Genomic DNA, 117265 nt, shown 5'->3' on the forward strand with positions numbered 1-117265 from the left:
CACTTGTGCTCAATGCGCACTCAATGCGAAAATGACAGCCACTGTTGGCAGCTTGCATGCAAACACACATTCATGTGGTGGCATTGTTTATTTTGGTTACCTGGCCCAGGCAAGTAATGCGAAGAGGAGAACAATTATCAAACATCATTAGCTTAGTAAGGCCCAAAATACTCAGTCGGGTAACTATTAATAGCAGTAGTCGAGGGCATGCTTGAAAAGCACCATTAGCAGTCTGCACGTCAAAGCGCAGTCAAGTCGTCGCCACTGTTGGTGAAACGGAAGCACTCAATGCGAAAATGACAGCCACTGTTGGCAGCTTGCATGCAAACACACAATCATGTGGTGGCATTGTTTATTTTGGTTACCTGGCCAAGGCAAGTAATGCGAATAGGAGAACAATTATCAAACATCATTCGCTTAGTTAGGCCCAAAATACTCAGTCGGGTAACTATTAACAGCAGTAGTCGAGGGCACGCTTGAAAGGCACCATTAGCAGTCTGCACGTCAAATCACAGTCATGTCGCAGCCATTGTTGTATTTGTTTATCTGACGGCAAGTAACACCAATGTAAGCACAATTATTCACCCTGAATAGCTTTGCTAGCATTGTTTGTACTAAAAAATTCTGAGTGAAGTTGAATGTGTTTTATTGAGGCAATTATTTAATTCACAAGCCGTCGGCATAGCGATCGACGGCCAGGTTCAAACAATGACATTTGTGAAGTAATAAATGGTGAAAGTTGCAGAAGCTATCAGTGCACTGCTTTGCTGGGCTCCATTTACATAAAATGTCTTTGCAACGACAAAAGTATCAGACAGGAAATGACACCCCACTGCACAATGTTATTCGTGTTGAAATTTTTTGCCGTCATATGTGATGGGCAGCGAAACCGTCTGTTTACTAAGACTGAATGCATCAAAAATGCAACAGCGTAGCAAGCTGTTGTTTTGCAATATGCACCCTTTCATGTGCACTTCTGGCGAGCTGCCACATGCACTGATGCATAAACATGAACAGAGGTAAGAGGCTAAGTTGCTGTGCAACCCCCATGACGCTTTTAAGAAAATCTCTCTAAACCTTTTTGTTTTCATAGGCGATGAAAATCTGTTTTGAGCAAGTTGGTTAATCACACTGCAGCAACAACACAAGAAGCAAGGACAGAAAACACAGCGAGTAGGCAGATTGAGAAGACGAGGTGGACCAGTGAGAAAGGTTTTAATGAGATGGAAGAGGCCTGCCCTGCCGTTTACATGAGTTAGTGCCTTGAATGAGATTGGTTTATGAAAATGTGTAATGACTTTCCTGGAAGAAAACTAGCAAAATCAAATGCTAATATAATATAAAAGGACAGAAATAATGGTAAGCGCAAGCACGCATGGAAACAGGCACGTATTCACCCACAAATGCGAGAACTAAGAAAAACTCCAACGTAAAGAAATCTGGGAAATAGAAAAAAAATTGACAAACGCAAGAAAACATACATTTACAAACAGACGCGGATCGAGGTATTATGGGAGCGGGTTCACAAGCTGCTGTGCTTACCTTCTCATATGTTTTCTTTTTTAACCGTTCTCTTAATACTGTCTCGGGAAATTTTAATTGCATTCATGACATTAGTGCTCTCAGGCGCGTCCACATTTCACGACAGCGCTGAACGTCTTGACGTATACAATTATAATGTTGTTCTCTAATTTCCCCCCACCGATAGAAGCATCTTTAACCGTGCAGTAACAACTTTTGAAACAAACGATAGATGTACGAAGCAGAAAAGGCCGGTGTGATAGGGCTTCTCTATCGGGCTACTACATAAGAAAACGCAATCGGCAACACTTATGCTCAGCTCACTTCTGAGCACACGAACATCGCGTAGTACGACCACTTCTACACCCAGTAACGCTGCAACACATCGCACATATATATCACGATTTGTAGCTCGCAAACGCACTTCATAACGGCAATTAAGAGCACAGCTCGAACGTCGCGGTCACCGCGGCGCATCGCAGCCGGCAAAACGGCTCATACGCAGTATAGCACACGCAGAATGGCAGCGATAACTAGGCGATAAAAACTTATCGCTAGTGATCGTATCGTTACTTTTGGTAAGTTGCGAAGGGCTGGCGTTCACCACACCGCGGCAGCGATCCGCATACACAGAGCAGAAACCAAACGTGTACGCTGGGTGCGCCAATCGGCCGCTACTTATTTCGCCACGCCTTGAACGTGTGTGCTGCTCAGAATGCACGTGTATGTGATGGAGTTCTCGTCTGCGACGCACACGCGAAGCATGGCACAAGAAATCACGAAGTCGACGGCTTGAAATATTTCTTCCGACGCTCTCGTAAACACAACACACACTTCCTGCGCTCCGTCTGTTTCTGTTGGCGATCGCACGCACTGATGAGGTCTGGAAGCGTACACCGGCTTGCTTCTTCCGATGACTATCTCCGTGGGTGCCACATATCTCTGGTAAAAATCACAAAAAGGAGAAAAAAATAGACTGTTTCTGACGCGGCTGTAGCCTAGGCCTTGCGTCCCCGCTTCACTTCGCTTCGAGCACGCGCCATGTTTGCTGTGACGACAGCCGAACTATCCGCCTCGGACCAGCCAATGAGAGACGAGCAGGCGGCCGGACGGGAAACTTGCGTCCGCTCTCCGCTCGCCAGTAGAGAGCTATCCGCACGCGACCGGACGAGGGCGGAACGGACGTGCGGAGCGACCATGTACGGGCCCTAAATGACTCTGAGCCCGTAAATATTTTCTCGGCCGGACACGCGCTGTTATCCCACCGTATGCCTGCTCCCACCCCTTCACCTTACTATGGCGGAGGATGTTATTCTTAGAAGGCTTTGACCTCAACGTAGAACTGGTCGCAATTACTACTGGGTGCTACGTGTACATACTACTTTGATGGAGGCAGACGCCTACCACGTATTATGGACGTGTTCTAGGCGGACAAGCGGAACGCTCGCGTTTCCTACTGCAAGCCGGCCTCCACTGCCGCGTCGCAACCACCTATCGCCGCTGGATACGCGATAACAGATTCCACAATACCCTGCTCCTATTCATGCACAACACAGGCCTCACAGCACACATATAATACACATAGGCACGTCAAGAAGTATGCGTTAAGGGCAAGTCTTTATCGCAATAAAAAAGAAGTCCCTTCACATCGTTTTCATGAGTACAATTTGAACTGTCCGTCTGATGTCGACGATGAGCTGCGGCTTGTCCTGCTCTATGCACAGCAGTCTGCTGAGCCTGATGTAGTCTGATTGCTGCCGCGCGCATGGCTCTAGAATTCATTTCTGCAGAAGCAGTTCGTGCCTTTCGAGGAGGCACCATAACGTGTACCGAAGAGTAAGCACGGGTATCCAGACGACTTGGCGCACATGTTACATTCCTGGACCCGTGGCATGGTACTTTGCTGTTACTGATGCTAATAAAGGTTGATTGGCATCCCCTTCGTAACGGGGTGGTGACAAATTGTCGCCTAGCCGTTAACCAGGTCCAGCTACATACAGCACGCCACTGCTACATGCAACTGCTACATGTCGGAACACCTGGTGGAATATACCGAAGCTGCAACGCAAAGCTTGCACGTATCGTCGCTTCGCGGCGCGCATGCCACATCGCGTTTCATATGGTACGATGGTGTGCTAAAGATGACGATGATGACCTAATGGCTTTGCCTTTGAAACGTGGCGTGCCACCTGGTGTAATAATATGCAACTGCGAGACAGAGTGCGCATGTATACACGCCAGGCGGCATGCATCTCTCATCGCAAGGCACGTGGCATGATACGATGCTAATGATGTTGATGATTTATTGGCATCTCCTTTGAAACACGGCGTTGGCGCAGTCACCTAGCCAGCTTGATTTGACAAGTGGCATAATACGGCTGCAATGATGGTGATGATCACGGTCTATCGGCAACCTCTTTGAAACGTGGCGGTCACATATTCACCTTGCCAGCTTGATATAATAACGTACACAATCCAGGTTTTTCTAGCATTCTTGCATACATCGCCTTAAACTACTTCTACTTCTCAAAGCCTTCTTTACCTGCCTTGCACCGCTACCTGCACGTGCGCTACATGGCGTTCTAGCCAGTGTAATAATATGCAACTGCAATTCAAAACTTGCACGTATCGACGCTACGCGGCGCACAATTCACATCGCGCGTCTCCTCGCGCGCTGGGACGCGTTTATAGGGCATTTCTTCCGCTGCAAGCTTGTAAGCGATGGAGCGGCTCAGCGTTAACATATTTAACAGCGGTACAGTAGGTGACTTTCAAGCAGCGGGCCCCGTTTCAATCCCGTCGGGAACGCTTTATTTATTTTTTATGCGAAGCAAATTTGCCGCACAACCACGCTCTTCCTTGCTGCGCAGCGCGCGGCCGCGTAGCTACCATATGACGTCATAACAGCTGCAAAAGCAGAGGCTCAACTCGTGCGCTCGCTTGCGGCCGCGTAGCTACATAGCCGGGTCTCAGCTCATGCGCTCGCCTGCATGAGTTGTTTCTTCGTCTAGCCGAACCAAATATAGCCAAGCAACAGCAGTTCTCCAGGCTAAACAGTGGTTCAACAACTAAAATAAAGGCTAGTATGCTTCGCATCGTGGGCTTAACCTTAGCTAAGCCACAGCCATTTTTTTTATTTCCCGGCGATAGCTGCTATGGACACCGGGCACCAGCAGGGGAGGCGGTGGCGGCGGACACCATCGCCAACCGAAACCGTTATTATAATGAGCCGATAACAGCTGACGCGGCAAAATCCATCTCAACTACTAGTGCTGTTAACATCAAGCAGGAAATGTCAAATACCGTTATCCTGAGCGCTGCACAAGGTCTGCATAGGTACACTGGAACGTTTGCAAATGCCCTTTAATATACTTTAGTTACATTACACAATTTGGGTAAAAAGATTTCATACGATGATTGAACTTACTTTTGGCACAATACGTCACTTGCGAAACGGAGGACAAGGAAGCAAGCAAGCAGAAGAGCTGATGAAATAAGCTTTTTGTCATCATCTTTAGCACAATATGTAACGGACCAGTCCGATGTTTCTTAGAATTTTGAGCATGAAATTAACCAGACAGCATTCGACTGAGCTACGCCCGCTGACTTTAGGTAATGTCCTACGGTTGGCGGATGGCAATATGCTTTACGGACTGGCAGACTGCGACGTCAGCATCTCTGTTTAAGGCCTCCGCTAATCGCACACAAGTGAGCTCTGGCCGTTCTTGTAGCATTTGCTGCCGTATACCGCGAAAAGCGGAGCTAGCATTTTGCTCATTCTCGGACCTAGGAACTAAGGGTCATTGCGCCCTACAGATATTGCCACATAGTCAAGGTATGTCATAAGATAGCAACAGAAAAGCCGTCTATTACCGATGTGCGGCGTTTGCTTCTATGCACCCTAAGCGCACAACTTAACAGGGTTTTGGCTCATAACGCCCCAGAATTCCACGTCTTTTGAAGCACGCTTTGACCTTCCTACTCCACGCACACGAAGAAAAAGATGGACTGCTTTGCACCCCACATGTCGCAAGAAACGTGTGCTTCTATAGATGAACATCAACCTTAGTTTTTTGCAGTGTCTATTAGGGAGGCAAATCAGATATAACCGTGGTAATGGTTCTAAAATCCCCGTGTTGTCACGTGAGCTCTAAATTGGTACACCTTACGTTAAACAAAGCTCGCCTTCGAATGAATGATTTGAAATGGCAACGACACACTTTACAACCTAGACATAACAGATTATTGTTGCCCAAACAGCTTTAGGTAAGCGTTCTTTTTTTCCTCAAGTCACTATTGTGTTGACGGTTGAACATTCGCAAGTACTCTGCAAATAAGTTTCCGGCTCCTTGACCATCTGGAACCAAACACTCTAGTTGCGCAGGCTTTTATCATGTGTACATCCATAAGGAAAGTTGGTTGCCGAAATAATTGCAAATTATGAAGTAGGCAATTTTAGTATAATAATTCGAAATACAGATTGTTGCTATGAAAAAGAAACCAGCCATCCAGTGATAGAAAATATGTCAACTTATTATCAACTCTCGCGTTAGTTGACGTTTGAGAATATCTCTTTCCAAGAAGATGTGAAAATGCCGCGGGCAATGTCGAAAGATGGCCTTGAAAAAGCCACATGTAATATTCCGATTGCTTCGGCCACCAACCATAGCTTGCGCTTTAAAGCTGAAACGTTCAACAAACAGACGTCACCACTGGCCTCACCACGTGCACAGCAAGATAATTTTCTAGTGTAACATTTGTACAATATTCATGCCACAAGCACTTGGGTCTTTCCTCTCAGCGAACCAGACTGTTGAGAAATAAATGTTGGCGTGGCGTTGTGCGGTAAAACTTACCAATGAAAACACGAGTTTGCTATAATGCATTCTCCACTGACACTAGTAAGAATTTTCTTTATCAGCAACACCTCTCGCCTATAAATACACATTAGAAGACCTCATGCAGAAAGCAGATAACTTTCATCCATCCTAGAATAGCGTTAAGTACAATGGGAACATATTCTGAAACGACGTGGCATTGGAACAGTTGGTGATTTTTGTAAGTAAACTTATTGTGTGCAATACTGGCCCCACAAACAGAAGACGTTGAAAACAAGAGAGCTCTAATAGTAACTAAATTTTACTGCTGCTTAGCGAGCATGAACATATTTAAAAATTATATAAAGACAGAAACACGGAAAATACAACTAAGCACAAATACTATGGGGGCACCTAAGCAATTTTTGTGATGTGTAAGTGCGAGAGCATTATTTGTCGCTGAGTGTGTCGCTGAGTTATGTCGCCGAGTTTAATGTTACAGCGAAATGTAGCTGAGTTTAGTACTGCTGCGTTATGTTTCTGAAGGCAATGTTACTGCTTGTGACGTTGACGTCGCAGCAACCCAAGATGGCAAGCCAGTCATATTACGAGATCTCAGCGAAGTTTTATTGGCAGAGTTCTCATTAGAGTAGCGCTTCACACACATTGCCTTGAGCGTTCTTTCTCGATGACAGCACTTTTCAGCACAACGACACCACTTTGTCGAGCGACGGCAACAGTTTTCTAAGGGGCACCATGGTGTGAACACTACAGTTCTTCAGCGGGGTCGTAGACAACCTCCACCTCATACTCTCAGGGGATGTCGTAATGGTCGTCCGACAGGTACGTCACGAGGGTTGCATCTTATTTGTCGGCCATGCACTCCGGCTCTGGTGGTCTGCGGACCCTCGAGAACGCGAAACGCAGAGCAAGCGGTTGGAGACTGCTGTGCTTGTTACGCAGCAACTAGCTCTGCCATCTAGTGACTCGCCCGCAAGGCAACGTCCAACCACGTGAACAGGTTCGAAGATATTCATCAATGCCACCTGTTCCAATGGTGGTTCCAACGTTTTAATGCATCCGTTGCTTTTTTTTTCGGAAATCTGCTGCCTATGTTCGTAGTGTGTACGCTGCCGAAGAAACAGCGCCGGACTGGATGCCTTTATTGGACACTTGCAGGTGTTTGCCTGACTTTTGAATGTGTTCTTCAGTGACCTTAAATTTTTGTAGCACGTTGTTTTTTTTTTGTTTTCCTGAATATTCTGCTCCATGTATTAAATAAAATAAATTTGAAAAAAAGAAATAAGCTTCGTCTTTAAGAGTGCAATGCGATAACATTTCAAGATCCCTGACTGTTTCTTACGTTTCCCTGCAGCTCTACTTTATGCAACCATAATGTTTACCGTGAAACGCTGGCGGCGAACATTAAGGAGAGCTTTGCGTTTTTTTTTTTTCGACGGTGTTGCAGGGAACCGCGCGGAGCGTGTCGCTCTTACTTTTAGACAGACCTCCAACGGCAGTTGGAATACAGCGTTAAAAGGGCTTTGCGTTTGACTTTCCTCGCAACAAAATAATGTCGCCTCCTATATTCAAATTACAATCAATGTATTCAATTACAGTCAAGTATATGCAATTACGAGATTGTGCGTAAGTTGTACTTGACGAGTTTTCTGATACATTTTACTTTCAAAAATTCAATTACTTCGGCAATGTCTATGCGCCACGCGGAGGGCCTGTGTGGTTGGACATGCGTGACTGGACATGCGTGGTTCAAGATTATTTTTCTTGACCGCTGACGCCGGACGCCAACGCCGACACAAGATTTTCTGCGAAGCGGGGACCTTAACGCTTTCGCGTTAAAATTCACAAGTGGCGCAGTGATTAGCGCGCTCCGCTGCGGAGTGGCAGCAGTGGCAATGGGGAAGAGGATAGAATCCTCACCGTCGCTACTTTTCTTCTTAGTTCACTATACCGTGACACTGCGCCGTGACAAATATGCTCTCGCCAATTTAGCCGATGTTCTGTGGAATCGATGCCATGACGCGGGCTTTGCGGCCGCGTCACTGGTTAGCGCAGCGTGCGCAATAAAAATCGCGAGAGAGGAGCCCGGCTGATCACGCGTTGCGGCGTGGGCTATATTTGTGTCGCGACATTGCTCCAATCCTAATCGGAGTAATACCCACATTAAGGGTGAGATTGCTCCTGGCCGATTTTTCGCATTTCTGCCGCGTCCAAATGTGGCCCCCACGGCGGGGACTGAGCCCAACACCTCGAGCTCAGTAACTCAATGCCATAGCTACTACTACACCTCCGAAGGTGATAACTATTTCATTTCTGGCTGTGTACAAGTAAAGGTGGGCTTTCGTACTTCTCCCACGCTCGTTGCATACAAAACACATTAAATAGTTGCCTATCTATCCGCATATATAACTGTCTTAAATCCAGACCGGGTTGAAAGAAGCACTTGATGTATGCGATATTTTATTCAGTGACGTTATGAAGCAACACGTCAAGTAGATTTCAGCTTGTCTCTCGCTTTAAAAATTTTTGCGTTTTGAGTAAGCGTACTTTGTGTTCCTTGACAACTATTGTATATTTATTCAGTTAGAAATGTAAAGCAATGCCCCTTTGTTCGGTGAAGCATAACCATGACAATCTAATTCCTTCACATACTGTAGTCGTTTGTTGCAGTATATGTTCTCGTTTCGTTTTCTCAGTTTTTGATGCCACTTACCATTGTCGCATATACGTGTAATAACTCCTCTCATCACATAGGGTCTGAAAAGCAGTTACAGAAAGGTTTTCTTTTCAAATTCACGCGATATACGAGGAACAAGGACTGAATAACTTATATAATGCTGAGTTAATGCTGGTATGATTGTCGCTATTTCAAGTTGGCGAGCGCCATAACACCTCGTGAAGTTTTCTTAACATTGACAGATTAAAGGACAAAATTTCGTATTGCGCGTGGCCGTCAGTTAGTGACATACATTATAAAGAAAGCTACCACACGCAGAATATTTAATTCCCGACCAAAGACTCATAAGATGGCGCCACCCTTGGCTGTCTGAATAACGAAGACAAGGCAATTCGACAACATTGGTATAGACTTCGCTAGACCACTGAATGCTGACGAAGAGAAGGACGGCAAAGAACCAAAATGTTACGTTGTTATATTTACTTGTGCAGTAACAAAAGCTGTACAGCTGGAGTTAGCCAAGAGCGCGTTACTTGAAGCCTTCATGCAAGCCTTCCCAATATTCGTAGCCATAGCAGGACTATGTACGAGAACTTACAGTGGCAACGGAAGCCCATTCTACACGTCTAAAAAAGAGACAAATAAAATCCTAAGGATGGTAAATGAACGGGTGCAAGAATGCACCAGCAAAATGCAACTCAAACAGAAGTTTATCGCAGAGTTAGCTCAATGGTAGGGAGGATCTTATGAAAAGCTCACCAGAAGCTTGAACACGTCAATGAGCAAAGCTACAGGAGCTAGCTTTATAAATGAAGATCTGAATAATGTGGTTCTTAAGGGAGAAGGGGTCTTTATAAATCGGCCTCTTAGGCCGATTTATAAAGCATAACAAACAAGGCATATAACAAACCCAACAAGGCATAGCCTATAAGAATTGCGGATGCTATAGAAGGTAAGCAAGCGCTTAACAAACACGAGGACAGCGAACCTAGTGAACAGTTTGTTGAATTGCTGGAGAAAATGACAAGAGGTAATGGTAACATGTTGGGTAAGATGTAAGCAAGAGTATTTAAAGCAACTGAAATGTACCAGTGCAAAAAAAGGCTAGTAGCGGCAATATACCAAAATGACATAAGCTTCTGCTTGGAGAAGCACGTAAAATGACGTAGTAGAAACTCTGCAAGGTGGAAAGAATTCTCCCAGGCAAGGCTGGCCTACTAAGGGCATGCTTGATTCGTACATCTGAAGGAAAGCTGGTCAATAGACCCATTCAGCAGTTATAGTCGCTCGAAGTTTGCTTTGGTTGAATCTGGTCGGGGGAAGATGTAGAAAACAGATTGAAGATAGAGGTGGGAGTCTACAAAAGAAAGACATTGTCTGGAGCCCGCTCTCAATTTTTTTCTTCTGCTTGTTTCAAACGAACGGAAGATGTATCGGTTTTGCGCTCTCTCTGGTCCTTCAGAAACGCTAATATCGATACTGAAAAGGTCGTATTATGGGCTAACCTTTTCAGGGAATGTGCAGGTTGCGTATGTACTCTAAACAATAGCAGTAAGAGGAACGCACCTTATACAACTGCTTCAATAACCATGGCTTCTCGTTACGGCTGTCCTCTGTAACCACTGATTCAGGCTGCTTAGCAGTGCTGATGCAATCTTCAAGAAAAAGGTTTTTGATGAAGCTCAGCAACACTTTATTAAACACGGTGCTGCTGCTGACCGAGACAATCATGATTCGGGAACAGCATAAGTTTTCTCAGTGATTTCCGGCAAAAATGATTTCTCAGTCACTTTTTCAGTCATTTCAGATGCAGGGTTATTAACGTTCGTTCTACTGCAAAGAAAATACTATTGTGGAATGAAACGAATAGCTTTGCGCAGATGTATACGAATACAGGTGTTGTACAATAGACGATCAAATATGCAGTCATTTATTTTTTCGGAAATAGTATCTTCAACTGCGCTGCTTACTATTACGCCACATACTGCCGCAACGCTCCCTTTTGTCAAGATCTAATAAATATTGTCACGTGGTGGTGACGTTAAGAACACAGTAGCAATACTGTGAACAAGAAAACTAACTTTTATTGGGCGAACCTGTGCCCACAAAACAGGCTACACTTATAGCACAACGATAGCGGCGAACACGGTCGGCGATCGTCGAAAATCTGATCAGCGGGTCAAGCGCGTCGGCTTTTATAGAGCATTCGTCAAATGTTCCAGACTAATCGTTCGGACCCGCGTGCCTTCCACGAAGTTCTACACCATTCGCGTTACGCGATAAAATCAGATAACACAAGGTTCAGCGACAGCAGACAGCCGGGTAGAAGCATCGATAACTTTCCAGAAACGTCGGATGCATGCAGGCGCGTCCCGCGCTGTGCGATAACAGTTAAGCGGCGAAACGTGGTCGCCCGATAAAGATAAGTACACGTGTCAATATGAAGGTTTTCTGCTGGTAATGGTACTTCACGCAATGATTTGTATTATGTAAAATACTATGGGATCTTTATTGATATACCATATAGGTGCTGTTACTCTTATAGGTGCTTTTACTTTACGCTTTGTCATGAAGTACCCTGTCCCTCCCCTTAGTTACGAACCCGTAGAACTTGCCTTTTTGGCAATTGGCTATGTACACAGATGATATTACGCGGAGTATTTCCTATCCACTTAAGCGACAAATATATATTTATGAAAGCAAATAGATTTATTTGTCTCTTTAGCATGCTTTAGAGGTTGGCGGTGGTCGGCGTTTGGACTTACGATACAGAGGCATCGAGGGAAGGTCACGTGGTCTCCCGAAACCGAGTGAGGGGTAAGGTCACGGGACGGGCAAGCTGCATGTCGTAGGGACGACTGTCACACGAGAGCTCTCCAGCAACCGAGTTCCAAGCAGGAGAAAAGGCAGGGAAGAGAAAAATTGTTTCTTGTCGCACGTCAGCTTTGCGGAGCGCTCGGTAAGGAAAACGTTTATTCTTTATTCTTTCGCTCACTGTCTGATTTTTTTATTTGTTTTTTTTTCGTTCGCTCGCACTGCTGCTTCGTTCTTTCGGCATTCTTCCTTACATTAATAACTATCGTCAGTAATTTCTGCACGTTTATTTATTATTATTATTATTATTATTCTAATTATTAATATGCTAAGTGGCTCAGTAAAGTTAGATTTTGGGTTCCTCTAGCCAGTTCCTAGACTACAGTAGTTAACCACAGGGTGCTAGAATATGCACAGCAAATACGCCTAGGTTGCATGCGTCGCTTGCTTCTGCAAAAGCGATGACACTTCTGGAAACTTTCGTTAATAGTGAACAGCTTGGCTCAAATGAAAAAGGACCTTCCATGATGTCAGCACTTCCGTCATCAAAGAAGGTCATTGAAAAAGGTGGATGGCGGCCACGAAAAACTTAAGCTGCATTTGAATGTTTCGTTATATTTCAATATTCCAGCGCTTCCACTACTTACTGTTATTTACGGCGAAGGGCGCAGCTTACCTGCACAAACGCGAAACAGTGACATTTCTAAATGTTTGCCGTGTTCCTACGACACACGTTGACCGGAGGGACAAAATACCGGGCTAAAATCTTGTCATTTCACGACTGCTACTGTCGCACATAGGAGGGCATACAACACAAGATAATGGCAAGTTTGGGCAAAACTAACAAACATGGCGTGCGAGTGTTGCAGACTGCGCACGCTGAAAAAACATTCACGCTTGCCGAGCGCACAGGAACTTAATTCGCTCGTTTTTGAATCATCAGATCCGATATTGAGGTCTTATTGACCCTAACCCCTCGAAAGCACAATCTACACAAGCAATCTGATCGAGTTGTTGTGGATTATTAACGTTCAAGAATACGAACAGATTCGCAGGTACAAATTTTATCAGAGTTGTGGCCTAAACAAGTGGGATAGCGATTCTTGCAATGAAATTCCGTTGGAAGTTCCGCTCATGCTCCCTAATATTCTTTGTCCCTTTCTTTGCTTGCCCTAGCAAAATTATGAGCACACGCTGCACACTATACTTGACTAGACGGAAACACACCTTTCCGTATGTCCCTACTAACCACAAATTTATTCTCCAACTTTTGCTATGAAAACAGAGACGCACGGGTCGCTCTCTATACGCTCTTCTCGGAGGCAGGCCTGATGGTAATTGCAGGCATTTGGACCACCATGTTCTGTCATACTTACTCGCCTGTAACTCAAACATTGCACCGAAGATACACGAGGTTCAAAGCTTCAACTTAGCGCGAAACGTCAATGTCTTGGTGTCCACGAACGGATGGCAAGTCACCGCCAGAAAGTCAGCATAGAACGTTAGCCAGACATATGCAGTTCAATGACTTCACTAACGCCTAGAAGCTACACTAGGCAATCTAGAGCAGGTAAGCCTCGCCGTTAGTACTATACTACCAATATGCATTCTGGCATTTGCTGGTGAATGCTACGGACAGAACGTTGCTAAGAGACATCGCCACGATTCAATGACTATTTTTTGCTGTAAGAAAAACGAAATATTAAAAAGTTTATAACATTACGTCAGTAAGGTGACACCTAAATAAGGCAGCCTTGGTTCGTTTTTACTTTGCTTGCGCACTACAACATTCGGCATTGAACTTGAGCGAGAACACACCTCATTAAGAACATCGCTGAATCGGACGTATTTCTTCAATTATACCAACATAGAACTACCGTATACCAAAATGTGCGTTGTTTGTAACACAATCGTAACATATCGGCGCGCCTATGAAAGTCTACTGGTTTTATAGGCAAATCAACGTTAGATCTGAGGCTTCCCGTCATTCTGGATAAAGTGAACGTCCACTTGCATATCGATTCCAAAAAGATCTGATTATGTAAATACTCCTCCTTTCGATGAAATTTGGAAGCAAAGCGGAGTAAATTGAGTCGGGCCTTAATTTCTGTGAGTTTTATAGCATCCATTACCATTACCATTTACAGCATCCATTACCATCATGTCGTCAATTACCATCGATCATAGCACTGATTCAAAGGGGCATAATAAAGGACAGCTTCAGTCAACACAGGTTTCCGCCAAGCATCCGTCTTGGCACCATCATTATTAGATATGTTTACATATGACATCGCGGCCCACATGGACTGCAAAATTAATCTTTTGCAGATGATTCCATCATCTAAACGGAAATTAGCAATCGGGATGATCACTCAGCACTAAATCTTTCACTAGATAATTAGCTCACTTGCGCGACCGTGCCAAATGTCCATCAACAAATCAAAAACATTCTGTGTGGCAATAACAAGGAAGAAAGAAGCACTATAACTTGAATAACTAACAACACACCATTGTAAAGAGTTACGCTACAGAAATTTATCGATATCACCTTGACTACCGATCTGAGATGGGATATGCATATTGAGAACGTCACAGCAGTGGTTCTGAGTAAACGATTTCTCCTACGAGGGCGCCTACCATTCACCCCGACGCATAATATGCTGTTAACCTACACAACATCTGTGCGCCCAATCTGAGCGTATGCTAACACTATATGGTTTCCGCATACTGTCACTAATTTAGCCAAAATTGAACAGACACAAAGGAACTCCATTAGGTTTATCCATACCAAGTACAAGCGAACCGACTCACCCATTAACCTTCTAGCGTCTTCCGGACTACGTACGCTCGAGACAAGGACAATACTGGCACGTCTGAGGTTTGCTCCACGAACTCTCGCATAAGCATTGCCGCATCACTGCGTCCAAATACATCATTCTTGTTGAATCACGGACACTAGTACACTCTGAGAGAACACGCTTATAACAGCGATGGTCTCAGACATTTTTTTTCCCTGGCAATCAGCGAACCCCTGAAAATTGAATCGTTTAGACCTGTCCCTTACTAACGCAGAATGCTTGGCGGATTTCACATCAAAGATTTAAAATGTTTAGTTTCCTATCTCTTGTGCTTTCTTTAGTATTCCCTTTCGTAGCAAGAGCCAGTTGGCTGCTTTCTGGGTGTGCGTATATATTGCTGTGCATAAATTGCTGCACTCTCTTATTTGCATGTAACTACCATTGTTATTTTCAGTTTCAAATTAGGTACTGTTTCTGTATGACACGTGTCAAAATATAGTTATGTAGTGTTCATTGCATTGTAGTACTAATGCCTTCCGGCTTTGGGGTCTCGTAAGAGGCCGGCAGTATTGTGAATGCATAAATAAATAATTTAATTTTCCTTACCAACACCCCTTTGCATTCGGAGTCCTAGGCAATTTCTCAATGGACATGGGAGATATTCACTCCATTGGACCTATCAAGCACGGTGGATGGCTTTATTCTTAACTTGGACCCGAGAACAGCTGCCTAGTGAACTAGAGGGGAAAACACGGGGAGGACGGGTGATGGAAAATGGCCTTGACAAGACAATCCACCCGCCGAAACGCTGGCTCGCGCTCTTAAATTGTTCTCCTTTTGACCATCTTCCTAATGAAATACATGGACAATCCTAAGTTCCTGTCTTAGATGTACAAAATTTTATCTCCCAAACGTACTAGCACAATTTGAAACATAAATATGTAAAAGATACCTTTCGACAGGCTAAGCAAGAATTTGCTTATAGAATAATCGCCAATTTTTTTGTCTAAAAATTGTTTTATTTATTCCGTTTGCACATATATATCTCGCTTGACAAATATATGTAGCCATTTATGACGAGAATACACTGTGCGGATAAAGAACGAGAGCTCTGTAAGAAAGATTCTGAATGTGATCGCACATCCAGCTTCCTAAATGAATAGGAACATGCGCAACTGGCAGGCGCGGTCTTGCAAATACTTTATTGGAGAAATTTGATGTCATTTCCAGACTAACTGAACAGTCGTTGAAGTAACCAGCAAAACCATTTCCAATGACGGTAATTGAAAATAGAGCTGAATGTTGTATTCTTGTAGTTTATGCTTTATATGTAGTTCAAGTTTATGTTTTGACCACAGAACATTTATTTCAGAGTTTTATTTTCGAAAATGTCATCCGAATGTCCACGCGAACACGGAGCCCACATTGAAAGTAACTACTAGGCAGCTGCAAGACAACCAGTCATTTTGTTGATCATAACATTCAAACTTAACCGGAAGCGTTTAGTTCTAATTTTTAACTATTGGAGGGAAAGTGCTGAGTGTCGTGACACAAATATTCCTCCAGACGCTTGCCGTCCAATTGAAAACAAACACACTTTTTTCAGCAATATGTCAGTGCACTAGTAAGCTGCATACAGCATCGGGACTGTGCTTCTTTGTGAACTTGCATAAAGGCTTGTCAATTCAGTGCATCGGCACTAGGTTCCGCAGTGGTTTCATGCAATACCGTCGGTTCAGCTGTTATAGAAAGTGTATGAAGTCCTAACCCAGAAAATTTCTGCTACGGGTGAAGTGTATAGAAAGAGAGGAGTCCTTTTGAATATAAGAAAATGATCTGTGGAATGTAAAAGCAGCATATCTGCTATAGGGTTGAATGGTGCAAGGCTTTTGTCTGCCTAATCTTTATTCACCTGATGGCAACTGCCTTTTTAAGTTATTTATGTCGTCAGGTAAACATTCTGTTTCGAAAATAAATGTTCATGCAACGTGTAAAAACGCATAATATGGCATTTCGGAACATTTTCATCGCGAGCGGCCCCTATTATCGTTTCATATGAACCTAGAAAGGAACAAATACGTCAGCATATCCGATAAAAAAGATTTATTGAAAATGGCCTCCCTCCTCGGTGGCACCTACGTTCGTGTTTACGTTTAGTGTTAAGACGTTCTATTTGAAGCCTCCGAAAGTAAAAGCACAAACGATGTTCAAGGCAAGTGGCAAAGAAACGCAAACTTACAGAACAGTGATGCTTTTCCCGGATACCGACCTTAGTGTAGTTCTGTTTGATGATCCTGAAGCAGAGTTACTCTCAATTTTAAATGAATGACGTGATATTACGAAATAGGATAGCAACGAGTGCGATGGCAGCAAACGTAAGCTCACTTCCTGAAAGCCAAATATGCAGCGTTTTTACCTGAGGTATGGCTGGCATAGTAAGAAGTTAGTTCTGTCTCTGGCTAGTCTCTTGTTATGAACTCCCGTTTTAAGCAAAACTTTAGCTTTGCGACTTGGGGCGCCTGCGGAAGGCTAGAAAGCCTCTGGGGCTTTTCCAAGCCACCTGTGGTTATCGTGAAAGATGGTGGCAAAAAACGATATGATCGAGGTCGATAAAATTGTACTACCACTTTATGCCAGCCAGCATTCAAGTAGAGCCAGGTTTGCATGATCATGAATTTGGCGAGTCCATGTGGCATTATCTCGGCGGTCTTCTTTTCATTCCTCTCATCAATAATAAATCACAAGCTAAACATATATTATCGAAATATACAAAATACTGTACAGCCTCCCGAGTCCGTAAATCGCCAGAAAAAAAAAGAAAGACCTTATTGCTTGCGGCATTCTTGAATTCGTTATTCGCAGCTTAAGAGCCTTATGCCGTCCATGTCGTACTGAAAAAAAAATGTGACTGCCACAGTCTCTTGAATGTCTACAAAACATCACCAAGAAGCATTTTGTTTTCGCCTCAGAATGTTATAGAAATTATCCAGGTGCTTGACAGAGAGACTGAATGAATTCTTCAGCAATGATGCAATAATCTGCATTTGGTGCGTGTCGGAGTTTAGCAGACCAAAAGAACGTTTTCTGCCCAAGGTGACTTTTTACCGTTATTGTTAATGCCTGGTAAAGCCGCGATTATAGAGGAAAGTAGACTCTCGTCTTGGTACTGCGGAAATTGGCGGCAACAATTTAACGCATGACATGGAGCACCATGTCATGCGGTCCCTGAATTCTTTCACTTGAACTTTTAGGGGAATGCTACGGGGATGATGGAATAGTAAGCACATCTGTCGGGCGCCAGATGTAGACAGTTCGATCTTTGGGCCTCACCACCAGACACTGCTGGACTTCCTCAGAGAATCCGGCGGGCATCTAGAGGTGTAAATAATTATTTATGCCAGAAGGCACGCTATCACAATAAAAAAAAGCACATGTGTCAAGTTCAGTGGGAAATTTTTTTCCGCATTCAAAAATAATTGGGGCTTACACGTTTTTGGTCACGCGTTGTAGCTCGCTATAGGTGTGGGATGACGACATGGCCGTGCTCTTTCACCGCGGTTGGGTCAAGTCGATGGATCTCTGGTGAAGCATCGGTTATCGGTTGCATCTTTGTCGGTACACGTTGTCCGTGAGGTGTAAATGCTAAATCAGAGAATCTTTGGTATTGCAGAGATAACATTTTTCGATTCTCGGGCCAAACGCTATTCTACCTGTTGTAGGCTGCGAATACATTCATGAGGTTAAAGTCCGCCACTACAGTGACTCCCCGCGTTCATCCGCTCGGCTTGTGTCAGTGAAGAGGGCACAAATAGCGTTGCCGCCCATGGGATATTCAAGCCGCAACTAGCACACCCGATGGTCCCGGCGGGTAGCATAGCGAATAGGGTGCATTAGGCGGGGAATAGGACGTGCTATTAGTTTGGCACTCGCTGAAGGGGAAAGGGCCATAGATGTGGGGACAGCAGGACTGGATGGGTAGCCGAGTGAACTAAGAATATCCCGTCCCTGATGCAAGCGCATCAGCTGCGCGCCCTGGGGGCTTCTATAAGCTCCTCTAGATTGTTAACCGCCCCGGTGGCTCCAGGTTAAGCGTAGCCGTGCCCATAGGCAGCCCAATTGCAAATTTCTACGCGTTCGTTGGTTCAGTAGACATACGTGCGTGTTCAATGAGAGTTAAGTTGTGCAAAAGGTAAGTGGTATAGAAGGCGTGAGTGCATCAAGGCCTGCACGCAGTGTAAGGCATAAGCCTCTTTGAAGCCATGTCAACTGTTATACTGATTTGGTTACATTGGGTGGCGAGCTCCCGAAGTCTTTGAATTGTTTTGTCGTTGACTTGTAAAGTGAAACCAAGCCCCCTTATCAATTATTTAAGTAGAACTGATTGTGCATCTGATATGATGTTACGAGACAAACCTGCTTGTCCGCGAGCGGGTTTCCGAACAACTCCGATTTGGCAGGGGAATGGGAATGTTCCACGCCGGACGTATTGCTCGAAGCTGGTAGCTTCCTCCTGTAACTGGGTTTAAGTGTGTCCGAGGGAGCCTGTCATTTCCACGACAGTGAGATGTTATCGAACGCCACCTAGACTTCTATGGTTAACACAACGCAGTATTGTGCAGAACTTCTATGACATCGTGTCTCAGGCGGAAAATCATGGCTTATGTACACATACCACCACGATAACCACAAAGGGCGTCGGGAAGCGTGATGGTGTCAGGAAAAAATGTGTAGGCGGAGCTGGAAGATTTTCTGGAATGTCAAGGCGCGAGGTGTGAGAAAGTGGGCGCATGTTCTTTATAAGGAGAAGGACTTTCCGGGCTTGGGAATTAAAGCGAATGTGGACGCTTCCCATTCTTTCTGTTTAGTACCGGATTACCACACCTTATGCAAGTCCTAAGTTGATTGACGCAAGAATCCGAGAGGTTATAGAGAAGCGTAGGCGAGATCCGATTGGGACTAGTGGACATGTTAAGGTGAATCTCGCTGTGCACTGCGCGAATCTCAGTAACAGTTATGGGCACGTTAAGATAAGCCAGTGCGTTGGGAGGACTGGTGTAGTCCGCGCAACGTGGCGTGTCTGGCGGTGGGAGATAACGCCGTCGTAATTGTAGAAAGCATTCGGAGTCGGGAATGCGAGTTGTCTGCGGAAGTTAATGCTTCTTCATTTATCTTATTTTTCTTGACCGCGCTCTATTAAGTGGCGTAGTAGAGAAAAGGTACGCGTCGTACTGAGATCGCTTTTTAGTGTAGCAGGAACAGAGGACCAATTTTGACTGCTGAGGCTCTCAGCGTAGCGGACTGCTTCAGCAAAGAGCTGTGTGATACGCAACCTCAGCTTCCTGTTATGACGCCTGGCGGCACCACCGTTTGGTTAAGCTATGGCGCTCTTGCAATGACTAGACAAGGTAAGCAGCTATGTCTGGTGTATCCAGCTTTGTGGTGAGGGCACACATGTGAAGATCTAGCAGGGCTTTCACCGTCTGCACCCGATGAGTGAGTGTGTCACGTGTGGAAATAGTGCAAGAGGACGCGCTGAAGGCAGGGCAGTCCATTTGTGGGATTTCGCGTGCCTCCTCCCCAAGGTCTTTGTTTTTATTCGGCTAGCAAAGACTGAGTGGTCACTACCTAAGTACTCGTCAAAGTCCAACCAGGTGCAGGAGTGACAGCCACGATAAAGGATAAGATCTGGGTAGGTGTCCCAAAGAACAGCTGTGCCAAGACGAGTTGGCACCTATGGATCCGTAAGTAGAGTGAGATAGTGCTGCAGGATGAAAGTGTGGAGCTTGCAGCCTTTGAGTGTTTCATGAGGGACATTGAAATGAACCTTAATAAGAGTTCTTCTGCCCTAACACAGCGCTGATTCAAACAATACATAAAGGCGTGCTTGGCGTTCCTGGGACGGCTATGGACATTAAGATGGCGGAGAGGTTGTGTTTCGAGCTTGCGGTCGCTGCTGGAAAGAAGTTCAAGCTTGACATGTGTAATGTCTTGGTTATCCAATTTAAAGTTGACCACCATATGTACACGCCTGACCAGTCTAGCCACGACCTGGTCCTCATAGGGATCAGTGTGCACAGCGTATACTGCATATCCAGAAAGACTAGGAAGGGTGCCAGGTTCCGAAAGAATTACGACGTCTGGTGTAGAAATTTGTGGTTGGAAATATTGTGTCAGGCTGCCACGCTTCTTTCTAAAGTTACCGCATTCCCACTGCACCACGGTGAATAATCACATTTTGCCATCACTGCGACTTGCGCTAACCTGACGGGATGAAGTTGAGCTGCATTCGTTGGGAGTAAATTGGCGCTCCCGTTTCGTTCGGTGTGCTGCGAGTTTGGCTACAGTGTCTGTCAGTTTGGCAGTGCCGTTTCAAGGCGTGTAAGGCAATCCTCCGTATAGGCAGGATGCACAGTCTATTGCTCGAGTAATGTGGTGAGAGTGTCAAGGTGCTGCTCGAGCCGGGTGACTTGCGTCGCTAAATTAGGCAAAGGAACGGTCTCAGTGGGCTCTGGTATCTCCGTGGAGGCTGGCTATGAAATTGGCGTTACAGGGTTGATGTTAGGCGAAAATAATGGCATAGGTGTATTAGTAGGAGTAGGCAGGTCATGTGTATACATAGGGGATGAAAGAAGGGTGGTTAGGTCACCGACCAACACACGCGAGATGATGGTACTGTGGCCTGCGACAGGTGCCTCAAACCTACAATTGCCGGAGGGTTGGCACTGGAGGGTCGAAGTTACGACTTGCTCCATGGCTTGCGGCTTCTCTTGGCTCTGGATTTGTATTATGGGCGAGGTGAGTTTGGAGTCCTGCTCGCAGAGCAGCTGGGAAAACGGCGCTGAGGCATGTTTTTCTCTGGCAGTGTCCACGGCCGGGAAAAGGATGGTGGCGGTGGGCGTGGTGCACGGAGGAGTCGGGTAGCTAGATAAGCCACCTTGTTTGCTGTCTGTATGCTTGGACGAGGTGGATCCGCAGCAGAGTGTGCGCCGTTGCATTTGGCGTAGTTCTGGGAACATGGGTGAGGGGCATAGCGCGCTGCCACATCAACAGCGAAAATGGAGCAGCGACGACGCTATGGCGTGAGGCAAACATCAGCCTTGAGGCCGAGCTAAAGGCATATTGCGCATTGTTGCGCAATTGCGCATTGCAATATTGCGTATACGCCGGTATATTGCCCTGCAATAGAGCACGGCATATGCTATCATACTACCATTCAAAGTTATCAGAGCCGTTTCCGTCTTTCCCATCACCCGTGCCGGCAGTATCGTGCCGTCCAGGCTGCGCATTATTGCGCATTGTTGGCATATTGCGCATTGTTGCGCAATTGCGCATTGCGCATATTGCGCATACGCCGGTATATTGCCCTGCAATAGAGCACGGCGTATGCTATTATACTACCATTCAAAGTTATCAGAGCCGTTTCCGTCTTTCCCATCACCCGTGCCGGCAGTATCGTGCCGTCCAGGCTGCGCATTATTGCGCATTGTTGGCATATTGCGCATTGTTGCGCAATTGCGCATTGCGCATATTGCGCATACGCCGGTATATTTCCCTGCAATAGAGCACGCCGTATGCTATTATACTACCATTCAAAGTTATCAGAGCCGTTTCCGTCTTTCCCATCACCCGTGCCGGCAGTATCGTGCCGTCCAGGCTGCGCATTATTGCGCATTGTTGGCATATTGCGCATTGTTGCGCAATTGCGCATTGCGCATATTGCGCATACGCCGGTATATTGCCCTGCAATAGAGCACGGTGTATGCTATTATACTGCCATTCAAAGTTATCAGAGCCGTTTCCGTCTTTCCCATCATCCGTGCCGGCAGTATCGTGCCGTCCAGGCTGCGCATTGTTGCGCATTGTTGGCATATTGCGCATTGTTGCGCAATTGCGCATATTGCGCATACGCCGGTATATTGCCCTGCAATAGAGCACGGCGTATGCTATTATACTGCCATTCAAAGTTATCAGAGCCGTTTCCGTCTTTCCCATCACCCGTGCCGGCAGTATCGTGCCGTCCAGGCTGCGCATTATTGCGCATTGTTGGCATATTGCGCATTGTTGCCCAATTGCGCATTGCGCATATTGCGCATACGCCGGTATATTGCCCTGCAATAGAGCACGGCGTATGCTATTATACTACCATTCAAAGTTATCAGAGCCGTTTCCGTCTTTCCCATCACCCGTGCCGGCAGTATCGTGCCGTCCAGGCTGCGCATTATTGCGCATTGTTGGCATATTGCGCATTGTTGCGCAATTGCGCATTGCGCATATTGCGCATACGCCGGTATATTTCCCTGCAATAGAGCACGGCGTATGCTATTATACTACCATTCAAAGCTATCAGAGCCGTTTCCGTCTTTCCCATCACCCGTGCCGGCAGTGTCGTGCCGTCCAGGCTGCGCATTATTGCGCATTGTTGGCATATTGCGCATTGTTGCGCAATTGCGCATTGCGCATATTGCGCATACGCCGGTATATTGCCCTGCAATAGAGCACGGTGTATGCTATTATACTGCCATTCAAAGTTATCAGAGCCGTTTCCGTCTTTCCCATCATCCGTGCCGGCAGTATCGTGCCGTCCAGGCTGCGCATTGTTGCGCATTGTTGGCATATTGCGCATTGTTGCGCAATTGCGCATATTGCGCATACGCCGGTATATTGCCCTGCAATAGAGCACGGCGTATGCTATTATACTACCATTCAAAGTTATCAGAGCCGTTTCCGTCTTTCCCATCATCCGTGCCGGCAGTATCGTGCCGTCCAGGCTGCGCATTGTTGCGCATTGTTGGCATATTGCGCATTGTTGCGCAATTGCGCATTGCGCATATTGCGCATACGCCGGTATATTGCCTTGCAATAGAGCACGGTGTATGCTATTATACTGCCATTCAAAGTTATCAGAGGCGTTTCCATCTTTCCCATCATCCATGCCGACAATATCGTGCCGCCCAGGGCGTCCAGGCTGGCTGATGGTTCTCCTGAGGTCGTTCGCGATTCGATTCCGTGTACGGTTCCGCGTCAGGAACAGTCGGGGCGTGCCAGATAGTTGGAGACCTGGTGAAGGGCGGTTTCAATGATGGGAGTAGTGAGCAGGGGCAGTTTTTGGGTACAAATGTCCCTGTGCACACAGCCAGATTTTCGTGTTCCTGTATTTCTGCTTGCATTTCGCTCTATTCGATGTCGGTGAGGGTAGTGGCGTTGGGCAGGTCGTTGGGTGGCCAGCCCGAAGCCTCCTTGTGGTCGCTAGAAGACCTTGTTGCCATGAAACCGGCAGGTGAATCTGGTGATAGCTGTAGGCTTGTTGAACAGCGTGTTCTTCCGCCGGTTCACAAGCACCCAACCTTCAGAATAAGGTGAGACTCGTTGAAGGCAGGCGTTAAACTAAATCACACGGCGTTGAAAGTGGCAGCGGTGAACGCTGAAGGGACGTGAGGCCACCGGGGCTGCAACGGGCAGCCGTCCGAGACGAACGCGGCCTCCGAAGCCTTGCCGCAGCCGCGGCAAGTCACCTCCAATGGTGCAATGAGGGACCCAAGAAGGAGAGATGCAAACTTGGCGAAAATTGCCACGAACCAGTCCGAGTGCTAAGGTATAGACCTCTCGGTAGTCTTGGTGATGAAAGCTAGCGAGCGGTGGCGGAAAGTGAAAACGGTGGCGGAGTCTAAAGAAGATGAAGATGCGTCCGCCACTCACGCACGTCCGGATCCTCTCGAAGGTGGAAGTGCCGAAGGCGCGAGCGTGTGTCAACTGCACACTGAAACAGCGGAAGACCAGGCGAAGAAAGATGCACAACAAAGCACGACAGCACTGCGTGTTCTTCATGTGGTCTCCCGTGATGTTGCCCTTTCTTTAACACGATAGAGTGAAGAGCCATGTGTCGAGAAAAAAAATATCAGCGGCGGCATCAGGCGTCCGGCGTCGACTGTAATTCTGACAAAATACATTCCATACCACTCAAACCCAACCAAGGAAACCCAACCACGCAGACCCTCCGTGTATGGCGAAGAAGTTACTGAACTAATCGAATTTGTTCAAACCAAAATACGCCAGAAGCAGGTGGAGGATGAAAAGGTAGGAAGAAAGGTAGGGAAGTCAACCAGACGCATGAAAATACGTCAGAAAACGTGTAAAGTACAACTCCCACACAACCTACAGATAGCTAGCGTCGAATTGTAATCTTAATATACGAGAAAACATAATTATATGAACCCGCCGTGGTTGCTCAGTGCTTATGGCGTTGGGATGCTGAGCACGAGGTCGCGGGACCAAATCCTGGCCATGGCTGCCGCATTTCGATGGGGTCGAAATGCGAAAACACCCGTGTGCTTAGATTTAGGTGCACGTTAAATAACTCCAGGTGGTTGAAATTTCCGGAGTCCTCCACTACGGTGGGCCTCATAATCAGAAAGTGGTTTTGGCACGTAATGCCCCATAGTTTAATTTAATAATTATATTACGTGGAAACTCAAAGAAACCGTTTTTCCAGCGCTTATATCGTTCAGAGACCGGCCACGGCATCCACAAATCTCCGAGACCACGGCGCGGTATGCCCGGTTCCTTGCAACACATCCAGATAGCCCTCGCCTCCACCTCATCGCGGTCAACGCACGAGGCGGTGTTTTTACCAGAAAGCTCCATCCGTGCATAGTGTTTGCCGCCAGTGCTTTCGGTAAACAATACGGTTGCATAATCTCAATTGCCGGGAAGCGTGGGCAGCAGTCAGGGATCTTTGAATGCTGTGGCGTTCCACTATTAAAAGCGAAGCTTAAGCGTCATTCAATTTCACAGCGCAGCTCTTTGGTGCCCGTTCCCGCGTTACCGTCGCCGTTGTGCCTCGGCGTCGGCCTCGCCGTAACCAAGGTCATCGACCACGCGGTGCTCTTGCTGCGCGCGCTCCTGCTGCCATTTATCTCGCGCGGCACGAATCTTGTTCTCCCCTTGTTCTCCAAAGCCGGATCACGTGTTCTCGCCTATCCTCACACCTTCCTCCGCGCAGCGCCGCTGTGGTGACTCTCGCCACTACCCTCTACTGCGCTCTCGCCGTGCCGTCTCCCGCTGTCGCGGCACAACTGCGGTGCAGGTGGCGGGCGCTCTTTGCCGCCTCGCGCATGATCCACAGCTCTCCGCCCCTCCGTCTCCGCGTCGCGTGGCTGCACGGCTCTCAGGTGTGTCTCTCGCTTCCCTGTTCGCAGTGCGTGTTCCTCAGTGGCATTTGCCGACTCTGGCAGTGCTTGCGCCTCACTGACCTTTGTCCTCCTCCACTCTTTTATTAATTTATTTAACATACTTTCAACACCCGAACGCATTACAGAAAGGAGTGGGTGAACATAACAAAAAATTTGTGCAAGATATAGTCATTTTCAACGTGGCGTTTCATGAATAGTGGTTTTGAAGGTGTCGGTATCCAGGATGGCTGCGACGGCGGAGGGATGGCGCTTCCATTCTAAGGATGAATTCATTGCTACAAAGTTTAGTACGTCAACACGGCACACCAACTTTGAAACTGTGGTCAGAGCGAGATGATATGTATGACGGTTGGGTGTTAAGCTCTTCTTTCAACAAAGGGTTGTGGTGGAAGATTTTATGAAAAAGCGAAAGGCGGAAGCATCTACGACTGAAAGAAAGTTCTGGCGAGTTAAATGTTTTCATTGAAGCAACGTTAGCCTATCGGGATTAGTATGGTGAGATGAAAGGCACTGCCCCATTTTGAATGGCTTCTATGCTGTTTATGACTGTAATGTTAGCCGCGTCCCAAATAGCGCATGCGAATTCTAGTGTTTCTAGAATTCTACTAATGTTTCGTAGAGATATAGTTTTAGTGACGATGGTGCAGACGAGAAGTGTCGATGCAAACAGTCCAACACGCCCTATACCTCCCCTTACCTGGCACAGTGTCATTGCGGTGACTCAAAAGACAGTTATAGCGTTTGGACCCCTTATTTCTACTTCCTACCCCAACCTTGTGGTGCCCCATTAAGGCCTGCTTCTGAGTGAATGAGTGTGTGACCTCTACTCAATACTCCTGTTCTCCACGCATTTCCTCATCCCACCTTAGACGAAACATTAAATATTATTTGCTAATCTGCCCTCCCCTCTCAGCGGCGGTCACCCACACGGAGCTCCGGCTTGATATTGGCGGATCGCGGTGTGTGCTGCCCAATCCGAAACACGGAACTGCCTCCGTTTGGCACTGCGAGTTCTGCATGCAGTTGCCTGTCGTTGATATAATGCAGCGGCTGCGCTCAAAGATCGCATTACCAAGAAGCGCAATCAGCCACTTTTTTTTATCCATATTTGTACCAACTTGCTCTAGCTTCTACTTTAGTGCCTCGAGAAACCGCAGCATTGATGTCAACATAAGTTATAAAATGCCGGGGATTATATATATATATATATATATATATATATATATATATATATATATATATATATATATATATATATATATATATATATATATATATATATATATGTGTGTGTGTGTGTGCGTGTGCGTGTGTGTAGAGAGAGAGAGAGAGGCTTACGCCTCTCCTGTGATGCCTTGTGTTTTCGACACTGCAATTACAATATTTATATATTTTGTTCTTACTTCAAAAATTTGCCTTGCACGTGGGGTACACGTGCAAGGCAAATACACGTACACAAGGTACACAAGGATGCACGTTTTTAGTATAGATGTATAATTTGCTTTGTTCCATGAAGCTCAGCAGGGTTCTGTGGCGCGATCCACAGATCCAAAAATGATAGTTAGAAGGAGCGACTTCGTTTTGCCCCAATTCTGGCACGAAATGCCTTGCCAAAAGTTTACTCAAATACCTATAGTAGTAGTTTAACTTAGTAAACTACTACTATAGCTACTACTATAAATACCTTAGTAGTTTAGCAGAATATTTTATGTTTTCTTTATTTAGGAATACGTACGGCAGTCGCCACCGGTCTAGAGCTATGACTAGGTGTCTCTTCAGTTTTATTGCGTTTTGTCGGATGTTTCTTCGTAGCTCTTTTCTTTTTTCTTCTTTTCTTTTTTCGGGAGTTTCTTTCGCTTTGTTGTCTTGTCTTTCTTTTTATTGGGTTTATATTTTGGAAGGAAGTTCGGAACACATTTCCCGTTTATGCACACCTGCAAGCAAAGGTATTTAGTAGCTTAAAAGTAATTACACGCAGTGACCATAGCTAAACAGGTAATAGAGGCAACGAGCTTCATCATGTACTTTTGGTGTAAGTGAGGAAATACGTCGTATACAAGAATTGCCCCTTTTGCGTAATAAGTTGGTCAAATTACGACCACCGATGATCATATGCAAAGGTCGCAGCAGACATGTCAAAAGTGGTGCATTGTCCTTTTGTATCACTTAGTGGTGGTCGCTTTGATAAGAACGCATCTTTGCTGACTTATTGCTGGCCGCAATGCCCTCTTTCTATTGCAAATATCCCCTTTACAGGGCGACATTGCATCTTGTGGATCGCTCAGCTTCGCTTGGCACGTGGTGTGCATACTAGTAGGGAGTATTGTGAACTACTTACTTCTGTGACGATAGATCTAGAGGTTAATAACGCTAGCATTGAAGGAATATAGCCCCACATCACATTGCCACGGCCAAAACACCTCATTTATGAGCCGTGTATGCAGCCAGACTTCTCTCTCGAGCTTTCTTCTGGGCACGCTGTGCCACCTACAGGCTCCACACCAAAGGGTTCGCATGGCGCCTGTGTAAATACGCCCATAGTCACAAATTAAGACGCGAGTTCGATTCCCTCCAGCAGCTGGAATCGATTTATTGAATTTAATGTCCCCTAAAAGCGACGCATACCTAATGGTACACACACCACCCGAAGCTGTCATCAAAGAAGTTTTTTGAACAGCGGCGCATACCGCGTGCCCCATAAGCCCAATTTACTCAACTGGGCCCGCTGGTTGTTACTGAGCCCTGGTCCATCTGCACAGCAGCGCGATGCACTACCAATTGCACAATAGATTACGCGTTGATCCAAAATGGCGGAGAAACGGTTAGAGGCAAAAAAATAATTGTGGGGCTTTACGTGCCAAAACGACGATCCGATTGAGAGGCATGCTGTAGTGATGGGGCCGGGAAAATTTTTGGACCACTTGGTGTTCTTTAACGCGCACCTAAATATAAGTACACGGGTGTTTTAGCATCTCACCCCCATCGAAATGCGGCCGCCGTGGCCAGCATTTGATACTGCGATCACGTGCTTAGGAGGGTGGTTAGAGACACCGATAGCTTGCTAACAGTAAGTGGGTGAAATAACAGCCGGCAGATAGCACGCCCTGTGGGAACCGAAGTGGCGAGCCTACCAAGTTAACGAAGCGACCATAAAAGCACCAAGACGTAGGCGCCTGGTTCATGACATACATGACAAGCATGTCATGACATTCATGTCATGATCTATCCTTTATTCTCCTCATACATTATTGTCATACTATTTGGTACAAATAAAGTTATTCAAACGACCATGAGCGCACGAAGGCCTAGGTGGCTAGACATATATACAGATAGATAAGATCAAAGTGGCTAATGCACGCCAAGAAATGCTTGGAATTTAATATCCTTACAACTCTAATCCCACAAACTACAACACCTACCCACCAACAGGACAGTTCATGGTGAAAGTGGCTTTAAATGGGGTTCAGCGTTTCTGGTTTTCAATGCAATTGGCATTCTTAAGATACTTCACGCGCTTTTCTGCACTTGTGTTTCTATGTCTCTAGCCGTTTCTCCACCGGTTTCTGTCACTGGGCCGTCCATGGTGTTATGGGTAGAACATTGGGCGGCAGTGCTGTGGGAAGCGCCTTCCAAACCAACAATTTCAACAACTTGAGCCGACGAGTATGTGACACAAGGTATGTACCACTCTCCTATAAACGTCTTTGACGCCAACTTGCCAACTGAGAATGTGCCACTTGGTTTGTGTAGTTTTTCTATGAACCCAATGAAACCACGTTGGGTCGCTCTTTAAGTACCACTGGGAATGCGTGGCTCTTAAATATCAAAGTGCCCCTTAAAATATGTCTAGCACTTGGCGGAATAAATGAAATGTGTCACGCGGCGACGTCCCGGCGACGTCCCGGCGGCGTCACTACATGGCGCAACATTTCCAAAGGCATGCGAGACAGCATAACGGCTGGAAATGCCTTATGCAGAGACCGTTGATGCAGTGGCCGCAACGTACGATGTGCAGCAACATTGGTTCTGTGCTAGTCCCAATATTAATGGCATTCATCGTGCGATAGGTTCTGCGAACATGGACTTCTGGAAAACTCGGTGTGCGTTTTTGTTTTTATTTACGTCTGAAAAACCAGTTCCTTGCGATTGTAAGGTTCTTTTTTTTAGTTTAATTTTTTACTTCATTCGAACTAGGAAAAAAAGTCACAGCTTCGCCGGAAAGGCGAAGCACCGATTGCGATATGAATTTAGTAGGGAGGTATATGAAGTAAGGATAGTATTTTTATCGGTTATACGAACTTGTAAACATTCGCTTTCTAAATCGCGGCAGCAGCAGCAGAGTGAGGGATTGCGGCAGCAGCACCGGGCGAATTGACCTTCGCACATCTCTCGCTTCAACGCGGACGAAGCGTCGAAAGCACAGCCCATATGAAGCTACCGGCACTACGCGCACGCTGCAAACATCGCAGATCGCTTTGAAGATGAGGCCCGCGCGTGCGCGCACTTCGGCCACGTCGCAGATCGCTTTCAAGATACAGAGCGTTCGCATGCCGATCTGTAAGCAACAGCCGCCGGAGAACAACAACCCTGCCCACCCAACACCACCTAGATAGCACAAGGCCTTTTCACTCCGATCCATGACGTCATGCTACCTGGCCCGACTGCCATAGAATCTAATGGGGATGCTCCCGAGTAGGCAACAGTGATTTTGACGTCACCGCTTTCATCACGCCAGCCTTGTCAATAGAAATTTCGGGCCAGGTAGCGTGACGTCATGGATCGGAGTAAACAGGCCTTGTGCTATCTAGGTGGTGTTGGCCCACCCCCTCTCTCCCTCTCCTCAACCCCGTGCGTCACGCACGACAGAACGGGCGCGCTTCCGCCCCGCCTTCCCCTCTTGCGGAAGCGAGATTGAGCCGCGTTCGCCAGCTTCTCGTCGTACACGTTCAGTGTACACGTTCACCGCGGCAACGATTACATTGTCCTTGGACTTTATACGGAACCTCATGGTGATGGTGACCGTGACGCCAACAGCGACGGCAGAAATGCTCCTTGAATGCACATAAATTGCTATCCCAATAGCAATTTTCGGCGGATGCTTTCTCGAGTCGAGCTTCCCGTTTTTCTTTTTCGAAGTGTCTCCTTGACTAGTTTGCTTAACGCTCAAACGTGCTTAATGACTTTCATCAAATCTGATTAGGTTTGGTGCATTTAAAGAGATATTTTAAATCTAGTGACGGCCGGTATCAACTCTTTCATTTAGGCAATGCATTTCCTAATAAAAATTGCTGCAAACCGCAAATTTTCAGGAAACGGAACTATCAAGTTTACAGCTCTAACTCAGCAGTGAAAAATTATATCCCAATTGTGTAAATTGCATCTCACACTACATCCAAAGCACGTAAAAATTTTTCTGTTGTACATGGCTCTCATATATACCACTAATATGTGAACAGGACTTTTTCGAAACTCTTGTAAACAATCCAATGAATTCACGTCAGTGGTACAGTTATGTATCAAATTTGTCCGCTTTAGATGTTCCATCAGAGGCATTTTGTATAATGGCGATATCTGTTTTTCATGTGGAGGGACAAACTTCTGAATTTCGGGCTTCCCATTTTTGTTCATTTACATTTTTTTATATTATTGTCAAACCAATTAGGTTCAAATAAAAATTTAACTTCAAGCAGTCCCTATAATTTTAAATTTTCTCTAAAATGCGAGAACTTTCGCTAAAATCGGCCCAGGGGCTATCTCTGCGTTTTGCGTGCATCTGAATAGGTCGCGTTGCAGTTGGGGCCGAGTTAAAGCTTCCTCTTAAGCTGCAATCCACTTTTCACGAACATACCATATTGTTCCTCTCATCGCACACGCTGCCATCGATGAGAAGCATCGGCCAGTGAGAGTCAGAGGCTTGGAATTCTATGCCGTGGACAAAGCACTGTGCTACGCAGTGCTGGACACCCAGGTCCTGCAGAACAAGAAGCACAGAGTGAGAAAGTGGGCAAGTGTGCACAGAAAAAATAGCTCTCTTGAATGTGGCAATTTTCGTGGCAGACGTACCTTCATGTAATATGTCCGTTTCAATGTGGGATATGTCATCCTGCATTGCGTGTCTTTATCTAGCATTTGTCCGGGCAAATAAATTGTCTGTTTTATTTTTGTTATATTGGTGATTGTCTCGTTGTTCCGCAAACAGGAAGCTTCAACTGACCTGAACATAAAAGAACCGTTTCCGGATAAATGATGCAAAGTGAAACTTTGACATACGTAGCAGAACTTGGCAACTAGCGCGTCTAAATTGTGCCATGAGGTGCCCAGAACCAGTGCCCTCGTAAATAGCGGTCTGATATGTGTCCCTATTTTGTGAGACACAGGTAAATCGTGCGAGTGGTTTAAGAATCCGAATGAGCTAATATAGGGCGCAATTAAACGAATATTGTAGGCCACTGTTCTGTGTCAGGAGTGTGTCACACCGTATTTTCTATTCTAATTGTGCATCTAGAAAAGATAATTTCCAACTTCTCACATTACAATTTTGGGTTACACTTGCGCCGGGTCAATTTTAAGCTTTATAGAAAGCATCCGGAATAGAATCATTCACTGTCCTGAAACAGCCCTGTAGCTAGAAGAAAAACAACCTGACAAACAAAATGCCCAGATCGCACTCATTTCAAGCATTTACCCTATACACAAAGACATGCAGCCTTTAACTTAGAAGATTGCTTCTTAGAAAGTTACAGTGCACTGAAATTTCTCAGTCTTCTGATGGTTATCAAGAACGGGCAAGCTTGTTGCTTTTGGTAGTGCAAGCTAGGCCCACAACTTATGTGAACTTCCCAGTGAATGCTTCATAAAAGAAACGAGAATTTTTTTTCAGGTCACGTACCACGAAACTAAAGACATCATATAGTCACAGCAAGAAGAGAAGTGATAGCTTCTACTGTCCTCTTCAATATAGCTCATAATGTAGCCATCTTCCCAGGGGCAATTCCTGGAGTCCGATTTGAATGACCGAATTACGCCGTCGACATGTGTGCCATCGTGTGAGCAGCCCAATCTGAAAGTGATGCAGAATACAATGTTCCGATATTACATGCTTGAAAAAGAATGTTCATGTAACATTGCTTGTGCCTAAGGGCTTTCATTTCAAATACGGGAAGTAATGTGAAACGAACTCAGCAAGTACGTATTCGCCTAAAGTATTCGAGAAATGCTTGCAAACAATGGCGTACTTGAGGTTTTCAGTGCCGAATACTTGTCTCACATGCATTTGTAAATTGTAGTTATCTAACTATACATATTTATTAGCGTCAGCCTCACTTCTTTCGGCAATATATCGGGAATATGACTCAGTCAAGCACAAAATTATGTATCTGAACCTAGGACTAAGAAAAAGTTGATGCACCGCGCACTCACCCCTACAGCGTTCATTATTATTAAGAAGTGCTCTATCTTTTGTATATTTTTTGCATATTTTTGTTTTTGTTTTATTGCCCCAAACTGCAAATTGGGTTATGAGAGACGTCCGAGTGTAGAGGCCCTAAATGATTTTTACCATCCGCGTTTGTTTGAAGTGCATCCAGTGCATGGTATAAGAGCGTTTTTACAATCCCCCTTCATCAAAGTCCAGCCGGGATTCAAACCGTGACACACTGCTAAACAGCTAAAAAGCCACTGACTCACCACGGCTGGTTGAACAACAATTGCGTGAAATTTGTTGCAGGCGGAGACGTCAACTTTGCGCGAACAGTACAATGTTTTGCGGTTTAGAGTTTTATGCACAGTATTGATGAAACAAAGTTATCGAAAAAACACCTAACAACAGATCATAACAATGAGAGACAGCACAGACGTTTACCTAACTTCGAAGCACAAGCCTAAAAAGTACCCAAGGTCCACTGATAAAGAAATAAACAAATTCTTTTATCACTCATATACAGCGCGTCACCAAACAAAAGTGAAAATAAGGAAAGGGGAGGGCAGGAGACATTGCAGATGGCGTTACAAGTCGTTAGATGTCGCAGTTGTCGTCAGATGTGCGGCAGTTGAAGGATGAAGCATACATTAGCTTCCCGAATTATCCTTGCCTTAACTTCTGTCCAAGCCAGTACACCATTTACCTCCTTAGTAGTGACGAGAAAGAGCAAAAATTAGAAACAGGGTATTTCTTAGCCATCATGTACTCATATTAAAAGTGTGTACATGGCTTTCGAAACCCGATCCTTTGCAGGAACGGAAATCTGTCTGCTTGGTACCGTAGCGCTCTACTACCTTCCTAATGTGTGGACAGTTGGCTTTCAGGTCAGAACCACTGGTGGAGAACATGACGTAAATACCCATTGGACATATAGCAGAACAGGGTGCGCAAAGAATATTTGCAACTATAGAAATCGTAGAAATTCAGCTTTCAGGCACGTCGGGTCAAAATGTAGGTCAATTGGCACGTGATTGTAGGTGAAAGTTGGCTAAAAGCACAACGTACCCAGTATTAGAAGACTACGGGATGAAGGTGAACTTACAAGTGAATTCCCATTGCAGAACATTCCGGCAATAAAAATTGAGTTTTTAATCCAGCTCCGTAAGTGAAAGAGCGGGGCTACTCGTTGGCGAGCGAAGCTAGCTGGCGACAAAATTTTTGTCGACCTCTAATTACTGTGCGGCGCTGTAACTGAGTGTGTATATTGGGCTAAGATATTATTAGATTGGAGGCAGTCAAAACGCTTTCGAAGTGTACCTGCTGCAAATTTGCCAGCAAAGGTAATACTTTTGAACTTATAAGTCTGCCAATTGGAACATTAAGGCACCCTAAAATAAAGAACGTTGTACAGCTGGTGCGCACATGTTGGATTCTTTGTGGGCTAAAACACTGTTAATCTTTACCACCGTGTTTTTCACCGGTGCAGCGAGTAAATAAGGGTCCGGCAAGATGACAGAACGCCTAGACACGCACCACGCTATCCACGTGATCCTTGTAAGCACGGGTTATACAGACTTGATTATGCAATCTCCGTGATAGGCTCGGCTAACCTTTGTGTCATCTGCTGGATTGATTCAATTTGCTACGCGGGAAACGTACGAATGTCGTACGCCGATCTCGTCGAAGAGGAACGACAGTGGGGATGTCTGTATATATATATATATATATATATATATATATATATATATATATGGAGAGGCAGAGCGAGATACGCCGATTTGTTATGCGTGCCATTCTTTCCATGGGCTTTGCGACCGGAAACCGCTGCCATGGTAATCAAAGTTCGAGAAAGTTCGTAAAGGACCTTTGCTTAAGAATTCGCGTCCGAATGTGAAATCACATCTGAGCCTGTATACATTGATGATTTTTCCGTTCCCTTTTATTCCTTTTTTTGGGATCAGCTTTTCACGGACAGCCAATGCGCTGATAACGTAAGCGCAGAGCATCTCCAGCGATTGACGAAGTGATAAAAGCAGAGCTAATTTAATCAAAATATTGCGGTATCCTGACCAGTATATTGCTCCTGTGGCGAAGTACTTCTCACTATCAAAGTACTAAGTACTTCAATAGTGAATAGTGAGAGGATCTTTGAGCATATTTACAGCCATATCAGCATCAATATGGAACGCGAAATCATTAGTATAAGGAGCCACCACGGTAATTCAGCTAATCTCTAGTATTTAGGGTGTATGGCTTTCTTTGGCTACTATTTTGCATGGTTGGGAGATGCTGGCCGGACACCTTTCATAGAAGAAGGGCAGCCCTAAAGAAGGAGAAGTTGGAGGAGAGACCACTGGCTCACTGCTTTTTGTCGCACTCGCCACTTATCCCGTCCCAACGACTCTGAAACGACTGACGTCACGCTTAGATACGCAAGCGCTGGTGTCGGAGGCAGGACTGAGTAGCAGTGAAAGAGTAGGAAGTGTCTGGTTCCGGTTTTTTCTGATGTCGCGGGTACCGTAGACTGAAAAGAGGGCTGTTATGATTTATGTCCGGGACGTTCTGTAAAAGATGTACAGAACAAATGAAATTTCGGAAAGAAATCCGCCTAGCTTTCTGCCAGCAGGGTAAATGTCAGAATAAGTGGATCCTTCGGTAAATGAAAAGAACATGTACATGTGAATATTGAGCCCCATTCACTCAATTGTGAGGTATATGGATTTTGTCATTCGTAGTTTGCCATTCGAACATTGTATATTTTCAAGGAAAATAAGCCCGCTAAACTTTTTGTTCTTGCATGGCGCGAATACAGCAGGATTGTAGAATATGAAACTGTAAATATTATTTTTGTTCTACTTTAAGCAGCACAACGCTTAAAAAAGCTAGCTGAGCTAATATTCATTACGTCGCACTAAGCAGGCAACATTATAATCGCTGAGCTAGACGGACGCAAAAATATTTTTTACGTTACAATAATACTTACGTATGCCCAATTTCATGTGCCATGATGCGAATGCCAATATAGCTATTCGCTTTGTCTTCGCCTAGCTGTTGACGCTTGTCGGTGCAAGCAGCCGCCACGAACGCGTAGCCTTAAAGAAAACAAATCACAATATTTAAACTCTTTCCTCTATACATGGGAGAAAAAGTATAGGCGTAACACACGGCCAACACACAAACTCGCCTCGGCATTCTTTACAACCTCCAAAGGGAGGTGATGTGCGCTATCTTTCAAATTTTAATCATGATTTGCAAGCCTTATACTTCTTAAGCATAAAAAAGACACGAATAAGCACTAACACTTCCGGTTGCGCGGAGTAGATTACAGAAATCGTACTTTTCACTGATACGCTGAGCCCTTCCGTGTCGAATATTTTCAAACACGGAAAAGCGGTGAGAGCTACTCCTGCGCACACCTTGAGCTACTGGCTGCGAAAACGGAGTGCGCAAAATCAGAATGCACCTGGCGCGAAAATTGCTCCATGTGCCTTGTATACGCGCAGGTGGCGTAGAATCACCAAGAGGCGCGTTTGCATCCTTCCGGGTGATAGTTGCGGTGCTATCGATGACCGTCTCGATGAAAGAAGTGAGGTGCTTGAACGAGCATTTCGGGAGAAGTGGGACCCAACGTGGCTTGACGCAACAAGCTCATGAGGGAAGTAACCCAGCGGTCATTCCGTTGCTTCGGAAGCGTGTCGGGGACGGAGAATCAGGACACATAATAGGTGCAAACAAAGATATGCACAATGCCAAATGTTAAAGGCAAGTGGGATAACGCATGTGCATCAAAATGCTTGCGTCCAGACCAGTAACTGACGCGAATGTCATGCGGTTGGAGCCGCGGTGCCCAATGGTTAAGCCGCCAAGATGGATCTTTCAAGGAGGCAAGTCAACATAACGCATGGTGATCTGTAACAACGCTTAACTGGTGTCCGAAATGGTAAGGGCGCAACTGGTCCATTTCACATATGATGGCTAGACTCTCTTTTTTGTCTAGAGTAAGCAATAGCGTACTTGTCAAAACCAGGTTTACGCTGGGCAAACACAGTGCCAAGGTCAATGTTGGTTGCATCCGTGTGAATATCAGTCGACCAGGGCGGGTCAAAATGTCGAAGAATTCGAGCTGACGTATGAAGATGCGGAGTGTGGTGAATGCATCGACGCGTGCTGGGGACCATGCCGAAAGCCGCTGCCGTTGCGGGGAAGGTCAGCCAATGTTGTCATAACGCAGGCAGAGTCACGGATAGTATGACGAAAAAATTTACAGTGACGTTTCACGTCGTGAACGAGGGTGGCGCGCAAGTGCATGGGTGGTATATACGCACACGACTTTATGAGCCCTCGGTGCGCCTTGGCACCTACACTGTCCGCATCACTGATCCTATTGAAAAGAGGGCTCGCGTGGTCGTGCCGCACGCAACAGCCGCCGTAGTAGAACGCCCCGCTGTAAACATTTGCTTACTATTTAAACTGCCTAGCACGAGGTCAGTGCGTAAATGCAAACAGCAAGTGTCCACACTCGATGACCGCGGACACTCGCTGTCAAAATGCTGTCGTGAGGATTTGCGGCAGCAGCAGCGAGCGCAGTGGCCTTCGTGCGGCCTATCGCTTCAACGCAAAGTCAGCGGTGAGAACCAAGCGCACGCAAAGCCACGAGCCGTCGGCCCACCTAGACTTGTCCCCCAAGGCAAATCGTTTGCAAGCTAAAGCGCGCGCGACCGCCGGCTGCCGAAGTACAACGCCGCCCTCGCCCGGTGCCATTGTGCAATGCGCCATACGGAATACGGCGCTCTTCCTCGTCTTGCGTTTTCGGCTCACCGTCGCACACTCTCACTCATACAAACAGCGTGTGGTGCGTGAGGACGGCGTTGCCATGAGACGAACCCACTACGTATGCATCGCAAAGAAAGCCAGTAGCAATTGCCAAAGTAGGTCAACCCAGCGCGCAGCCGTCTGCCTTTCTCCTGCGCCGACGCTGGCCTTGTTCCTACATCTCCACTTCGCTCAACGTTACCTACACCTTCCTCTAAGTGGCGATGCTTAACTGCGCGCTTGGCGCGCTCCTTCGTACCAACCCCGGCGCGCGATTTTCTTCACCTCAAGGCGCCTTTCTCGTTCGCTTGCTTGGCTGCCTCAGGCAAACATCGCCGGTTTGAAGACCTGGCCAGTTACGCTGACGTGTAGACAAAGGTTCGGCAGGTATTACACTCTTGCAACACAAGGCGATATCCCGCTGTACATTTTGGTAACACATAAAGTTAGGCAATGAGTGTTAGACTTCATTGTAGGGCATATTGGCAATGCATTACATCACACAATCAAGAATTGCTGCAAGACATAACAAGACGCAGTGGGTAGTACACGTGTGACACTAAGGCGACCTGCTCACTCAGCCGCAGCGCGTTCAGCAATATATTTTCACTGCAAGCGTGTCAATATCAACTGTAATCGGGCCCTATCTTGAACCCTTACAATTGTTACCGACAGCGAGATATTTCTTTGGATACCTAACTTGGTCCTGGGGTATTACAGTAAAGAAATAGGGGCGTATAAATACAAGAGGTGAACAAATTGAGCCTAAGTAGAGTCATAGATTCTGCGTTCTAAAGGAAAGCGAATGACAAACAAAACAACTACGAAGTAACAAGCACATGCACTATAGTGGTGGCTTGAAACGTCCCCCTTCAGGGGAAGCAAAAACTGCATCAGTGAAAACATATAATGACACACAAGAAATTATCGGAATTCTTTCAATAAACACAGATACAAATATGGTTTCGTATAAGCGTATTTTCATGGTAATTGTGCGGCAGTTGTGAATAATTACAGAAACCATTCTTCTAAAAAATTATCCTATCGTGTGTAAAGTTTGTTCTTTTTTGTAAAACCCCTTTTTAATAATTCGGTAAATTAGGATAACCTTAGTAAAACAAGAGATGTAAAAACATACGGCTCACCTTGAAGCACGCTTTCCTGCCTCGATCCTTGTACGGCAATCATATCTCTCCTGAAAGACATTGTTGCAGTATCTCAACATATGGGTGATAAATGTAGGCAAGTGTCCGGAACACAACTATAAAGCTGACACTGATATGCTCAGATTGTATTGCACCAACAAGCAAATCTGGGCACCAGCAAAGTAGTGTTCTTTCATTTAGTGCAGCTAATACTCGTCGACACTTACGACGCGAAGTACTTTTTTAATTTAGCAGTGCAGCATAACTTTTTTTTGACATAATAATGTAGCACGAAGGAATCCAGCACTTCAAATGCCGTGTATAGGTCGCCTTGAGACCATATTAAAGAAGGACGCATTCACAATTGTGGTTTAGTAGAATAGCGTGTGAAAAGCATAGATTTATTTGCACCACATTTCTCTTACGACAAGGAGTATGTTGCATTTACCGGATAGGTATTTCTTGCTGATATGGAGAGGTCACTGAACTATAGTCCCTCGTTCGAGTTTGTTTCCCACATTACTACCATTACACAAAGGCAGCGAGAAACCATTTTTTCACAGGGAAGAAGCCACAGAGAAAATTTTACTCGCTACCCATTTCTGTTTCTAATATTGAGTTACCGTTTCTAAACATGCACATCTTAAGTGGTCAAACGATGGGAGGTATCTCCTTACCCAGTTGTGAAGTACAGCAGGTCATACTTTCCATAGGTTTCATTGTGTTTCGTGACAAATTCAACGATGGCGTAAAGAGATTTCAGGGCATCTATTCCCGCGCCTATATAAGTGAAGTACTTGCCCTCTTGTACATACTGCAATAAAAGACATACGACACATAACTATCCCCCTCCAAATCAAAACAAAATGATGGTCATTGATTCAGCAATCAGTATCTCTGAATGGGGATTAAAATATCGCTCTCTTTTGGCCACCCTGTAGACACTCCTCGGACTACGTCGGAGTTATACGGCTTTGTCCTTGAATCAACTGCTGATTGCTATAGGGAGATTCCTTTTTTTCTTATTCTATACATATATGTGGGTCCATGCTGGAAAAAAACGTTCAACAAAGAATGCGAAATAGTGCTCTCCGGCTTTACCTACCTATATCTTAGGTTTCCTCATTATCGGACTGTGCCAGTGCCATATGTTCTAAGCGACTCATATACGGCGTTCTTATAGTGGTATCAGTGCAACACTTTTGTTTCCGGCAGGCTTTCTTACAACTTAAAAGCGTATTAAAAGAACTTGGATGCTCATCTCATACAAAAATTGCACAAGTGGCTTAACGAGATTAGTGCCCTTGAGACAACGACGATAACTGCCTGTCTAATTTATTAAACTTAGTAGCTCTTAAAATCATTCCTCGAATATTCCACGCTCCCAGGCAAAGCCACCATAGGAGTTGAAGGTCCGCTGCGAGTGCGGCAGCGCCGCACATTAGACAGCTCACGTGACCATCAGGCACTGGACACCAGGCCCTGCTAAGTTGAGGTGTATGGGACCCCAGCTCGTAAGTTCCCAACAGAAAATTCCTCGCGACGAGAAAGATAAAAGGGGAGAAGCAAACAAACGGGTAGATTGAGGCGCGTATTCCCGGTTAAGTTATTTTTGGACTAAGAAGGTAGGCCAGTAGTTCGGAGGAAATGTATTGGGTGCATTTCTGTGTGTCTCAACGCTGTGTCACTCGTGACGAAATGCTTCATAAGCCTGCATTCAGTATGCATTGGCGAATATTGGGAAACAGTTCAAAGCATTTAATTCTTTTCGCAAATGCCTGGCTTCTTGAGAACTTTCTTTAGGCATTGAGCGGGTAATTGCGGATGCCGACAACACTGACGCTACTCGGCGTCTTGTTGGCTTTGACTGCGTTATTCTTGGCCTACAGGGTAATTACTAACACATGTGCATTTTCTGTCCTTTATGGTCGAGTACCTTAGTTTCCTGAATTTGTTAAGCCTGACGAAGGCAAATGCCGCATTCTTCTGAGCCAGCAAGTGCGCCTTTTCATTACGCAGTCTCCGCGAGAGAGATTCATTTGGGTGATCTGAGTTTTGACGAGGCTTTAGGGCTGATAGTCAGGTAACGCCATGGCGTATAATCGTTTAACTTGGTTGGAAGGGAAAATGCGATAACTTTTAATGAACAGTCACCCTAAATAGGCTCCGAGACAGTACTAGAGTATACGTGCTCTTGAACTGCTGAAAGTAGGGTGAGATTTGGCAGCGCCACTGACGCTCCTATCCTCCTCTACTAAATTGAGTTTCGACCATTGCCTTGTTGCCGAGTGATGGGACTGCGCTCGCCGTTTAATGTGCTGTCAGATGACTAAGCTTGTGCACTAGTTGTAGAGCCATGTCGGTACGAGATCCGTGGTTCTTTGACGCAATTCTCCGTAACAAGTGCAAAGCTTCATTTAACGTCTTGCGAACGTTTCTGAACCATCTGGCGGAAAGTTTGGAAAGAGCAACATCTGCTGATATAACACTTCAAAGAGCACGATGTGCCCATCGAGTGCACCATAGTATAGTGATCTCTTCAGGGCAAGCCCATTGTGTACAAATAAATTTACATTACACTTCAAGTGTTCCATTTTCAATCATAATTTATTTTCGATTATCCGCAGCCTTTTTTGTGGTTTTGCCTAACCTTGCTTTCAGCCGCAGTGTTGATATATCAGCAGCCTGGCCACGCCCAATGCAGGGCAAAGGCCTGTCTCACACTTCTCTAACTACCCTGGTCATGTGCTAATTGTGGCAATGTTGTCCCTGCAAACTTCTTAATGTCATCTGCCCACCTAACTTTCTGCCACCCCCTGCTAGGCTTCCCTTCTCTTCGAATCTAGTCCGTAACCCTTAATGGCCATCGCTTATCTTCCCTCCTCATTACATGTTCTGCCCATGCCCATTTCTTTTTTTTCATTTCAACTAAGATGTCATTAACTCGCGTTTATTCCCTCAACGAATCTGCTCTTTTCTTTTCTCTTAACGTTACACCCATCATCCTTCTTTCCATAGCTCGTTGCGTCGTCTTCATTTTAAGTAGAACCCTTTTCGTAAGCCTCCAGCTTCTGCCCCGCAGGTGAGTACTGGTAAGACAAAGCTGTTGTGCACTTTTCTCTTGAGGGATAATGGCAACCTGCTGTTCATGATCGGAGAATGCCTGCCAAACGTACCCTAGCCTATTCTTATTCTTCTGATTATTTAAGTCTCATGATCCGGATCCGCGGTCACTACCTGCCCTAAGTAGATGTATTCCCTTACCACTTCCAGTGCCTCACTACCTATCGTAAACTGTTGTTCTGTTCTGAGAATGTTAAACATTACTTTATTTTTCTGCAGATTGATTTTTAGACCCACCCTTCTGCTTTGCCTCTCCAGATCAGTGAGCATGCATTGCATTCGGTCCCCTGAGTTAATAAGCAAGGCAATATCATCAGGGAATCGCAAGTTACTAAGGTATTCTCCATTAACTCTTATCCCCAATTCTTTCCAATATATGTCTCGGAATACCTACTGTAAACACGCTGTGAACCGCATTGGAAAGATTGTATCTCCCTGCCTGACACCTTTCTTTATTGGGATTTTGGTGCTTTTTTTATGGAGGACTACGGTGGCTGTGGAGCCGCTATGGCCATCATTCAGTATTTTTACATACGGCTCGTCTACACCCCGATTCCGTAATGCCTCTATGACTGCTGAAGTTTCGACTGAATCAAACGCCTTCTCGTAATCAATGAAAGCTATATATAAGGGTTGGTTATATTCCGCACATTTCTATCACCTGATTGATAGCGTCAATATGGTCTATTGTTGAGTAGCCTTTACGAAATCCTGCTTGGTACTTTGGTTGACAGAAGTCTAAGGTGTTCCTGATTCTCTTTGTGATTGACTTGTTTATATATGACGATATCCTAAAAGGCACCGTGGACGACGCCTTCAATTTGCTCGTCTATAACGACGTTTCTACCGTCGTCGCCATCGTCAAAGGATGCCGCGGCTTCGAGGTAGCCAAAAGACGTCGCATCGTCCCACAGCTTTGCCGGCTCCCAAACACCCCTGTAACGTCTTCTTGCGCCACTCTTACCGCCACATGACCATTTCAAAAGAACGTCACACGCATCGTTCGTCGTGAGATTGAAGCGGCGAGTCCGGGCCCCATTCATGCACGACCCCCTGACGGTACCTTTGACCAAGCGGCTCCCACTATTTCCGTTATTCAAGCAGTTGTGTGGCAAGAAATGGCAAACCTTGGATACCTACCGCCTGCTCTGTCTCCCGACGTGATTCGACACCCGTTCCCATGTTCACAACCTGTTGTGACCAGTATTTCGCTCCCCAGACCACGCAATCATGCTGAATGGTGAACTACAGACGAGAAACCGATCTGCTTCCGCTGCCACCGCGTTAGTCATGTATCCCGCCACTGCCACACCACCTGGATGCCACCGTACTGGCGCTCATTCCCTGCTCCTCGCCCATGCGCCGACGCTCGCCGTTACTCACCTCACCGTCTGTACCCTACTTCTGATGCCCCTGACAGCCGCTCCTCCGTGCGATTGCCATAGCCTCAACGCCGTCGCTCCCCGTCACCCCAACCTCGCCGCTTTTCCTCGCAAACGGACGGACAGAAAACTAGGCCATGCAGCTCTTGGGGGTAGTGCTGCATCACGTTCGTCCTGTCCAAATCCTCCGTTGATGCTCCTCGCCTACACCAACCTAATTGAAGTAGACGTAGACGGTGTTCTGTTGACGTCATTGATACTGGAGCGCAAGTGTCCATAATGAGTGCTAACTTATGTCATCGCCTCAAAAAAGTTCTAACGCCTGCCATCACTCGAGCCGTACGCACCGCCAATGGCGCCACTGTTGCCGTCAGGGTTATGTGCACTGCTCGCATAGGAGTCGCTGGCCGCCAAGTTCCAGTCCTCTTCACCGTGCTGACCAATTGCCCTCATAACCTAATCTTCGGGCTCGACTTTCTGACGACGCATTCTGCCATCATCGACTCTTCCTGCGGTACGCTGTGCCTCGAGCTTCCTCTTCTTTCAGACGTTCGCCCGAACAACCGAACACCCTCTGCAGTACATCGCTTGTTCGCTTACCTACAAAAGCCCTAACCTTCATCGAAGTGGCCTCAATGGCAACCACGCCTGATGGCGACTATGTCGTCGAAGCTATTCGTGATGTCCTTCTGGCGCGCGACATCTCTGTGCCCCACTCCGTCGTAACGCTTGCCGTTAATCAGATGTGTCTCCGCGTATTCAATTTTGGCTTGACGAAGCAAGTGTTACCTGAAGGCATAGCGGTGTCCACACCCCGGTCAGTGACAGAGGACCACGTCACTGCTTTTGCAGCCGACGCGTCTCCAGATCCTCCTGATTACCAGCCGAATGCCTTGAACCACGACGTCCATTACGTCGCATGGTCACTCCGGACCGCGCACCTGACCAAGCAGCCACCCTATATCGCCTTTTGCTTTCCTAACCCGACATATTTAAGAATTGCAATCGATCACTTGGTCAGGCGTCCCTTGTTAAGCATCGGATAAACACTGGTGATGGTGTTCCCATTCACCGCCGACCGTATCGCGTGTCCATGGCAGAGCGTCAAGTTTTTGAGCAGGAAGTAAACAAGACGCTCGCCAGAGGCATTATTGAGCCCTCGTCGAGTCCTGGGGCGTCGCCAGTCGAGCTCGTCAAAAAGAAAGATGGCACGTGAGGTTTCTGCGTTGATCACCGCCACCTAAACCGAATTACTAAAAAGGACGTTTCCCTTTACCACTTATCGATGACGCTCGTGATTGTCTTCACGGTGCCGAATACTCTTCGTCCATCGACCTTCGATCTGGTTATTGACTGATTTCCGTCGATGAGCAAGACCAAAAAAAGACCGCTTTCGTCACTCCAGATGGTCTCTACCAATTCGACGTATGCCGTTGGGTTTATGCAATTCCCCTGCCACGTTCGAACGGATGATCAACTTTCTGCTTCAAGGTTTCAAATGGTCAATTTCCCTTTGTTACCTCAACGACGTCCTTGTGTTTTTTCCTACATTTGAGGCGCTCCTTGAGCGCGTCGCAGCTATTCCTGACGTCTTGCGCAAGGTTGGGCTCCAATTAGGCTCATTGAAGTCCAACTTCGGACGCCGACAGATTACAGTGCTAGGTTATCTCGTCGATGCTTCCCGAGTTCAACCCGACCCGGAGAAGGTTCGAGCAGTAACGGCTTTTCCTGTACCCGAGTCTATCAATGACGTCGAGAGTTTTGTGGGGCTCTGTTCTTATTTCCGATGGTTCGTGAAAGGTTTCGCAGCGATCGCTCGACCATTCACTCAACTTCTTAAGAAAGACCTGCCTTTTACGTGGTGTTCCCCTCAGGCTGCCTCATTTTCGCGCCTTATCACAATTCTCACCAATTAACCGGTCTTAGCCCACTTTGACCCATCCGCGCCTACAGAGGTCCGAACCGATGCCAGTGGACATGGGATCGGCGTTGTCTTATCGAAACGCCAACACGGACACGACCGCATTATAGCCTACGCTAGCCGGTTCCTGACAATTGCAAAGCGTAACTATTCGATTACCGAGCCTGAATGTATTGCTCTCGTCTGGGCTGTTTCAATGTTCCGGCCATATTTACATGGCTATAGCCCTTCTCAGCAATCACAGACCAACATGCGCTCTGTTGGCTTTCGTTCCTCAGATCCTACTGGCCGGATTGGTCGTTGGGCCCTCCGAGTACAAGAATATCCCTACACAGTGACTTACAAGTCGGGACGCCAACACCAGGACGCAGATTGCCTATCTCGCTACCCAGTCGAAGACGCGACCTCTACGTCTCATACTGACGCCAACGCCTGTGTTATCTCTGTTTTTCCACTGCTCCATGTCGCCGACGAGCAGCGCCATGACCTGTCCTATCGTATCATCATTGACCGCCTAGAATCAGCACTTGCCGACAGTTCCCTTCGCTTATTCACACTTCAATATAGCGTACTCTACCGCCACAACGTTCACCCCGACGGCCCTGCATTACTCCTTGTGATCCCTAAACACCTTCGCTCGGATTTTCTCCACCAACTTCACGAGCTCCCCACTGCCGATCAACTTGGTGTGTCACGTACCTACGACCGGATTCGCCGACGCTTCTTTTGGTCATGGCTTGCTCGTTCCGTTCGAAGATACGTAGCTGCGTGTGAGAAATGCCAGTGACGCAAGACAACATCGACGCTACCTGCTGGGTACCTTCAACCACCCGACATTCCCGCGGTATCATTCTTTGGGGTTGGTTTGGAACTTTGCCCTTTTCCTCTTTCTACCTCTGGGAACAGATGGATAGCTGAGGCCACGGATTACGCCACGCGCTACGCCATCACCCATGCGCTTCCTACAAGCTGTGCCTCAGGTGTCGCCGGTTTCCTTCCACGCGACGCGATTTTATTACATGGAGCTCCGCGACAACTTCTCACAGACCAAGGCCGGACATTCCTATCAAAATTTATCTCGGAGTTCCTGCAGTCCTGTGACATTGAGGCAAGAGCTATCCACGTCGTACCATCCGCAAACAAATTGCCTCACGGAGCGTCTTAGTCGCACTCTCACAGACGTGCTCGCGAAATATGTCTCTTCAGACCACACTTACTGGGACCTCACCCTACCGTTTGTCATATTTGCTTATAATTCCTCCCGCCACGACACCACCCGTTATTTCCCTTTTTCTTCCGTTCGAGTGAGAACCAGGACTGCCCTTCGACAAAACCCTCCCTGTTCACGCGGGACCGACCAGTGAATAGGCACTTGACGCCATCGCCCGCAGTTCTCACGCAAGAGATATTGCCCGTGACCGTACATACAAGGCGCACAAGACTGCACCGACTAAACCCATCACTTCAACTCAGACCTCCAGCCGGTGTGCACCGCCTACTCAGCACTAATTGGAATGGCTGATAGTCCTGCTTGTGATGTTTGCGCATGCCAGGAGAACATTGACCACATATTGTGCCATTGTCGTCAATTTCAAGCACAAATACAGTATTTGTCCGACACATTGAGGAAACTAGACGATCGTCCTCTGAGTGAACAGACAATATTAGAGCACCGTCCCGACCGATCATCGGCTCAGAAGGCAGTGAAGGCACTTTTGTGTTTTCTCAGAACTTCTTGTTTGCTCGAGTGACTTTAACTGAAGTGCTGTCCGTACACGTACTTACACCTTCTCTCTCCCTTCTTTCTCTTCCCCTTCTTCCTTCCCCCAGTGTAAAGTAGCCAACAAGACTATTGACTGGTTAACATCCCTGCCTTCCTGTATTTTTCTCTCTCTTGCCCGTGACCGCCTTCTGAAATCCCAAGAGAGTCAAAGGCGTTTATACGACCGGCGACACCGAGACGTGCACTTCCCGCCTGATTCTTTGGTGCTTCTATGGTCTCCATCGCGTCAGGTCGGCCTGTCAGAAAAACTGCTGTCTCGTTACACAGGCCCATAGCGAGTGCTTCGTGCCGTGACTCCCGTCACCTACGAGATCGTCCCCTGACGCCCCATCTGCTTCCCAGTCCAGTGATATCGTGCACGTTATCCGACTGAAGCAGTATCACCCTCCAAGTTGTGACATTTAGAGGCTCCGGGACGTCGCTTCTGCCACCGGGGGATTATGCTACACGCGTGCACGTGGTATCTGATTGTTTGAACGACGCTTGTGGGCGCCATCCCTCGACTAAAGAGGAGGAAGGATGAACTGGGCTCGCGCTGTGAATATAACCGGTCAGCGCTGCAACCACTGTTGTAAATATAACCTGTACATAGTTGCTCGTCATACTGACTTGTCCTTCGCGTAACAGTATTAGTCAGCGTTGAATTTATTGCAACCTGAGTGGTTGCACTAAGTCAATAAAGCATCGGTACCACGCAGCCTCATTGACAACTGCTCGTGCAAGTTTGGGTATCAACTCAAATGAAAATTGTAACTACAAAGCAACATAATCGCCTTTTGCATTGCCATTTTCAAAGCAACGTGGTAGATATTTATTAGAGATTGCAATCACCTATGCCTCTGTTTTTAGTAGCAACCACGCCTTGTTGCCCTTATGAACAGGTATTCATCAAAACATGTTGCCCTGTACACGTGCTGTTATTAGAATCGCGCCAGTTGGTGTCAAGTGCAAAATTGTCATTTCCAACAAAAGCAACTATAATAATTTGTAGTAGGCCACACGAGCATCACCTGTGGCAAGAAATTACGTGAGAGAACAGGGGAAAACATGATGGCCGTTACCCGTGTGATGATTATTTTTTGTCGATGAAGTTTTATAAGTATTGTTATTCTTTATTTCTCTGCAACAGTATTTCATATCGTTGCCTGTAATTGCATGTGCTAGGAAAATATATTTCATGTACCTGTTTGTGTTCACTCTTTTTACTTTTAATAGTCCGATGACCCCGTATGTGCATGCACGTTGATTTCTCCACATGCATTCCGTTGTTGCAAATGTCGGAGCAGCTGCCGCACCACGCTAGTTGTCACTCTAATAAATTGTAGTTGCGGCGCCATCTTTCTTTGTTTCAAAAGCAAAAAATTAATGAGTTCATGCTGTTTTTCGGTGTTCCCTCCGTTAGAAATGGTAAGCAGGCTTAACATTAAACAAAAGGTAAAACGCACTCGCCGGCACTCGGTGAGCATTTCGAGTTCGTCATTCAGTCCGCAAGAAGTGGTTAACCAAGGGGCTAAATATTTGTAAATCACGATCATACAAAGTCATAAGACTATGGAGCCAACCAAGGAAATCATAGGGGAAATTAGAGCAGACAGAAATTGAGACGTAGAAATTAGTGAAGAAAAGTTGAATGATGGACGAAAAGATAAATTGCTGTTGGCAGAATTCTCGCTCACAATCTCCGTATTCCACGTGCGCCGCACTACAAGTTGTGCTATGGCAAGGGCCATCATTCCAGCCACTATCTTGGGTATTTTATGTGTAGTAGATGTAGCCCTGGGTGTGCCAGCCAGCGACATTCTGCGCCAGGGCATCCAACCAATCCAGCAGCGCAATAATTACTCTCCGCACTATGTTCGAGCCTGAGAAAGCAGTGCCTGAAAAAAAAGGCAGGGCTTCACGTACTGCCCCCTTAGAATTAATATAGTAAATCAATACGACGGGCGATCTCTTACGAGTATCAAGCTGAAGGTGAAGGGTCAATCTTTTTTCTCTGAATATTCGGCTTGTAAATAACGCGATAACTGAAGCGGTATCGTAACAGACGCAATAAATACAGCTAGGGCTGTCTAGTGTTCGTCTTGTAACCTTTGTTGTTTTCATCACGTTAGTGACACGGCCCCTGCTCCAAGTAATAATTGCCAAGCAAGCAGTGCCGAGGGTAATAAGTTTCCTGAGTGATGCCTACCACCAAAGTTATCTTCTTTTCCTTCTCGCAAGGAACATAAAGCAGCGGCTGTCATCAGCTAAAGTATTCCGAAATATGGTACGCCAGCTGAAAATATCCCGCCTCGCTACTAGGTCCCGACCGGCAAACCTTACCCAAAAACAGCGATCATCTATTGCCCAATCTTTGTCGTCAGTCTGAGCTGAGTGAATGCGATAGCGTTTGTCGGCATTTTGATGTCATGGACACTGTAAGTCGCTGAAAGATCAGAGTGCAGGCTGGCGAGTACCAGGCTGGAACCGTCACTTCAATGGGCACAATCATGGTTGTTTACGCAAAACCCAAGAAAGCTCTTTGCATTCAGCCTATGTGCAGCGCCAAGACTCCATACGTTACGAGCAACTTAGACTTGAGTACCCCAATTAAGAAAGTGCGTAATGTCAAACACATTGATAAATGTTGGCCTTCTCCCTCTGTTCTATCTCGGCCCCACCAAAATATTGTCAGCCAGTTATAATGGCGACTAAGAGTTGGGCATGCAAGAAGAATCGATTAGAAAAAGGACTGCTGGCAAGTGTGGAGCCGCAAGTAACAGTGATCAAGTACTCACGGTGGTGATTTCAATAGCGCGAAAGACGAGTTGAATTTTAGGGTTCGACACTGTCCTGTAACGGAGGTTCACCTGAAAAGAAAGTAAATAACGATTGGTACCAAGGGCGACGAAATTGCCTCACTTTGGAAACCTCTACTCACAACTTTGAATTCGACCATCATGTAGTATAGCATGTCTTCATAGCTTTTGAATCCTCGATAAAACTCGGAGTCAATAACCACAAATACTTCTGGGAACACAATCTCGATGCTGTAAGCATCTGAAAACAATGACTGTAGTCAACTTACGCAACCTCGAATACTTATTTACTTACTTGAATCTAACTTCAAGTAGCGGGCAGAAAGCTGGCTTAGCCTTTCCTCTGGAAGTTTACCTGCAGAACGAAGAATAACCTAAATTATCTCAGTGAAAACATGATTGGTATAGCAACCAATGAGAAAAAATAGGACGCTATAAATGGCAAATTAGGTTTCCGCTGCAGTAGCTCTGCCTCTAAGTAGCGGAGCACATCCTAACTGATTTTGACCAGTGATAATTGCGAACTTGGCGTAGCGAATCTCAGCGTCGGTGCAGATGCTTCCTAACTTTATGCTACAACATTGAATTTCGGCGCTGTGCAACGCCGGTAATGTATTCAAGCAGTAAAACCGCTGTCCAAATGTACGTGTACTCTAACTACTTGAACTCGCAAAATAGAAATTTATTAAAGAAGAAAGCGACAAGACACACCATAAACATGATCGTCGTCGGTGTCATGAATAGTTTCAAGGATATGGGGATGATGTCCACTTTCTGATCGTTCCATGCCAACAGCAGGCATAATTTTCAAATTTGGACCAACGACTCCTTTCTGCAAAACAGTCACTTGTTTAAGCAAGCAGATAAAATTTCCAGCTCCCAACTATCAGTCAAGCCACCTGTGCTACAGCCAAAGGAATATAATATGTATCTTGCCTCCGAAAAAAAATTAACATCAACCTTTGCACAAGCCAACTAGTTCATTCATGACTGGATAGCAAGTGCCATAATATCCGCAATTCAATTTGCATTACGCTTTCATGCTAAAGTAAGCAGCATCACAGCGGTTTTAGGACCGCATCTTTAAACGTTGTATCAATTAATGTCTACACATTACTGACCGTGAAATATGTGTGTTCATTTTAGAACGCAGCACTAAAATGGGTTGTGGTGGTGCATTCTCTCAAAAGCGCAAGAAAATGGCAACACAGTGGGACAAAATAAAGCCTCTAAAAAGACCAACAATTCATCTGACTCGCAAGTTTCACTTATGCTACCATGTACCGCGTGCATCGTCACCAGCATGCCACGAATGAGACCAAAGTAATGATAATTAACATCGGCCCAATAATTCCCTAAACTTGTCCAAGCGATTGGAATATATTGTAAGCTCTTAGAAATCACTGCTCCCGGCGCAGAAAGCAGCCACTTGCACACTCCTTTTTAACTAGCGCAGCAGGACCCCATAGCCACACGGAGCACATCTTCAACCAGCGGCATAGGAGAAACTTATCTCGACAATCGCACTATCAATAGAAACCCAGAAATTTTGTCTAAGTGGGTTACTTATTATGCGCCCTTCCTCGTAACTCGTAGTACATGCCTATTTTCCTCTCTTGATTCCTCGTCACAGAGAAAGCACAAAAAAGTTCCGCTTTTAGTATTAGGCAGCAACAAAGCGCTGTTTTCTTATCCTCAGACTATGTGCGCGCAGATGAGAAATTATCCTCAGTCTGTATGTGCGAGAGGAGAAATCTGCGCTCTCGTGCGCAGATGAGAAATGATTCATAACCGTTCAATTTAAGCAGTCCCGTGTGGTTGCTCCCTCAAATGTCAAGATGTCTTTTATTCGACAATCATCTCACCTAGTGACACATCTGCTAAAGACTTGACCTACGTGGCCACGAAATATTCATTCGCGCAGGTTAGCGATGCACGAAATAGAGTTGGTCGGGTGCACACGCTTGGTGGATCTGTTTTCTTGCGTGGCTAACTGTTCCTTAAGGCAGATACCGTCAGCTACGATCGAAGTGCACATGTTGATGTCCTGATTGTTTCTGAATGTACACATTTCACTTAAGGAGAATATTTAGGCCTAATCACGTCACTACAGATTAATTACCTTAAAAGGCGCACTTCATTTGCAAGACAAACCGAAACGGTTCGTGGAATAATTATCAATGAAAATGCAATATTGCACTTTACGGCAACGATGTATAATGGGAAGACGGAGGGAGTCGTCATGAAATAGAGCAACGGGTTTCTGTCTCTCAGTTTTGATACAAAGACCTCTATACGCGGCATCAAATCATTCGTTTATTTACCTAAATCTGCATGCCGCACCCCAAAAAGTGGTTGGCGGTGCTACCTTTCCGGGACATAGTAGGGCAGCGTGAAAAGAGTTGGAAAAAAGGAGCCAGCGTACAAAAGAGCATCTGCTCACCGAAATCGTACCAGACAGACAATCAAATGAGATGAACAAAATACGTGCTTATTATAACATACAATCGCGAATTTGACATTCACTGTTGTGCGGGGCAACGGGGGTATCATTGCTTGTTTTCTGTTCCGCAATGACATTCTCGCTTTTACCCAATGTCGAATACGGAAGGGAGTGCGAGCTTTCTTTCAACATTAAGACCATGGCAAACTGCCCATGAACTATGGTTCCTGCATGTGGCATGTGAGCCTACTATAATATCTGCCGAACCCACCTGGGTTAGCCAGTGGCTATGGCATTGCGCCGCTGAACTCGAAAGCCTGTTTTCGATCCCAGCCCCGGAGACGGTAGTTCACTGCCGGCGAAGTTCAGAAAGAATGCTTGTCAACTGAAATTTGGGTGCACGCTAAAGAACCCCAGGTGGTCATAACTATTTCGGGTTTGCCACAGCGGTGTGCCTCATAATCAGATCGTCGTTTGGGTGCGTGAAGCGCAACCACTTATTTTCCTACGCGCCTACACAGATGAAACAAACATTGCTTTGAAGAAATTTTCGTCATTAATGCGCCTGTAGTATTGATAAGCACGTAAGGTATTTTTTTTCGTTCGGTATAATAACAAGAATACATTCTGACAATTTTGTTTTCACTACATTCTGATAATGCTTCAGTGCGCAAATGCGATCGCACAGGCTGGCACCATCCTTCCAACGCGTACATCTAAGACGTGAATAAACTGGATCGTGAGTGAAGCTCTTCCGCTTCTAGTCGGTTATTCGTTTCCCGTTTTTAGAACATCATGAGTATCGTCTGGTAATGTGCAAGAGGGAGGTACTTATATGACGCTCTAAAAAAAAGCTGTTGGACGAATGAAATGTTGCTTTGGTACGTCATTTATGCTGCTTTTAATGCACTCAACGCTTTTACAGTTATGGCGAATGGCTTATCTGTAAATTATAAATGAAAGCTGCTAAAAAACCTTCCTATATGCAGCACCGTTCACCATAACGCTCAATGAAGTGCAGGTTTACGGAAGGATTGCCTTTCTGTATTTATGCGTATGATGCTGGAGATACCTGTATTGCAAGGTCATTTAAGTGACATTGGCCACTGCAGCCGCGATCAGCGAAGTTATGTAGCGCTGCTCTGACATAAGCTCTGGGTGCCTAGTTAACGCGATATGCAGCATTGACAACGCGGCCCATTTATTGCAGAGTGATATTAGATAAAATGTACGTTCTACATCTTACCAATTGCAAAGCGCCGTCTTCTTCTGTCATTATGACTGCAGCAAAACGTTTTTCATCGTCGTACAAATTTTGCTCAAGAGCTTCGACGTTAAACTGAAAAAAAAACAGTAAGTCCATTAGTGCATATAAAATTAATTGCAGATATGTGCTTCTTTAAATAAAGCTACGATAGACATCGCCCGTGCACAACGTCAATAAACCAAAAATATAGAAAAGTATACCGTATATCGTTTCGATGGCAAGCATTTACATCCAGCGCGTGAATAAGAAATGCTGGCTGTATGCAAACAAACGCATTCATCGCAAAATGAATTAGGGCGTGAATGGTTGACGAAGTTGAAATATGACAATCGTAATTTAACAATCGCGCTACGTACGTACCATTAAGGATACCTGGTAATCCTACTAATGACGAATGAGCTATGTTCGCTGTAACACAAGAGTGCGGAATCATGCTGCACTCCTCTAACACGTGGAGGGGAAGGCCTGCTGCGCACTTCGTAATGCGCCGTCTCGCATCGTCACGTTGCTGCTTTCGCAGTTCGGCTTCTTTGGCTTGTTTTCGACGCTTAGCTAGAGCTTCGCTCGGTCGTATCGCGGGGTCAGACTCGCGCCAACGATGCTCTTCGACTTCGCATTGCACCCTCACAGCAAGGGATTGAAACGTGTGCTGTTCGGTGTGTTGTATGGGTCATTTCAATGAATATATGCACTGCTCGCTTTACTTTGCTGAGCTCTTGTGGTATCTCCCTTAAGGGATACAAGCCATTGCATTTTTTGCTTGCTTACGGGCATATGAGCCATTGAGAAGGTCACGCGTGTTTTTTTTTTCCCTACTACTCGACTGAACGCCACGTTTCTGTGCGTTGTGCACGTGATTCCAATGAATCTATGCACTGTATCCTTCGCTTTGCTGAGCGCTCATAACCTCTGCATTACGAGAGGGATGACCGATCGCATTTTTTGGTTGATTAGAGGGTGTATGGGCCATTGCTGACGATGCTAGTTTTTGCACCATTGGACCGGACGAAGCAAATTTTTTCAAGGCTATAGGGGCTCTGAGCCACATAAGGCTTTTACTTTAAAAAAATTTCAGCATTCCTCAGTTAAGTTTAAGCATTTTTCAGTTAGCCCTTGTCAGTTTCAGCTGATAGTGGATTTACCTTCTCATATCAAATACCTAATGAAGATGGAAATATTCTATACCGTAACCAATATTACTTAAAAGGGTATGAATAGGAGCTGGGTGGTACGAGTCCATGGGTGAAAACAGCGAAAAATAAACACTGCCAAGGTTGGAACCAAGGACCAGCGCGGTCCTGTGTTCCTCCCTTGTCCATGTTTGTTTTGCGCTGTTTTCACCAATCAATATTACATAATACTCATAGGATCCTTCAGGAAGACAAGGTTTCGAAGAAGTAAGTGTATTTACGATGACTGAAAGCGTATTGTATATTGATAGGGTATTCTTACATAGGTGTGCTGTGGAACTCCTTGACGATAGGTCCTCAAAAAGAACTCCGGGTGTAGGACAGAGCTTGGCTTTAAGTTGAGAGTTATATCATCATTGATTCTAAGAACTGTAGTGTCTTCGTCGTCACGTGCTTCGAATACCTCGGGATAAACGATGGCTTGATACTTTGGCACTGGAAAAAAATGTTTATCAGTCAGAAGTCACTTGGTTTGAATCATCCTGAGCGTAAGAATTGTTGTGCCTGTTTGGGTGTTGGTTATGTCTATATGAGTAGCCACTACACAAAAGCGCTGTAAGTATGTTGGGCTTTATTTTGCATCCATTGGCACGCTGACGCACCCCCAATTTAACTGTTGTCGAAGCGCTAGCGATAGGAATAGCAGCATCCATTCCTATGTGTCTTTCTGCAACTACGAGTTAAAAAAAACTCCGCACAAAAAATAATACTTAACTTCTAGTGGTCACCGTTTATTTCTGTAGCCTTTCTGAGATATGTTTTCACGAACCGTGCGAGCTGTACCGTAGGAATCGACTGGCGACCCTTTCAAAAATAGTGTCGCTTAACATCATAGCCATATTGAACCTGAAATAACTGTAGAATACGTCCTGGATAAATGTAATGAGTCTTTCCGCTCCTGTTCAATTATCTTTTCATATCGTGTATTTCTACAAGAAGACATACGGCAATGTTAGCTGCAATAAAAACAAAGAGACGCTGCTTGATGAATTCCGGAGAGGCTTAGCTGGAGGCATGTCTAGTATGCTAGTGAAGATTGGTTTAATAAAAGTGAAATTATACGCAGTATTACTCACATTTAGCACCCTGGCAGCGTAGGAGCAGACAAACTACCTGCAGGACGCTAGCAAAGTCTATAATCCTCATGTCCGTGAGTTAGCGTACCCACACTCGCTGAATTTACGCGATCAGTGTGAAGTTCCGAGTTCGGCGGAAAGAGTCCTTAAAGCATGAGTGACCATCCGACGTCCAAGCAAAGCATGAACTGCTAGGAAAAAACGGCGAGCGTTGTATTTTTAACGAGTTCTTTCCTCCTGTTGATCAAAGGCAGGGAAGCGCCTTGTCCAACTTACGTAACCAACCGAATGTCGTGCAGATGGGACGTTGTATGAGCGACTGTATGTCAAGAGACGCTGACACGATGAAACTCACTTAAGATAAAAATTAACATTAAAAGCCGCGTAACTGAAGGTGGTGTTGACTTTTCCGAGCGGGATAACGGAACGCTTCTGCCAAGGCTCTTCTGTGCGACCTATTCGCGTTATTTCATGAACACATGGACATCGAAGAGATCCTAACTTTGCAATAGCAAATGTCACATATATAATAAATACCATCGTTAGAGATATTTAGCAAGTCTATTGGTTGTTGAAGGTGCAGCTTTCGAGAAAACTGCCACATGTTTTTCTCAGCACTGGAAAACAAACTGCTATACATACGTGCCATACTAAAATTATATCCAAACCGTGCTCTGTTTGTCAGATGCCAGTTGTGATAAGGAATCTATTGAGGGGTAATGCTGATAAAGATAACTGGTAAACAGAGCTCAGTAGCTCACTCTCTGTCTCGAAAGTGTTCATTCGCATTTCTACTTCACTTTTCAATTCCACGACAACTGGCAGCAAATGTTGCCTACGTCACCGACGTGTGTGCAAAGAAAGGCTCCAGAACGTGCTCGCTAAATGTTCTAATGAAAACAATGTTTCACGCAGCTGCGCTCTGAAGTGCATGACAAACGAACAACTGACATTGTCTTGAACATGTGTTACATCATTAAACTCTCGAACTGCACTCCTCCAGAGCCGTAAACTATATGGGCCTAATATACCACGACAATCCATATGAGGACAGGATTATGTTGCGCAGCTAAATTATGGACTTGTTTTTACCTAAATCACAATGATGACTTCTTCGCAGAAACTTTGGCTGTAGTCAGCTCGATTATCAAACGAAAAATTCAGGGCTACACACGGAAACGTTATTTCTGGCTTCATACCTGAGGGAAGCTTAAAACTGCGAGAAAAAAACGAGGACCAGAGGAAGGAGCGGTCTAGGTGTATTGTGAGTTCGTTGCTCTTGTTCTCGCTTCTCCTGGCAGTTTTGACCTTCCTTCATGCGTGCGGGGCAAATCCTTTATACGCGTGTAGAGAGTTTCTGAGCTATCTTACTAACCTCAGTGTGGTAATTAGTTGCGTAACCTTTGATCAGATCGGAAATGTCAAAGATGGTTATAATAAGTATCCTCCAAAACGTTTGCCGGTGTTTCGGAGGTGTTTCCCGTAAGCGTGAAATAACCATCTTTCGCTCACCTCTTGCTTGTAGGTTTCAATGCTAGAATGTTAATCAAGGAAGATGATGGACGTCAGACTAAACCTTTGCAGGACTGAGAGACATGTACGTCCCACTTCATCATGTGCGAAAAAATGGATGTTGGCGGCAAAATGCAATTTCTATGGCGTTTGTTTGGGACTGCCATTAATCTAAATATGTCAGGTGTTCGTAAGAGAAAGATTTCGTGAGTGGATACTGCTATGATCGGCCTGGAAATGCGACCGCTCAAGTGTGGCAAACGTTCAAAGTAACTTTCCCGTATCCAGGCCGTTACCCTCATACCTGAGAAAGCGTGATCGCCATGGCTCCTGTCACGTGTTGAGCTGACACGAGTAACCAGAGCCACGATAGGAGGAGGCCATCGACTTTCCAACTTGACAAAAGAACACAAGTTTTCACGTGGCGCAACCAGGTGCAGACTTCGACTACCATAAGGCCACGAGAAGTTGACGGCCCTTCCGCTGCAGACCTCTCCACCAAATGCAAGGGATGTACGCGATGGGTTATTGAAAGGGACATTGCAGGGGACCGTCCTGTCCTCCGCATTAGGCAGAACCTCTTGTGACTCGGATAGATTCGGAACCATGTACCACTGAAGCGAATATATTCTTTCTTTTTTATGCGAAGCATATTACGAGGGCTCAACCCAGCTCCTCAGGCGCGGCGGTGACCATGAAATCACGTGACACCGTGACGTCACGACAGAGGAGAAGTGGCTTTGGCTCAACTCTTGCAAGACGGGCTGGGTGGGAATCGAACCAGGGTCTCCGGAGTGTGGGACGGAGACGCTACCACTGAGCCACGAGTACAACGCTTCAAAGCGGTACAAAAGCGCCTCTAGTGAATGCGGTGTTGCCTTAGAAACGCGCTGTTTCTAAGGCGTGCGTCTCTTGCTCAGGCGCACATTTCGTTGCCGCGCCGAACGCTGCTTTGCTCGACGCTCACCGCGTCCAATGCGGGGCGCGTAGTCGCTGCCCTGTAGCCCATTGTCTTACACCCCTTGGCGGGTCGACGGGAACGCTGTCGCGTTCCACTCTTGAAGGCGAAGAAGTAATGCATGAGTTGTTTCTTCGTCTAGCCGAACCAAATATAGCCAAGCAACAGCAGTTCACCAGGCTAAACAGTGGTTCAACAACTAAAATAAAGGCTAGTATGCTTCGCATCCTGGGCTTAACCTTACCTAAGCCACAGCCATTTTTTTTATGCTGACGATTCCCGCCTTCGTTGTTGTCTCTTGAGTCACGCATTGAAGACTCACCTCACGCGGTCGAGATCTTGTCACTACTAGCGGTGACGAGAATGCATGAGCTAGAAAAAATTTTCATTTTTTAGCCCTTCCCAAATTTGGCCCACGCTTTGATGCGAGAGTTTCTCAAGATTCCTGATAGATTGTTACTGTTTTCTGCATTTATATTTACATCTTTAGTTACCAATCAGCACTAATTTTTTTCTACATTGAGACCATACCTAGTGTGCCAAACTCGACCTCCTGAATTCATGTGTAAATACATTTACGTGCAGAAACGCGCTGATGTTGCTAGTATTTGGCGCATGGGCAAGAAGTGCACACAAATTTTTTGCGTGCTACCTCAGCTTTTCCGCTTTTTCCTGAGGGTTTCGGCCAGTTTTATGAGGGAATTTATTACAGACATTCTATTTTTTGACACCTTGGAAGTTCAGGGAGGCATATGAGTCCCACTTTCCAAAAAATCCGCTCAGTGTAAGTGAGACGAGTGCGTCCCAATTTTTGTAGGAATGAAAGGCCCTTTGTATAAACTGAAAATAATTTCAAACTTCAAGAGTTTTGTTTCAAGTAAGAAAGTTGGGAGAAGTAATTTTTCATCGGGACCTGCGGGGTCAGTCAGACTAATGCGTCCAGTATTTTGGAAAGAACATTTAGTGTGAGTGGAACAAATACGTCCCTCTTTTTCTTAACAGCCGACTTGATTTAGATAAGGGAAGCTGGTTGTAAAGTATTTCTAAACAGCTCGTTTACACATTACACGCATATAACTTCAACAATAAATAAACAAGAGTGGACATTTCCGTTTCTTCCATAAGTTATGCAGCAGAACGCGGTGATCGCTTTTGAAAGTGCCTTTGCGCACATTTCTAATTGGTATTGTTTAATAAATCCGTAAGGCTATATTAAGGATGACATCATTTTGTAATGAGGTTGGGTAGAGCCGCCACGTTTTTCCCAGTAATGCCTTTCCTAAAGCGCAGGAACAAGGATAGCACACACCATATGCTAAAACAAAGCTTCGTATTTGTTGTCAACTTGTCCCTATTAAGGAAAAATACTATTTTGGTAACGTTGAAAACAAATTTATGCAAAACACTTGAAAATTCTAACTACATGGAACCCTGTGAATCGGTCTAATATATTTAACTAAACATACTGAAGGAACAAACACCATGCACACAGCCTTGAGGTCTACATCGGGACTTTGTCCCGATGTAGACCTACAACGAAACAACGAAACATTGGATGAGCTTTCCTTAGGTGCACTTAGGCCAATGCTTCTTCAAAAGCCTATGGAAAAGGCAGCCTTTCTTTGAATTACCATGAGCAGTTGCTTCTAGATGTTGCGAAGACGTCACTCCAGGTGACCTACATAAACTTTAAGGTTTAATGCAGGATGTCACGATCTCCAAGAACAAATGCACAGATTAAAGTTTGCTATGAGAAAGTGCAGTCTACGACGAAGCATGCCAAATGACAACACAAACTGCCGACAATTATCTGTGACATCTTATGTGCCCCGTGTTTCTTGTACCTGTCGAATGCCTTTTGTTGATCCCTGTCTTCAATGTTTGGCAAAATTTTGACGAATAAAAAGCGCTGATTTAAGCATGCACTTCTGCAAAATTGCTTAAGCTTCCTCGTTTAATTGAAAAAAAGTTGATTGGTGACGCTTAGGTGTAAAGAAAATCAGCCTTTGAGGTAGTTCTAGTCATGTTCAATAGTTTCGCGTTGTAAACATGCTTTCTTTACTAAGTGCTTTTCGCGCTTTTATCATTGAGCCATTATGTAAAGCACATGCACGCTTATCACTCACCCAGCTGCGGTTTGAAACGCGGTATTCACGTACCAAAATCACCAAACTAGCCGTGACTTCATGCGTAGCTTTACAAATGCCTGAAGAAATTGTTTTGTTCGGCAACCGCAACTGCAAGCCTAATGAACTTTGTTGCCTTTAAAGGACTAAGGTGATATATCTAGGAAATTGGGAAAGCGAATTTTCGTTTAGCGCCGTATTTTAAAACCCACGCAAAAACTAATCAACACGCTCACACAGTTGTAACTGAGGAATTGATATTTGGCAGTGAAGCGGGGATGGCGAGGCACTGATAGAAAGGACAAGGAGTAGCGCTGCTCTGGTGCTCTTCAAACCGTGTTCCAAAGATACGGATGCACGACATTTTGGCGCGACACTGCAAATGCCGCCACCGCCGTTGGGCACCAGAAACAACGCTCTCGCACCTTTCAGGCACCTCACAATGCTATTTTGATGAGGGGCGCCGCCGCCGGCGTTTCAGAGGTCTCGCCACAATAATGCACGAGCCGGTACAGTAACGCGCCGCTTCAAATATATTGTCCGTTCCGCTTCGACCACCATAATGCGGTATGCACACATCTGTTTTGCAACAACGCTAATGTTCATGCGCACAAAGCTCCTGCCACCAATGTGACCAGGAGCGATGCCCAATTGCCGATGCCCAGTCTGTTAAGCAGAGCAATCAGGGTGCGTGCACGCGGTTTCCTCGTGTTGGTCGCCCAAAAACACGACGCGTTTATTGCGTCACCGGAGAGATAGCCCTGTAGGTGGTAGCCGCGCATGTGGGTCGTTACCATGACAACATGACAGCGGTAGTGACGGTGCACACGGCAATGAAATGACTGCGTATCCAGCACCCGCATCGGTTATATTCCAATAAGAAAAAGGAATACCGATATTCAGTAGACTGCTATCATTGTGGACACTCACTAGCACCTGCAGTATGCCAGCATGGTTATTTAGGATGGGGCATATCAATTCTCTGAACTGTACATGCGATGGGACAGGAGACATGGAACACTTTCTGTGGTCGTGCCCAAAATTCCAAGATGAAAGGGACGCTCTACTAGAAAATCTGCAGCGGAAGGACCTTCCGCAAGCATGCCTGCTACACCTTGTGCTCGCAGAAGGATAAGTTATAGGGAGCAAAGAAACTTCACGATTCCTTATCGCATTGCTAAGAGAAACTGGTCTGACGGACATGTCTTGAACCACCACAGTGATTCTGTAAAAGTTGCTCAGGTGGAGTAATTGCCGGCGTTGATCATCAGGCTAAACCCACCTGTTGCTACAACTTATCACTACCACCGACGCACTATAGAGAAAAAAATCAATATTTTATGCGCCACTTAAAGTAAGTATGCCATTAATAACCAGACAGCTGACAAAATGTTCAGAAACTTTGCATGTACGTAAGAGAAGCTGTGAACTCACATCTCGTGTTTGTCTCCTTTACACTCGCCAAGAGCGCCGCATAAAACTGCGATACCTCTTTTTCTGCCTGAATAACAAACTGCACAAATCTTCATAAATATTAGCTTACAAGCTTAGGGGATTTTTTTCTAAATCGTTGAATATCCTAAATCAAATTTCCACTTGTTGCTCAAGGCAGAATCAGGCTTTGTTTTTTAAATACAGCAAATTATGTTCAAACAGAGACAGCAATTGCCGAATGAATGCATTTCCGCGTTGACACATATTTAAATCTGAGCAATTGGAGCCTTTTACCTAAAGGTAAAATTTCTCTTTTCTGAAAAGCATAAAGTAATGATGCTTATTATTATGGCAAAGTTCGCGCTCGCGGTAACTACAAAACACAAGGGATATATTCAAATGAATGGTGATACGTTTATCGATAACATCCGCAGTCTAGATGAAATTGAAAGGCAGCAACATTGGCAGCATAGCGTCTGCGCTAACAGAGGTTTCACTTGGTGCCATACCATTGTTTCAACAGACACAGATGCACAGACTATATTGCATACCAGACAAGTCATGAGCAAACAATAAACGACAAATATTACTGCTCTCCTATTCAAACGAGAACTGACAATTGACACTGCATGGAGAACTTCATTCTTGAGCACATAGTGACATTTAGAGCATTTGTTCTCAGAACCTAAATTTCCACTCGAATCAAGGTTGCATTGCACAAGACGATGACAGTTCGCTGACAGTGACCACGTCTTTATACAAATAAAATGGGCGTTAAATATTTAACAGCTATAGACGAGAAACAATCACCGCCTACCGAATTAACCATGGGCGCGATATTCGGGGTCGATGGTCCCTTCTCCTCGGTTGACGGAGCAGCGCTAGCTGCAGCCGCCGCGGGGGCAGATGGCGTAACTGCCGACTCACTGCTTGTGGGTCGGACAGCCGTCGGAGGCCGTTGTGACGCTGCCCCCTGACGCGCCACTTCGGCAAAGGTTTTCTTGAGCAGGTATGATACTCGCCTGCGTGCCTCCTTGAAAGCTATGTTTTCCTTGACTTTGATTGTAACAATTTCTTTTTCTTTTTTCCAGGAAGGGCACGACCCCGAGTACGCGGCGTGCTCCCCATCACAGTTTACACAGTGGAGAGCGTTCGCACAAGCTTCAGTGGTGTGTTCGTTGGCACTGCATTTCGCACATGTTTGGTGGCTCCAGCAGCTCTGCGAACTGTGGCCGAAGCGCTGGCGTTTGAAACATCGCAGTGGATTTGGCACATACGGCCTGACACGGAGCTTTATGTACCCGTCCTCGATTGACTCGGGTAGGACACTTGAATTGAAGGTGAGTATTAGGTGTTTGGTTGCAATCTCTTTACCATCTCGCCTCGTCTTTATTCTTTTCACATTGATAACATTCTGCTCACTAAAGCCCTCCAAGAGTTCTGCGTCTGTCAGGTCAAGCAAATCATAGTCTGAGATAACGCCGCGGGTAGTGTTCATAGTTCGGTGCGGAGTCACTGTCCCTTGAACGTCCCCAAATGACACGAGACTGCATAACTTCTCAAATTATTTCAGATCCTGGAGCTCCAAGAGGAGATCTCCACTTGCCATCCTTGTTGCCTTGTAACCTGGACCAAGGGCCTCAGTAAAGATTTTGATACTAGAAATGGGGAGATTGCGCGTACTTGTGTATCTGACTTTTCCGAGTCAATTACGTGAAATCGTGCGAAGTTGGGTCTTTGACGTCCAAAGAACTGAAATACATCTTCGGTGCGCCATCTTTTCTGAGGGCCATCTGGGAGGGGAGGGAAGGAACTAGCCATAGAATAAGGTAATTTTCGGCAATAACGCCAGCCACCCACCGTGGAGCCCTACAAGGGGACGCTACAGGGACTGTAAAAAACAAGTCGTGTAAGCGCCAGCTGTACGTTATCACTATAACCAAATATGAGATAACCTAGGTTGGCTATTCACACAGGGTTACCCTTGCTGCCTGGAAAAATTGGAGGTAAGCGGAAACTAGGAGAAGACAGGAAAGATGAAAAGTGAGAGAAAGACGATGACTGGAGGGAGAGCGAGACAGGAAAAGGCAACTACCAATTTCCCCCGATTTCCGGGGGTGCCGTCTACATGAAGCCGAGGCCAAAGGGGTATGTTGCCTCCGCCGAGAGGCCGTAAAGGTCCAAACACCCGACATTAGCTCAACCCCCAGGATCCCCTTTTCCCCGGACACGGCTAAGCCGCGCACGGCTACGCGCGGGAGGGTCCAACCCTCGTGTGCTCGGATACGTGATGTCACCACACACCAAACGCCTGCTGACGCAGACGCCCCTGCGGGGGATGGAGACCTTGAATGCATGTTTATCAGCGATGCTCCTCGTACATGTTATTTATTTCCGCTAAGTATACGGCAAATAAAAAAATGTCAACGTTGAGATGAACTACGCCTATTGAAATAAAAGGTATTTCCTTTAACCTCCACCGCCCCGTATGTTTAACGTGGCCGAATCATTTTTGTGAAGTACATGCGTGACTGAAATTTGGAATTACATATGCAGAAGACCAAAATACAGTGCATTGTCTCACAACCTTTCTAACTTACACGAATAATGGTCTTATGCTGTTTATAATACTAAGCAAGAAGTGGGTGTTTCGTTACTTAGGCACGGCGGTAGCACAGCATGTGGATGCAATGCAGAAATATTTTCGTGCACCAAGTTTCAAGTCCATGTTAAAAAAAAGCGATCAAAGATTAAGCTTTTCTTCCGCTACAACGCTCTATCCTTAAACGTGTAATATGCACTGGTGCTTTTAGACTCGTATCAATGAAACATTCTAAATCCGTGATAGGGAAAGTAGTAACGCGGTGGCGTGTTGACTGTGAGAGACTTTGTGCAGTAAGCAAAGCAAAGCTATCGTGCCTCTTGATTCAAGTGATGGAAGTGATAGTGATTTCTTTATAACAGTAACCCTAAAATTCCTGCTGTCATTTTTGGCGATGAAACGTGCAGTATGGTTTTGAGCTGATTTGAGAGAATTGATAAAAATTCCTCACGTGGCGATTACATCACGGATGCGAATCCGAGCTGTGGACGAACAAAGGTTCTGTACGCTATTTCACAAGCGGCTGAAGGAGTTTGCCGTAGGTCGCACTTTGATTAGCCAAGTGTGCAACTCTTGCAATGCCATTCTTTAGGTACGCCTTCGACAATAAGTTTATTCGAGAAGAGAGTGGTATAACCGAGGGGCCCGATTTTTATTAATCATATCATGAGAAGCCAAGAAACAAGGGCACCAAGGAAAACATAAGGGAAATTACTTGTGTTACTAGTTGAATTAAAGAAATGATAAATTAATTGCACCCAAAATGGATGAAAAAACAACTTGCCGAAGGTGGGGAACGATCCGTTGTGTTCGCATTACGCGTACAAAGATTACAAAATTATTATTCCAAATTATACATTGTAACTATTGAGTACTTACTCTGTTTGATTGTTTGTTTGTTTGTTTGTTTGAATTAAAGACGCAAAATAACGTTGAGGATCGTTGACGAGCCACGAGATTTTTGGCCTGGATTCAAATTTTTACCGGTATATTCGCGTGCACGGAAGACACGGAATCATTGGTTCGTAGACTTCAGCTTGTTGCCTATTTTGTAGTAAAACCAGTTTGCCATGCTTCGTTATCTCGCGTTATTTGACCTAAGGTGAAGTGACGTGTTTGTGAGCGGAGATGTGAGGCCTAAAGCTAGGTTTCGGTCATGAACCATAGTGTCTGCATCGAAACGGGAGCCGCATTCTGCTGCGACTTGGGACGGCAATACCGGTGAATCGTTTAACATCGCTGCTTCAATCGTTATGTAATATTCGTCTCGATAACTTACAGGCGGACACAAGTTAATGAATTAGATTCTGCATTATATATGAACAGTCAGGACCCTACGTTACTGTTTCCGAAAAAAACCTTTAGTTTCGAGGTCATTGTTATACAGACAATTACGAAAGAGAGTATGGTATCGGGACGCCCATCACAATTCCGTCTCGTTGTAGCCGTGGAAATGGCGACTGAATAGCCTGATCAATATATTTCTTTTTTTTTATCCGCGGGCAACTTCTTTCGTCTACATAACCTAGTAACCATTTGGTAAATTGCACTAGAAGTACTGAATTTATTGCATTAGACAGTTACACACATGGTAATTTCCTCATTATTCCTACTAGTTGGTTCCAAATATTTTTGCTGTTCTCTTTTCTTTACCTTAAGGCATTTATTTTTACAGTAGTGAAGCGGTGCATCATGCTCGTGCAAAGAAGACTGCATCCCTTCTAATAGCTTCATGACTTTCATGTATTTGATCGTGGAACTGGCAGTGTGATCTCTTCTAGTGTGCAAATGAGAGCAAAGATGTTCTCATTTGTCATCCTAATAAGACTTAAGCTGTTGACACGCGTTGTATTTAGGCAGACATCACTTTTATGGGCCGTAGCAATATTTACTTAAAAAAAACATTTTCTGAAGCGCCCTGAAACAAACACTGTACTTTAGCATGTGTTCTACATGGAAAAACCACCACAATATTTCACAGCTTGTTGCACTTCATATCGCAAAATTGTGCATTTTCAATTTCTGATGCAATCAATATTTCTGTTACAGACATGCAGTAAAGAGGGCGGCACCGTTGTAAAGCTACACACTCCATGCACTAAATAGAAGCTACTGCCTGCTACAACAAGGCCACTGTGGGGACTTTTGCTACTCCTACAAGGTGACCAAAACTGGGTACAGAAAAAAAAAACATGGTTCATATATGCTGTAATTGCTTGCTAGTCTTGAGAAAGATGTCATTTCATTGGAGCAGGTAATGTGAATGCTTGTTGATATTTATGAATCAGCTTAAACAGTTCAAACATAAAAGGAAACACTACGTGAGTTTGGCTAATGTGTGCTGTATCTCATCTGTCACTGTTCGGCTCCAACAGAGTCTGCACCAAGCACATATTGGTCCTTATCACAGGAGATCCCATCTGCACCAACAGGAAGGTGCCGAACCCGAATTCGAAAGGCTTTTACACCACGAAAAAAAGAAGCGGATCCAGAGGTATTTAGATGAGATATCAAGTCTACGGAGGATGCGTCAAGACTGAAAAGAACCTCAGCCATCTTTCCACCAGCCCGGTAATTGTCGAATTATTCAGATACCTCAACAAAAATTATTTGTCCTGAGGTGCACCTGCAGCCTCTACATAAGCACGGACAGCGCGGCAAACAGAGTTCCGTCAGTTTGCTCTTCCTCAATCAGATTCCTGGCCTTATCAAATTCCATTTGTGCCGAGTATACATTTTCTCTGTAAATGCAAGGTTTTTGTCCTTCCCCATTCTTGTTAGATTCTTCTACCTCATTAAAATATAAAGGTCAAGCCATTCTTTGTTCATACTTAATACCAGTCATTGTCTAGTAGGATAGCATACTGACCGCATTTTCTAGTGCACGTTGCCATGTGCAATTCCTTTCCTGAAATAACTTATGCATCATCCGCGTGTGTCTTGCGTTAACCTTTCCACCGTGTGCTCTGTAGAATTTGACTTTTCTTGAAATTTTAGCCTCCATTGATTGCAGAGTTTAGTTGCTTCTTTCTTGAATGTAATCTTTCTAATTCCCATATTTAATTGCTAGTCTCGTTCAGGATTTCTCTTTCTGCTGGATAGCTGGGATTTTAGCGCAAGCTACAGTGAAGTAATTGATTACAGAATCTAGTTTCGCTGTTGTGCCATGCTCGTGGCCGCCGTGTTAAGCTTCTTGGATGTGGGAGCCAGGTCAGTTACATTTGGAAACAGTCTCTCGAGGTAAGCACTGGCTCCTCCAGTCCTAGTGGCATAGACTCCCAGGTTACATGTATTGTGATTGGTGCTCCCCGTTCCGTCCTTTCCTGTTGTAACCGTGGGCTAAGTGTGCGTGTGGCCTTCCTCGACCGTAATTTGGCGTAAATGGAGTAAGCGTGCGTGATTACGTGGTCTGAAGTGTGTGAAGTTGGTGGCCACGTGCGTGGAAAGACCTGCAAATGTGGCTGCAAAGTGTTCATTCCCAAATAACCGACCATGTCCATGTTGAGAGAGTATGGGGCACCAAGGCGGGGTAGCCAAGAAGTCGGCGTCAAAGGCGCAGGACCGAAATGGGCAAATTTATAGCATTTCATTAAAGGGCTCCTGAAACGGTTCGGACAAATTTTGTAAACGCGTAGGGTAGAGCTAAAGTAGAACATCCGGACCACAATTTAAGTGAAGCGTTACGTATTAATGGAACTACAAGCGATTACATGTTACCCTCCTCCCTAGCCATGCTTTTCCTCCTCAACTCGTTCGCCGAGCGATCGGGGCCAAGCTCCGCCTTCACTGGTTCTGTGTCACGATGCGACGTCACATTGTCCGCTTCCCGCCCCGGCCCGCACGAAACCTCTCCGCTAGCCGCTTGGCCGTCGACCCCAAGCGAGAGCTATCGAAGCAGCGTGCGTTGCGAGCATTCTGTCGTAGCGACGAACATGTCTGGTATTCCGGTAATCACACACTAGCTGAACATTTCGACGGAGCGGTGGAGGCATAAACTCAAGTTGATGAAGGAACTTTAGCGTAGACGTACGTGAGCTGCCTGATCAGTCTCCATGGTCCAACCCCCCGTTGGCGCAGAGCTTAACTAGCCAAAGAAAGAGCTAATATTGCTCTAACCAAGTGCAAAACATTTTAAACATTTACAAAAACAACTTGTTAACGATTACACTCCTGCAAAATATTTACACCAGCAGCAAAGAAGAATACATTTTGTTACTGCTACTGTACGTGGTTGAGCACTATGCCACTAGGTGGCTGCACCGTGCAGACTTGTATGGTCTGCACGGTGCAGCCACCTACTGACACGGCCAGGCCCTGTCCCCTTGCGCTTGCGTTTACCCTAATACCGGACTCGCGAAACTCTATTGCGTTAGTTATCTTCCGGTGTAAAGTGACGGCCGCAATCGCGCAAATCCTGGCGCCGATTGGATAGCGGCAGTCTGATGAGCTGCAGCCAGTCCGCTCGTCTACTGGCTTGCAGAGGGACACGATGTCGCAGCTTGACATATTGCAAGTCGCTACGTTTGCAGTCCACAACGCAACAAAGTCGAATCATAGCGCTCGCGAAAAGACAGACCGACACTGACGGCGGAGCTCTCGTCAAAGACGGAGCACGTTGTAACACAAGCAGACGACACTTGCTGTGTGCCGGAAGTGCTTAAGTGTACTGAAAAATTCTTCTTGTGCATTCTCTTTATGTTACTTTCATTTTATAAAAACAAATTAACTAACATTCCTACTATTACGAACATCAATTGTTTATCATAAAGTTGGAAAAGTTATCGATCACGTGCCCTGGTCAGCCAATCGAATGGCTCACCCCACTGACGTCATATGGGTGATTTCCGTCATATGGGTAGGGGTGGCTTAAAATTTCGCCGAGCAGTGTGCTGCGATCGGCACCGATGTGTATTTTTAAAACCTTATAATAAATCACACGCTTTACGCGGAGCGCTTAGATGTGTCAATTAGTGATCAGAAGGACGTAGTCTAACGACTCAGTACGTTTGTAGAAAATCGTCAAAATCGTTTCAGGGTCCCTTTAACCACTCCGAGAAGCTTCACTTCACATAGACTCCAACATTTGCCTTGTATCTGCATATTTCTGTTTTGGCAATATTTTGGCTACATATGATGCATCCTACATAGGACTCTATCTGTTATCTTTCAAGCCAGATAACTTATTCCGCGTTTACAGTTTGCTTCGCGCTCAGTGGCCACGTTTGAACGAGTGGGCTTGTGGTGGCAAGGAAGCACTGCCGTCACGCGAAAAAAAAAAGTGTGATTTGCTCACTCCTAATCAGACGAAAATTGTGTTAGCAGCTTCACTATTAGCCAAGAAATATTTTAAAACACTAAAAGTAAACATGCTTCTACTTTTGTGTAACTCCCCGCGTTCTCATTGAAAGTAATAACATGAGTGTGTTTAAATATACCATGCATTCGTAACTTCATTTTTTTTTCACTTAAGTGACTAGCGCATCACAACGCCGAGCTCGCGTCATGAGCAATTGTTAATATTCTATTTTATATAAAGCGAGCAATGACGTCATTGGTGGTTACCTTGACAGCTTAAGGCTTAATTGCCAGTCAGCACCACGGCCACTCATTTTCAGGTGAACAGCCTTCACTAAAGTTGACCTCGTAGCACGGACATTTCACGCAACAAGCAGAATAACGTCAGGCTTACGAATATTTTCTGACTGTGTACTGCGATCGTATGGGTGAATATTCTTAAGGTGACACTTTCAATAAATGTCTGTAAAAACGACGTACCTCGTCATTTTAACTTGTCCGTTTATTTATTTATGCGATGACGGCAGATGGCATTATGTGTCGTTTTCTACGGATGATAAGAACGTTGGATGCTAATGTTGATCTTCTTCAATCTGTCACCACGAGGAATCGTTAATGTTCGATTTTATAGAATGCGAACAAAGACGTCAGTGGTGGCCGCTTTCACAGTCTAAAACTTCATTCGCCTACCAACGCCGTGGCCATCCACTTGGAGTGGAACAACGCTGAAAAAGTTGGCCTCGTAGCAGGCATTTCGTGCTACAAGCGGGATAATTCCAGGCTTACAAATGTGTTTTTTTATCTGCCTGATCTCCAAGCGCATCGATATGCATACATGAAAAATATTCTTAAGGTTGACAATTCCAATATGCGTCTCTAAAAAGGACATCTCTCGTCATTTTTAACTTGTCCGTTTATTTACTTATACAATGACGACAGATGGCATTATCTATCGTTTGCTACGGACATTAAAAATGCTCGCTGCGAACTTTCAACTTATTACAGAAACACTTCCGTCGAAAGAATACTCAAGCACGTGTTGTATGACACCGCAAGAGTGGTGTCACAAGGGCAGCGATGAGGGCTTGTTCTTAAATCATCATGAACAGTTTGGATACAGCGCGAAATGTAACAAGGACACAAGAAGCCACAAATTAAGATCGCTGTGTGCTGTCCTTTTATATGTGCGTTTTGAGTCCATGTGACGCTTCGTGCTGCATCAAAAGAGTTCCTGTTACGTTCAGAGACCGCGGCAACAAATTTGTTCTTAGCAGTTGGAATAGTCGTCCGCCCAATGGGCCTAGAAAACTTCCATATATGTGCATATTTTATTTATTTCAGAATACTGCAGGCCAACAGTTATGGCCCATGCAGGAGGGGCTATACAAGGCATGTAAATACACTGGAACATCAAAAAATAAAAAGAAAGAACGGCAGTTTAACAGATTGCCGCTAACAGACAAGCAGAAAAATATGTATACACATGTACATATTCATATATATATATGCTTTCGCACATATGCAGCTCTCATTCACTCAAACAAATGCTCTTCTAGAGCTTTAACAAAATTAGCGGACTGGAAGATGGCCCCTGGAAGACAGTTCCAGTCGGAAACGGTCCTCGGAAAAAAACTGTGTTTGAATGTTTCAGTTCTTGCAAAAATTGGTTCCAGTAAATGACTTCCTGTGTGGTGTGTTCGTCTAGACGATAACTGTTTAAGTTCTGTGGGATGCGAAATGTTTAGTTTATGTGCTAAAAGGTTATGCAAAAACAACAAACGGGACATTTTCCTACGTACTTGAAGTAGTTGGATGTTATTTGTTTTCATTAGTGTCGTAGGTGAATCAAGCCTTCTGTATTTGTTATAAATAAACCTAATCGCTTTCCTTTGCACCATCTCAAGCTGGTAAATGTCCTTCTTTATGAACGGGTCCCATAAGACCGACGCGTACTCTAATTTTGATCTGATGAATGTTATGTATGCAAGACGTTTAAGCTTACTTGGAGCGCCTCTAAGCTTCCGCCTCAGAAAGCACAGCTTGGAAAATGATGAGGAACAAATGTCTGAAATATGCTCAGACCAAGTTAAATCGTTTGTTATTGTAACCCCTAAGTATTTATGATGTGTGACCTCCATAATAGAATGATTTAGAAGGCTGTAAGAGAAAGGAGAAACCTGTTTTTTGCGCGAAATTCGCAAGAGGACAGTTTTATCCAGGTTAAGTTGCATATTCCATTTAAGGCACCATTGATGAACAGCTAATAGTGAATTTTGTAAGAGGTAATGATCATTACGCTCGTTTATGCTCTTGAAGAGAATGCAGTCATCTGCAAAAAGCTTGACAGAGACATTTTCGGAAATAGCAGCCGGCAAATCATTAATATAAATTAATAAATAAATTAATAAATTAATAAATAATTACATATATATTTAGAAAGCAGGGAGCTGTGGCGACCTGAACGGCCTTCCCGAATAAAAATCGGGAATTCAGCGAACTGCTGCTGCCTCCTTCTGACTTTTTCCAATAGCCCTCATGGTCTTCACCTGCTGGCAGCACTCTGCGCGTCAGTGTTTATTATTATTATTATTATTATTATTATTATTATTATTATTATTATTATTATTATTGCTTTCTTTTTATATTCCCCTGCAGTGTTTATTCCTTTTTGAATTTTATTGTATGCGTGCGCCATACTAAAATCGTCGTGTTCTTCCTGGGGACGTTAAATAAACGTGATCGATCGATCGATTTATTAATTTATTGATTGATTGATTGATTGATTGATTGATTGATTGATTGATTGATTGATTGATTGATTGATTGATTGATTGATTGATTGATTGATTGATTGATTGATTGATTGATTGATTGATTGATTGATTGATTGATTGATTGATTGATTGATTGATTGATTGATTGATTGATTGATTGTGGCATCACGCAGGTCTGGTCTCCCCATGACCAATTCACATCAGCTCGCCAGAATGAGGCTCCCCTACATGTTTCTTCGCAGCGTCAAAGATCTTAAAAGGCTTTGCGCTCGGCGTAAACAGTGAGTACGTTTGCGCCTGTGTGAGTCAAACACGTTTCTCACTGTCAGCCAGCCTCCCCTAAGTCGCTAACTGCTGCTGCACCGGACTCCAACGAACCGGCAAGTGAGCCACAGGAGATGAGCATCAGCTCGTCTGACACCGCGTCTCTTGTAGCCGCTGAACGCCACCAATAACTGAGTGCACCTTTCACTACAAACACTCTCGCCACGCCCAACAAGATCGCAACTCGCGCCCCTTCTGTCTGTTGTAGACTCTACGCCATTGTTCGTTACGCGGCTGAAGACGAAACCCGATACGTATACACCGTTCCACGTCGAGGGCTCCGATGAAGTCTTCAAACGGCTAAGTTATTGGTCTTAGTCATCAAGGTCTCGCGGGTTTAAGCCGTTTCGTAGTAGGCTCCGCAACAGCATGATCTTGTGTGATGACTAAGTACCAAGAGAAGCAGGGAGTGAAAATGGGGACAAAAACATCGTGACGTATAAGCGACGCAGCGCATGCACATCTGCTACCAAAATGTTCTAGGCCTACGCGCTAAAGTGACTTTTCTTTTCTTTTATCTATTGTTTCTTCTGCTCATTCTATAATGGTTTTAGGTGCAATCTCCTGCGAGAAAGAAGAGGCAGCGCGTAAGCACTGTAGGAAGCTTACTTTCATTGTGATCGCACGCTGTTTGCTGCCCTGGAAAAGGTTATGAAAGGATTTACTCTCTGTAAATAATTGCGAGACAAAACATTACAATAATATACATAAAAATATAGGAGATACTTAAGTCTTGCGTTCAGGACATAGTCAATATGAAACAATTTGAAATGCTTAGATTTTTATGCTATGTCTATCGACAAACCTGATGCTCTCTGTACTTGCGAGTTGCAGCACGCCGAAATAACACTTGAGACTATTTTATATTGTACACGTACATCGCCCTGCTAAGCTTCCTTTCCGAAGCGTGGATGGACGGAAGAAGCTTTCCAGATCCTTGATTTTTAGGAAACCATGCTTCAGCACAAACGAGACAGAAGGGTCCATTGTGGCCTATGCACCTTCGCTTGCGGACAGCTCTCCTTGCACTACTCAGTTCGCGCGAAGGCTCCGATGGGGGCGCTGGTGACGGGTTTTTACGCAGCGCCGCCTGGGCTGAGTCTGAGGTCTATACCCGCCTCCTTAATGTCCAGTGCCCACGAGGAAACACCCTGTCCTTCATATCAGCATGTGTACAGCCTAGACTTTGGACTGCGTCCGACAAAGTATTGCGCTTGACAACAAGTCCGGGACACTCCCACAAATAGTGTTCAACGTCACCTAAAGTCGTGTGACTCACACTAATCGGAGACGCGGAGAATCCGTTCTTTTATAGCCATGTCGGAGCAGGCGCTCATTCAGTGTGCAGGTGATGCTGCGCGAAATTCTCTGGCCTGCTGAGCCCCTTTGTCACACAAGACCGTTGACGTGGCGACCCTAAAGATTCAAAGTGACTGTCCACGGCTTCATTTAGAATACGGTTGAAGATCTCTGCGAGCATTTTTGTTAGCCTTTGTTCTAAGGCATTCCGAGCAACTCTACCAGACGCGTTCTTTCCAGGTACGCCTACGTGGGACGGACACCATTAACATTTTATAGTAAAAACCAGGTATCGCATTTCTTGAAAAAGGCCTAAAGAGCTTTCTCTGCGCTTCTCAAACACCAAGCCCTGCTCACTGTCCGACAGTATTAAAGCTTACTCAGCCACACAAGGCCTCAGTTTGTTACGGCTGCTTCATACTGCTGAAGAGACGACGCAGTAAAGTCTGGCAGCCCAAGACATCGTGAGGGATGGAATGACAAACGCTGCTTCGCTTGCTCCGTGCTCTACAGAAACCTAGCCATCGATGAGGGTCTTTTTTGTTTGACCACAGTCGCTCAAGTCACCACCTTCGTTTGGGAAACTCTGGGCCAAGATGACGAACAGAATTGAACAACATGAAAGCAAGTGACTCTGCCCGTTGCCGAAGGCGCATTAGGAGCGCACGGCCTACGCCAATTCACTAAGCCGTCATAACTGCCTAAGCTGTCTTTCAGAAGGAAGAAGACGAAGTGGTGGCCGCCAAGACTCGCGAAGCACCCAGACACTTGCACCCTGCTTGAGACCAGACCGTAAATTTCTAAACGCGACGAAATCTCACTCGTTAGAAGCGCATGGCGCTCCGATTGGCCGGTCCCAGCCAACATGTCCCAAGACCGACAAAAACTTTTTCGACTTCACCCAGGCTACACTGGGCCAAGAGAGCTGTCACCAACAATGCGCCCGCAAAAACACAGCGCGTATACATCTGTATATAATATAAAGCTCCTTTGTTTAGTCCACCAAGTCTAAGGTTCAATAACAAAGAAAGACGTTTGTAAAAAACTTGTAGCTAAACTAAAATTTATAGCAATTCTTGAAGAGAGAACATGTATGCAGACGAAAAAAGGACTAGAAGTGTGAATAACACAAGCTGTTGAAGTTGGTGAATTCAGAAAGCCAGTGTCTTAACACTGCATGATTCACGAGCACAACATCCGTTGTTTGAGCTGCTAATAATATGAGGTGAGCAGGAATCAATCCCTGCCAATTCCGTAAATTTCTAAAGGCGACTGATTCTGAGCTGGTAAACGGGACGCACCACGCAGAATTTCAATGGCTTAGCGGCGAAAATGTTTTGCAGCTTTTCACTCTGCTTGGCGAACAAATAGTTCCTTGCACGCAAGGATTAGTCTGAGCCACTACTGCACAGTTATGCATAGCTCTGGAAATTGGCCTTTTGTGTCGACTTGACGGAACAAATGAATAAGCTCCATGGGATGCTGCAAGGAGAGTCACACGTAATTCAAAGCCTGTATATGCATATACGTAAAACACTTCAGGGAAAAAGTGCAATTTTTGGGAGACAGGTGCAAAATTGAAAGTGGAAGCCTTTCCACTACTGCTAAAGTGCACATCACAACGCCACATTGAGTTTTATGCAATAAGTTGTTATGTGCCCTCTAGGGAGAGCTCTACCACAATAATGTTTTTCAGATTGTTTCATTAATAGCCGAGACAGAAATATTTGAGCGGCACAAACCCATGATTTCAGGAGGCAAGCACCACTGCCAAGACACTCTCTCCTCTTGCACCGTCTAGCATCCGCAAGAGAAATTCTTTCCCTGCCTTCTCCCATGCCGGAGCCGGAGAATTGCGTGGTGTACACTTCACGGCCACTTGTCTCTTCTTTTTCTGAGTTTCTTATTGCGCGGGCACTTCCAATGACAGACTCGACCGCGACCTGTTGCGTTCGTCGCGCTTCGCGCAGTGGACGATTTCGCGCTCCGCGCACGAGAACACCCGACTAGCGGCATAAGTCTGTTCCACGCTAACACTGAGGCGAACTCGACCGGACCACAGAACATGATGGCGCAATGGAACTCGGTAGAAAATGACATAGTTTTGTTGTCAGCGCGCGCGACCGCACGACGTGGGAACAAGCAGACGAAACGAATGTACGTCTCTCTTGCTGCCGTGCGAAATGCAGCGAAAACACTCAGACACTCGATTTGTGTGCATCAGTATTGCTCTAAACGTTTTTTCCGCCTTTTGATGCAACAAATTGCACGTATAACAGATGTTGCCTTGAAGAATTCTCAATGTGTCACGTGTCCCTATGAGCGACGTCACAGCATAGACAAGTACATAGGCGCGCTTGCTGATGTACGTCATCCGCACCCCTTGGAGCGCCGCGCCCACAAGGGGAAGGTCAAACGGCGTTTAATATTTCAGCTCTTTCCGTGGCGTGTAGGGATGCAGCACTCATTAGACACTATCGATAGTGCGCGTTGTCTAATTTAATTAATTTAATTATGGGGTTTTACGTGCCAAAATCATTTTCTGATTATGAGGCACGCCGTAGTGGAGGACTCGGGAAATTTCGACCACCTGGCGTTCTTTAACGTGCACCTAAATCTAAGCACACCGGTGTTCTCGCATTTCGCCCCCTTCGAAATGCAGCCGCCGTGGCCGGGATTCGATCCCGCGACCTCGTGCTCAGCAGCCCGATACAGTGCGCGTTGTGAGCACTGCGGTTGTCAGCTCGAAATGGCCAGGGCTGGTGAGGGACCCTGTAAAGGACTAGCGTGGCAACAACTTTTCCATTTGTTACAAGAATCCTCGGCAATCTGAACACAAGATTTGCGAGCAGTTCTCGAACATTCAGGTTCGGGAGGAGGAATCGGAAAGGTTCAAAATTCATTTCGTTGCTATGTGGATGTCGCGCCCCAGGTTCCTCTCGGTTAGAAGTAAATGAGCAGCAGCAAAACTACATTTCGAAATACAGTAAACTGAAGTAAGCCTGGTCAGTTTCTATAAATTGCTATGCTTCGAAATGTTCCCAAACGTAGCACAATTTGCGTGCTTGTCATGTCAGTTTTTTTTTGTTGCTGAGTACATGCTTTCTCAAGCAAACTTTCTCGGAATGTTAACCGTGAAGCCAATATAAAAAATTGGAGGACGCTTAAGCTTCGCCTTCAAGAGTGGAACGCGATAGCGTTCCCGTCGACCCGCCAATGGGTGTAAGACAATGGGCTACAGGGCAGCCATCACTTACGAGGCGCCCCGCATCAGACGCGGTGAGCGTCAAACCATATGGTCGAGCAACGCGGCGTTCGGCGCAGCAACGAAACGTGCGCCTGAGCAAGCGGAGCGAACCAAAGAACTCGGTATCCCGGAGGGGGAAATGATGCACGCCAGCCAAACGCCGTGATCAGCACGGGCAGAGAGATAGAGAGATAGTGATCTAAAGAAAGGAAGGACGCTTGATTCTACAGAGGGAGAAGGCGAAGCGTTGTCAGGGGAGAGAGTCCGAGCCGCGACAGCTCCAATGCGCGCGTGGCGCGCCATCTGTCGGGGCAGCGCCGTACATGGAGAGGAGGGGGTCTTCTGTGTTTGCCGCAAGATGGCTCTCCGTGTGCGGAAAGCGCAGAAGAAATGCAGCGAAACGCACTTCGCTACTCGTGTAATTGCGACTTCTGTAAGTTACATGTTCATAATTACCGATATACACCACAGTATAACTTTCCACGGCTCGTTTCGAAGGCAACACCGCATTCACTAGAGGCGCGTTTGTACCTTTTGGAAGCATCGAAATCGTGGCTGAGTGGTAGCGTCTCCGCCTCACACTCCGGAGACCCTGGTTCGATTCCCACCCAGCCCATCTTGGAAGTTGCTTTTTATTTATGGAGTGCCTGCCGTGATTTATCGCTCACGGTCAACGCCGCAAAACGCTGACGCCGACACCGACGCCGACACCCGACACCGACGCCGACGACACCGGCTTTTCTGCGACACGAGCTCCTTAACGCTATCGCGTTAAAAGGTTAATTCATCGGACGAACGCCTCTGCCCTGAGGTTAGTATCGGCTCGTCAGGCTTGCCTTCACATCTCACTACAATATTCAGGTCAAAACTTGAGGTCGGCCACTTACCTTCTACCCGTCCTTCAACTTGGCAACAGGGGAGAATGTCAGTCGCAGATCTTAAGTTCTGACCTAAATATTTTAGCGACCTCATCAATATTTTGTATAGCTAGTACATCTGCTTGGTGCCGCTAGATTGACCCTAAAGAATAAAAAGGGGCTGTGTGCTACTTGAAAGGGTAAACAACCTTCTTTGCCACCACGGATGTTTAATATCACTTCAAATCGACACACCCAAAGATACTCGGCCGTAAAAGCAAAATTTTATCTCGAACATGTTTATTTCGCTCATTCTGTGGACGTTATGCCAGAATGTCAACGTATTAAATTAAAATTAAAATTACTTTCAGAAATACTTTTTTTCGTTCAATATTTCAAATAACGTTTTCAACTACGCTCGACACAGTTATTTATGTATTTACAATATTTTTTTTAATATTTAGTGCTTCGCCCACAACACCATCACTGGTCGCCCATTCGGCCCGCTGGCCAATAGGTTTGGAGACCCCTGAGCTAAGCTATTGCTAAGTACTTTAAATCCAACCACTTCTCCAGTACACGTTATGTACGACAAACATGAGAGTACATTCTGTGGGTCTGAGCACATAAATTGCCATAAGGATTCGTCGAGAAAGAGAAAAAAAACGCTCCTCGGTTATTTGTTGAGCTTTCTTACAGCTAGTCCAAAACGTTGCCAAATAAACTTGAGAATACAGCTGTCTCGAGGTATCTACTTCCTTCCAACTTCAAGAAACTACGCAGATGCATGTGCACTTGCAGCGGCTGCCGGCATTGCTTACCACTGTGCACCAACATTTTCTGACTCATAAAAGTAAGTGAAGTCTAGACATATTAACCCTAAATAAAGCTTGCTGCTTGCTAATCTTGAACACACAGTACCTACAAAGCAGGCTGGCGTACTTCCAGCATACGGCTGCAACGTTACCGCAAATTCCATCACATAATCGTTTTCTAGGAGAAAAAAATCATCTTCCAGGAAATTTTCCAAATCAAACATATTACGTAGCAGTTCTTGAAATCTACCTTTCTCTGCTCAACCAGAAAAACTCCTTCCTGATTCAACATCTGAGTCTGCATGCATACAGAAGCGAGACGATTCAATAGCTTAGCTTGGTTTATACATCACATGATTGGGGTTCTTCAAAGTACTAAGCAACCGGGCGAAATTCTGTAATCTCGAGAATACTTTCAGTTAAATTTTTAAAGATTAGTGCGAGTTAAAGAAAAAAACTCTCCTTTGGTTAATTTTCTCCAAGCTACACAAACTAAAGAAGTTTTCCGGTAAATTCAATACTGTATGCTGCCTTAATAACTAGACAAAAGCAGCACTCACATTCAGCGGTCTGGAAACCTCGAATAACCAACAACAGCTGTACAATGCTCGCTAACCTAAAGTTTTCCATTCGAGAATGCTAACACAGTAGCAGCGGCAGGGAACGAGTTGCGATGATCAATTTGAAGCGTGAAAAACTGTATTTGTATATATACTTTCTGCGAAGCAAGCGAAGGCTTCTAATGACACTACATGTCCCGCCCTCTCGATACTGTACTGTGTTCTTTAGGCCATAGTCATCCGTCATGACATTCTATGCAAAAAAGGTACAGGCGTCATAAGCTTGGGACCTCCCAGTTCGAATTTTGCATACAGCCACCTTCTTACCTAGTTCAATTGTATTTACAAATGCCACACGGCGCACTTTTCTCTTTCATCGCGATACGAGTCAAACGGGCACTCGAGGACGAGGGTGCGAACGTCCCTCGAGAGAGAGAGAGAAGGAGATTCTTTATGATGGGAAGGAAAGGTTGGGGTAAAGTGCAGCGCAGTAACTATCTCTGCTGAGAGACGATTACTGCGCTGCACTTTACTGAGAGACAATTACTGCGCTGCACTTTACCCCAACCTTTCCTTCCCATCACCAAGAATCTCCTCTCTCTCTCTCGAGGGACAATCGCACCCTCGTGCTGTTCTAGTATCACGACGCGTGCCTGGTGCACGTGTGCAGGGGTTAGGTCTCCAGAAACGCGCGGAGTGCTTGGCTGCAAAAAAAAAAAATCTACGAAGACAACTTGATGCACCATCCGACTCCACTCGGTCGGCTCTGCCGTAGCCCGGGCGGCGTTCTGACTTCCGAGGTTCGCATGAGCTTATTGTGTGGCCGAGCGGTCTTGCTGAGCGGATGTGCTCTTACCACACAGTAGTACTCTCACCACACACTAGTGCGCGTACTGGTCGGAGAGTAATGGGCTGCAAACATCAGGCTAAAATGCATCTATTCCTTCCGCCGGGTGCCGGCAAACGTCGACAGTTTTCCGCCGGTCTCATCTCGTGCGGCATCGAGGTGCGGTGCCGCTACCGGCGTTCCTCCTCGCGCCAGCATTGCAACAAGCCTGGTTACCTGCCGGGACGCTGTCTCTGCCGCACGACAGCGGCATTCTCGCGCGTCTGGCAACGCCATGTGGCATGCGTGTATTGCTACAAGGCCGTGCGAGAAGCTCGAGCCCAACGCTAAATTTCCCTATTGTTTTCAATGCTTCGCATTCGGGCAAGAAAACAGTATTTCTTTCCCTCATTGGGAATAAATTTTCAAAAAGTAAAGTTGTGCTGCTTGGTGCAATTTCACGAGACCTTATAAACGAGTCCTTATATCTGAAAAATCTAAGCATCAGCTTGCTCAAGAGGTACTCTTGAAATACAAATGTCAGCATACAATGCAGTGGTACTTAAAATATCATCAATACATACAAATGGGAAACGTAGTAAAGCGGGCAATTTGTCTTAATTATGCGCGTAAAGATGCTTAAGGGCGTCTTGGATTGCATGAACAGATGATAAAAATTTGCTGGAGTTAGGCAAAGCGTTCCATAGTTCAGCCATTCCACAGCCGTGAATGACGATCGTTGTCATGTTTTTCCATAGCTATAACGAAGCACAAGCAGTAGAAAATTGTAGTTACGTGAGAAAGTAAGATTCTTATCAGTAAGATACCTCGAACCAATGAATTAGTATGAAAGTTTGTAAGTAATTTATAAAACAATATCTTGAAAGGACAGCTGAACAAGCTCGTCGTAACAAGGATGATTTCACGAAGTTACAAATAAGCATTCTCGAACAAACCACGGTTAGTGATAACGCGTATTATTTGGTTATGTAAATGCTGAAGAGACGAGATATTCCAGTTATATGTATTTCCTCAAGAAACAATGCTGTACTTATGTGACTGTGAATGGAATAAAATTATAATGCTAATAAGGCGTCTTTAGAAACATATGCTCTTGATTCGATTATTGATCTAATACCGAAGGTAAACTTTGGGTAATGAAGACAATGCGTTCAGAAACTAATTTCACGCCCAAAAATAATGCACAGTCGCAGACAGGAATGTGATCCCTATCTAGAGTTATGTCATGTATGCCGGGAAGTATCATTTGCCTTGTTCGGGAAATTACGAATTCAGTTTTAGCATAAATGATAACTAAACATTTGAAAGAACTCCACGCAACAATTAGTTCATGTTGATTGTTCCGGTTAAAGATTATTTTGTCACACAAGGAGATGGTGGTATAGTCTGCCTATAGTACTCGCTATGCGGAATTAGGACAAGTGGGTAAACCATCAATATATGCGCTCAATATTAAATGACCTTGTTTTACAACATAGACATCATGGTAAGCACCTTCTGGAAAACTGTTTGCTCTCTTTCATGCAAGTATCGTTCAAGGGTCTTAGTACTGAACAATTAATTCCCAGGGCTTGTAGCTTGGCAAAGACAAGCCGTGCTACGACCCGGTCGTCCTCTCCTTCCATAGAGACGCCAGGATGGCGCTCTCATCTCCTGGGGAAGTTGTAGCGAAGAAGACAGTCATGTGCTTCGGGCATGTCGTCAACGCCTTAATATGTGCTGAATATTCAGTGACCTTGTTTTACAGCACAGACATCATGGTAAGCACCTCCTGGAAAACTGTTTGCTCTCTGTCATGCAAGTATCGTTCAAGGGTCTTAGTACTGATTAATTCCCAGGGCTTATAGCTTGGTAAAGGCTCAAACCATACTACGACCCGGTCGTCCTCTCCTTCCATTGAGACGCCAGAATGGCGCTCTCTTCTCCTCGGGGAAGTTGTAGCGAAGAAGAGAGTCGTGTGCTTCCGGCACGTCGTCAACGCCTCGCTGTAGGACAGCACTCACGCGCTCGGTGGCTGACGCTCGATAAACGAATCTGCCTGTGTATCGTCATGGCTTTGTAAACAAACCGCGCTGCAGTATACATAAAATGCAGTTTCAGGAGTGAAATGTCAGGCCAAACTTTCTCGAAGAACGTGATAATGCGACTCAAATAATGAAACAGTGATAACGAGTTCGCATGCGTGTCGCAGTACAACCTGTACATCGTTACAAACAGACGAACAGGAATCCAAAAACATGGTGGCGGGAGCGATTCTCTGCGTTGATTAGCTTATGCTCGTCACCCCGCGTTGGACGCTTTAGACGGCAGCCTTCATCCGACTGAAATATCTGCCATATTCACATCCGGCGTCAGCGTTTGCTGAAGCCGGGAATCTGGCTAACGCCGCCGGACAAAGTTTGTTGCTTGGACATGGATAGTGGGCTCCCTGTCCTCCGAGCTTTACTTGTACCCCAGTATGCAACGCGCTACTGCAGTTTCTCGGGCGTTCGAAGGCAGATTTTACGGCCGAATTTGCTTTTATCTCGTGATTTAAAACTACCCTGTCGCAATCTCCCTTAGTGCCATGCAAGCCTCTTTCACCGATGCTTCTCGCACAAGACCTGCCTAAATTTGTTGCACAGTATACGTGCCAGTTACGTAACGCTCTCTCGCTCCATGTACTGCCCCTTCGCAACTTGCGTGGTATCCGGCCTCGGTGCCTTCTAAGTCGCTAAGAACCCGCCATCTCACTGCAGAAGAGAATTCATGCTTTAACTTTGAATCGTATTTCCTAATACCATAGCCCCTTATGTTGCAGCGTGCTGCTTTCGTTGCTCAGCACACGTTGCCACTGAAGGACCAATATAGTCCACTTGTCTTGCGGTATACGACCCTTAGTTATTGCCTGTATCTGAGTGTTCTCCTTCTAGAGGATACCAAGTTTATCGCGCCCTGCTTACTTTCCTGTGCAAAACTGACTTGGCTGTACGTTGTTAGACTTTTTTTTCTTTGCGAGGCAGAAAGCGTTTTTACTCGTTTTTGTTTTTTTTAATCCGTGTAACAGTATTTTCGTTGTTGTTCTTGTCGCTGTTGTCGTTCTTCTTCTTCTTCTTCTTCTTCTTCTTCTGCTTCTTCTGCTGCTTCTGCTGCCTCTTCTTCTTCTGCTTCTTTTGCTGCTTATGCTGCTGCTTCTGCTTCTTCTGCTGCTTCTGCTTCTTCTGCTGCTTCTGCTTCTGCTTCTTCTGCTTCTTCTGCTTCTTCTTCGGCTGCTGCTTCTGCTGCTTCTGCTGCTTCTTCTGCTTCTGCAGCTTCTTCTTCTTCTGCTTCTTCTGCTCGTCGTCGTCGTCGTCGTCGTCGTTGTCGTTGTCGTTGTCGTTGTTGTTGTTGTTGTTGTTGTTGTTGTTGTTGTTGTTGTTGTTGTTGTTGTTGTTGTTGTTGTTGTTGTTGTCTGTTTCTACTTGGCACACTCTATTCTTTGCCGCTGCTTAAGCAATCGTGGTCTGTCGTCGTGTTCTTTCTTTCTCTTTACTGCCATTCTCCTGAACTACAACTTCTGTTTCTCTCGGCTAAACACTTTGCTAAACATTTTGGCAGGATCGTTGGTTCGGAGTACTGAATTATAACAGTCAGCGCGGCCGCACGAGCACTGAGAAACTAAATGACGCAACACAGAGCGCTTGTGCTCCGTCGTTTTCTTTATGAGTCTTCGCCCCGTAGTGCTGCACACTTTAATTCAACACTCTGTTTCTATTCCTCCTTTCTAACAAGTAGCCAGGCATTGTGCCCCTCTCGGTGGCAGTGGCCAGGCTTCTTCCTACTTCCCCTGCATCCATTCTGTATACGTGCTTTCATGTAAAATATTATTTATAATCTTCACGTCCAATTCCATAGCTGTCTTCACAGGTTTTTCTAGCTCAACTGCATGCCAGACCTTTTGCGGTCCCTGTTGCCATTAAAGCTGGCAGCAACTATGAGTGCGCTCATTGTAGAAATCAAACTAACACTGCTTACAGTGGCCTCCTGCATTTTCTCAACTCCCAGGACCTCTGCCTATTCTACGTCAGCATGGGAAATACTTGTCTGATACGAAGCTAGTGTCCCCCACGGTGGCCTTTAAAATAGCGTTTAACGTCAGTTTCTACATACCGCAGTAGATGTCTCTCACATTCATCTTAGCCATTTGAACGATCTTTAGAAATGCCATATAAAATGTCACACACTATCGAGGGACGCGTTACTAACGACGTGGTTGACCTGAATCACGGTCATTGCCCCCTGCTGCACAAATCCGCTTAAATTCAAAATCAATGTGCCACCGTTACTGCCTACTTTGAATTTGCACAAGCCACCCTTCGCTGTTCTTATCTAAGCACTCGAAGGTCGTCTTCCTGTCTTGTCGCTTTCCCAGTAGCCTCTCTGCGTTTTATTACATTGCGCTTCAAACTATCTTCAGGCATAATGCACAAAATAACGATCACCCACACACTGTGGCACCATACACAGTGCAACTTCTTCGCTACCACGTTACGGGCTTTCCACACTTCACACACATACACTTTTCCACTTTGTCACTCCTAATGCTAAAGGAATAGAAGGGTGCATCGGATACGGAACGGACAGGGGCTCATGGATCATGAAAATAACTCCTTCTTCCTTTCTGGCTCGCCGGCACATCATTACTCACTTGTCTGACAGCTGTACCATTAAAAAACCGTACGAATGTTTGTAGCTAGATTTTGTAGCTTTTGAGTAGGTTCCTGAAGCATGTTTTTGCTGAATTGGTTGCTTCATACAATAATAAATAGGTGGAAAAAGAGTTCTACTCACACTCAGCAGCCTGGCACATTTGTACAATGGTTCAACGGCTAACGGAATGGCTAACGTAAATGGCTGACGTAAAAGAATCCAACAGGAAATATTAACACGGAAAGGCAGTGCAAGCGTGGAGAAATAGTCCCTCTGCAGCTTAAAAGCGACCTTTATAAAATCAACTTTCTGCAAAGATAACATAAAGGTTTGTACAAGTGTTATGGCCACAGCCTACCAGACAATGAAGTGTGCATTTTAGCCCTTAAGCAGCCGTCATGAGATATATCATGACCAAAAAAACAGACGTCAAAGCGCCTGGCTACAATCTCGCAATTTCGCACAGAATCACTTTTTTGAAGTGCGGTACCAGGATTTACAAAAATCACATATTGCAACAAACTTCTGGTTCTTATGTTTCTCTTTCATGTGAACAAATTATGAAAGTAAAAGTAAAACGGCCAAATTTCTGGCATTTTAAGCGTGTTTTAGCCAGTATAGGTTCCTTGAGTGCCTTCTGAGCACTGGATAACCTGCATTATCGCAAATCTTCCCTGTTCAGCATCTAGCCCTGTCAAGGTAAGATATATGCCACATAGGGGCACCTTGATGCCCTTATGAATATGCTTTCCACTGCAGTCAAGTTCCTGCAAAACCGGCTTCGGACTCTCGCAAACGCTTTCAGGAAGAATTGAACGATCTGGCTACATTATTATCACATACTCTAAAGTACTCTAAAGTATACTCTGAAGTATTTACCGAGCAGCTGTCTTGTTGTATAGAACGCGGAAATGAAACCGAACATCTATACGAATTTAGTTAAGGTACTTTGCCTAGCTAATGTAAATACATCATTATTTATTAACAGATCGACTGCCACTGCCATTTCAATCAGTGCAAGTCAATTGGCAATATTACTCGTGTAGCGACCACTGAATGTATTTCGACGGTAAATACCCAGGATTTGTCGCAACTGCTTTCATAAAAACCTGTTTTGACACTCTTGTAATGGTCAGCCGTTGTCTCCGCTCAACATGCATATATACAAATATTCAGGTGCGCACATTTCTGATGACTAAACATGGCGTGAGCCCGTTAATTACGTGGTTACAGTTCAGACTGCTTGCTTGGCTATTTGCCCTCGAAACCTTATTTAGCACAGCCTCGGGAAAACTAGTTCTTTGCATAGCATTAGATTTGTCAAAACTAGACTAGGCATCGCCAATCTGGCGCCTGCATCGGTGTTTATTTCTTGTCTTCATGTCATCTAACACAGTTTCACCCGTTTAATTATTGCAATTGGCAAACTTCACACTCTTTTCGGTATGTCCGTTTGAATCAAATGCATATCATTCTATCTGGATCCACTGAGGGTGTGCACCCGAATACACCCATTCAGTCATTCAGGCATGTGCAACTGGGCGTGTACCACTAGATGTACAATCATTCCTGGACAATCCGCCAGAATCATCATGTGTCACTGGGCTCGGACGCACAAGCAGAACGAGAGGCAAAAATTTTATAAATTCGGAATCGGGAGCACCCTGAGTGTGGAGGAAGACGTGAACGGAACAGAATAGGACCAGAGCGTGCATTTTATTTTTATCATTTTCCTAATTTTCACTCCGGTAGTGCGATTACTCACTTGCACAGTATTCTAGTGTCTCCGGTCTTTTTTTATTATTGGTGTTTCTCGTCTTCAGACGAGACTTCTCTTAAGCTATATCCTGCTGCCAAAATCTCGGCCTATCCTCTTTAACGAGTTCGCGGCTGAAAAAAGGAACGTCATTATCATCCTCCTTGAACGTTGAAACGTTTGATTATCATTTATTTTATGTCTTTCAAGATAATTCAGACAACTGGCCCAAGCAGGAGGTGCATATTTCCAGCACGTAAGGGAGAAATACACAAATACATATAAAGACTACAAGCAGATTTACGGGAAACTACAATTTGAACAATAATTCAATTTGTTGTAACTACGACAGCAAGTAACTACAAATGTGATCATGAACTGACATTCAAATCAGCAGGCAAATATATTCAGATTAACAAGAACATACTCAGTCAAAACAAGAAGGTGTATAACGTGCGTTACTAGTTTAGACGTCTATTTAGACGGGGCTATTAAACATTGCATACGGGGGTACGAGCCATTACTGATGATGACAATTTTTGTTCACGGACGGACATGAAAAATGCCGACCACCAAAAGGCCAATGACGTCACCGTAAAACAATGATTAACAAGCGAAACACAGCGTCGAAAACCACGGACACTGGTCCTATTCTTCCAGAACGGTGACTTCATTCCAGTGCAAAGAAGGTGTGCTAATGCACTTGTCACCCGAATACAAAATATGAGAGGACTAAACAATTTGAGTAATCAACATAGAGTGCATAACACAAAATGTTTCAGACATTTACGTGTGCTGGAGAACAGACATAGGCGGCAGCAGCAGCAGGTGTAGCCCTTTCACTCAAGCTGTCTGGCAGGAAACTCGGATGCATAAACTTACGATTTCATAGCGTATCAACCAGCGTAATTTACAGTCAACTTTGAAATTACAAACGGTTGGCAGCGTACAGGTCGTCGACACAGTCTGTATCTCTTCACCGGCGAGTCCCGATACGCTGCTACATTTGGGGTCCATAGGTCCCGATTGGCCAGCCTTTCTCAACCAAGAGCCACATATTTCAACAAGAAATGCGTCCATGCCATTTTCCTGAAATGTCTATAATATTCAGTTCGCTAACGTCTTGTTTCCTGTGCGTATTATGCCGGCACTCTTCCGAACCTCTGCAACACATGGACGTCAGTAAAAACTTTTAGGAACTAAAATGTGATTTTATTCGCCTAAAACCATCACTTAGGCGTCATTTCAGGTAATGGCAGAGACTGAACTAAGACCTGTAAATTTTCACAACCCACAACCTATTTTGTGTGTACTAAGCGCCTAACCCGTTTTTATAGTAGGAAAACTGATGAAGTGTTCGCTCATGTTTTATTGACCATATTGTACAAGTCATTGCTTTACATCGTTGTGCTATGCACACGATACAACCTTTTTATCATTTTACATCCTGCAGCCAACACGCTGAATAGATTTGTTCTCACACAATGGGCAGGTATCTTATGTTTATTATTTAAGCTTTCCATCTTACAATGGCACATAAAGTGGACCAACTGTGAAAAAAAATATGCTAAACAGACAAGAAAGAAACTGAAATCCGTACCTAATGAACTGAAGCCAATAAATGTTCTGCTAAGTAAATTAGTGATGAATACTGTACGTTTACAAATCGTTGTAAAAGTTATTACAGTACCACATGACTATTGTCTCTAGGTCTTGGGGTTCAAACAGTGCCGCTTGTCATTGAGAATAAGCCTGTAGAGTGGAAACGAACGCTCAGCATCGACATAGAATAATAGAGTGTGTTTTTACTTCGCTATATTCAACAGCGTCAGTCCCTATGAGATTCTTACGTATTTAAGAAACCTCCAAAATTTGTTCGAGCGAAAAAAGTGCATGTTTCTTGTCTAAGACAAACTACACCTTTACATGAACTTTTCATACAACTGCTACCACACTCAAGGGATAGACTAAGCTTTGTGTTATACCGTGGTAACTGTGTTGCGACTCGTGAACGGGACATGTTAATTCTTCCTTAATAAGCTCTTTTAGCATAGGGCGTCCATAAATTATCTTTTCAACTTTCAGAAACAGTTTTCGAGATGCCACAATATAACTTATAAACTTTATTTTTATTTTCCAAGCTGCGTGGATTTGACGAAAAATGTGGACGCCAAAGGAATGAGCTCAATCTGTAGCCGGCATCAGAGATTTATGTCCGATACCCAACTGCAAAAAAACTTTCGGACACAGTGTGGAAGGTCAGCACCGCCCTGACCAGCTATTCGGGCTTGGTATACGTCTTTGATAAAAATAGGTAGTGTTCTCCATATAGAGGCGGCGGGTGATCAATCTGTTTCAGACGCCGACGTAGACAATGCACCGCAGGCGTTTGCGAGGAGTCCAACAACATCAGTGTGAACGGTGGCCAGAGACTTGGAAATGACGCGAACAATAGTGCACAAAGTTTTGCATAAAAGGTTACGTCCTTATGCCCACAAGGTGAAGCTGCTTTCTGCACAAAGTCCTACGGACAGTGCGAACAGTTTGCAATATATATGCTAGTCAAGATTGACGCAAACAATGACTTTTTGGAAGAGACTTGTTTTTTGAGACGAGTCAACATTTACTGTATCCGGCAAACTGAATCATCAAACCTTCGTGCATGGAAATCAGAGCGGCCTCACGTTACGCGTGAAATGTAGGGAGACAGTCCCAAGGTCAACGTGCGGTACACACCTATACACAATTTTCATCAATGGTCCGTTCTTTTTCAGCGAGTCTACCTTCAACAGTGATGTTCACCTAGACATTTTACAAGAATGTCTTGTGCCACAATTGGAACACATGCAACTTGACACCCTGTCCCAACAGCATGGGGAACCACTTCACTGGTCCGTAACTGTCCATCAATTTCTGTGGGAAAAGTTTCTGGATAAGTGGGATTCGACGAGTGGTCCGATTCGGTCCTCACGCCAACAGACGTCTTTCTTTGGGTTCTGCAAAGAACCAGGTGCACCGAACAATTGTTGCAGACCAATACCAGAGTTGAAGACCCGCAGTCGCTCTGCATGTGAGCATGCCTCCATTAGAGTCGCTGGAGAGTTAATGGAGAAAAATTTACAAATTTACATTGTCCCTGTCACTTGGTCTGCTTGGGATCGCGCCTCTTCGGGGCATTGTGTTTAACTGAGGGCGTAAGCTAAAAAACCAGAGAACTTTATAGGATATGCCTGACGTTATGCCTAGTAAAATCAGATAGCATGCACGGGAGCGCATATGCAGGAAGTTTTCTTGCAACATCTGCCCTTGAGAGCCGGATTTATAGCCAATGCTTTTCTCTGAGGGCTAATCGAAGAGCTTCGTTAGCACGTTTATTGCGGAATATGCCACACTGAAGTGGTAGCTACCTAAAAAAGTGATGTAGCGTCTCTTGTCCTCCCGTTTGTGAATAGTCCTTTCACTGTCAAAAGCCAATTATTCGAGTAGGTCATGACGGAAAGTTCAACATAAGCACTGCAGGGCCGCCTTTTAGTCGAAGAAAACATTTGGACAACGCTTAAGCTTCGCCTTTAAGAGTGGAACGCGACAACATGGAAAGACTCTTGGCTGATTTTCATGCGTCCCGGCAACTTCAGCTGATGTGACGGTAACATTTACCGGAAAACGCTGGCGGCGAACGCTAGACACGATGGCAAGCTTTCTGGTAGAAACGCGGCCTCTTGCGTGGGTCAATCTCCTGTTATTGTTTCGCGCATTAAGGTATCTCAGTGTGAGGAGAGCTAACATAAAAGACATGTGCTGTCAGTGTTTTTTTGTTACATTTGTTTGTGGGTTGCCATTTTTAAAATTCCGAGGAATAACTTTGTAGAGAATGAGAGATAAGGTACGAGCAACTCTGGTGGCAGAAGAGTGGTATGTGCGGTTTGGACTTTGGTTTGATATTCTTTCTGTCGAAGCAACTCCTGACGCCGACGCCGGATTTTCTGCGACCCGGGGCCCTTAACACTGTCGCGTTAAATTGTGCTATTTCTATGCTTCTCCGAAATAAAAGGAACGCAGCGAATGAAGCAGAACAAGGCAATGACTACGTAATCGAAAGTGTGCGATTAATGACGGCAAACTGAGCTATCGGTATGTGTCTGTACTCGCTGTTTTTTTTTTCATATAAAAGAAGCAGGGTAGGCTATTTGAGAGCCGGCAATGATAACTGCGCTTCATTATTGGCCCCATGTATATATTTATGTAGATTTTGGAATTGAACGAGGTGCCAGGGAGGTGGCGTCAAAAGTTTCGCAGTAGGCGTAAGGCCAGAGGTTTAAAGACTCGCGCTGAGTTAGTAACCTGACGCAAAGTGAAGCACGTGGTCTGAATTGTTTCACCTAAGTTAATAAATTTTTCTTGACAAGTCTTCCAAGACCGGCTAGAATTTTTTGGCATTCAGCTCGCTTAACCGTACCACATGAACTTTCATACTTTCATACGTGTGGATGTGATCCCTACAGTGAGCGATCCAGCACGTCTGGGTAAATTTTGTGATACAAAAATCAAGTCAGAGCAGCTGCCGTACATTGAACCGAATAAAAACGTCAGCCGCTGTTCTTTCAAAATCGATTCCTTTTTTTTGTAACAGGCCAATGACACTAAACTTCGGCCTTTTGTGTTCATCTCCGATCTTCTAGATTGTGATATACGTCAATGTCCTAGATACCGACCCATGGATCAGGAGATGACGACATGATGCTTCTTATTCTGTCGCTATCGATTCAATTTGATGGAGATAACTGGCTGCCCGCTATATTAATACTCTCTTCTTGCATGCCGTTAGGAGAATCTGGTGATTATCGCCATGAGGCTGCATAGGTCCAAGAATCCGAGTGAGGTCACAGCGAATAAGCACTAGAACCTCCCGGAAGAATAGTTGCTGTTGAGCCATGGTCCTACTTGACGGAGATAACTGGCTGCCCGCAATATTAATACTCTCTTCTTGCATGCCGTTAGAAGTTGCACGCCGCGACACCACGTACCGTTTGGTGTCGCAACACACCAAACGTCTGCTGACGCAGATGTCCCTGCAGGCGGCCATACCCTCTCCTCCGCTTTCCTCCTCGCGTCTTTGATCCACCACTGTGCTCATTCTTCCGGTTATGCCAACGCCGACACTAGCCGCAGGAACGGAAGCCTAACAGCTGCGCTCTAAAGGCCGAAGTACAGCACAGGGCTGGCGGGTACCAGCTAGCCAAAGCTCGAATCCAGGACATCCCCAGAAATGTAAGGTGTAAACCAACCAAGGATATTGTCATGGACACAAAAGAAATATCCATGCTAGTACTGCCAACATGGTCACCCATAAATTTGACTATTATATGGTACGACTGCGCAGTAATTCTTGGAATTTGTTTGAGACTCCTTCATTTGCAATGTCCGATGGCAGATAATTCCAATCGATCGTAGTTTTGTTAATTATGGGGTTTTATGTGCCAAACCCACTTTATGATTATGAGGCACGCCGTATTGGAGGACTCCGGAAATTTCCACCACCTGCGGTTCTTTAACGTGCACTTAAATCTAAGTACACGGTTGTTTTCGCATTTCGCCTTACCCTATGCCTGCGCAGCCACACAGTCTTGGAGCCCCTTCGAACACGGGCACCAGTGCTGCAGGTGATATTGCACGTGACGGTACATCACTCAAATACTACCGATTGTCGCACGGAACGAGCAAACTATTGAATTTTTATACGTGCAAGGATAACAACCTACTGCAAGACCTTCAAAAATATTTGATGCTGCTTTTTACAGTAAAATACATCAATTTAATTAATAAAGCACGCGTTACGCTAGTTTCGACGCCTATTTGCTGCTCTCATACCGATAAGACCGAGGAGACGTCACTCAAAATCGTTGCTCGCATCGGGCGCAACTTGTAGGCGACGAGGGAACGCGACAGCCTTCTCCATCACATCGCTTCTCACTGTGGCGCGTAAGATCGCTTGCATGGGGTTTATGCTTAAAGCTTCTTCGTCTGACTCTCGTCATACAGTCGTCGTCATGACCTCTTTGCTGATTCGGTGGATCAAGTTGTCTAGCAGCTGGGGCCGCTACATATGTGCTCGTGGCCGTGATGATGTCGTGGTCGTTGCGCTGTCGTCATTCAAGGTTTGTCTTCCCTCACTCGTCGCGCTATTGGCGTCATACAGTCTTCACGTATTTCTTGCCATGCCGTCACCGGGAAGCCATCGTGGTCGTTTCACCCCCGTCACTCCCGTTTCCTCCCACGACTCTCGCCGTCTCGTCGTTGTCACGCTATCGTTGTCACACCATCGTGGTCGCACGCTATTCGTCATCTGATTCTCGTCACACGATTGTCATGCCATAAGCGTTCTTGCGTCGTCGTCATGCGTTCGTTGTCATACGTCCTTCATCGTGATACTTCGTCGTGCCTTGGTCGTCCCGCCATTGTCATCACAAAGCCATTGTAATGTCATTGTCGTCATGGCGTCAGCGGCACGCTGAAGTCTGGCCATCGTAATCACGTCACACACAATCAACATTGTCGTCACTCAGAATTCGTCATAACGGCGTTGTCGTTCTATCGACGTCGTTCCTCCTTCGTCATTCTATCATTATCATGATTCCGTGATTCAATCGTGATTATGCCACCCTTGTGATGTCATCATTGTCATTGCGTAGTTGTCGTCAGACAGACGTAGTCATGCATGCACTCTCATACCGTCGTCGTGATAACGTCGCAGTGGGGCCGTCGCCGTCATCCCATCGTCTTCAAGCAGTCATCGTCACGCTGATGTTGTTATACCACTAGCATTAATTCAGAGTCAACTTTTCACTGTCGTAATGTTGTCACACCGCCTCTGCCGTTCCATCGACGTCATCCCTCTTTGATGATTCCGTCGTCGTCATGCTCATGGGTGATAATAGCAAGCGAGTGCCACAGCAAAGTCAGCCGACCCCGCGGACAGTGTACGTCGCATACAGCCCAAGCAATGGGAGTCTCAGAATGAAACCGTAGCAGTGGCCCAGTGGTTGGGGCGTCCGCCACGGCTATGGTAGGTGGCTAATTCGAAAGCCACCGTCCAACCCCCAACGGCTGATTATTGATGGGCACAGGTGTTCCCCGACCCGGCGCCCGGTAGTGTGCGGGCTGACTCAATGCCTGGGGAGTTGCTGCGCAGTGCCCCGCGTCCCCTCACTGGGTTACCAGGTTTCGAACACCGCAGCTCGCAAGGGTGGTTCTATGTCTGTCTTTGTGTTCGTCCCCTGTATGTTTACCGGCCTAGTGCGCACATGCCTCTCAGAAAGAAGACCGCTAAAAATTTCAAATAAACGTGACTTCAGCAGTACGGTGTGTCGCTACACCGCTTGAATGGTAATCGCATTACCTTCGAGAGTCATCCTGATATAGGTGCTGCCATAACTTTTTTTTCGGTGCACAGTAGTCAACGTAAAATTGCACTGATCCGTCTTTCCTACCCACCAAAACGACAGGTGACGACCAAAGGCTTGCAGAGGGCTGGATTATGTTTCGTTTACGCATGTCAGCAACGTGCGTATCTATGATCTGGCGTTCGGCAGGAGAGACGTGATATTGTCACGTGGTCGTGACGTCAAAGAACACAGTAGCAGTACTGTGAAAGACAAAACTAGCTTTTATTGGGCGAACCTGTGCCCACAAAACAGGCTACACATTAAGCACAACGATAGCGGCGAACACAGTCGGCGATCGTCGAAAATCTGATCAGCGGGTCAAGCGCGTCGGCTTTTATAGAGCAGTCTTCGAATGTTCCAGACTAATCGTTCGGACCCGCGCGCCTTCCACAAAGTTCTACACCATTCGCGTTACGCGATGAATACACATAACACAAGGTTCGGCGACAACAGACAGCCGGGTAGAAGCATCGATAACTTTCCAGAAACGTCGGATACATGCAGGCGCGTACCGCGCTGTGCGATAACATTTGTTAGGCGGCAAAACTTGTCGCCCGATAAAGACAAGTACACGTGTCAATATGATAGACGGCGCACAATGTAAGTTCCCTATGTTCTGTTTGCGTGTGATGGGCCATAGCAGAAGTCTGTACCGTAAGAGGAGAACGCTCCTTTGTAGTGGAGTTAGTTGCCAATTGCACCAGCGAGAGTATAAGAAGAGACAGAATTTACAGCTGTAGGTGGTTGTGGAACATCAGTACTCAAGGTAATCACAGAGACAGGCTGAGTGTCCATGACGGTGACAACAGCGCCTTTAGAAAGCGAAATTGGCTCATTGGTTGCGTTAAGCACAGCCAAAATGGCCATGCCGTTGGTAAAGCGAACAAGGTTTGATGCTAGTGCAATTCCTCTGCGCATGCAACAGGCTGATGGAAGAACTAGAAAGTCGCCATCGTCCATTATGTCAGAAGTAATCTACAAGAAGTTGCTCGCTGCCAGGTGGCCCCTGCTCAGCTCGCTAAGCAGATCGCTGCTCTGGGGGAATCCTGTATCAGTAAGCCGTCATTGCTCTCTCTGATAAAGAATTGAAATGTTTGCGCACGCCTTAAGATAACACTTATCAATTTTTCGCTTTGAATGTATTACTGTTCACGTGGCTGTAGCTCATGATGGCTGAGGGTATAAGTACGACCTGGATTTCTATAATAAACATTATTGAAAGTTAGTGCTGTGTGTCTTCTTTTATCCTCTCTTTTAATCGCGCTACCGTAAACCTATTCAAGGTACCCTAAAGTTTTGATTGGTAAGCAATCATTTTTAGCTGTCATTTGTGTTAGCGCAACTTCGTTTGCCACGCTTAGCAAGCTTCAAATGCGTGGGAAGTAACGTGGAGCCCTTCAACCTTATATTTTTTCATAGGAGAAAGGTGGTATAAAGAAATGTGTTAAGTAGACAGTCTCAATGCAAACGCCCAAAGTGTCACACAGCTTATGTATTCAAACATTTGTGCATGCTCCTTGTGCCGTCACCGCAACAATGTACTGTCATGATTTCATTTGATATGAACGTTTATTCATATATTTATTCCGAAGAGACTGAATATACAAATTAGAGCTTCTGTTGTTTCATGCAAAATTTGTAGCGCATATAACTCTACGAAAGGTGGACATTACCTCGTATGTCGTTAATGACATGCAACAAGCGCCGGAAATACGATCAGCATGTCGCAGCAGCCACAAATAAATCCCTGGGCTGCAATGTGTCACTGATGGAGCATGTGCACGGGTACTGACATTACTGTTTGTTTTATTTTATGCGTATCGATTGATCTAGTGCGGTGCGATCGCTTGAGATCTTGCCTTGCGATGGCCGTCATGCGAACACTTTTTACTCTTGCTTATACAGTAAACCCATACTTAATTTCTGACATTAAATGAACACTCTCAGAGCGATTAGCATATCAGAATTACTTGCTAGAGCTTCGTACATTTCATTTCAAATGCAGCGATAGCGTAGGTAATAAAGAAAACAAATGGTGCACTGTAACCTGTACGAAGTGAAACTCAAGCTTCAAACTAGCAAGGGCTTAACTTACCTCGAGATGTTCCCGGTACCCAGCAAATTACGCAGTGCGGCCGCAACATTTGTTTCGCGTTTCGTCTCACAAAACACCGAAAGCACGAGTAAATGGCGCCTTCCGCACTTCTTGCGCAAACGACGATGAAAAAAAGAAGGGGGCGTGAAGCCGCGCAAGGCCGCAGCACAGCCAGAACTGGCTTCGCGATCGGCTATAGGCTCGTTTCGGCTCGCGATCGATGCCTTGTATGGCTTCAAATTTTCAAAGCTATAAAACGATAATTCTTTATTATTAGTATTCCCCCATTTTGGCACAATTTTCCGCAACAAAGGTCAACGAGTGTCGGCAGAGGCAGCAGCGTTCTATTTTTTAACGAAAGCAGTACTCTTGGTTTTCGCCTGCGGCATAATCACTGGCGGTGACGCGAAAGCTGACCCCAGTGTCCGGGGAACAGTGTAAGATATCTGTACATTCTTTAGGTGCGAACACATCGCAACGAATGCCGTCACAAGCACGAACAGATGTTCCTTCACACTACCCTTATTAGAGTGCACTTACAGAGACTGATGATCGCAGCGTCATCCAGTGAAAAATTTGCGCAACATACCAGTGAAATGTTAAATTCTGGGGCAGAAAGCGAGGAAGTTCTTACGTCGTCATGGCAACTAGCAGCCAGTCCACTCGGGAGTCGCGCACAGACCCGGCGCGAATGCTTCTCTCTGCTTTGTCGGTGGCAGGGTGCTTACGCATTGTTACCTGCGGAGATACGTTTGAATAACGCGGCAAAAGTATATCATTTTAGTAGGTTCTTTCTGTCACTTGGCAGGAAACCGTGCGCAGACGACGGCCGAAGGCCTGAGTAAGGAACACCGCCATGTCGTTTCTATTCGCTTCGCAAATCAAGAGCGTGCAGAGAACTGCGCCAGAACAGCGAACACTTCCCACACAAAAAAGCATTGCCGCCTCCCGTGTGACAGACCCACGATCGCAGAGTCATCTCGCGGCGCCGTTTCGAAATAGGCCACATTATCGGGCCTTCCTGCGAGGCGCTCTATCAACACTCTTTTGACTCTTGACATAGCACCATGGTCCGCCGCCAGGCGGAGCCATGGGTCAGCGTTCTCCGTTCCGCTATTAGCATGAGCGTTGTGCGCATGCGAATTAGCGTTCCTGTTCAGCAGCTGTGTGCCGAACAACGGACAGTAGACAGCAAGTAACGTGAAGAACGCTGTCGAGTGTCCACAGTTTTTCCGTCTTTGTTATCTCGCGCACCACTGACGCGTGACACGGCAGAAAGGTCCAGCGCAAACTCTGGATACACGCGAAATTGAAATAAATTAAAATAAATTCTTCGGTTTTACGAGCCAAAACTGCGATCCGTTTCGGGACACGCCGCAGCGGGGGACTTCAGATTCGTTTTGGTGACCTGGTCTTCTTTTTTTTCTTTTTTTTTGCACTTCGCTTCCATCGAAATGCTGCCGCATCGGCTGGGACACGAACCAGCCACTTCGTGCCCGTCAGCGCAACTCCAGAGGCACTAACGCAACGCGACAGATAAACACGCATCAGCCTGAGCACGTTCGTTGGGAAATGGAGTATGAAGTGCCATTGTGCAGTTTATATTCCAGGTATACAACGTGCGAGCAAAGAATTCGCTTCACCGTGCGTACCACGCTGTTGTATTGATTGAACAAGACTATATATAGTAAGACAAAAGCGCAGTGTAAACACCACCACCGTAACATACCATGCAATATCCATAATAGTCTTCTCATATCCTCTTGAGCTTCCCAATTTGCGTACTATTTAAGCAAGACGGGCTATCTCACTGCATTAGATTACCTACTAAGCAGTGAATAAATAAGAGTCGCAATCTCTAATTGTTTCTTCATATGTACATTAGACATTCAACGGATCCATTATGAAGCTGTACACTATATGCGACACCCTTACCGATCTGTCCACCTCATCGCAAGGAGATACTTCTGACGAGAGGTATATACCGAACATTCGGAGCTCGTTTCGAAAGTATACCAATAAAATCTATCTGTTTCCATCTCGATGAGTCAACATATTTGACGCTATACTGGGACTAATAAAAGCGGAATAGCATCCCTTTCGAAAACTCAACCTCATGGCACATTGCGATCACTGGAGTAAATCATTTACCGCAAGGCACCGCGCGCTTCAACGAATCTCATGCGATGGAGAGGGAAAATCAGCGCGGACCGTGACAGGGCGAGGGAAGCGCGCGAACACGACTGCTCTCGTTCACGTCTCTTCCATCTTCTACCGTGTAAGCGTGGCCTTCGAGATCCAACGGAAGCACCTTTAAATGTGCCTTGCGACGATCTCCGAGTCCACGGCGTAAAAGTGCGCCATGGACTGCCAACAAGCCCATCTTGACGCAGCGCTCTCCGTATTCTTCACAAGTCTACCATTTCTTGCATCCTTCTTCCGACAACGCAGCTGCCTGCATCTTTATACTGAGGTCGTACAAGGTGCAGAGCGCTTAACAGATGACGAGAAGTTCCTTGACGGAAAACCCATGTGGAGTCAACCGTTTATTATTGATATCGCAGCAGAGGTCACTTTTCGAATCTATGTACTCCTCTCGGAGTTGAGATAGGGTGTGAAACACCAAACGAGTCACGCGAAGAGGACGCCATGTCGGTGAGCGAAAAAAAAATACGTCGCTAAGCTTGAGCGCCGTATCAAACATGGCTCTCGTGATCACACTATTTCTGGTATATTTTAAACGCACATTCAGCAATTTATTCGCTCGTTTTGCTGCGTGGGACACAGATCGGACGTTTCTTGAAGTTATTCAGACCAACTGTTGAAAGCCTGGATGCAATATATGTCGGACAAATACATTTCAACGCGAAGGAGACCGCAATAAATTTTCGGAAATGAACGCATAGACATAAATAAAATGAAGGTCCGTCATAAGCGTCACTGGTGCCGAGCGCTTACAAAGGGCAGCTACACGGCTTGAAAACCGGTTGGGTCACATAAGGCAACAGAGACGTCATTTCGTTGTTATCGCTGTACTCCATTGCCCTAGACCCGCGCTTCGGCGGTGCTTTTCCAATAAGTTAGCCTCTGCCTAGCAGCGGTCGTCCTTTCCGAGCTCTAACGTCAGCGCTTCGTGGTCAACAAATGTCAGCGATACATACTGCCTGACTTTAGCTACACATTAGGTTTTAGCCAGCAGCACGTCGTCCTTTGCACTGCGCTCAGTTTACAAGAAATGTCGGGCCGACCTGTCGCAGTGATCCAGTAGCGTGACCGATAGCCCAGAGATATAGCGAAGGTCTACGCACACGGCTTGGGACTGTGCCAATATATCAGTTTTGATTTCAAAATTTGATTGGTGGATGAACTGTCGGCTGATCTATTGTATTCGCATAGCATTTTCTAAGGCGTACAGTTGAGGCGAAGCAAGTTCATGTGCTTGAGACATGCCAGTATCGAATTTCATGAACAGAAAACGTCCACGACCACTGACAGGGACACATGCTGTGATCTCCAGTTCTCACCTGACGAAGTCGCTTAGTGGGTAGGCACATAATGTTCAAAGGGAGACCATGATGACAAACTCCAGCGGCACCGTGAAAACCACAACAATACTCACAGCCAGATACTGTTCACTATTTCAAAACGCAGAACTGTTTACGCTATGCGAGGTATTTTCTGAGCTTAGTGCTCTTTATTATTTATTGCGCACGTTGCAAGGCACACGTGATCCTTGCCGGATAGCGTTTGCTTCCACTATCGCTCTCATCATTCCTATGCTTAATTAACAAAACAGTACCTTGAAAGAGCGCATGGTACATACCCGTATTGACCAAGTTGTGAAATATGCATACAAGGCGGGGCTCCAATGCAACAAATGTAACACAGTCCGTGTGACATGATAATGTAAGCACCCATTCTATCTTCTTTTATCTTCATATTGTATGCCTGCAGAGTAACATCCGAACATCTTCACAACGAGACATATCCTTGTCCCGTCAACATACCACAACCTGCACGGCTGAAAGACGCCGTAAGCTATATCGCGCAGCCTTTAACACGCCGGTTCTGACGGCGTATTGCTACACTTCTGCTGTTTTTACCGCGCGCGTCAAGTCGAATTACCCGGTGATCTTGCACAGGCCACAAGAAATAAAAACTGAATGTCTAGTACGCTGAGCGACATTATCAGTTACCACGAGATCTGCAGTAAACATTGAATTAACGATCTCAACTGCTTACAAGCAGCCCCTTATGCCCTCTAGTTCCTTCCGTAACACTGTTCCTTTTTTTTATTTCCAACGCAGCACCGTCGTAAGCCAATGTAATAGTACGGAATCGTAGTACACCACATTCGCTCAGTGTGCCAGCCATAAATTTCAGCAAGACCAATGTAATCCGGAGGATAACAGAAATTTGTTGACCTCATTCCTGAGAAAAAACTCTCAGCAAGAGATTATTTGGAAAATTAAGTGTGAGACTTTAAGTAAGGAAACAGTGGTTCTTCAATATGTGGTCACTCCATTCCATTATTTTCATTCTGGGGTTTCCGTGCCAAAACCACGATATGATTACGAGTCACATAGTAGCGGGTGCTTAATTTTCCGGCTTAATTTTCACCCTCTCGGGCTCTTTAACGTGCACTCAATCCACGGTATACGGACATTTTTGCATTTCGCCCTTAAATAATTGCTGCCGCGTCCGCCGGGATTCAACCCCCTGCCCTCGGACTAAGCAGTTCAACGCCAAAGCCACTATGCCACCACGGCGGATACCACAGCATTTATCAAATTTGACTAACTAAGCAATAATGTCGTATATTATGACAGTCTTCTTCCGAATTTTAGTGGCACAGTGCTAAAGTTTCTTAGATACAAAAATCAAGTAAAAAGTGGTGCCGGTCAAGTAGAGTCAGTAATCGTCGACAAGCATTAGTTTCATGCACTCTAGAGCCATCTGTAGAAGCCGCACTGCACAGTTGAGCCGGAAACAATGCTTTTTAGGCAGTGGTATATGTCAAATGACAGACTTTTTTTCTTGTTAAAAGCTAAGTTAACAGAGATGCATCGAACGATGGAAACCTTGAGGTAAGCTAATACGTCAAACAGCTCCAACTGCCGTACTATACTTGAATTGACATGCCACGCCATCTTGTGCCTGAATGCACTTTACGCAGAATCAACTCATGTCCCATGTCAAATAAATATCAGCGATACGGAAATAAGGATGCTATGTGGACAAGCAAAGAATTTCTCAAGAATTGATTACCGAGGAAGCATTACAAACGCCAATTTCCTTTTTTTGTGGAAAAGGAAAAAATTAGGGATGAAAAATATTGGGTGAAAGACCATATTTTCCTGTTTCCTTACATGCACAAAGCTTCGAACACTTCAACGCGAAGTAGGTTCCTTGCTCAAAAATTGTGATAGAGAAAGACGTGCCACATTCGTGCGCGTTGTGGAAAAAAAATAACTTTAATCTTCGAATCAGCTTTTACGCTCGTCGCCATACTTTTGGCGTGGGAAAAAATGTGGCTGCACGCGCAATATCAGGCTCATGCTGAAAAAGCTCATCCCTTCAGAATCCCAAACTTGGGTAGAACGCGTTCGCACGAGAATTCTGCTGTGAATCTGAACAGACAGCTCAAAAAGAGCCAGCGGCAGGCTGCTACACCGCAATGTACACCAGACGCCATGGAAGGCTACGTGTCTGCGTCGTGTCTCACTTGCTAGATGTCACCACTATGTCACATGCCACGTGACCTAGAAGCTTGACGGTAAAGCTATCTCGCACTGGTCGTTAGGATTTTAGTGGCTTTTTTCATTATTTCGTCAAGAAAGCACAATGGCATGGTAAAATATGCAAGATACTATTCGTCAACTTCACTAAGGCATCCTGATTGGTAGATGTATGCACCAGTCGCACCGACTTCTATAAAAACAATTTTATTGCGTCCCCGTATATTAACCAAAGAAAGAAAGACAGAGAGAAGGCTCACATGTCCTCACGTTGCCAAACGAATGCAGCATATGTCACGTCGGCAGACATATGTTAATTGCAGTCCCACTCACTACACCACAGATGCTACAAGTAAAAATTGCCACACCCACGTAAATCTGTAAAAAAGATAACTCACACTCTGTCAGCAATACATTTCGAAAGAAGAAGTAATCCCAGAAAAAAGCACCCACGTACAAAAGAATCAAGATAATAAGCGATACTAAAGCCTGATAAATCATTAGAGGAACATGGAAGAAGCGTACTGTACAAACTCACAAACGCACAAATATACCGGGTGTTTCGGCCACCACTTTCAAATATTTTTAAGAATTGCCTGTGGCAGATGGCACAATTCTAGTTCGTGAGCTGGCCTACTCGAAGAGGCGGACATTACTTGCACAAGAAAATTGAAATGCATAATCGACTAATTACCAAAAAGTCACTAATCATATTTTAACTAATTACGTTCTAACTAAATACAAGTTCTAGCGGAGGAGTTCGCAAGGGGCATCCACTTGGAACGAATTCTCAGGATGACGCCAGTTTCAATATATTCATTCCAGAACTTTGCGGAGAAGTGCATTGACGTCCCAGATACTTTTGCGCTTCAATGCATCAAACGACGTTTTGGTAATGATAAGTGGAACGGCAGTGAATTTTTACCGCAAGTGTGACGACGCATATCTCGTAAATGGTGTCGCCCACGCAATTCTTTTGAAGTGGATATGTCTGGCAGTTTCAGCGGTTATTATCTGTAAATTCCAATATGCACCACGAGGTAATTACTTAAAACTTAATTAATGATTTATGTTAATTTGTCGACTATGCATTTCAATTTCTTGTGCAAGTAATACCTGCCCCATCGAGTAGACGAGCTCATGGATAAGAATTGTGGTATCTGTCATAGGCAAATTAAAAAAAGAATTGAAAGTGTTCGTTGAAACATCCTGTATATATGAGTACCTTTCGAACAACAAAAAAAGGAAATATCAGTGGGAAAACAATACGGAAAGGTAAGCAAGAAATCATCCCATTTTGAATGCCAATAACCTGTGGAAAACTAGGACCACATGTTAACAGTGGGATCACGGTGAAAGCATAGGTAAGTTTACTCTGCTAAACAGAAACGACCATAACAGGAGGGCGCGTGTAAGACATCGAAAGCAATGAAGCACAAATAGAAAACTATAACATGGTCTAGTTCTTGCGCATACTATAATGTATGGAAGAATTTATTTAACTCGGGAACTTAGAGGCGTTTTAAGTAATCGTTAAAATATTAGTTCAGAATAATACGCAATCAAAACTTAGACTTCTGTGAAAACTCAGTGCATCGTTTAATTGGTTTCACTTTTATTTCCTCGGACTATAAAATGTATAAGACTTCCCGGTCATCTAAACAATATTATTCGTAAATCTACGCGGCCCTGAAGAGACGTCACTCGAGAGCATGGAGGCTGTGGAACAGACAAATACGCATATTATACTAATTTAGTCCTAAATCGCCTTTAAATGCTGTTTCGTGTTATGGTCACTACCGTGAGATTATGAAAGAGTAAAGTTTGGTGCGTAGCAGTATAATACTTGTATGTTGGCGTGATATGAAATAAGCAAGACGGCCGGCTTATGCGTGCGTTATTTTTCACTGTTCTCACGTGTGCCCATCAATGGAGCGCAGCGAGCCTGAGAAATAAACGGAGTGTTTGAAAGCACGCTCTAACACTGTCTGTTTGCTAAGCTGTACAGTACTAAACTTGATAAGACACTATGTCGCAGAACTCACCATACCTTACGTTGGCTCTCCGAAATCATCCCTGTAAATTGTCTTACATCCTTGTGATTGGTGGAGTCCACTTTGAGAGCATTCTACGTAGAACTGTTCATATGAATAGACTGTGACTGGAATGAGTTACTCACAAGAATGATCCCAGAATGAGTTCGGGGCTTCATGATCGCCACGATGTTTAGACGATCGCTTCGAAAGTTCTGACAAAGTTGTGATATCTGTTCGAACGTAAGTCCAGTTCCCGGGAATAATTTCCGAGACACACAAGAAAAAAAGTTTCACTAGTGAGCCGGAAACCCGGAATCAATGACCAAAACCATATCTACATGCAAAGATCCTTAAACAGCTTCAAAGTACTGTCCCCATATCTGACTCTTGAGCTGGTCGTGCCAACGTATTTCGGATGCGTCACATTTTATTAGCCAAATTTCGGTTTCAAAACTTCCAAATACATGTCGCATGCAGCTCGCAACAAAGTAAACAGTCGAAAACACGAACCTCAAAAGTTAAAGTCAAGATGCGGCGTTTGCAGCACATACCATAATTAGGAAACGAACCCTCAAAACTATCTATACCCTCCATATTTGCATATGTAGCAAACTGCTGTAGCAAACTGCTGGTATGTACCTCACAATGACCTCCAACTTTTGAAAGAACTCTGCCTTTGCATCGACTTGTCGCATCTCTCTGTCTTTGACGTGAAACCCGCCGTGGTTGCTCAGTGGTTATGGTGTTGGGCTGCTGAGCACGAGGTCGCGGGATCGAATCCCGGCCATGGCGGCCGCATTTCGATGGGGGCGAAATGCGAAAACACCCGTGTGCTTAGATTTAGGTGCACGTTAAAGAACCCCAGGTGGTCAAAATTTCCGGAGTCCTCCACTACGGCGTGCCTCATAATCAGAAAGTGGTTTTGGCACGTAAAACTCCAAATATTATTATTATTTGACGTGAAACGTCTTCAACATCGGTCATTCCCCGTACTAAAGCCGCATGTAACAGCATCATCTTCAATGAAAATCTGCCTCAACGAAAGCTGACGTGTGAAATCTTAGAGGCAGATTTCATCAGGAAGTATGATAGTTCGTGTGCCAGTGCTCCTTCGATTGCACTTTCATTTTGGGAAATGGCGTATCTTAACAAGGTTTGAATGGCACTGTGCACTTTCGGCACGTGGTTAACATTATCAGCATTGGAAATGATGCTCCAGGTTTTTTGCCGATTGTTCAGCGTGTGCTTTAAGCTTGTGGTTAACATTATGAGCATTGGAAATGATGCTCCAGGTTTTTGCCGATTATTCACATGTTGCGCATGGTAGCCCCCTATATACGTATTTATTCCTTCACGTCTTCATGAATAAACAGCGCTGTGTGCGCGTCGCTCTCTCGTGTCCGTCTTTTTTGCGATGTGTCTTTTTTTCCAGTGAACCACCAACAAGCCCAAGTTTCTACGTTATGTTGCTTTAATCTAGTTCGCGGACACCCTCTGCAAAGCAAACGGGGAGCGAGCAAGATTGCGAAATAGGGCCGTAAGAACCCCACTATTTGTAATATAGGCTAGGGAGGTAAGCTTTGTAATGCGTGAATAACTAACTTTCGCATTTCGTTTCGTAGTTTCTGTACCCCCCCCCCCCCCTTGTGCCCGTACCCTCCGTGGCACGCCCTTGACGTTTCGCGTGCCCAAATGCGGCTGCATCTCTGATGCAGCCGCATTTGTAAAGTTGATTGAAGTTGATTGTAAAGTTTATTGTAAAGCTGATTGCAAAGTTGATTTGTAAAGTTGAGTGTAAAGTTCATTGATGCAGCCGGCTTGTAAAGTGAGCGCTGAGAGCGACTTTCTCAGCGCTCACTGTACAAGCCATCCTTTACTGAGCAATGCGAAACAAAAGTCTGTGCACTTTAAGGCAGTAAAGGACGACCTCTGCTCGCTCCATCCCGTTGCAGGCTGAGTCACTCGCGCGCGCAAAGTGCATCAGAGCTGCAAACATGCAATCCTCAACGCTGCCGTGTCGGTGGCGCCATCGTGTAGCGGCGCCCGTTAACACACACAGCACGCCTCCCACCCGTGCACATTTTGGTCGCTGAGAAGCAGCCAGAAGCCACACCAAAGAGCATTACGTCAGCAGGCTTTTCGAAATCGCGGAGGGCATTGCACATCACAAATGTTCGAATATCTTTTTGAGCTATTTTGTATTAGAGCTGCAATGTTTCCTTCTTTTTTTTGCCACCATTTCCGAAATTTAGTGTCTGTATCGCAGGTCGATGAATAAATAAGTACTCCAGAGCATTATGAGCGCCATGTGGCGGTATTTAACAAACAAAACCGGGTTTACATGGCGTTGTCGAAACACGCTACCAGAAGCAAGGCCTGGTCAGTCTAGTCTGGTCAGTGAAGTGCCATTTAGGTACGCAATCTGCACTTGCACAGCAGATCGAGCTTCGTGACATAGGGGTTTACGCCTGTACGTAACAGTCTTTTTTTATTAAAGCGAAAGCTTTCTGGCGGAGAACTTGCGATTTCGCCGTGGCGGTGCTCCGATGAGGCACATGACCTCACAACGCGCTCCTCGCGGCAGATATTTCTCTCCCTCTCTCGCTCCGTAGTCACTACTGCGCATGCGCCACTAGTTGCACGGAGCCACAGGTGTTCCGCCGCTGCGCAGCGCCTTTCTGTCGCAGCCGTTTGGTATGACGTCACACCGCGTTCCTCGTCGTTGCGCTCGCCTCCTCTCGCTTCGCCAGCTGGGTCGCATGCCTGATAACACGTTGGAGGATTGAAAAGAAGAGCTTGCGCGCGCCGCAACCACAGTTGAGGCGGCAGTATGGACGGCGACAACTCTGATAAGCAGGAGGAGGCCTGGAATCGACATCGGAACGAGATGAAGAGGAAGCGAATCGCCCAGGAAACAGACGAACAGCGCGCCGAACGACTGGATAAACGCCGCAAAATAGCTAGACAACCAGACAAACCTGGACTTGCAACCAAGATTAACCAAGGCTAACCGTGATATGCCTTAGCTTTCGCTACGTATATCCTGGCAACGTGCTCCAGCGCGTTGCAGGCGGAAGGACTCTATAATTCTTCAGCACCGTGTAGCCGCCGATGTTATGCATAATAGCACGTTCGCCATGCACCCTCCAGCGCGATCCCACCTAAAAGCGTGGCGCCGGACGACAGACGGCGCTGTGATCGCAAAATGGCGGTGGGCTCAATAAAACGGGCTGTAGCCGTAATGTCGAACGGCGACGGGCCTAGACGCGCTGCCACTGCTCTGATAGGAGGCGAATCGTCTGAACGTTGGCGATACTTATGTGCAACGTGTTATTCTCGTATGTCTAGCCCTGAACTCTAAAAGGTATCACTCGGGTGGCCACAATCAGAGCTGTCTCTACGCCATGCGGTGTGCCCCACCAGCGTACATCGCCAAATGGGAGGCCCCGCCCAGATGAACGAAGTGCGACAGCCGATTGCCTCCGCGACTAAAATGGTCCCGCTCAAAAAACCGTGCTTCTAAAATGCGTGGTTGTCGGTGCAAATAAAGACTTTCGTATTTTGATGACTAGTTGGTAGAGCTCTCGTGATTGAAATACTACAGCACATGCCGGATCACGAGAGAAAAGTAACCCCGTGCCTTCTGCAACGCTGCGGTCGTATACTTTTTAGCTTGATTGCAAGGGACATAAGTAGAAAGAGCAGTTCTGCATGACTTTAGCGCGGGTTTACATGTACATGGCACGTTTACTGCTCGTTTTGTGAGCTTAAAATGAATCAGTAGTTGTTTAACGAGTACTTAAAGAAGAATAATGCATTTATCGAAACCATTACAAACCATGGTCGAGAAGACGCTCAAGGGAGGAAAGATACAAAAATGCTTCATTCATTGTTTCAAATGAATACCCTTTGTTTTAAAGAAGGATAAGATTTATACTTTTTCTCGACTGCGAAATTCTCGACTGCGATTGGCTCCCTCGCGCATTTTGCTCTAAGGAGTCAATCACGACCGAGAAGTTCGATCCGGATCTGCCCCGATCGCGATCAGAAGTGCACGTGTGACACCGGTATTAAGTCTCAAGCGGTACCTGGGCAAGGGCACATCGCCGACTCGAGAGAGCTAAAAGAAACGAGCTACTCTAATAATAGCTTGTGGCTGTCAGCTGTTTGATGCGTTACCGTTACGTACCTTACGCGCATATTTTTCCTCCTGGCCGCGTCAAATTGCAGCTGGTCTGTTCATGTGAGTGATATTGCCTCCATCAGGATCGTCAGTGTGTGCACAGAACCATTCAGTCATATGGTTCATGGAAGGATGCACGAAAGAACGAGGACAAAATAAAACACTGGCATGACGAGCTGTTCCGTCAGATCGGGTTATAACGCGCTTTTTTTTTTAAGACCATCCCGCTCGAGACAGATGGTCTTAGAGCAGCTTTGCTACTGTATTTTTACAGCTTTGCTGCACCTCATTTAGTCATCACCTGCATACTTTTTAATAAGACAAATGGCATCACTGCGCGGAAGAGCGCCTCTTGAATGATGAAGTGAATAGCGCGAGAGTGAACACGGGACACTAAAAAGGCGACAAGGACAAGCGCTAACTTCCAACAGGTGTCCATTACAAAAAGGTATGTATGTAGACTCTCGCGCACTTGATCATAATCAGTTACAATCGTGCAAGTCACTATGGTGATCGCAAATAAACAAGAACGCACCAAGGCCGCGCCAAGGCCTAAAGCGGCCTCCCACAAACAAACCTAAAGTATGCAAATTCTCTAACAGTCAATGCTAGGGATGGTTTGCTAACGCAGTTGCCTTCTACGATAGCCGCTGCCTCAATGATGAGTCTAGTACGTGTTTTCTTGCGCGTTTCTTGCTATTATTTCTGTTTGTTTTTCTCAAAGACTGGATGATATTTGCATTGCAAGCAATGTATTCCAAGGAAATCCTCTCACCCTTTTTGTACTTTCTGATTATGTTCCTGTAGTCTCACGGTCAGGCACCTTCCCGTTTGTCCCGCGCAACGCTTCCCACAGGAAAGAGGTGTGCTATACACTACTCCTCTTGACCGATCGAGGAAACCCTTTCTGTGCGCAATGTTGCGTGATTTTGGTTGTCTGTTGACAGGGCTTGTTTTGGCGCATAGCTGGGATAACTTGTGGGGCGCAGAGAAGACGACAGAAACTCTCGCCCTTTGGCCGTTATTGACTGGTAAAGAATTTGCATACTTGGGGTCTGCTTGTAGGAGGCCGCCTTAGACCTAGGCGCGGCCTTGGTGCGTTCTTGTTTATCTGTGACGACCATGGTGACTCCACGATTGTAACTGATTATGATCAAGTGCGCGAGAGTCTACATACATACCTTTTTGTAATAAACACCAGTTGGAAGTTAGCGCTTGTCCTTGTCGCCTTTTTAGTGTCCTATGTTCACTCTTGCGCTAGTCACTTCAGCATGGAATACCAACTAGTTCGGGATCACACCCTGCTTCAGATCGTCTCTTGAAGTTTCCCAACAAGAGCCAGTGCCGCCGTGCCTGCTGCATACACGCGCTTACCCATACGCTTTCTTGACGTTGTTAAAACGATTAAGTCGTGGCACCAGTCCTGCTACTGCGTGATGCAGTGTCACCATAAGAAAATAAAAAATAACAAAAAAATAAAGCAGTAAGTGTGGTCAAACGTTGCCAAGAATGATACGCGGACCTGCCTCGTAAGAAAGGTATAGAACAAATCAGTGTCCTGATGTCAGCTACGCCTCAGCAGGTTTGTGTTACGCGGTGAAGCATACTTAACAGTATTGCAGTAAAGTATTTCAAAAGTGAAGAGGGGCCACTGTCACGGGACGTATATGTGTTCCTTAATTATGTAAGCGCGCACCCGCCGTCTCCTGTTACATTACGCGCGCCGAGGCGCCTAAGTGTACTGGTAAGCCTTCAGATATTTTGCGCGTGGCTGTGATACTTTGAACTGCTGTTTAGTCGACCTCGTAAGCTAGTGTTTACAAGGTCATTATTTAGGAACTATAGATTTCTTCACTAACAGCTACATAATTTCTTAGTTTCCATTTGCAAATAGAGGTGTCCTTTTTAGCCGAGCAAAGTTTTCGAAAGCGAAACAACGATTTTGCATCAGTAGTGCCGTCACTCATTTACAACACAGTCAATCAATCACATTTTGTATGTCACTGGGACACCACCGAACGCGGGGTACTCACTCGCATGCGTGGAACTGCGTAACTAGCCGTGAGATCAGCGTGCCTCTTGAGAAGCTGCTTTGCATCAAAGGCCAGGCACCCTAGCTATGCTTCACCGCAAAACTTTCTGTACGTCTAACTACATAACATATTTGCAGTGCGGCGAAGCTAACCTTAAGAAACCGAATTTCGCAACGTGTTTTAGACTCTTGCTTCTCTATCAGCCAGTACCAAACGCTTGTGCTTACGTCGTTTGCAAACGTCTTACCAGCGATTCGCCCCCGTTGGGAGTGGGGGAGACTCACATATGTGAGAACTACCAAGGAAAGCAGTTAGTCTGTTGAAGGCAAGCTCCCCCGTCGAAACATTTGCGCCAGCCTGTTCGACCACTGTTATCACCGCAACATGTGTGTATTGCGGCGAAGCATGCTGGTAGTGGGAAGGGATCACGCGATCGAGAATTTAGGGTTTCAGTCAGGGACAAAGATAATGTTCTAGTCTCAACAAAGCAGATTTCTGCTGCAGGATGTTTTGACAACTCTTGTTGGCTAAAGCCATGCATGCCAGGTTAGCTCTTCTCACTATTAATATGCTTTACCGCAATAGAGAAGATGCCTCACTTCACGACACGCCCACCCTAGTTGCCGAAGCCATACGCGACCTTTTACTGCAAGACATACTGTGTATTGCGGTGAAACATACTAAAGCACATTTGTCAGTTTAGAATGCAAAGACCCTCGCCCTTCGCTTTTGTGATATTATGAAACTCAGTATAATGAGAGCATATTCATTGCTGAAAAGAGACACATCGAAATGGAGACGTGAACAATGATGGCAGCATGTGTGATGTTTTATCTTTTCGCTTTCTTGTGTACCTGTCATACTGCCATTATTAATTATTTCTGTACTTTGTAAGGTGTTGACTTACATAGCATTAAATCGCAAGGAATCACAGTGTAATTAGTGTTCAAAGACCAGCGTTACGGCTTTTCTCAAGAGAGGTTTTGGACAAGTTGCTGTGAAGGTATTTTAGTGGTAGTTTTCTGAGAAGAAATCAGATGTCAGAAAACAGACCTGTGGTACACTGGGTTTGAGTATTTAATGGTGGAAAGGATGCCGAATACATTAACATTTCTTGCCTGTTACCAAGAACTAGTTGAAATATGTGAAATATTTTAAATACCATCCATGAACTGAAAGCTGTGCACACCTAGACCCAAAACACACTTCTCGTGCTTCAGTCCATGCAGGCTTTCAGCTACTTTGTTGAAGCCTCAGGTACATTCTGAGTGGCACCATAATTTTGGGCACCTTTTGCTGAAGTGTGCCCAAGACATAATTGAATGATTTGCACTGGCAACTGGACAGCAGCCTTAGCTTGGGAGACCATGTGGTAGGGCATATTTTATAAAACTAGGTGACACATGGCATTTCCAGTCCGAGCAGAGACCTTTTTATATGTGTGTCACCTTTAACATCTAGATTTTCGATGAATTCAGAAAAATATGTAGCGCATTTAGATCCTAGATTTTAATGCTGCCTAAGTTGTCTTCTCGTTCACTGCAGTTGCGCTCGGCTTCTGTCCAAATGGGAGAGCACTTCTGCATAACTCATCAGGCAACATTCTTATTTACATGCCTTCCTTTTATTTATCTCACTTACAATCAAGATCAAATGTATATAGCACATGAATGTGCTGTGCATGAACTTGACTTACATTGCAGTGCTTAATAACACAGTGCATGTAGCTGGTATTGGTTCATTGAAGATAAGCCTTGCTACAGCCTTTAACTGTAGGTATCATGTTATGAGAGCAGAGAAATAACTTTGCAAAGACAGTTGGGCGCATTGAGACATTTTCTTGTACGTGAAAAGTTGACAGATATACAAAATGAGACAACAGATGTGCTTTCATCTTTTCTCACACAAAAAAAAAAAGCCGGAGAAATAAGGTTTCTTTACTGTGCCATAGAAACTATGTTTGCTCTCAAAGGTAATTCTGATTCATTAAATTTGTTCATGTGCTTTGTTTACTTTCTTGAATGTGCTTTAGTTTCTATATGTTAATGTTTCAAACTCTTTTTTATTTTCAGACTGAACATTTCGCGTCTTGGTTTGACTTCCTGGTATAGGATACTTCCACTCAGCATGGAGTGATGAAGCAGAGCAATGTATTTTTATTAAAAGCGCAGATTTTTGCAGTGTAACAGCAGTTCATCAAAAAAATGTGTGCAGAAAAAGTGTTCCTACACACATTGCTTGCTGTCTCATTATGCTTGTATTTCTCTATTCTCTTCAGCAAAACCACTTATATGGGGAATTGATCGTGATAAGCACTCGTGAGCATTTGAAAGAACAGTCTTGAACCCTTTCTACTAGTCCACTGGTAAAATGTATACATGCAATAAAATTGAATCAGAAGACAAAATAGCAAACTCCAATGCTTGATGCGGCATTCGTCAGAGTTGTATGTCAGCAAATTTTTGCATAACACAATATGCTAAGACGAAACATACTAGCACTACAAAGCACCCATCTTTCACATTAAGCATACACTACCACAAGTTTTACAAAGGTGGTCAGAAGATAAATGCTGGATTTAATGCGGAAATATAGATGTTAAAGGCAGCTGTGGGAAATGTATTGAGAAGTTATGCAACGTGTAGCGTTTACAGAGTTCACAGATCTTCTAAAGTTGCAAAAGGCTTTGATAGCTGTGGAAAAGGGCCCAGTTGTAGTGCTATTTAGAGCATCAGAACATTAAGATGGAAACATGAGTAACAAGTCATGTTTCAATTAAAAAAATCTTGCTATACCTTTAAAAATGAGACAGTGAAATGAAATTATTGACACGATTTCCTTTTCTGTAACTCCATTTGGGTTGAATATACTGATTGTAGCAACACAAGAAAGCAGAGGGGGTGAGGCACATTGGAAAAATTCTAGTCTGTTCTTATATTCTTCCTTCTCTACACTCAAAGTTCTGTAAATTTAACTTGGAAAGCTATGGTGAAGCCATTGGTTCAGCCTGTGTGATGCATAACAGCGTTAATTGCCAACCTTACTGCTTGTGTTTACAGTGCATTATTTGTAGTATATGCCTATCTAAATGCTGAGCTATTGGAACATTCATTAAGGTGACCAACATGCTGAACAACTAGTTTACTGAGCAAAATACATGGAGAAGGGTATAAAGATAGGACAGAGCGCAGGGGTGTATTCTGAAGTGTCCACCTAGTGGAAATGTCTATTTCATTTGCTACTAAAGTTCTGATTGGCTGGACTGTGGTACGCGTGAGAAGGAAACAGGCGCCCCCAGCTAATGAGCACTTCAGCAGAAGACGAAATGGACATGTCCACTAGGTGAATACTTACAGATACACCCCCCCCCCCCACCGCTATTAAATAGAGTACTTCTGTAACTAGCATGCCTGCTATGCCATCCTTGCTTTCAATGTCAGTCTTTGTCCAGGTTTGTGCATGAAACGTTTTCCTGAGGGCGTGTGCCTTGAGGCCCGCAGTGGTAATTGCATGAAACGGGGGTGGATCCAGTGTAGCACAAAAGGGCAAGCCTTCACCGAAAGAAATATGGAGGGCGGTTACTGCATACTCAAAGCTGTCAGCTCACAAGTTTACCAAGACCGAGTCGTGTCTGAAGCTGATGAAGCCTACATGGTTAATGAATGATTGCATAGACCAAAATAATTTATGTAATGTTTATGATCGAGGATTACGTATTTACTGGAAATCTCAAAATAATTATGTTAGAACAGAAGAATGCCCTCCTCTAGTAGTGGTGTCCAAGAATGAAAATGTACGAGTTGTGTGGTGCACAAAGTTACATTTAAAGAAAGCTGAGCAATGGAAACAAAAGGCAGAGTAGTACTCCAAATATATTGCCACCTCTTTTGATGCAAATTTAGATGCAAAAAAATTTTTTGACTCCCCCATGAGAGCCTTGTTCACAATGATTGTGAGCAAAGCTCCAGTTGAACCATCTCTTAGTTTTCATCATTGTGGTTGGCATCCTATTTTAAACTACTTACCAAGCCTTTTACGACCAGACCACATGGGCTGCCGTCAAACCCTTCACTACTTCCATGCAACAAATTAGAGGTCGGCAAATATCACACTTTTCTAGTAGGAATAGTAAGTATCGAATAGTCAAATACAAAGTCAGAGCAGGCATATTTATCTTAGAATTAAGCATCATGATTCAAAGCACCATGACTGGTAAAAGAGAGACAGCTAACTATCAAGGAAGGTTAGGATTATCTTTTAACACAAGTTTACTATTTCTCATTCAAGAACTGCACAAACAGCCTCTCAAGATCTTTAGAGCCTGGTGGCAAACAAGATTCCTAAGAATAAATAGCTGCTGCATGACTAGCTGTAAAAAAGTCCTAAATAAATGGTTGCCAACAAAAGAGAAGTGGAGAAAACAGAAAACAAAACCTGCTGAAGGATATGTTTGCTGTAAATACATGTAAAGAGACATGTTGAATGAAAAAAATCTCTGGTTATAAAAATTTACATGACTAGAGTGCCAATAATATTAAATGAGAGATAAGCAAAAATCAGGGGTTGTCATGTATTCTTGCCCCCCGAAACCAAAACCAAAGCTTACATTACTCATCTTGTTTCTGCATTGCTTCGAAAACATATGTTGCTTTACTTCTGATAATTTGTGACACTCTGCTAGGAGCTGAACAGTACCAAAGTTCACACTGTATTACTGCAATATATTTGGCTAGTTTTACGTAACAAAAAAATGTCGTAGAGTTAATTATGTTAGGATATGAATATTTAGCGTGTTATATTCTATTCATATTCAAAACTTCGAATATTTACTACCCCTACAAATAATACTTCCTTTACCAGTGTTCACGCCAAGGGACCCCCCCACCCTTATATATACTCGGCATCCACCTCTGCAATCCTGAGGCTTAATGACGTTATGCTGTGTAGCAAACCAAGCAAATAAAAAACAAAAAATCCTGAGGCATGATTAGATTTGCATTGTGTGGTAAGTACCAGTCTGCAACAGCTTGTATCTGCTTGCTCTGCTGAGTAATTATACATCATATACTTGCAACAGATGTAGTGCTTCTCAAGAATCGTGTCCGAACTGCACACACTAAAACACAAGCTGGTATATTCAAAAAGACAAGTACAAGTTTTCTCGCCAAGCGACTTTTAGTGTGCTCAATTATATAAAGTGCGCTATTATATGATTAATGTAATTTGCTAATGCAAATAAAGAACAAGCCAGCATCATTGCTTTATATATATGTGCTGAACCAAGAAAGTTATTAAGGGAGAAGAACGCCAGAAATAAACACAAATATTTGTGCGCTTACTGGCATAAAATAATTCTCAAATAAGCTACGTAACATGCTTACCAAAGTATCCCCTAACTTACAGCTGCATAACATGAAGGCACTTTCCAAAATCACGATTTATTGATCATTTACTGTTAGTAACTAACTCCCACTGATGTGGACTGAGAACAAATCTGGCCATTGCATTCAATAGCGGACGTAAAATGAGAAGATTTCTGCTTGCATGAATCAAGTGAGTAAGAAATATAGGTTCTGAAACTTCTGTTATTGAGTGTGGCCGCACTTAAGGAAAACATATTGCAACCAAAAATTGTAGCACATGTGATGAAATAACTGAAACAGCTAGGGAGAGTTTCATAGACCAATAAACATGAAAAAGACTTAAAAAAATTAGCAGATATACAAGATGTATTGCAGGCACTACCTCAGAAAAAAATCTCATTTTTTTTATTGAGCAGGTATTTCACTACAAAATTTTCAAGTGCAATTTAAGTGCAAGCATTACAGTTTGGCGTGCCGGGCTGTGGCCACCAATGTTCTGGGCCGGCTTACATTGTGGTCGCTCTCAGAGTAAAAGTCCAACGAAAAAGCAGTATCCTAAGACTCGCTGCTGCTCAATCCATCGATAAAATCAGCCGCAGATGCAGCGGAATCGTGAGATATGCGATCTTTCTAAGTGCACACGCCGTTCCCGAGGCAGCCATTTTTTCTTTCTAGTTGACAACAGGAAATTTCAGAGTGCGTTCAAAAATTAACATTTGGCAGGGAAAAATTCAGCTGCACAGAGAGCAAAAGTATAGTTCTCCTCTTTCACTTCCTATGGCACAGAGTGGTCATAAGCGGCGTGGAAAATAGGTGTTTTTGTGGGTTACGCCAGATTTTTTTTTTGAAGGAGCTACTAGACTGAATATTTCATGTAATACAGAAACAAAAAGCAGAATGAATGCACTTTTCATGCATAAAAGTATTATTAACGAGATGTATGTATGTCATAAAATAGATATAAATCGCTAGAATCAAGATTGTAGGATAAAACTGAACAAAGTTTGTAAAGACACCCTTGCATCTACTAAGAAAAAGCGTTGTTTCAAACCATCGAAAGCGGGCAGCCATTTTGGCTTTCTACTTTGACGATCACGTAAACTT

The 117265-nt window shown here is 45.1% G+C and overlaps 1 protein-coding gene across 6 annotated transcripts; it reads right to left on the reverse strand.

Moving 5' to 3' along the window:
• Positions 1 to 14748: 14748 nt before the first annotated feature.
• LOC135907683 (A disintegrin and metalloproteinase with thrombospondin motifs like) lies at positions 14749 to 97057 on the reverse strand. 6 transcript variants are annotated; one of them, XM_070526995.1, is made up of 14 exons: positions 56198 to 56426; positions 55384 to 55556; positions 53911 to 54003; positions 50933 to 51053; positions 50517 to 50576; positions 50344 to 50462; positions 50201 to 50272; positions 39892 to 40028; positions 39215 to 39264; positions 36241 to 36349; positions 32727 to 32897; positions 31901 to 32051; positions 31686 to 31808; positions 14749 to 14767 (listed from the first exon to the last, which is right to left on the reverse strand). In XM_070526995.1, the coding sequence occupies exons 1-14, from the start codon at positions 56265 to 56267 to the stop codon at positions 14765 to 14767; spliced, it is 1452 nt and encodes a 483-aa protein (XP_070383096.1). In that variant the 5' UTR covers positions 56268 to 56426; the 3' UTR covers positions 14749 to 14764. The 6 variants fall into 6 exon arrangements, with proteins under 6 accessions (XP_070383096.1, XP_070383099.1, XP_070383098.1 ...); XM_070526994.1 differs by lacking the exons at positions 14749 to 14767; positions 56198 to 56426 and adding exons at positions 27550 to 27771; positions 96809 to 97051; XM_070526993.1 differs by lacking the exon at positions 14749 to 14767 and adding an exon at positions 27551 to 27771 and having other exon boundaries at positions 56198 to 56437.
• Between the last annotated feature and the right edge of the window lie 20208 nt (positions 97058 to 117265).

This window comes from Dermacentor albipictus, chromosome 10 (assembly GCF_038994185.2).
Source record: "Dermacentor albipictus isolate Rhodes 1998 colony chromosome 10, USDA_Dalb.pri_finalv2, whole genome shotgun sequence".
Taxonomy (NCBI): Eukaryota; Metazoa; Arthropoda; class Arachnida; order Ixodida; family Ixodidae; genus Dermacentor; species Dermacentor albipictus.

Coding starts and splice junctions, on each gene's coding strand:
- LOC135907683 (XM_070526993.1), bottom strand. CDS start 56,267: ATGAGGATTATAGACTTTGCTAGCGTCCTGCAGGTAGTTTGTCTGCTC. Junction 36,350..39,214: donor GCAGGAAAGCGTGCTTCAAG/GTGAGCCGTATG, acceptor GTTTTCTTTAAG/GCTACGCGTTCGTGGCGGCT. Junction 27,772..31,685: donor GCGATGAGAGGAACAATATG/GTATGTTCGTGA, acceptor CTTTGCTTGCAG/GTGTGCATAAACGGGAAATG.